The sequence below is a fragment of the Akebia trifoliata genome, chromosome 16, assembly GCF_017979445.1.
Source record: "Akebia trifoliata isolate Shusen 1 chromosome 16, ASM1797944v1, whole genome shotgun sequence".
Classification (NCBI taxonomy): domain Eukaryota; kingdom Viridiplantae; phylum Streptophyta; class Magnoliopsida; order Ranunculales; family Lardizabalaceae; genus Akebia; species Akebia trifoliata.
In genome coordinates, this window is record NC_141390.1 from 27,047,076 (window position 1) to 27,189,741 (window position 142,666).

Below are 142,666 nucleotides of genomic sequence, written 5' to 3' on the forward strand. Positions count from 1 at the left end.
AAGTCATTATATCACCCTCACCGCGAAAAATATGAATAAACCCTTAAGTTGTTTTGTTTTAAAATCACACGACAAGTGATTGGGGGATTTTTTAACTGTAGCATCCATTCACTTACAATGTAATTTTATAACAAAACCACTCACGGGGCTTATTCATAATATTGTAGGGTGGTAATATGACAGCCTTAACAATATTAGATCATATCATGGTTTTAAAACTCATTTTTCCGTCTCGTCCATGAATGAGACAAGTTGTCCTGGACAAGTTTTTTTTATACATTTGAATTGTTTCATTCAACAATGAGAAAAATGAACCGCTGATTTAAATCTAATCCGATACATTTGACTTGTCTATCCATTTTATTGGTGGACGATACCAAGACATATCGGACGAGTGGTCTCTGTCTCGGACGAGATTAAAAACCATGGATCACCTAGTATTATATTTTAAAAAATAAAAAATGCACATGAGATACACTTGCCCACTCTTAGTCAAACTCAACGACTAATACCTCTTCAAAAAGATATTACTCATGAAATTGGTAAACTAATTAATTTACTACTTTATGATTATTTAATAATTATATTTTGAGATCCGAAGACCAAAGAGAGGGCTATTTTCTTTGTCTTGTGGGAAAATATTTATATGCTCTTAAGCCACAAACTGTCAACACGACCTGATGACTCAAATATATTCAATTGGGGTAAGGTGGGGGAAGGGAGGAATTTTTGGGTCGGATATAGACAAACAAGAACATTATTTTTCATTTTATTTAAATTAAGAGAGCTGATATTGGCACTCCAATTTCTTAAATTATTTATCACACCCTGATTAAAGATTAAAACACACCATTCAAACGTTACAAAAGTTTGATTCAAGTTATTACTTCATCAGTTGTTTACAATTAGAATTAGACCACATAAATTCATAAATCTAACAAATAAAAATAAAAAAAATAGAGAGAGTTTCTACTGGCACCCCCACCCCAACTTTTATTTATTATCAATCATTTGCTTAATTTTTTTAATTTTAATTGTAGTGTAATAAGTAAAAGTTGAGGTGCCAATAGCAGTTCTCTATATTAAATATATTTATAAGTCCGAACTGTTGCAATGAGAGGTCAGTGTGAGAATTTTTTATGCAAAATTACATTAATTAATATTATAAAATATCCTTGACTGGATTCATTCATGCATTTTAAATAATATATCTAGATTTATGATAAAATAAAATAAATGATAATTTTATCTTTTAAATTCTCTTGACAGATAGACAAATGAGTAATGACAAGAAAAAAAATTTAGAAGCCTCTACCCTTGAGGCACCTATCTCTTGCCTAATAATATATCAATGGAAGGCCTTGTCCTTTGTAGTTACTAAGGTTTTAAATCTCGTCCGTGACAATGCGAGTCATCTTGGCATTGTCCATGAACGAGACAGATAGACAAGGAGTCTCATATGTGTAAAATCTCGCAAGATAAATGAGATGATTGGAACGATATTTTAATATTTTTGGCTGAGTCAATAAAACTCATTCACATCAATCGGAATTTTGTGTATTTTAATTAAAATAATTAATTTTTTTGAAATTGACTTATTTATTATCTAAGTAAAATATAATTTTATGATCAAACATATTTTTATCTACCTTATTTTATACATATAAAAAATTTATAACTATTTTCATATAAATATGTGTTTAAATAAGTAAACCATGTTAAACAAATTATCTCGTTCGAGATGAATTGACTCATCTAAGACAACTCGGTTTCGTTCATGAAATAGATGAGATGAGACACCAAACCGAGTTTTGAAACCATTCTCAATACTGAAAGGTAATGATTGAACAATTAGTACACCATGGTATTATAGTATGTCTTGAAAGTTTCTTCTTTTAAGGATTGAATATTAGAAATATTACGTGACAAGTGACTAAAGATTTCATGGAATACTTGGATGACCAAAAGTCCAATCGGAAGTTCTAATAATACTAATAGAAATCAAGAGGTCCACCATCAGAACTATGCACCGGCCCAATTTGAATGTGTGGGCCAGCTCATCTAATAAGATATGAATCAGCGTGACGTAACGTATTAAGACTTAAATCTTACTAAGGGTTGTTAGGCCTGCATGGATTACTACATTGAGAATCCAACACCACACCCTTATAGATTTCATAACAAAAACTCGGATTCAAATACAAAAACAAAAACAAAAAGCTATTTTGAGCATAATCTAAGATGTTGAAAATGAAAGACTATCGAACTGTCAAATTTAAAATTAAAATTCTCATGAAAATTAACATATTTTTTCAAAGTTCATAGAATTTTGTTCTCTACATTCTTATGGCATCGGATTATGTTTTTGAATGCCACAAGATATTGTAGTCAGGAAACTTTCCTTACTAACTTGATAATGAAAGTTTGAAAGTGTTTTTTTATAAGATACAGAATTCATTTGACAATTTTAATGTCTACACGTATAAAAATTAGGTATAAATGATGAATTTTTATTTGTTGATCTAAATGTTATTAAGAATTTAGGTGTGATAAAAAAAAGGTTTGATTCAATGGTTATATATAAGATTTTCAATCTTGATTTTTTGTCAAATTTTAGTTTCATTTACAATATATCAAGCTTCGATTGAAAGAGTCATCTTGATTATCATGGACATGAAGAAAACAAATTTCCAACAAAAATAAAGAAATAAATAAAACTAAAATACTAACTGAAAGATACATCTGGCTGTGTTTTCCATTGCACCCTCCATCATGCTCGGTACACCCACTTTCTTTGATGCATATTCACTCTAAAATGTGTTTTAGGTGGGTGCAATGAGCACAAATGGTGGGTGCAAGTAGCCTGATCCTTTTGAAAGTCACCAAAGTATGGCAAAACATCAGTCACTTTCGAATGATTGAGGCGGTAAATAAATTTAAATTTAATTACATACATTGAAAAAAAAAAGTTATTTAAATAAAATCGAAGGTCAATTTGGTCTTTTTGACTTATTCAAAATGTGTCAAATAGCACATGCGTCAAAACATCTAATCGAAAAAGTTTAAATGTCAAAACGATAATTCTTGGTCAATCAGCTTAGCTTCAAACTATTAACACGTGTCGAGATCTTATGTTGTTTCTGGAGAAGAGTTCGAGTTTGATACCAGCTCCTCCTCCTTATGAGAAGCCCAATACGCCATTAAATGTACGGATTTGCTATATTTCTAATATATTAAGTTTATACTATTTAAAGAAAATAAACTTGATTTGTGATTTTGATTTTCAAATTTGATAATATTTCGAGATCAATTCTAATATATTTATCACAAATAGGAAATTTGCATCTATGATTTATGTAGGCCGAAGTGGACTTCCCATCAAACTCGTTCAAGCTTACCAAACGTACACTCAAAAACAATAAAACATTTGAGTCAATCGTGATAATCTGACTATCTAACTTGAGAAGTTTGATTAACGTAGGTCTACGCTCCCCGAGATATAAGACTGTATTTCCCCCATAAAATATGTATCTCGAGAAAATCATGTATCACAAAGAGTACAAATCTACGATTTTTGAACTTATCACGTCAAATAATCGATAGAATATACCACGTGGGGTAGTCAAATTGTCACGACTCTTACTAAATATACCTTGGGCGTTTGTCTTTTTGCCCAACAAAATCAGCCAAACCCCAAAAATGATAAAGACTACATAATATATAGGAATAATTTTTATATGATCCCAAGATTTTGGTATATATACGTTTTAGAAATTATATTTAATAAGAACATACGGTAAGGACATCTTTCTTAATTCAACATGTGTTTTTGCGGCCGTATCTTACCAATCCAGTTAGTAAAATCTCTTTCTTATTACTCCTCGTCTCGATAAAATGACAAACTCAAAAGTGATTTGAATTGTTGATTTTGACAATTTGAATCATCAATCTCAGAAAAGGAAAAGAGTGGTTAAAGGGTATTAAGAAAAAGAACATTTGGTAAATGGCTGGACTATCAATTATCGTAAAGAAGTGCGGAATATTTAGAAAGAAATGTTTTTATTAAGGTTCGTTAAGTAGTTTTTTCAAAAGATTTTTATGAAAAATATGATAGGGCTGGACTATGTAGATTCATGAAAATGAATAGAATAAAAATACTTAATCCTAGCAATTATAATGTAACATCCAATTGCCAAGATTTATTCAAAAGATAAGGGATATAGTCTCTGGATACATCTTTTTATTTTAACACTAGATTTTATAATTGAGAGATTTATTGTGCAAACGTATCTGTTGCAATTTTATTACAAAAACTCCCTTACTTTATCAAGCATGTCACTTTTATGAATCATGCTAACATGACTAAGGTAGTAAGATTTTAAGTCTTACTAAGGATTATTAGACACATGAAATATCAAACTAGCAATCCAACAACACTGACTTGTAGATTTTATGGAAAAACTAAGATTCAACAAAAAAAATTCAAAACAAAAAACCTTATTGATTTTGACCGTAGGCCTTGAAAATGGATGGCTACCAAACTACCAAATTTAAAACTAAAATTAAATGGTGAACATTAATTTATTCTTTTTTCGATTTATTTATTTATTTTTATTTTAATTTTGTTCTTTATAATCCCGTCGCATTAAATCATGTTTTTGGATGTCATAAATTCACGTAATTAGAATTTACTCCAAGTATGTTAAGTAACAAATTAACCTCATAAATTTGAATTTTATTATGTGGGTCCCACTCCAAGGTTTGCTGGATAACAAACTTCGTAAAGTAAGGTTCTCTTAGAATAGTCAAAATTCCAAGGAAGTTTTTGTGAAAAAAACACAACAATTGTGTCTGTCAAATAAATCTCTCTTTATAATTTAGTAGTTGTGATTACATATGTTAATGTCCAAAATTTCATAGGGACATTATCATTCCCGAATTCTAATATATATGAATCCTCATAAGCTATAGGAAAGAGGTCACAAGCAATCGTTATCAAAATTAATAGTTATTTCCAAATCAGTTTAATTGAATTAATAAATATATAATAATTCAATTTTATTTAACTTAGATTAAGAGATTCATAATCACAAAATGTCATTTTAAAATGATTACAAACATGTACATGGATAAGAATATTATATAAGAAAAACAAAACAAAACTCAAATCAAAATTGATTAACTTAGTCAAGCTTGAAAATTAGGCTGAGATTTTGATTTGGATAGCAGACAAGAAAATTTGACCTTTGATTTAACAGTAGATATATCTCTTTCGAATTTTCCTATAATTGAGAATTTGACAGGTTCTACAATCTTATTATATTTTTGATCTCTCGAACTGGTTTTCTTTTTTTCTTTCGTCAACGAAAATATGTTTAGATCATTCTCTCCACCTCCAACTACTTAATCTATTTTTTTAATCCCAATCAAGAAAATCTGTATTTTTTTTTTTTTTAAATGCAAATTGTGGAAAGGGTTGTATCCTTGGGTAGTCCTATTTGGCACCAATGCAACTCATCATAAATTAATGTAAACTTTGTAATAATTTTTTTTAATAAGTTATTGTAAACTTTTGCCGGGTAAATTATCACAAATTTTACATATTTCACAATTTTCCTTGAGAATTTCTGCAAAATTATAATTATATTTATAAAAAATAAAAAACACTTAAATGACACAGTAAACAACAACGTTTGAAACAGAAAATTGTAACGTCATCTGACCCACTAACGAACATGATTATAACGTCAGTTAGTGAAGGATCAAGGGAAGTAGTGTTAAAGTATCTTAAGGAAACAGGTTGGAACTCCACCTAATAATACTTAATCCCTCATGAATAATGCCTCCAACTTCATATTTATTTCTTTCGAAATTCAACATTTACCACGTGAGTCCACATGTGGGTCCTATTCACCACTAACACCTCCTCTTCTCCACTATAAATTACAACTCCCAATCCATCCTACCTTCACACTCTTGCTGCAACCTCTCCTCCTCCACCTTCACCTCCACCACCACAACTTCCACATCTCCAAATTTAGTAGAACCAAACCCATAGTAAACCTATAACACCAATGACACAATAAACACTAGCTTTTTCCACCAAATATAACTAGCACCACCTTTAAATTTAACACCAACAACATCAACCAATACTAGTGCAATTTACTAATATGGGTAACGCGGACTTAGTCTTCCCATCGACGAACATCGAATGCACACATCGTGTAGCAATTCCTCCACCACAACCATTCATCAAATCACTTAAAAAATCCCTTAAAGAAACCTTCTTCCCCGATGACCCTCTTCGACAATTCAAGAACCAATCACCGTCTCGAAAGTTTGTATTAGGCCTTCAATACTTCCTACCGATGCTCGAATGGGCTCCTCGATATACTTTCCAGTTCTTCAAAGCTGATCTTATTGCTGGGATTACAATTGCAAGTCTTGCTATACCTCAAGGGATTAGTTATGCTAAATTAGCTAATTTACCTACTATTCTTGGCCTATGTAAGTGGTTTATTTTTCATAAAATTTTTGGAAATTTTGGTAAATATTTGAGTAGACCATTGAAAATATTTGAATTTGTATTGAAGATTCGAGCTTTGTTCCGCCGTTGGTGTATGCTTTGATGGGCAGTTCAAGAGATTTGGCTGTGGGTACTGTTGCTGTTGCATCACTTCTTACAGCTTCTATGTTGGGAAATGAAGTTAATGCTTCTGAGAATCCAAAGCTTTATCTTCACCTCGCTTTCACCGCGACATTCTTCGCTGGAGTTTTTCAGGCTTCCTTGGGCTTGTTAAGGTTGGTATTTGGTATGCTAAGAACAATAATAAGTTACAGAAGAATAAAATTGAAATTGGGTTCTCCTCTTCACACCAGATAAAATATTTTCCATTAAAAATGGCAATCATGGACTTAGAAATCACTTTTTTTTTTCCATGAAAAGCATTTTCTCATATAAAATTTTTTTGATCATAGAGACCTTAAGGTCCTTTCTCTATATATTTGGTTAAGCAAATTTTGTTGAATTAGAGAATCCTCTTGTGTATGGGTCTCTCTCTCTCAAAAGTTAGAGAACAAAAAAATTGATTATGTTAGTTTTTGGAAAATTTTAATTAATGAATTATTAATTGTTATTTGTAGGCTTGGGTTTATAGTGGATTTTCTCTCACATGCAACCATAGTGGGCTTCATGGCCGGTGCAGCCACAGTTGTGTGTCTACAACAGCTGAAAGGGATCCTTGGACTCGAGCACTTCACTCATGGAACTGATATTGTCTCAGTGATGCGTTCCGTCTTTAGCCAAACACATCAGGTTCTCTATTTTCATCTTCTTCTTTTTTCTTTTTTTTTTAATTTTCCCACTTTAAAAAAATTATTATTTAGCTGATTTTGTGTTGAATAATCATGAAAATTAATAATTAGGCTCCTTTCTTTTATTTATTTATTTATTATCTAATTATTGGTTCTAAAGTGGGTTGTGGTGGTTGTTGCAGTGGAGATGGGAAAGTGCTGTCTTGGGCTGTTTATTCCTTTTCTTCCTCCTTCTCACAAAATTCTTTGTAAGTAAATCATGATCAGCTTTAATTACTTGCTTAAACGTCTTAGTTTCTTTTACATCGACTGCCAACCTAACGTAATTTTTTATGAGTCATGCTGGGGTGACATAGGATTTACTGTAATTCTCACAATTCTAACGTGGACATGCATATATAACCGTAGATGATTTTTTACTTCTATCGCAAGTAAACACATCTGTGGTTATGTGCACATCCCACGTCAGATTTGTGAGAATTGCTGTAAATACTTTTTATTATTCCAGTATTTTTCATTTTTTAGTTGTGGACAACTTACTCACTCCAAAATAATAATAAAATAATCCATATGTGTAAATCTTATAAAGTTTTTCCTATTAAATATCTTTGATTTTATTGAAATCGTTTAGTATTCAAATACCTAAGAAAATTTTCATTTTAAACTTTCACACAAAGACCTACTTTCAAATGGTATTCATTTTAAGTAAGCAAAATTGCTTTTTTGACTTCTATGATTTTTGTCATATTATGCTCTATTTCTTGCCTACTTTCCTATTATTTAGTCTAGGTTGCTTTTCAATCACATCAAATAATTGATATTATGGGCAAAAAAAATAATAATAATGGATTGTTGTTTCAAGGAGCTCCCCAGGTGTTTGGTTACAACCCTGTTCCTATCTTTTTCATTCCATGTGTCTCTCTATTTGCCCCCTAGCCATAAATGTTTTCGCCTATCAAGTATGCTAACTTAGTGATGATTCCATCATTTTGGGTTTGTAAATCAAAAACCAAAACTAATTAGGAAAAAAATGATCAAATCACCCATGTGTTTGATTACAGCCTATTCCTAACTTTTTCATGCCATGTGTCTCTTTATTTTGGCCCCCCTAACCATAAATGTTTTGGCCCATCAAGTATGCTAACTTAGTGATGATTCCATCATTTTGGATTTGTAAATCAAAAATCAAAATTAATTAGGAAAAAAAATGATCAAATCCAATGGATGGAAATCATCTTTAAAGCTTTCATTGTGTGTGTGTGAGAGAGAGAGAGAGAAGATTCATTGAAGGGTGTGCCAAGCGTTTATAGATTTGTGTGCCTAATTTTTTTTTCTTTGTGGCACTAGTTGAATTACAGAATATGGGGACCCAATATTTAATTACTCTTGATTTTTGGTAGGAAAAGTAATAATATTTTGTGATTTGATTGACGACAAACAGAGCAAGAGACGACCAAAGTTCTTTTGGATTGCAGCTATGGCGCCTTTGACGTCAGTTATTTTGGGAAGTTTACTCGTTTATCTGACCCACGCTGAAAAACATGGTGTTGAAGTGGTGAGAATCCCTAGACCCCCTATTTTATTTCACACTTGCAGAAATAGTACTATTAAAGTCTCATATAATATAACATCACATATCTATTAATCATGATTCAATCTAAATCATCCGATAAGGGGCAGGCCAAGATTTGATTGTGTGGGGTAATTAAGAGTGAAAAAAAAAATTGTGAGAGCGATAATGACAGATTTTTTTATCTGTTGTTAAAATCTATTTCAATAGTATATTAATCTATAGAATTTGAAAAATCTTGTGAGAGTAATAATATCCTGTCAAATGCGACCCACAATTTACATTAATCTTTAATTATTTTTTAGTTAAGAAAAATATTATCCATTATTTTAAAGAAAAATTATACCATATGATTCAAATTGAATTTTAAAGTGCATGAATTTAATTTTTTTTTTTAAATCTATAAAAAAAAAAATTTGAACTTTAACCATTGGATCTGACTCATAGGTTGATCTAAGGCACAATTTGCCTTTTTTTTTTTGCCAATTTAGAGTTCAATTAATCCCGGCCTAAACCCGTAGTAGGGATATTCTATTACCACACCAACTTTTACTAAGAGCACCCTAATACATGTGATATCGAAAAAGAATTAGCCCAAATCTTGGTGTGCTCTTTGTATAAATTGGTGTGGCAATGGAAGCTCTCTAAGAATAAGGGAGATAAGGTCATCCGACCACAAAATGCACAACTACACCTAGGTGGTGGGTCCTACTTTTCTATTATCATAATGAGGGACAGGAGACATGATTGGACGGTGACGATTTGAGGGTCCACAGTATGATGTTACATCAGTTATGCTGCGTGCAGAGTACACAAACATTTATACTGTGCTAGCGGATTTATGTACTAGAGTTTTCTACTATGTTTGGTACTGTAGGTTATATATGAAAGAAAAGGTTTTGATACAGTGCATACGTTTGTTATTTTATTATTGTAGATCGGGCACTTGAAGAAAGGCTTAAACCCAATTTCTGTGACTGATTTGACTTTTGGGTCTAAGTATCTGATGATAGCCATTAAAACAGGAATCATCACAGGTGTCATCGCTCTCGCTGTAAGTCTAACTTTTCTCTTGTGTGTAACTTTGTTAACGTGCACTGATAGCACCATATACCCATAGTAGGTTTTTTTTGTCTAGCTGACGTGTACACGTCATGATGGTGATGGTGGTGGTGGTGGTGGTGGGCCCAGTTTGTTTATCACTTGTGATTCACACATTATGTCAAATTTGCCAACTTTGCCCAGCAATTGTGCCAGTATTTTTAGCTCATTTAGTATTGGATAGATCTAAACCACATCAGACTATTAATGGTGGGCCCTCTAAACTAAATGGTTGCATCGCATGTGATCATAAAATGCCAAATAATCTGGGAGTATATTAATATATTACCACGGGATACGCGGAAAGTACGCACTTGGTGGCATCCAGACTTGTGGTCTTGGAGTAGTGCGCACGTGGGTGTCCCTATGTAAGAGTAAGACCATGAATGGGCCAGGCTTGGATCTGGCCCATGTAGGTCCATATAAGAAAGTGATGCTTTAACTTGGGTCCGGACTGGTTAATAAACAAGCTCAGATACTTGTGATTTGGGCTGGACTTGGGCTAGTATTTTGAGGCTTGAATAGCTTCAGCCAGTTTATGAACGGCTCAGGCCATTGATTTGGGTTTGTGTTGAGTGCCAAGTACAAGTTGGATTTGGATTAGGCCCAACCCAACCTTAATTTGGTCCACGAATGTTGTTTTTGAAAGATGAAGGAAGGGTTTATATTAATTTGTTGATTCGTCGATCTAACAGGAAGGGATCGCAGTTGGGCGAAGTTTTGCCATGTTCAAGAACTACCACATCGATGGAAACAAAGAGATGATCGCTATTGGAACGATGAACATAGTTGGGTCTTGTACTTCTTGCTACTTGACCACTGGTGAGGTTTATATTAAAGATTTGCTATTTATTGAGATTTCCATTAGTGGACATAAGTGACTTATAATTTTAATTTCAGGGCCATTTTCGAGATCGGCGGTGAACTTCAACGCAGGGTGCAAGACTGCAGTTTCAAACATTGTGATGGCAATTGCAGTGATGATAACATTGTTATTTCTAACACCATTGTTTCACTACACTCCCCTAGTGGTGCTCTCAACCATAATTATCACCGCGATGCTTGGCCTGATTGATTATGAAGCTGCCATACATCTATGGATGGTTGACAAGTTCGACTTCATCATCTGCATGACTGCATACGTCGGCGTGGTCTTTGGCAGTGTCGAGATTGGCTTAGTCCTAGCGGTATGTAATTTCCTCAATTGCATCACCATCTATTTTCATAAAATTTTAGTATGGAATTGAAAGTAAGAAATAGGAGTAACCAAGTCAATCCAATCCAAGTTCTAACTCTGTTGCCAAACGAGTCAAATATTGGTCATCGAACGATGTATGAGTGTATATTTTAGGGTCTAAATTCATCTTTTACACCTTGAGATTCAAGCCATAAACAATGAGGGATTTCGATCCAAATGTCTTCCAAGATCTAATATGATCTCTTTTTTTAACTTAGATTTATATCGAGATACATCTTGCAAGGTATCTTCACATCCTTTGGGATAGGTCTAGTCCTAATGGTTGCACACCCGATCTTACAGAAATTTCCTAACGTGCAATAGAGTAAGTTAGAAGGCCACTCAATTTCAAACACACGATCACAAGGAGCAAACTCTTTGTTACTAATTTAAATACTGAATCAACCCCTAGTGGGTAACTTGCTCGGTTGATACATGCAATCTATAAAGAAAGCCTAGGGTGTCTCACATGTTAGACTAAAAGGTTTCTCCCGAATCCAATGAACCCAAGGGCATATCAAGGATTCGAGATCTCAATGTGACACTTGTACGGTATAAGATTGAACCCAAACACTTAATCGTATCGATTCCACTAAGTTTTGAGTTGGTCAATAAGTTTTTAAACCATGGACATGATAACAAGTGCCTTTCTAATACTAATCTAGTAATTAATTTATGTGAATTCAGGTTGCCATATCTATGATTCGAGTGATATTGTTCGTAGCGAGGCCAAGGACCTCAGTCATTGGCAACCTTCCCAACTCGATGATCTATAGAAATGTAGATCAATATCCAACGGCTGGTACTATCCCTGGAATTCTAATCCTTCAAATTGAAGCTCCAATCTATTTTGCAAATTCTAGCTACTTAAGAGAAAGGTATATATTTCGACAAAACCCTTTAAATACTTTACCATATAAATTAAATTGTTACACACATACACTTACATGCATGGATGATAAGTTTTATTTATTAAATTTCATTTTTTTAGGATCTCGAGATGGATCTACGAAGAGGAAGACAGGATAAAATCATCTGGAGAGACCAGCTTACAATTTGTTATCTTGGACATGAGTGGTACGAATAATAGCTATAAAAGATGTTTATGTTTTATAATCTATAATTCTCACCTCACCTTACCTTACCTCACACGTGTGAATTTATTTATTTATTTATTTATTTTTTTTTTTTTATAGCTGTTTCTTGCATTGACACGAGTGGAATTAGTATGTTTGAGGAAGTTAAGAAGAATATCGAAAGAAGGGGACTTAAGGTAAGAAATAAGAACCATTCTTTCTTCTTAACAGAGTTTATATTGACACACCAAAATTTTTAAATCATCAAAGAAGGATAAGGACACACCATTTAATAAAATTGAAATACTCTCTCATGCACACCATTTATTGATAATTCTTTTGTACATTTTGTTTGCTAAATTATATATACTGATTTACATATCTTCTTGATGAAATAGATGGTGTTGGCCAACCCTGGAAGTGAGGTGATGAAGAAACTTAACAAATCCAAGCTCATCGAGATTATCGGCCAGGAGTGGATCCATCTGACGGTGGGAGATGCCGTAGGAGCATGTAACTTCATGCTGCAAACATTCAAACCAGACCCAACCAAAGTAGAATCATCAACAATGGACATCAATGTTTGAGCTAGAAGGATGTTTTGTCTTGACAGTTGTCGCATATCAAGTGGTAGCAGATCAATCAAAATTAATCTCCACCCTTAAAATATTTCTTCAAATCCTTATTATAATTATTCACAAGGAAGTAGAAATATATTTAATAATGGAGTACTGATATCAGTGCATGTTAGCATCCTTTGATGTGGCATTTAGTGAGAATATAATCAAGTTTTAATACAAAGTCGTCTTCGCTTTTTTGCCAAACAAAATAATTTATGTTTCACTCGATCATTAATCACTAAAAGGTTAGAAATATATCTTCGTTTGAAAGAATTTTTTTTTTGAAAGGTAAAGAAAAATATTTATTCGTGCACGTGTAGACTTTTGATGACCAACTAACCCATTGTTTCCCATAGAGTAGATCCAATTAAATTGTCCATGGATGCAATCGATTAGATCCAAAATCCAATATAATAATTTAGGCTTTGAGTCAAGGTCATGGGATCCATTGATGATCCAATCCAATGAATTATTGGTTCAATTCTTGATCAACTCATATACCATACTCTAATCTGGGCATGACCAATAATAAAAAAAAAATAACAAACAATGGAAAATAAAGATAACTGCTATTGGCATTCCAACTTTTACTAGTTACAACCCAATTAAAAATAAAGAAAATAAGCGAATGATTGAGAATAAGTAAACGTTGGGGTGTCAATAGAAGCTCTCTCTGGAGTTAGATATCTATTTTTGGGATTTAGGATATATACGAGCTTAATCATAATTATAAACTACTGAAATTGTTTGAACGACTATTATAATGTTTTGTAATGTTGAGATTATAATTTGAGCCAAACAATTTTAATCTTTAATTGAGGTGTGATAAATAATTCAAGCAATTGGAGTGTAATAAGAAAAATTTTGGGGTGCTAATAGCAGTTCTCAAAATAAATTAGAGAACCTACATTCACACACCAACTTTTCATTATAACGTACCAATTTATCATATTAAATAAAGAGAGCTGCTATTGGCACTCCCAACTTTTACTTATTACACCTCAATTAACATATTTTTTTAAACTGTGTTAGATTTAGGATTTTATGTGCGCCTAATCCTAATTGTAAGCAACCACAGAAGTTGTTTCAATGTGTTATCATGGTTTGTAATGTTGAAGCAATGACTTGAACCAAACTTTAGTTACGTTAGAATGGTGTGTTTTAATCTTTCATTAGGTAGTGATAAATAATTTAATAAATTGAGGTGTAATAAATAAAAGTTGGGGGTGCCAATAACATCTCTAAATAAAGCATATCAAGTAATAATGAGTGAACACCTACTCTCTCAATTTCCTTCAAGTTGTTTTTTTTTTTTTTTTTAACAAGAAAATCCTCTTTACTTTCTCCTGTAAGGAGCTAGCAAGCGTTTGAATAGATTTTGCTCTTGCGCAGAAAGGTTTTTTGCTCTTGTGCAAAAAGATTTGGCTTCTGCTCTTGCACGGAGAAGTGGCCTTAGTAACCATCCAAAAGCAATTCACCTCAATGTGACCGGAGAAAATTATTAGAACCCCTACAACCATGCATTCCTAGGGGTGTCAATGGATAGTCGAAATCCGAATCCGAATTCGAATTCGAATTCAAAAAATCGGATATTATCCGAAAATTTCGGATATCGGATTCGGATTCGGATGTCAGTTTAACATTCGAATGAGTTTCGGATACGAATTCGGATATTGCGATATCCGATTCGATAATATCCACTCCGATAAGAATATGTATATCGTGTATTTATGTTTTACAACAAAACTTTAACACATATATACATGGTGATGTGTATTTATGTTTCATAACAAAACTTAACTTATAAAGTCATCTTCTCCCCCAACCTCCATCTGAAATGCAGAATCAGTCGGTAATGAAGGCTATGGCCTGTGCGAGGCTGCGAGCTACATAACCCACCGTCTTCTCCGGCCGGCGTCATCCAGGTACATACTCTCTCTCTCTCTCTCTCTCTCTCTCTCTCTCTCTCTCTCTCTCTCTCTCTCTCTCTCTCTCTCGGTAAAACCCATCTTCTCGACTTGTGCGAGCTCCATTACAGTCGTCTTCTCCGACCGACTAGCATCCAAGGGTATTTCCTCTATCTCTCTCTCTCTCTCAAACACAGTAAAACCCTATTTTACTCTCACACAAAGAAGAAAATCCCATTTGTAGGATTTTTGTCGGATCGGATATTATCGGATATCCGATATAATTTTCAAGTTCGGATTCGAATATTTGTTAGTGCTATCCGATCGGATTCGAATTCGAATTCGGATATCATTCTTTTTTTTCGGATTCGAATTCGGATATAGCAATATCCGATCGGATACCTATCCGTTGACAGCCCTATGCATTCCCCCTTCTCACATAGAACCCTTGCAACACTCTTTCATCTTCTGAAATGATTTTTTCTTCTTCAAAGCAAACTCTCTCTCTCTCTTTCTCTCTCTCTCTCTCTCTCTCTCTCTCTGTATGTCTGTCTTCCCGAGCTTGCATTTGGTTTATAAAGAAAAAAGACAGGTGGACAGTAATTGGTGTGTAATGATGAGAAATCAGCAGTTGAGAAGGAAAGGATACACACCTGCAGAGCTATGGATGTGGGCATACCCCTATGTAAAATAAAAATATATGAAAAGAAGTCTTCAAATCTACATGCAGAGGCTCTCAGGGAGAAGCATTAAGACCAAGAATTTCCAAAAATACAACATAAATGAGTTCTAATAGATAATTAAGTCGTCATGTTCTAAAGGAAACACTCTAAAACATTAGGAGTCCTAAATCATATGGTAAATGAACCATTTCCAATAACAGCTGTTTCTAAATATCCAAAAGAAAGCAAATTATTAAAGGGTCAATGAACTGAGTACAATGCGATTGCTTAGCAACAAATCTCTCATTCCCATTAACGATGACTCTTTGTGGTTAAGTTGAGAGGGCATCTTTCATCACATATGCCAAAAGATAGTCCATTAAAAACATAGTAGCATCCTAGGCTAAAATCTGACCCAATTGAATTCTTTAGGATAGTAGGGGAAAATATGAATATTCCAGAAAAATACTATTGGCGAGTACAATTTAGATGGGCACTTGAGCAGGAAATAAAGTTCCTTTCAAACATTTCAAAACACACCAGCACACGAGTCATACAAACTGGTCATACATTTATCACTAGTGCACTTTTCCCAGGTGAATCAGAATCAGAGGATACACAGGCCACACCACCTCTGGTATGGACCCACCCCGCCATACTACCATAAGAAAGGTAAATTGTAACACTTGAAAAACAACCATAAAAAACAAAACAAAAAAACTAAAAACCAAAAAATAGTTGGGAGTAAGCTTGCAAAACCATCGCAGTAGAGTTCAAAATTTGGCAATAACTTCCACGTAGTGAATGAATCTGTAAAGCTTTCTCTCGCATCTGCTTCCCATGCCCATGCAGGAAATCAAGTACCAAATATGGAAAAAACTTGGGCACCCAGAACTGACTTTTTCACTTCATTGGAGATTTATCTCTTCAAAGGATACATTTTCTCAACACTGCAACTAAGGAGAGTATTGGGTATTTGAAGCAGTTTCTTTGAAAATACGTGGAAGCAATTCATGGGAATTCACATCTAAAACTTCAGGATCCCTAAAATGATATAGGAAAAAAAAAAGACATTAGATCCACTTATAATGGCTTTAGATGACACCAACTGAGGAATGTACAAAACAGTAATAACATAGACAGGACACAACAAAGATGGGCCACCAATGCAATTTTAAGCTATAACATATTAAAGAGGGCACTAGAAGACTGATTGGTCTCAAATCTGGACCTACTAGAGCTACTCAAAACTCAGCAGGAATGTTTTATATTATATACAAACTTCCGCTGTCGACAAGATTGTGTGAAAGGAAAAGAGTGAGTCACCTGCACAATGTTCGCCCTTTTTCAGTTGAACTAGGAATAAACCATAGTTTTCGCAAGAAAGGTGACTCGAATTGAACAAAGAAACCATCACTTTGCCCATGCCTCCACTTTCTTGACCCTTGTCCTTTCCATACCTGCAGAAAATTTTGCCCACTTAAATTTGCAAGAATAAGCCATATAAAAATCGTGTTAAGCAGCTTTTTTTTTGTAGGTTCAGGCATTCGGCCCGTATCTTGATTTTTGTTGCAGATAATGCCTGATCACAAGTATATCATGGTTATGCAATGATGGGTAAATCACTAAAACTACTGTCAGAGTTGTAGAAGCAATTTTTCGCTCTATACCACGAGATCTTGATTTGGATCAAGATCCAACAAATAAATCACATAAAAATAATCAAAGAAAGGGGAAAGAAGATGGAAAACACAATATTTTACGTGGTTCGGCAAATCTCCAATTTACATGATTTCTCTCATCTTTCTTTCTCCTCTTTACAATGGTTTAACCTATTTTATAGAAAAGAAACCCTAATTCCAAAAAGGAATCATAATCTTCCTTATGTTTTAAAAAATCTAAATAAGAAATCCTAAACCATGGTCTTTTTTAAAAGACTAAAGGAAAAAAAAGATTTTTTTTAAATCTCACTTCAAGCGTTGGGCGCCTAAATAGGCTAGGTGGCCGCTTCGGCGCCTAGGCCCCGCTTTTGACAATTATGTTATTGATTTTTGAAGCTATCTTGTTTCATATTTAGCACAAATATGATCTTCCAGTTGATTGAACTCCCATAATAATTTGAGGTTTCAATAATAGAACCGACTATCTTGAAAGTGGGGTTGACTCCCTGAATGAGCCAAAACTTTAACAAATGATAGAAGAACCAACCAATAATCTAAGTTATGCTTAGATCCCAGAATGATCCAAGACTTTGATAAATAATAAAATAACTGACCAAAGACACAGATCGGGCTAAGATCCCAAAACGATCCAAGACTTAGATAAATAATAAAATAATAGACTGAAGTCCCAAATCGAACTTGAATTAAGGTAAATCAAATAGTTACAATTTAAGGAAGATTATGATTCCTTCTGAAATTAGGGTTTATTTTCTATAAAAGGGGGTAAATTATTGTCAAGAGGAAGAAGAAAGACGGGAGAAATCATGTAACAATGAGATTTACAGTGGAATGGCTCATCAAGCCCGTGTTGCTGACCACGTAAAATATCGTATTCTTCGTCTTCTTTCCCCTTTCTTTGATTATTTTTATGTGATTTATTTGTGGATCTTGATCTAAATCAAGATTTGGAGGTATAGAGCAAAAAATTGCCTCTACAAGGCTAAGGATGACACTTTAGACAAATAAGAGGATGATCAACAGCCCATCCCACAAAGCGAAGATATAAAGGACCAATGTAGGGATCTCATCATAATGAAAGATATGAGGAAACAGGAAAGCATGTAAATTAAAAAAATAAAATAAAATAAAAGAGAACCCATGAGCACCAATGATCATGAAAAGATGATTAGAAATCAAATGCATTCTTCAGAAGGTCAGTGTTCCCATCTTCCAAGTACAAGTCCATAAGAATGGCGCACACACAGCTGGGACTCACCACTACTGCTTCTAGCCAAGACCAAATTGGGTAAGACAGGATGAATTGCAATCATCAGATGTATAAATATTTCTCTAAACCATTAGTCATATTTTTTCTTCTAATCATCCAAAAGAATGCAATTGTTCAGACTTCAAATGGTTAGTCATTTAATAGGACTGGAATTTTTAGTTATATAAGTATATTTTTTAATTCAGACTTCAGAGATCTCCTAGCTAGGACCGATTGAATAGTGGATCAAAATGCACAACCAACATGTTTACAATACAAGGAAGACAGGGCACTCTTGTCTCCCAAGAATAACCAAGGTTTGTTCTTAAGAAAATATAAGATCTTAAAAGGTTACCTGTGGATAAGAAATAATACCCTTGGGCACCACTAAACAAGCTGCTCCGGAGTAAGAATCATCAGCATATTGCCTTAAAAATGAAGAACAGCTGAGGTGTGTATGGGGAGATTCAAACGCCTGGTATTAACAATAAGATAAATGTAAGCATTGACATGCTCCCACAGAATGACAGCACCACACAAAGCGATTAACAGACTAAAGAAACCATATCGTTAATTATTAAAAGATTAGCATATGATAAGTTATTTGCTTAAATCCAACCAAGGAAAAGAGGGTCCCCTCTCAAAAAAGATTGCAATAAACATTAAGATTTTAGGAAATGATTAAAAAGGAAGTTGGATGAAATAAATCACAACACAAGTGTTAATACCTTATCAATATTGACAATTGGGGCATACTTATCGGTATCTGTCTTCTCTTTATCAAGAAGGAAATATACTCTTGCATCCACTTTAGCTGTTTCATGCCATGACCTAACAGCTGACTCCATGGTATCAACAGTAAATAAGAAGATATCCTTCCAGCACTCTTCAGCACCATATTTTTCTGACTGTGAAGAGAAAAAACTAAGTTTATTTTGAATCTTGCAAATTTCTGTAAATACATTAATCACCATGGTCCCACAAAATGCTCTTCAACTTTTAGACGAGAACATAATAAGTTCTTGCAGGAGTATAATATAGAAAAAAAGCATGCAGATAAGCTTATATATATACATAGACAGCAATTTAATTTTTATTTTAATTTTTATTTTTGCTTATCGTGGGTATCCCCACCCTTCAGGTGAGACTAATCCCATGGTCACACACACACCGCCCCCTCGGAAAGTCCCACGTGCCAACTGGTTGAGTCGAGGGTCCCTCGTGGAGTTTCAAACACCAGGGTGAGTAAACCGATAAGTGGGCTTCAAGAAATAGTGAATGGGTTTTATCAATATAAAAATGTTTAAATCCCCAGAATTTCAATTGCATTTGTATTTATCACCCTAGGACTTGGGTTCATGCTTTTTCCACCCGACAACATGTTGACGGCAAAAGTAGAACCTCGCATTTCTTCTAGAGAATGTCCTAATTGTTCAAAAGCCACTAGAAAAGTATTATTTAACCAAAAACATAGTCAGCAACTTCAGTGACTTATTGAAAAAATCGTGTTTAAATAGTGACTTTTTTCGTTCACCAATTTAATCATGACAAAAAGTCACTATTTTTACAAGCTTCATGATTAAATCATAAACTTTAGTATTATATAGAGAAAAATAAAAACGGGGCATTTCAATATTGTATTAGTAAGTTGGGGTACATCAACCTAGATAAAAGTCAACCTTCCCTTATCCAATTCTAGATGATAGTCTAGTAAGAAGATATGACATTGGTGAAGATGACGGTGAGTGTTTTATTAATGAAGCATCTGATAATGAGAATGATGTTGAATTTGAAGATTTGTTTGCAGTTAATGAATCCATGTATATATATATATATATATAACAATATAAACCTTGAATGCATTGTGGACCTGTGTTACTTTCTATGGATGTATGGATGATATTAATATGAGATCTTGTGATTTATCATTGTAGTTTGATATGAACTTTATAATATAATATGAGAACACCACTTCGTAGGAACAGTTACATGTCACATGGTCCTAATCATGGCCCAATTTTTTTTCCCATTGTTTCTTGATCCCCCCCGCCCCCTCTCCTGTTTTCCCCTATGTGTAAACCCTGACTTGGTGACTGACCAAAACGAATTACATTCAGATATAGGGTATCTATCCAAAAGTTTTGGGAACTTAATAATAAATTTTGGGAGTTTTCTAAAACAAAATTACGAAGTGCCTTCCTTTGTCTTTATTTGGTGCAATTAATTGAGCTGGACAAGAGAAAACCCTCACGTCCAATTTTGAAGGGAGGCATCCTATCAGAATCTATCCAATTTTTTTTTCTAACAAGTGAGCAGGGCACGATTTCCTATATGGAAATCTCAAACCCTTTATTTGCACACACACACAAAAAAAAAAACTTACCAAATCAGATTTCAATGGATCCAACTGTTTTTTCATGTCAATGTTAGATCTAATGTTCTCCACTTCTTCAGATCGCTTTTTCTCTTTTGCCAACTGTGTGAGCCTCTTGATTTTTCTCGACATCTCAGTACTCTGTGGATTGTGCTGCAAAGCCATGTGAAATGCAGCTACAGCCTAAAATTACATGAACAATAATAGTATCAAAGACCCAAAACCATGATTACAAGACTAGAAATTTTTCATAAAAATAGAATAACATGTAAAACGTACATCATCATATCGTTCCATTGCCTCTAATATGCATCCTTTCCTGAAATATCCCTTGAGGTGCATAAGAAAGCAATCTTTTTAGTGAAAAAGCATGTCGAATCAAAGAATATGAATGATGAAAAAGATTATATAAACCTTTTCCCATTGTGGGTTCAATTTAATTGTTGTCTCAGCATCGACAAGTGCTTTGTTAAGCTTGACCAATTGCAGAAATGCGGCAGCACGGTTGCTGTTAAATTATAAAGAGATAACAAACAAACAAACAAAAAAAACTAAAAATTACATATAAAAAAAATTTATAAAAATAGATACATATTTGCGATTCAACATTCATTTAGTCACTAATTATAGAAAAGAATCCAAGTTAAAAAAGATATAAATTTTTTACAGTTAAATCAAACTAAAACACTGCAAAATTTAAATGCCCAGATTAGATGAGATGGAGTAAAGAAAACCTATAGAGAGTAGGATTTGAGGGATCTTTTTTGATGGCCTGCGTGTAAAGAGCAGCGGCTTTGAGATAGTTTCCAGATTTGAAGAATTCGTTCCCCTGATCTTTCAAACTTTCTCCTCCTGATGAGGATGATGATGATGGTGGAGCTTCTTCTGCCATTTTTTTCTGTATGTTTTTAGGGTTTTGTTCGGTTTTTGTGTTTCTAACTTTCTAGGGTTTCTGGTTTGCTCTGTTTTTTGGGCTGTAGTGATGGTAGTCGAAAGAGACGAGTGGAACTGCGAGAAGGGGAAGTGATTTTGCTAAAATGGTCGAATATGGTTTGACGTAACAGATTCGGGTCGAAAACGGATCCATTCCAGTCCGAATGATATATTACTTTAAAAATATTATTTAAAATTCTTTTTAAATCATTTCCTACTACGTTATTATAATATGAATTCTTATAAAATAAAATATGAGGATTATAATGGTAAAATAGAATACTATAGTAAAAAAGCATAAAAGAAAGAAGGATGAACTGTAAAAAATTATTCGACCCCCAACCTAAACGAATCAAGCAATTTGATTTAGATTGGATTTGAGTATGGCTTCAGATCCATATAAGAAAAATCATATCTAAATATGAATATACTCAAATCTGATCTGAATTTAATCCGTTTTAAGCCCTACCAAGAGACTTAAAAAGAGTGTAGTGTTCTAAATTATTAAGATTGTCATTAATTAACTCTAAATCGATTATCATGGACCCAATCTATGTTACCTGATTCGTGGGTTTGCTCGGTTTGAATTCGAGTTTATGGTGGGCCACTCAAAAATGAACTCTAATGATAGAGATAGAGAGAGGCATTTAAAGGTTGAAGTGATAAGTATGGTGAAAAATAGATTGAAGATGAAGGTATTTAGTCATTTTTCATCGACCTATTAATAATGATCAAAGTAAAAAAGACACGCTGTTAGTTTAAAATTTTAAGGGATGTCTCAAACATTATTAATATGTGGAGGGAGGGGCATGTGAAAAAAAAAAAGCAATTCATTGAGTTCACTAAATTTTACGAATTGTGAGCGAACTATATCACGAATTGGTTCGATTCGAAATAATTCACGATTCAATAACCTGCCAACAAATTAGGTTAACCCAGGACCCACTAATTTTTTGGTCTAATTTTGGGTAGTCATCATAAGGATTTGATAAGAATTGGATCTCATTTGGATAATAGAAGTAGTAAATTTATTTTATTTACGATCAAATAACATTTGAAGGAAATACTAATCAAAAGATCTCTCTCTTGAAGTACAACTACTTTAATCAAAATTAAATATATAAAGGGAATGCAAAGTCTTGTGTTGGAACATTTATTTATATTTCACATTCTCCATCAAATTCAACTACAAATAAATGTTTCATATGATAAATTTTTAAGATTATTTTTCACAAGAATTTGATTTGCTTGAAAAATAAATTGTTGATCTTAATTCCCAATTGAAGAATTAGGGTACCCATTGCCGAGAACCAAAACTACTCAGGTTCCTTCTCTTCCCTAATACTAAGTTCTAATGTAAATTACCTAACTGCCTTCAACAATATCATGTTTATGTATTAGATTATACATATGTAATAAGTCTAAAATTAACACATTGGTTTTAGGTATAGCACACCAAGTTGTAGTTAAATACTAAGGGTTCGTTTGTTATAGATTCTAGTTTCTATTTTGAGATTGTGTTTAGAAGAAGAAGAAGCTCATAATCTGAGAAACTGCAATCCAGGAGAATCTTGTTTGTTACAAAACTGGCGAAAAAGTAGTAAAGAGAGGTCAAATTGAGTTCATTGTTTAATCAATGAGTTGAGAAGAATGAAGGGTGAAATCGTTATTTCATCCCCATACGTTCTTAGGTGTTGGCTTCTCATAGTGACTTACGTGGGAAAGCAACCCTAGCAAGACTTCTCAAAAATGTAATTTTGGATTTTCCACAAAAGCTAATGAAGCAGAAGCCATTATTAATAAACATGCTCCTCCGGGTTTTTTGATTTAAAGCCGAAAAAGTCCCTGAAAAATAGTTGTAACAAACAAGCCCTAAATAATCATTTTAATTTTACAAGTATTGGTGTGTTGTAATAAAATTGGTGTGCCAATAGAAATCTATCTTAATCTATTACTACAAAACGTAGTATTTTCCCCCAAACTGTGTGTGGGGATTAGGGTTTTGTGCTGTGAGTCGCCATCTACCTCTGCATCTTAAGCAGCCCTACTATCCTCATCTCCATCGATAATGGCGGTCGGGTAATCCTCTCTCTCTCTCTATCTCTTTCTCTCTCTAGTTTTATCTCTTTTTTCATCGCTAATGAGTCTTGTCTTCTTCGTTATTTACAGGAAGAACAAGAGAATTTCGAAGGGAAAGAAGGGTGGTAAGAAGAAGGCGTAAGTAAATTGAAACCCTAGCAATTTAGATCCCCATTTTAATTTTCTCTTCCTAGCTTCTCAGACACATATCTTTTTTCTTTTTTCTTTTTTAATTTTTTTATTGATACAGGGTTGATCCTTTTACCAAGAAGGATTGGTACGATATCAAAGCTCCTACGATCTTCAGTGTCAGAAATGTTGGGAAAACCCTAGTTTCCAGAACCCAAGGAACCAAGGTAACTGCTTTCTCTTTATTGTTTTTTGTCCTTAATTTGAGTTGTTATTTGTGAATGTGTGTTAAGTTAATAAGACTAAAAATGTAAACTTTGGGTTGAGAGTTAGATATTAGAATCTCATATTTGATTGAGTTATTGACATAAACATTAGATCTGAAAATTCCTATGAAACTTCGATATTGGTTTTTCGAATAGTATTAATTATTGCATTATAGTATGCCCTTTAAGAAATTTGTTGATGTCTTTGTTGAGATGCAATTGCTTCAGCTTATACCCTTCCATGTGTAATTTTGTGTAATTTTATACTTCGTGATACTTTTGATGATATGGTGCCAGTTTTTATGCTCTACTTATTGGATTTTGAGTGCAACAACATGGGTTCTATGAGTTTGTATTTTTGTATTTTTTATTTTTTATTTTTTTCTTTCTGTGTGTATGTGTTCTTTGCTCGAGGGGGAAGTCATTTAGTTACCGATCAAAAAAAGAAAAAAAGATTGGTCATTTAGTACCCAAAGAAGAACAGTGTGTGGGATCAGTTGACCCTGGAACCATGTCAATGGCAGATTTCTTTGGATTCCACAGCCAAAAAATGTGTCAAAATCATTTATTCTCTTGCCTGGATTTTGCAATTTAACTAGCTTGGTCCAAGTGGTATTAGAAACTGGAGGATATTCTTTGAGATCTAAAATAATTGAGAATATTTTTAAATCATTCGTTTATTAGTTAAATCCCATAATGCATAAAAATAAAAAATAAAAAAAATTCGTAATGCAAGCTGAATCTAAGCTTTCTTTTCTCGAGTCTTACAATCCTGGTAGAATCTCAATTTGAATATATAGTAGACATTTTCAGGTCAAAGCATTAATTCCTAAGTTTAAAAACATTGTTCAGGATCATAATTTCGGATTTCATATGTGCATTTTTTTTTTCCAACTAGCTAAATAATTTTTTTCCCAACTAAATAAATCTTCTTTTCTTTCTTATTTCTTATAGATTGCTTCAGAAGGACTCAAGCACCGAGTGTTTGAGGTTTCCCTAGCCGATCTTCAGGCTGATGAGGATCAGTCGTACAGGAAGATCCGACTGAGGGCAGAGGATGTCCAAGGAAGGAATGTCCTCACTAACTTTTGGGTAAAATCAAAACTCTTATGTTTTCACCATGATAGCTTATTTTGTTCAAGGGCAAAGAAAATAATAATAAAAACAATAATTCAATTTGGATTCTTCAGGGTATGGATTTCACAACAGACAAGTTGAGATCTCTAGTGCGCAAGTGGCAGACATTGATTGAGGCACACGTGGATGTGAAAACAACGGACAACTACGGTTTAAGGATGTTTTGCATTGGATTCACCAAGAGGCGCCCTAACCAGGTCAAGAGGACCTGTTATGCCCAAACCAGTCAGATCCGACAGGTAGAACTAATATTTACAAATGCTAGATTCATCTATTATGGTTTTATGGGCTTTTTTTGTAACAATAGTTGCTTTATGTGCACACTTGTGTATTATGTGTGTTTTGGTATTCTTGTTAGATTCGACGTAAGATGAGAGAAATCATGAGTAACCAGGCACAATCATGTGATCTGAAAGAGTTGGTCCAGAAGTTCATCCCTGAGGTGATTGGGAAAGAGATTGAGAAGGCAACATCCAGCATTTACCCTCTACAGAATGTCTTCATTCGGAAAGTTAAGATCTTGAAGGCTCCCAAGTTTGATCTTGGAAAGTTGATGGAGGCATGTCTCTCACACCATTTCAATCTCCTTAATAGTTAAAATTTCTTTGACCCTTTCAATTATAAAAGCTTTCCTAAGCTAACATGACTTTTTCTTTTTCTATTTTTTTTTTTTTTTTTTTTTGGGGGGGGGGGGGGGTGTTAGTTAGACCCACAGCTCAGTTGGTTTGACACATTGCAAAGCAACTTTGGGGTTGTGGGTTCAAGTCCAGCTTACCCATAAAAAAGCGTGATTTATTTCTATACCAAACTTGTTTATCCTTCAATTGTCCTAAGGGACTGTGATGAGTTGGTTAAGTTTTGTGTCAGCTTCATATGTTTTTTTAAAGAAACCTTGTTTTCTGTTGCCATCTCCAGGAAACACTTATTTTTATAATTGAAGTTAGTTATGCCTGATGCACAAAGATTGCCTAGTTGACCCTCACACAGTATTCAAGGAATTGGTTTCGTCAGTGTTTTGTTATTCCAAGTTCACACGTGCTCAGGCTATTTTTTTTATGTAAAAAGCATTTAAATGTTGTTTTCTAATGATTCTGTAAAATTTGTTGCATGCTTAGGTTCAATAGAAACTTTCAAAGTCAATATTTTATCTTCATTGGGTGCATTTTTTTGAACCATATCATATGCTTATATGAGGCCGAATTTACTTGGTTCTTTTTTATTATTTGGGCCCATTAGGATTGCTTTTTGATTGTTGTTTTTCCTCAAAATAGAGTTCAAGAACTCTTTTTGAATAAAAATTATTTCTATGACTGGCAAAAATAGCTGTACAATCCATAAAACAGACAGACGATAACCTATAATTTTAGCCAAATATGTAGCTCTTTATAGAACGACCTGTGTTATGTGGGTTTTTGTATCAATCGTTGGCGATAGCTATGGATGGATGTTAATCTAATTTGTCTATGATTTGGTTTTTGGTCATTTAGGTGCATGGTGACTATTCAGAAGATGTTGGTGTGAAGGTGGAGAGGCCAGCTGAGGAACCGATGGCTGAGGGTGAAACTGAAGTTGTTGGGGCTTAGTGAAGGTTTAATCTTTATCTTTTCTTCTTCTTCTAAATCTCTCTTTAATTTTCAAGGAACTGTTATCCTTCATGTCAACGTCGAACTTGATTAGATAAATGGTCTTTTTGGTTTACACCAAGACGAGATGCGGAATTATTTTGACTTTCAAAGAAGGAATTGAATTTTGTGATTTTAATAGGATGGAAGAAGGTACATTTTGCTGCATGCCCTTCTGTGGTATGGTCTTATTTTCGATTCTTTTGGTTCTCAAGATTTTCAAGCAATGAAGAATGAATGAAGAAATGCATGAGCGCAGTTTTCTTATTTTTTATACATGATTGTTGCTTTCCCGATTTGTATGTTTGAATGGCTATATGTCACCATGGAGAATTGATGCGCAACATCCACTGAAGAGTTATATTGAAAAATCCAATTAAGTTGCAGAATTATGAACACTTCAATTAGCTTTGAAGTATTATCCTTTGGGTTTAACCTTTTCATGTCCATCTATTCCCAATTGATGGTCGATGTCTGGATTACCCAAACCTAGAAATCTGTTGTCTACGTGCTTGAAAGTGTTCAAGTGCTCCCTTGTGGTGCGTATACATGGGATCATAACTTTCAATAACAAGATTTGGCTCCGGATAAACAGGATTGACCCCAAATCTTTGGGAAAAGGTTTTGTTGTATGGATAGTTGTAGTACGCTACTTTTAGTAACATGATCCTTCTGTTAGGGAAGTCACTTCTACTTTCAAACCTCGTTCTCGTGCTTAGGGAGCTAATCCTTATCCAATCCTCTCACTCAAAATATAGTAATGTGCTCCCAAAATATTGGAAATTCACTCTCCATAAAGAGTCTTGCTCCACAATCATGTTAAATAGTCTTTATTTCTTTAATAGATATAAGTCATGTTTCTCCTCAAAAACATCAGTGAGTATTATAATTAGAAGACAGCAAGAGCATTGAAAGTTATACTCAAAATAAATATCATTGGGATATGTATTGTTAAATGATTATCTACATAAGATTTTGTTTGTGTTATAAGTAAAAATTAATTTGTTAATAGAAGCACTTGGTGGATGTTGTGTAAGTTTATTCCAGTAGTTGCAATTGTTTTGAGGTATTTGATTTGGAAGCTTGCGGGTTATATATACGCAATTCATGTGTGTTATAAGTAAAAGTTCTTTTGAGGTATTTGATTGGGAAGGATGGGGGCATACCCCCATTCAAGTGTGTGTGGAGACCGAAGGATCATATAGAATCTGAACTGAGGTCCTCATTTGGCCACATTGGCTATGACACCTCTGCCCTCTTGGGTTCATGATTTTTATTTGATTTAAAATATATCTAATAAAAAATAAAAAAGCCTTTTTTTTTTAACATCTGATTAAGGCTTCAAAAATGGATGGACATTGACACATAATTGGAGTCCCAAGATTCTCAGATTATTCTCTCACAATAACAATACCAATCGAAAGCAAGAACTAATAAATGAACAGCAAGTAATTCTCCTAAGCTAAGTGGGTACATATCCTTGCAAAATTATCCAATTTACAGAAGAGAGAACAATTAAGATTCCCCACGTAAAAGGCAGTGCATGGGTACCACTTGCCACGTCAAACCGTAATCCACATAGATATAAGGATACCCTCGTAGGCTTGCATGCATCAATACATAATCATACACGTGTGCAGGATCGATCAATCCTAACAGAGATAAAAATTGAGAATCTTGAACAAGTTCTCTCTAGAATTACAAATTTTGATAAATCTTAAATATAAAAAAAATTAATAATAACGAAAACAAGTTCTCTAGAGATGCTTTTGATTATTCAAGGTTGGCATGTACACCTTTCTTTGAACTAAAGATGACCAGTTTGTAGCAAATAAATAAAGAAAACCTCTCAAGACAACCATCTCTAGGTAGGAACATAAAATGTAAAAAAAAAAAACAAGTAAACTAAACTCATCAGTTCATGAGGTCTACAAGTTGTAAAATTGTATAAATTTGCTCACCTCAATCAACATTTGTCGGAGGTCTGACGCACATACAAAACGGAACTTTCTTTTGCCTTTGCCCATGGCTGTTTCTTCCAACCCCGTAGAGGTAATCCCTCAAAAGAATTTTTCTATCGGTGACGACTGTAGTTCCTTTGCTTTGCTGTTCATCATCAAGTTTCAGCAGAACAAACTGAATCCTCTGCACCTCAGACTGCAAACGACCAATCTTTTCCGACCCTTGCCGTGTCCCATCGGTTGAAAGGTGACCCTCTTCGGCATTCTTTGTTAATTTTCCGTTGATATCAACCAACTGCATGATGGCCATCTCGACCTCCTCTAACTGCCCTTTGATGATGCTATATGCACTATTCTTTGGCTTTTTGCTCATCTCAGATTGTGCCACTTTCTTTTTCAAGTTTTCGACAGTTACATGAAGGTTCGTCAGCTTATGATCATCGGATGCTAGTGTCTCTAATATCTTCCTTTTGTTCCCTTCTCGATGTCCCTGCAATTCCGAAGAGGGATGTTCACTCTTCTGCTCCACCACTTCTTCAATCTGATGGCAAGCGGTTTCCCATAACTCGAGCATCTGTTCATCTGTCTCAGCATTTTCTTTCCTGCCCATTGCACGCAAGCCAAATCCATGATCGTAAGATGAACCATTCGACACCTGATCTAGTGGAATATCTTTCATCAAGATCTCATTCCTAATGTTGGAGATTTCAGATTCGGTTTTCGTCAGCTTGAGATTGTTGGGATCATCCCTGCTTTGGATTCTAACTCCCTCCCCTTGAACCAAGCCAGTTTTGGATTTTTTTAACTCTTCGATCTCTTTCTTTGCAGTCTCTAGTTTAGTGTTGGTGTCTAAGCTTTCCTGCCTTCCAAGCCTAATCATTTCCATCACGGCCTTTTCAACAGCTTTAACTCTAGTCTGCACCTCTTGCAAATACAAAACTAAGCCAGTTTTGGATTTTAACTCTTCGATCTCTTTCTTTGCGCTTTGATCCTCATTTACTCGTTCATAATTCATGTCATGCGAATGACTAGCTAAAACAGCACCCTGAAAACATGTTCATGTAAAAAAAAAAAGAGGTCACATGAGCTGCAGTTAATACACTTGCAATATTTAAACACTATTAAAGGGCTAAAGATTCCCGACTAAGTTATAACGCAATTTCAATCTTAGATTACCCAAGTTTTGACAATTCCAACTCGGGTAAAGTGATTTTGGTAGATACGGTGATTTATATAAGGGTCAGGATCCGTAGACTCATGAAAAGTGAACTCATATGTTCACACACAATCCCAACCGTGTATATGTGAGATCAACGGTTGAGATTTATTTTAGAGATCCGTTATGTATTGTCAGGAAACATCTTTTATCTCAACTGTTGGGTCTCACATATACACGGTTGGGATTGTTTGTGAACATTATGAGTTCATTTTCCAGAGTCTACGGATCCCAACCCTTCATATAATAATAACAATAAGAGAAAAAGAACAGGAGATCAAGATGACTTCCCCCTCTAGCCCAGAGCCTTACAAAGTGATTCCATTTGCTCAGAAAAAAAAAAAAAAAAACAATCAGGCCAAAAAATACTAATGATCACTTCCTGTAACAACAAGTTCTCCTTCCTGTAAAAAAACAATCAAACTCCTACTTGATGGCATATTTGTTTTAAAAAAATTCCAAATTAAAAAATCAGCTCATGATGATGAATGTAATCAACTCATGAGCCAATGTAAAGCTCGTCAAGATTATAAACTAGTGTATTGCTAGTTATACAGGGGAAAAACGAGTTGACTTAATCGTGCTTGGACTAAACTCGCGGAGTTTTTGATACATAGAATTAAGACCTAATTAGTTACAAAGGAAAGAACATACCACTGTTTCCTGATTATCGGCAACACGAATCTTTGCTTGTGAAAATACATTATCTTCAAGTGACATTATATTATCCCTCAGAGTTGCTAAGATAGGAAAATATGCAGCCATCTCGGATTTTATTCCTTCATTTTCACCTTCCAAGACACCAAGTATTTCTTTCAACCGTTCAATATCTGCAATTTTCAAAGACCTTTCATCTTCAAAGCTCTCACATGCTCTGACGAGCTCATGTACTTTCTCTTCAAACAGAACCGCACGGATGTTGGAGATCTCAAGGTCCCCATACAATGTTGAAGCCTTAGTCTCCCAAAGTTCAACCTCATTGCTTTTCTGTTGCAGCTCAGAACTAAAAGTTTCTTCTTTGGTTTTACGTTCTTTGATTTCTTCAAGTAATTTAGCCACATTTAACTCAAGCCTCTCATTCTCTTCACGAAGACGTCCAATATCCTTGTTGTGTTGTGCATCATCTTCTGAAAGTTTGACAATCTTCTTCTCCAACTCTTTTCTTACCACCGTAGCCTCGTCATACTCCCTTTTCAGACCCTTGACATTCCTTTGTAACTCTAAGCTATCACTTTCTGTAGCTTTGAACTTCTTTTCCACTTCTGACAGCTCCTTCCCCAACCCTTCAACTGACTCCTTGAGATGTAAATTTTCCATTTCTATCAATCTCAACCTTTCCTCCAAGACACCATTAACCCCATGGAGACGGTCCAAAACATCACTAAGCCCTTTTAATTCCTCAGCTTTTTCAGCTCCATATATCTTGAAAAGCAAAGAAAGGTTACCTAGAGCCATGGCTTCCCCAAGGATAACACTGTTTTCCTCTTCAAGCATGCAATTTTCCTCCTTTAGTTCCGAGAACTTCTTCATCAAATGACCTTTTTCTTGTACCAACTTGGAGTTCACATTTTGTAAATCTGTCAACTTTGCACATTGGTTTTCCAATTCAGAATTTAGTACTCTTTCTTGCTGGTCCCTCACTCTCACTTCTAATCTCAACTTTTCATTGATCTCCAAGAATTCACACTTTTCGCTTTGCAGCATCAATACTTCCTCTGTCCTGATATTAAACTCCTGACCGAGCAGAGTAACGAGAACTGATTTTTCAAAAAGCAGCATTTGCTTCTCATCCTGGGTTTCCAACAAAGCACTCTCCATGCCTTCAATTTCCCCTAAAACCCTCTGAAGAAGTATTTGATCTTCTCTCATCTTATCTTGACACACATAATCTGGATCAATCTTGAGTGACTTCAACATCTGATGAATCCCCATCCTCAGAATTTCAACTTGGTTTAAGAGGGATTTTATTTTAGTTTGTTGTTCAAGATTTTCCTGTTCGAGATCAGAAATAAGTTTCTCAGACAATTTGGATGTTTCGAAGCGTTTCTGACACTCAATCAACAAGGAGAAATTCTTTTCTTCCATATCTCGGATACATTTTTGCAATACGAAGATCTCAAACTGAGCTTTATGGATCTCATCTTCCAAATGGATCAGTCGGGTCTCACTTGCCTTGATAGAGCTTGCATGTCCTTGTTTTTCAAGATATAAAGACGCTCGTAATTCTTCTAATTGATGAACTTTCGATTCCTTCTCCTCCTCCAGACTTGCATACTTCACTTCTAATTCTGTGTATCTTTTCTCTATCTCTTCCAACCCTTGTTGAGAACTTTTTAATCGAGGGATCAGGCTAACTATTTCAGTGAGAAGGCCTGACTTCTCATTGCTGAGAGAAAGACACGATTCTTCTAAACTCTTTGATTTTTCCCTTGAACTTTCTAGTTCAACGTTTGCAGCAGATAGAAAATTCTCCAGTACGGCAATCTTCTCCGAGAGCTTCTCCATATTCTGAGTAGTAATCTCCAACGTAGAAACCAGGATGGCTTTCTCATTGTTTTCCTTCTGGCATCTCTCTTTCAGATTCGAGTTCTCATCTTGCAAGCTCTTTACAGATGATACAAGGCAATCTGGTTTCAAGCCCACAGATTCGACTTGCTTGACGATACCGATGTGTCGCCTTCTCAAATCATTGATTTCTTCTTTGAGGCAGAACATTTCTTTCTGAAGAGCATTTCTTTGCTCCACTTGGAGTTCAACCTCCTCTTCAAGTTTCTCTTTCATCTCCTTCAAGCTAAAGATCTCGTCTTGTAGATTCTTTATCGACATGTCAGAAGACAAATTCTGCTCATTTAGGCTCCGGTTTTCGTCTTCGACTCTCCGAACTTCGTTCTCTAATCCGCTGTTCCTAAGCTCCACGGCCTTCAACATCTGAACTCCATTTTGGAGCTCCAATGCGAGAGCTCTCTGCTCAATAGTAAGCCTTCTGGCCTCCTCTTGGGCAAGAGAGATCTCGGTTTCAAGTTTCGATATTGTCTCCACACATTGTTGGTACCGAAGAGCAGCGGCTTCCCTCTCTTCTTCTAATTTGACAGTAGTTTGCTTTAGGGACCAAACTTCAGTTTCGGCTCTATCTGCTCTCTCATTAAGTATTCTAACATCCTCCTCATAACGAGAGATTTTCATCTCCATCTTAGATATCTTCTCCAAACATTGGTTGTATCGAAGAAGACTAGCGTCCTTTTCAGTCCCTAGTATAGAAAATGCTTGCTTTAAGTTTTGAGCTTCATTTTCGGCTTCTGCTTGATCATGAGAGATTTTGGTCTCTAAACTCGATATCCTTTCCAAGCACTGTTGGTACTCAACAAGACATGCTTCTCTTTCCATTTCCAATTTAGTGAGATTTTGATTTAGGATTTCAACTTCAGCTTCAGCTTTACTTGCTCGCTCGTTAAGGCCTTTGGCGGCCTCTTGTGCACTTGAGGCATCACTCTCCATATTAGATAACTTCTCTAGAACCTTCTGGTATTGAAGAAGGCCAGCTTCCTTTTCAGCTTCTAATTTCGTAATGGCTTCCTTTAGGGTGTTAACATCGATCTCAACTTTATACTCGGAGGATTTTTTGTCTTCTCCATGAAAGTTCAGACCTTTTCTCACCCATCCTTCTGGAAACTTCACATGGTGTGATGCCCCTTCTCCCGAGCCAACCATATCATTGAGCTGTTTCAACCCTTTTTTACTCGTCATCAAATCAAATTCATCAGAAAGGGCCACATTCCTTTTGAAGGGATGGAATTTGGGGGACGAGAGTCCCAAAGCATCTTTTTGTGAGTCATCAGAGTCAAATAACACACGTATTGGATGTGGCGTCCCGATCGTGTGTGGCTCGATCTCAGGAGCAGAAGCACTTGAAGGTGAATCATCGGCCAGCACTAAGGGAACTTGGTTGGGGAATGCTTCTTCCATAGTCCGATGGGCCTGTCGGAGAGCACCCATTGCATGATCATATCTTTCTGCTAAAGCACGGTATGCTCGGTAGGACTCCTCGACTAGTTTCATAAGCTCTGGACGTTTCTTGTAGTACATCTCGGCCCTTCGTGCAAAGGAATCTGCATCTTCTTCTATAAGCTTGATCATCAATTTGACCTTGGCATCCATATCTGTTCAAGTAGACGATGCATGTCTTATTAGTGACCCATTAGTTGTAAACTTGAAGTCACTTTAACTTCCTTATTTGCACAAAATTGATGTACAACATTTATGATTAGAAAACATGAAAATAGGATTTAGATTTAGTATAAATGTTTACTCAAATAGATCAGAAAATTGTAACCATTTGATTACAGAAGTAATAAAAACCAACTGTTTGCTGACGTTGACGATTAAATAATCAGAGTTACTAGGATCCATGTGAAGTTAATTGTCTTCTGAAAAATGAAAATGGGTCTTTTTTACAAACTCCAAAATAGAAAAATGAATTTCCAAATGTGCTTTGTGGATTAGTTAAAATTTATCTCAATTTGTAAAACAAGAAACCAAAGAAAATCGTAAAGGGAAAGCAATACCTGTAAGATTTTCCTGAAGCCATCTTGAATTCTTTGGGCTTATATGGCTGTCCCACCACCACGAATACAATCGTCTCGACTCAGAATGTAATAAGGAGGCCATGACTCCAACCAGGAGTGCCAATACAATCCGTTCCGTCTTGTTAAAGCCTGATCCTTTTAGCAATAATTAAAATCCAAGTAATGGATCCAAGCCAGAATCAAACCAAAATGGAGGATTCAACCACCCAATTCAGTACTAAATTATGCATTTAAGTTATCATCACTTCTTCTACCTACAAACCCAAGATCAAGAACCATATGGAATCAGCTTTTTAAAGACCATATAGAAAGATAGTAACTTTCTGATAGAAAATTGAAAACTACCTGATGGAAAGAACACAAATCAGAATCAAATGACAATGGAGGATTCAACAACCCAATTCAGTACTAAATGATGCTTTTAAGTTATCTCCACTTCTTCTACCTACAAACCCAAGATTAAGAACAATTTGGGTTCAGCTTCTTAAAGATCATATAGAAAGATAGAAACTTTCTGATACAAAATTAAAACTACCTGATCAAAAGAACACATGTCGAATAAGTCAAGAAACAAATGCCAATCTTTGTTCCACAGTATGAAAATAACTGCAAACACATCCAGACCAAAAAAAATTTAGAAATCCTCAAAACCTTAAAATCAAATCAAGATACAGAGCATCAAAAACTTGAACAATGGATCAGAACCAACCTCATCATGCAAAAGCCAAGGAATCAACATGCAATTTCCTCTCAAGCTTAATTTGATCACCCAATACCCAAAATTCTAACTTTTACAGAATCATAGCTACCTGATCATCAACACCCACATCAGAAAACCAATACAAATTAATCGAAAAATGTTAAAAAAAAAAAAAAACTGAACAAAGAAAAGGGCACCCATAAATCCAAAAACCCAAGAAAAGTCCTAAACAACTGAATCTACCATTAAAGTAACACAAGAAAAATGAGTTTTACGCAAATGGGTCTTACAAAACATTGAAAAACTGAGACTCCATGAATTAAAAGATCAAGAACTTACCAGAAAGATCAAAGCTGGTGCTGGGTGTTTGATCAGCAGCTGTAACTAAAGATCTTCAGTTGTCTTTCCTCCCATTCAACCCATTTTTTTTTAGATTCCTCTCTCTTCTCTCTCTTGTTTTTTTGTTTTGGCTTTTCAGTCTGTCTTATTCAAGAGTTAAAAGGACTGACAAAAGAAGAAACAAATCAAAGAAGAAAAGAAAGAAGCTTTGAAATTCTTTGTTAATTTTAGAAGAAAAATCTCTAACTGTGTGGATTCATTAATTACTGAATAACTACAAGGAAGAGCAACTAAAAATTAATTTGTGGGCTTTCTCCATGAATGCATTTATAAAACAGGAACATGTTCTCTGGTTTTTTTGCTCTCTTGAGAACTGAAGATGAAATATCTAAACTACCCTTCATTGCGTCACCAATGTTTTTTCTTGGGTTTCTATTTGACTTTGTTTTGGTGCAGTGTTAAGGCACCTCCAATTATTATTATGAAGGCACCCCACTTCATAGTCAAATTATTTTGTCTTATATGAATTAAAAGTTTCACAATGAACTCTGATTTTTTGTGAGAATACCCCCTGTTAAAACATGTTCAAAAATCGTAAATCATTTAATTTTTTTATAAATCACTTTCGATAGGGTTAGAAGTTTTGGATATGATCTTCTCACCATATAGATTATCCTCATAAAAAAAATCAATCCAATTTGAAAATTTTAATTCATATAAGATAAAATAAATTAATTATAATGTGAGGTGCCCTTTGTAATAATTGGGATGCCTTTAATCCGACCCTTTGTATTTTTAAGAAAAATAACAACATATGGCACTTAAGCTTTCTTTGAAAAATAAATTTTCTTTAAAAAAATAAATAAATAAATCTTTTTTTCTGAAAATATTTTCTCACGTAGTTTGTGGTACAATTTCCCTAAATTTATTGAGTCATGCTGGGGTGACACAGAATTTACAGTGATTCTCACAATTCTGACGTGAACATGCGTAAATAATTTTTACTCGTATTTTCCAAATTTATTTGTTTGTAAAAAATAAAGGATTTTGTCAACGTGTGCATTAAAGGCACAGTTAAAGCGCAATAAATACACTTGTGAAAAATCTAAGGGTATTTTCGTAAAGAGCAATTTTTTCAAGGTCATTTTCGGTACAAAATCCAGTTTCCAAAGTGAATTTCAACGTGTGACAAATTAAGGGAGAAAAAAAATCAATATTTAGATGTCAATTTGTGTTGAATTTCTTTTTTGGGAAAAATGTTCTAAATGTTGAAATCACCTTTGCTTTGTAATATTTGTAAGGGCACCCAATTCATTTTTTATTTTTTATTTTCAAACAAACCAGTAGGTGAGTCTGCCAGACACATTAAATGATTTTAAGATAAGATTATCACCTATTAATTATACTCTCATAAGGAAAGTATTAACCTCAATTAATGTTTGAGGTAAATCATCGAAAGGTCGAGAATCAAGATGGAAAAATATTTCTACGGATTTCTTAGAAAATGAAGGCCGAGGAATTTTGTACGATCCCCTTATTTTTTCTTCTTCTCATCTTAATTGTTTTGACGCTCTGTCACAAACGTGGATTGAAGAATAATCCCCATTTAATTTACTTGGTTAAGTTATCTTTTCTGTTAATCCATCATCATCAAAGCCTTATCCCAAAAATTACTGTTAATTGAACAAATTAATCTTGTTCTTCTATTCAAATCTCCGCCTAAAATGAGCTAAATATCAAGACTCATGTTAGGAGATGGTCGTGAAGTAAATTTACAAAAATAAATAAATAAATCATTATTGTTATTTGAAAGACAAAAGTTGAAGCTTCATTCAACATTGCACAATGTTTTACTTGTCATAAACATGAATTCTTAATTAAAATTTTAAAACAATATCAAGCTCTAATAACCCAAACTATATCTCTATATTACATTTTCAAAACAACCTCTTTATTTAAAAAAAAAAAAAATTTAATTTGAGACTTCACCACAATTTTAACTGCTCAATTAATAATAAAAAATTAATATTTTATAAGTCAACTTAATTATCCGCTCGCTCTCGATGTGTTAATTTATATTGTTTCTTCCTCTAGTTCTTTTATATTATATGCAAAATAATTTGATTGTGTAGCCTATATTAAATAACAAGTCTAAGGCTGCAAGAAAGCATGAAATGTTAGGTTTACAGTAATGAGGATGTTTTCATACTTGGGGAGCATTTTATTTGGACTATTTAAACTTCCAAAAAGAAAACACCCTTTGATTGAGTTATATTGATTTGAAGGATGGAAGAGTGGCACTTTATGGATTATTTGAGTTGAAAATGAAATAGTTCTTCTACTAATCAATTTTTGTTTGGGTAGCATAAAGTTGGTTATATCAAGCTCTTTGGAGTAGTGCTCTTAATGGATTGGATTTGGATCATGATTTTAAAACTTGTTTTGACGTCTCGTCTCATCCAAGAATGACATCGAGTCATCTTGGATGAATTTTTCGATATGTTTGAGTTGTCTCGTTCAACAATGAAACAAATGAATCATGATTTTAAATCTCGTCTGATACATTTGACTTGTCTATCCAGGGGTGGATTTAGAGTGGGAGCACATTTAAAGTGCAATAAATACACTTGCGAAATTGAAATGTGATGGTATTTTCATGAAGAATAATTTTTTCAAGGTCATTATCTGTACACAATCCGGTTTCCAAAGTGAACTTTAATGTTCCAAATGTCGAAATCACCTTTGTTTTGTAATATTTGTAAGGGCACCCAATTTTTTATTTTCTTTTTTGCAAACAAACCAGTGGGTGAGTCTACCAGACACATTACATGATTTTAAGATAAGATTATCACCTATTAATTATACTCTCATAAGGAAAGTATTAACCTCAATATGATGTTTGAGGTAAATCATCGAAAGGTCAAGAATCAAGATGGAAAAATATTTCTACGGATTTCCTGAAAATATAGGCCGAGTAATTTTGTACGATCCCCTTATTTTTTCTTCTTCTCATCTTAATTTTTTTTGACGCTCTGTCACAAACGTCAATTGAAGAAAGAAAACATCCTCATACTCATATTTTACATAGTAAAAATATTCCACGTTTAATTTACTTTATTAAATTATCTTTTCTGTTAATCCATCATCATCGAAGCCTTATCTCAAAAATTACTGTTAATTGAACAAATTAATCTTGTTCTTCTATTCAAATCTCCGCCTAAAATGAGCTAAATATCAAGACTCATGTTAGGAGATGGTCGTGAAGTAAATTTACAAAAATAAATAAATAAATCATTATTGCTATTTGAAAGACAAAAGTTGAGGCTCCATTCAACATTGCACAATGTTTTACTTGCCATAAACATAAAATCTTAATTAAAATTTTAAAACAATATCAAGCTCTAATAACCCAAACTATATCTTTATATTATATTTTCAAAACAACCTCTTTATTAAAAAAATATTAAAATTAAAATTTGAGACTTCACACAATATTAACTGCTCAACTAATAAAATAAAAAAATATTTTATACAAAATAATTAGTTAAAATGTTCTATAAGTCAACTTAATTATCCGCCCTTGATGTGTTAATTTATATTTGTTTCTTCCTCTAGCTCTTTCATATTATATGCAAAATAATTTGATTCTGTAACCTATATTAAATAACAAATCTAAGGCTGCAAGAAAGCATGACATGTTAGGTTTGCAGTGATGAGGATGTTTTCATGCTTCATGGATTATTTGGTAGTTCTACTAATCAATTTTGTTGGAGTGGCATAAAGTTGGTTATATCAAGCACTTTGGAGTAGTGTTGTTAAATGGATTGGATTTGGATCATGGTTTTAAAACTCGTTTTGACTTCTCATTTCAAACGAATTTTTCGATATGTTTGAGTCATCTCGTTCAACAATGAGACAAATGAATCATGTAGGGGCACAACTTGATTTGGTTTGAGGTCAAATTGAAACCGAACTGACATAGGTCGATTCCACTAAATAAGAATCAGAACTGAACCAAATTCCATTGAATCCAAAACAACCCAAACCGAATTAAAGTCAGATTGGTTCAGTTCGATTCTACGGATTGCCAATATTCTATAAATTGTAAGTAATATTTTTTAATGAAAAAATAAACATAAAATTTCATACAATAAATCACAAATCTATCCATAAAAAGTCATTAGTTTACTTATAAAAAATCATTAACCTATGTCCTAACTCCAAAAATAATTCATAATAATAATAATAATAATAATTATTATTATTATTATTATTATATATTGCATAGGGGTTCAGTTTTAAATTTGGTTTGGTTCTATACAAGCTTGATCCGAGAGCCAAACCACAACTTGTTCCAAACCACCCCAAAGCTATCAGTTTGATTCGATTCTCGGTTTGAATCGGACCAAGTTGCACTCCTAGAACCATGGTTTTAAATCTCACCCGATACATTTGACTTGTCTATTTGTCTCATTGGTGAATAATACCAAGACATATTGGACGAGTCATCTTGGTCATAGACAAGATTTAAAACCATGATTCGGATCAATTTGGGACCAATCTGATTGGATCCAAACCAGATTTTATGCATAATGGATTGGGTCTTGTCAAATCGGGTTGTTGGACCATAAATATTGGATTCAAATCCAATCAATTGATATTTGGCTATCGGATAAAATTCGATATTTTGATATAAAAAATCTAAATATACATCTAATATCTAAACAAAATGTAATATGATTTATACATTGAGGGGTCAAGAGGCTGCTGTAATAAAAAGTGGTATAGAAAATGATAATTTATAATAATAATAAAAAAGTACATTTTAAAAAAATTATCTAATATTATTGTAAATTAACTTACATGGAATTCCAACACAACCCCCACCCACAAAATAGAAAAATAGTCAGACTCTTTGACTTGACTTAAATTTTCTTAAACCCCACCCACAAAATAGAAAAAAAGTCAGACTATTTGACTTGACTTAAATTTTCTTAAATTTTACCAGTCCAATTAAATTACCAAACAACACACTTTCTATGTAGATTGGTTATTTCTCTATTGAAAAAAAAAAAACCAAGGAGACAGAATTACGAATGTGAGTTGATTTGGCCAATTCCTTGATTGATTTAGAGAATTTTTAGAAATATTTGACTAACATTAAGTCCACAAAAATATGGCCCCTCTTATAAATTGGAAGTAAAAGGAAAGTAGATTAGCATGCTGACATGTGCTGATTTTTAAATTTAAGGAAAAAAAAATGTCCATCTTTGGATGGAAGACCATACGATTAACCTCGATCTACATAAATCGTCATGATCTTCAATCCAATGATGGTGAAGAGCTGCTCATTTTACTACATGAGTGATCCAAGCTTTATTTCTAGCTTAAACTGGACATCGGGATGTAGGTTTATAATCCCAACTTGAGTTTTTTTTTGTGTATCTTGTAGTCGGGGTTGTGGGGGACACAGGCCTAGGATGTTATATATATTTCAAGTTCAGAAATCCTTCATAGTTTTCATCAATAAAGAATTATCATCGTCATCCGTTGACGTAGGCAATTTCGCCAGACCACGTAAATCTTGTGTTCTTTGTTTTCTCTGTTTTAATCATCGTAGTTTCTCAATCTTGATCGATCGTTGAGAGTTTTTCCGTAACACGTGATACATAGTGGACTTACAAGGTTTTTTTTTTTTATAAAAAAAAATCATTCTGATTGATGATTTGTAGTAGTGGATTTGAACTTTGTCATCATGAATCATAAGTAGGGCTTTTATGGTCTGATTTTGAAAATGCTCAAATCTAATTATTAGCAATAACTTATCAAACATTTTTCTTTGTTTGGGAGATCCACCAAATAATGGGTAAAATATTTTATTGGCTCAGTGGGCCCAAAAAATTAAATAAGGACATGTGGCAATATTTGGTGAGATCAGCGCCTAAGGTTTCCTCTTAAAGGCAATTATATTTTCACATTGAACCCAACTTCTCAACCACCACCACCATTACTTAGGATCTCAGCTGTAAAGGAACATTAAAGGTCAAATGGGCCCTAAACAAGATCACAGACAAATCATGTATTTGGTTGTAGTGGAGCAGCCACGCGCCATGTCTCCCAAGAGATTCCAAAAGCTTTTCTACTGTTACAATAATTTTGTTGCAATAAGAGACACATTGAAAAGCTAGGACTAAGAAGGTTCCTTTTTGGGAAAATTACTTAAAAGACCCTGGTGGAGAGATTTCTTTCTAAATTAGTTCCAAAGTTTTGTGTGGTTTCTAAATAGTTCATTTAGTAAAACTTTTTTTTTTCTTCTTAATGATCTCTCAGTATTGGTGAGCTCAGAAATTTTTATTTATTGTCGAGGTTAACATTTTTATTGTTGAGCTCACAGCTTTTTATTGATGAATTTAACATTAAAAAAATGTCGAACTTGACAATAAAAAATGGTGAACTTGACGCTGGTAAAATCTACCCATCTTCGTTTTTTGAGTTTTTCTAACTAAAATACATGAAAAAATCGACTAAAAACTTGAAATATTATCTAAGATGATTTCGAACCAAAAGAATCATCCTCGATCAATTTTCATTTAAAAACGAAGAAAAAATTTGAAAAAATCCTAATTTTTTTATATACATCTTCAAAAAGTTTGAAAATGACTTCTCCCTTCTTAAATCCTTTCCTATGGAATGGAATATCCAAAACTGGATTGAGATGCTGAAAATCCAATTTTTTTGGACGAAAACAGTGAGATTGAATGGTTAGGGCATTCAATCATGAGAAATGTGGTGAATGGGGTTCAAGGACTGATTAGAAACGAAAAGTTTTATTAAATGAATTATAAAGTAAAGCCTTGAAACTTGGGGACAAATTAGAAAGAAATCCTGCCGCCAAGGTCCTTTAAGTAATTATTCCTTTGTGGGCTCTCAAACTTTGATGATGTTCTTTGATCATGGGAAATGGTCCCCAATGGATGGGCAAAGTTGCATTCATCAAATGGTAGGAACCCAACTTTTTTTTTTTTTTTCACATTTGGACTAAAATCCAGTTGAGTGACCTGAAACCTTGGATTAGGATAATTAGATTGTCTAGATACACGCATTTCAATCAATCACCCATAACTTTGATTTTTTAAGCATTTGATTTCTGTGATTTTGGCTGCAGTCCATCAAGGGGTGGACCATTGCCTTGGGGTCCCCCTGGCAACAATGCCACATGTAAGGCATCTACGTTGAGTGTAGGAATTCTTCATATTCTTTAATATATATAACCGCAATCACCCTCATGATTTTAAAACTTGTTTTGACGTCTCATCTCGTCCATGAACAAGACCGAGTAGTCTTGGACGAGATATCCAATTTATTTGAATTGTCCCAGATGAGATTTAAAAAATAATGCTTTGGAATTAGAACCATTCCTTCGAGACAACTACTTGTCAACTAGTCTTGTTGGTGAACAAGAAGTCTCGGTATCGGACAAGATTTAAAACCATGATCACCCAAGGTAGAACTTTAACGCACTCATAGAGAGAGCAAAAAACCTAATTGATTGATAAAATAAGCTCCTTCTCCCTTTGTTAATCAACCAACAACTAGTCTATTGGAGAGGAGGACAACAGTAATTCTTGCAAAAAGTTTGCTGTTTCCCCGTCGTATCAAATGCCCCACCGCAACTGGCTATATTATCTGGAAATTTAGTACACTTACCTCTGTGAGACACCGCTAAATCCTCCATTAAATAAACTGTCGTAATCTTCAAATCAAGAAACGTAGAAATCAAGTGGACACGTTATGATATAAGAAAGAGAGGCAACAAAGAACAAAGGAAGAAAGATTTTAAATATAATACAAAATTGTTACTCTTACAAAGGTTGCCAGACAGTACAATGTGTTAAAGAAGGCACAATTTTATTATACAAGTACCGTAGAAAGACTGAAACCACTTGTACAATTAAACAGCATACCTCAGCACCCAGATGAAGACGTCGATCACATCATTTGAACTTCACTCGAAATCACTGAAAATCATCGGTTTCATGATGAGTGAGAGATGGGAACGAAGGGATAGATTGCAGCACCAATTTTCGGCTACTCCTTCGACCAGGAGATGAAACACACTCACTGTGAGGAGGAGAGACCCTCTTTCGATTCGGGGATACAGTCTTCACACCACTGATAGGTGAGCCATTGTCTCTTAGAATCTCAGGGGTACCATCTTCGGGAAAGATATGGAATTTCTTCTCAAACTCGGGTTGCAGGGGCTGAGAAGATTGCGGCAGATTTCCAAAAGAGGAAAAAGGCAGTTGTACCGATGTTCTGGAATCAAAATATCATGCAACATTTAATAACACAACAAAGAAAAATATTTAATCCAAGACGCAATTGCTGTATAACATTAAACCTGCAAATCTGGAAAGAAAATGTGATGGGCAGAACATGATCTTGATGTTGATCTTCATCGTTATGCACTCCACTATTCTGTGAACTTAAATCCACACCGTACTTTTCACCAGTTTCTGCTTCTTCCTCTTCTGGCTCAACTTCTTCTGTTCCTATTGAAGTGGATCCTGTGTTTTAGAAGGAAAATAAAGAATATTGAAACATTTAATTAAAGCAAGTGTGATTTACCAAAACATGCACTGAAAATTTAAAAATAAAATAAAAAAACCAAAATGACACACTATTCACTTTATTTCTGAAATCCAAAAATTCCACTTTATCGAAAATATCTTAATTCCAAAACTTGTAATTTACCATTTTCGGAATTAACATGAATAGTGAAATGTTTTCGGAAAATTTTCAATTTTTGTCTACCTTTTCGAGAATTTTCCCTAAAAACAACAACAGCATGCACTATGAAAATGAGGTAAATGGTAAAGATAATCAAAAGAAAACCTTTAGGAAGAAAATTATTATCAAGATAAAGATCATATTTAAGTTTGGGGAAAAGAAAGTAGAATATTTGTTGCCAAAATCCTCAATGGCAACCACTTAAAACAGTGTCAGGATAACAAAAATTGAGAGCCTGCTCTCAAATAAGTAAATTTCCAAATTTTTTGTGGTTTGCACGAAAGAAATGAAATGCATTAGTATTGATCTTCATGAAAGCTTAAAAACTAGGAGATAAACACTCACCATCTTTCCTACCAAATGCATTCTTACAGCCTTCACATCTGCAGTTAATGGAGCATCCCACACCTCCCTTTAAAGACAAATCACAGTATATGAATCAGAGGATACACAATATAGAGAAACAAATGGAGAATGAGCCAAGGGACAAAACCTGATAGCATTCACAATATTTCTTAAGGCAGCTTGATTTCTTGCAGTTGCATCCTCTTTTATGCCGAGCCGAAGCTGGAGTTTTATTAGATTCTTCCTACAAAGGAAAAAACTTCTAATTGTTTAACACAATTCAACATTGCCGAGTCATTAAAAGCTAATTTAATATTTATTTCCCAACCCCAATTTCAGGAACAGGCTCAGAGCTCCTAATCACTTTAGGAGCAAATGCAAGGGGGTTGCGTGATTCGATCTGTCTGCGAGTTGCCAGGACAGTATCTTCATGAATAGGCTTGTTAAAGCATTCCTGACACGAGCAAGGCTCCACACAATACACACCAGCAGCAAAGCATTCGCAATAACTGTATGGGAATTTTCGACAAGTTAAAACATGAGCAGTCCAAGAGAAATAAGTGTGGCAATAATTTCTGAGTAATCCAATGTATTCACATAGTCAAATACTTTTTTGTGCTTTCGAAACTCATAAATGATTCACTGTGATCTTTAAAGCAATGATGACATATCCAAATAACAATCTCAAGTAAAAGTCCCAAAATTATCAATGACACCTTTTATCCATATGAGTTCACACATAGAATGAGGCACAGCCATATAACACACCTAAACACTTGAACTTTGCATTGACATGTTTATTACACTAGCATAATATCAAATATCAGAGAAAACACATATATACCGAATAACAACAAACGGTGCCTACGTGGCACGTTTTGGTTGGATTAAAAACACATAGGGCTGCGTGCATGGCTTGTTTAGGAACCCAGTGTGTTTTAAACACCAACCAAATCTTGCCACGTAGACACTGTTCTGGATCCTGATTCATATAACAATTAACAGCAAGATGTCCTTGTCACATGTCAAATGATGTGATGAGGAGTGATTATATGAAAACAATTAATTGACTCACATGAACAAAATGAGCAATGAAAAGATGAGTAACGGAATAATACAGCAATCCTCTAACTGTCCATATCATGTAGAACTATTTAATTGCTTATACTCATGTGACAAATACTTAACATTAAGCATGACTGGAAAATCTGCGACGTCATATTCTCAGAATCAAGCTTACCTAACCAAGTCAAGCTCATACCTATGCTGGCAAACCAGAAAACCAGTGACTTTAAGAACACCTTAAGTCTCATAAAATTTACACCATGAATTGTCATCAGAGGTGATTTATGGGGAGAAAACCCCAAATATACCAGAATCCCCAATGAAAATGCTATCCACACCTAAGATGGTGTTTATACACAACATGAGAAAAGAGGACTTCTTACAGAAGACAGCATCTACTAGCATGGCTACGGTAAGTAACCTAAGAATGACAAAAAACTTGGAATGACAAATGTCACATCATAGCATCAACTCTTTTATGGTTGACGTAAAACTTGGAATGACAAAAGCATTATCATTCCATCAACCCTTTCATGGTAGCTATAAGATGCATATGTAGTGTTGTACACAACACCTCCACAGTCCTGGCTACTCCCTTTGAGTGTACCAGTGGCAGACATTCCCTTTAGTATGATTTCTGGGTTCGTACATATATCGTTGTTACTGATGAGCATATATTTGAAGAGTACAAGAAGTGAATGGGCCATTACACTCTTAACATTATATCATATTGCACAACGTAATGAAATGACCATGCAACATTTCTAGAATAATATAAATATAACTCTTAAGTTATCTGTTAACAAATATTATATTTTATTTAAAGGAAGAACATATCTTTAAGGTCATTATCTGATCATTTCTTCCATCTGCAATAAAACAATAATGTTTAGCAGATCAAGGGAGCAACGCTTCCAAGGATGTGTGGTTTATTTGCATAGCAATTCAACCAAGACAACCAACTCTATGTAGCACAACTTGGCAAGAAAATAAAAAACTTACAGCTTCAAGCATTTTGACTTTTTACAGTTACAGCGCTTGCAGGCCTCACTTTCTCCATCATGATCCACCCTGCGCCTGCATAGTATGAAACCACACATTCAAGTGAAAAGATAAAAATAAAACTGAATGCAAAATAAGGAAAATCCTGGGAAATAAAAAAGTCAGCAAAGGACACATGCCTCTTCTTCTTGGGGCTGCTATCATTTAACTCCTCACCAACTTTAAATGCAGATGGTCGAGAATTATCTTGCATAATCTGAAGTTCACTGTCACCTGGAACCATGTCTTTTTCCATTGAACTTAAAGCCAAGGATTTATTTTGAGGTTTTTGTTCAGATGAAGAATGAAACGAGGCCATAGAAATTGGCATGCTTATTAACTGCTTTCCAGAAGCCAAAGTTTCATGCTTGACAACTCTTAGGTCCTTTGTGGAAGATGCAAGAGCATTCAAGTGCAAACCAATACCAGGTAGCATGCATGGTGAAGAACCAGTTCCAGGCCTGATGGGAAATTGCTTATTATCCGAAATAAATTTCCCACCAGATTGGGAAGAGACTGAAGAGCTACTATTAGATTCATCCTCAAACTTCTTTTTTTGAGCTCCTGACATCTCAAAAACTAGGCAGCGCCTTCGAATACCACGCTGCTGCTGAGAATGAGGATTTACATAAACAGATTAGAAAACGTGGGTACTTTTTTAAAACAACTTAATGGTCACTGAAAAGTGAATCAAGAAGTCCTAGAAATATTAATCAAGGATTAAAGACTACTAGTTAACAAGGAAATAATATGATGCAGCAAACAAGCAAGGCTCATTACACAAATACCAAATCCATAATAATCCTCGGGTTCATTTGAAGGGCGTCTTGGTCATTCTTAAAATGAATAGTTACCTTCCACAATGTATTACTTCCCACCCATTAAATTTTTTTATTGAACCCAGCTCATTAATATCAGCTACTTTAAATGTTCCTTTGCAGAATTTTGAGATGACCCAAGAAATAACCACTAATCATACCGAAACTTTTCGTAATCTACATTGTACGTACATGTATAGTATAGGTGTTTGTGCACTATTTGTTTATCAGTATGTGATGTGCTCCAGTGTTAGCATAACTAGGGCCACCACTTGAGATTGTTTGAAGTTTTATGTAGAGTATTACAGGGATACGAAAGGAATAAATATCAATTCCACAATATTTGCTAACAAAACAAGACAAAAAAAAAACAGATTGTTACCATTGTAATTACTTGTCTCTCTCATCCTAGGGATCACAAAAGGAAAAAAAAATTCTCAACTCTCCAATATTTGCTAAGTCTCTCTCCACTGCTAATCTTCCTTTGAAAAATAAAAGCCAATCATGAATTGGCCTCACTACTACTTTGTTTTCTGAATGGTTAAAAAACATTCTGGTTAGAGTGTCAAGGGTACAGAGATTAATGATATTCCTTCAAGTAATTCTCTAAGCACGTTTATAATTTGTTAGCATATAATATTGTGTAGGTCGTATTTGTCTCCTACAGCGTTACACTTGTAAAACAGCATATCAGATTTTTCAGCCCAAATATGTACTCATACTTATACGTATTGTAATATGGGTGGTTACTGGTTAGAATTAACTCTTCACTTAGTTAAGTCTCCTTGAGACACTTGTCTCTGCTAACAGTAATGGCTACTAAACGTGTAGAAATGGAAGATATTCAAGAAAGTATAAAATAAGATTTTGATACATATGTTTGTTAGCACTCGACAGGGATAGTTGCCAGAAGTGCAATAATTGAAATTTCAAACCAGAATTATTGGAGTCCAAATATGATGTTTCCTGAACAAACTATACCCAAATATAATCTTTAATGTTATAGTGAAGACTAGGGGGAGTAGAGGATTGGAAACGTACAACTCCCTAACCATTTTAGTTAATTTTTTTTTTTTTAAATTATAGAATTATCCTTTTATTATGTTATCTTCAAATCACCTTAGGCAATATTTTAAATTACAAAAAATGCCTTTGCAATATATGAAAGAGTTGTGCTGAAGAGACCTTATTTTGCACTTTTATGACGTGGAGGTGCGCACATAACCATAGATGCTTTTTACCCGTATCTCAATGAAAAACATCTATTGTTCTTACACACCTCCACGTCAGCAAAGTGTGAAAAATGAGGTATCTTTGAGGTCACTTCAGCATTATTCTGTATTAATGATAAAATGTCATACACAACTAGGTTATCTAACTAAAAATTTTAAATTAATTATAAAAAAAAATTAATCTTAACTTTTTGGGTAGCATGCCCAAGGCAATGCTTTTTTACATAAATAATAAATTCTGTAATACATGTGCATTTGCACATGCCTCAATATATAAAGATAATAGAATAAATAAATTATATATGCAAAGTCAGGTTACTTCCAAGTTATAACAGACATAGTAGCATACCTTGCAACCAAATGGAATGTGATATCTTACTTCATCCATTTTCTCACGTGGAAAGTTAACCTCTTGCTTATTCTGAAATGTACTTGAAAAAATCTGTGGTGTAGAATCAGTTTCCTTGTGTTCCCCAACTTCACCCAATTGAGCTGCAACATCTTTCATTTCATGTTGATTGCAAGAACCAACTTGAACAGGTTGAGCTTTCTGCATATCATCAGGACTAACTCGTGGGAGCTTCGACACTAGAGAAGTAAAGTAACTAACCTCGGGTTCAACTATTTTCTGATCCTGCCCCTCAGAAGCCTCTGCATCGTTGGAAGATTCGAAAATTAACAAATCGGTGGCATCAGAAATCAAATTATCCCAATCACATCCAGTTCCTTCTTCTTTAGTTTTCTCAAGCTGATGCATCCCTTGGAAGTCCATTGCAGTTTGAAATGAATGACATCTTTCTACTGAAACCTCTTGAACAAATTCAATTGTTGTGGGATTTGTTTTAATAGGAACTAGGTTCATGTCAGGGCTACCACAGTCATACCTCAAGGTTCGTGGCAGCTCGATAGGAAGCTCTAAATTTTCGTTAGTTGGGTCATCAGTGACCTTTCTAATTGAACTCCCAGGATCAAAATTTTCTGTTGGATCAACAGAGCAATCAGACACTTTAACAGAATCCAAAACCCCAACACTTGTATTGCCTTCGTCCCCATTGTCAGAAGGAAGCTTGGGTTTTGATGGGCCTGAGAAGTAATGCCTGACAACATAAAAGGCTAAATCATAAAGCTCTTAATATATAATGTATCTTCATTTTGTAATTGTCCATGTAGAAAACAGCAGTTACCTTTTTAAAAATCTAGATTCTTTTTGTGAAGAGACATGTGGCGAAGAAAATACAGATGGAGGGGATGCAAAACTAAGCGAGTTGAACGTCTGAGCTACGTTTAGAGATTTAACTGGCTTAATAGGAGAAAGACTGTTGATATAGTTAAAGACAGGAGAATCCTGCATGTGAAATGGAACATTCTTAGAAAAACATCAAAAAATAGATAAAAAGGCTAGATTTTCATGCATCAAACATTATCGAGGATCAAGAAATAATTCTACAATAAAAATGATAAGTTCAAGTGTAAAATGTCAAATCATCCGAATATGAGTAAAAGATAGTAATATAATAAATAAATAAAACACAGATTTTTCCCTTGATAATGAAAAGAAACCTGGATGACGTTACGAAGTTATGAAATAAAAGCATAGTTTTTTTATTTTCCTTCAGTCAGCACCACACTGCTTGAAACAGCAAAAAATAGAAAACTCAATGAAGAACAAACTACCTTGAAGTTGAAGTAGGACAAACAAAAGTAAATCTGAAGCAATCCAAATGATATAACATAAATTCAATCTAATCTAAAGGATCAAAAACAGGTGAAAATAACCAAAAAAAACAGCAAGAGAAAAGTAAAGAAAATGAAACCATATCAAAACCTGCCTGGCCGCATGAAGGATTATCATTTAAACTGAAAGTAGTATAAATCATTGAAACCCCCCCAAAAAAAAAACTCTAAAAATCAATTATAATGACCAAGGATCTCCCTAGATATATTAAAAAAAATCAAAACTTGAAATCTCATTTGGAAGCCAGTCCACACCAAAATCCAAATCAGATATAACAGAACAGCAGAAAGTTCATAAATGGTTCAAATGCACAATTAGACTGAACAAATCAAGAATAATAAAAACAAAGCTTGAGAGGGGGATCGAAGTGGAATCAGAGCCCTTACTGCACAAAACCCACCAAAGCAAACTCATTTCATAGAAATATATAGAAAAAAATTAAAGATCCCACGGAATTCTCAAATGCACCACATAAATTAGGCAGAAAAGCGACAGAATCACCTCAGACTGACAAAATCAAAACCTAATTCCATGAAAATACACAACAAAAGTGCACACAAATCGACTCTTAACACATGCAGAACCTTCAAAAATCAGGTTAATTCATCCACATGCGTCAGATAACGAAATTCAAGCCCTAATCCACTAAAAAAATCCTCAAAAAGTAAGCAGAAAATTTGAAGAATTCCATTCTACCAGTCACCAGAAACCAAATCAAAACCTAAATTCGAAACCACCAAAACTTAAAACTTCAAAAAGCTCAAAAAGATCTGTTTTTTATACAACAAAAGCGCGAGAAACCAATTCCTCAACTTGAATCTGCTAAAGGAAATTAAAAAACAGAACTAAGATAACGAAATCGAAGCCCTAATAGACCAAACAAAAAAAAAGCAGAAACATTCGAAATTTACACCAACTCTCCAGAAACAGAAACAAAGTCTTACAAATCATTCCACCACCCAAACTCAAAATCCGGAAAAATGGCTAAAAAATAAAATTGCACCCCAGAATCAAACAAAAAAGACTCAAAATCATTCTCAAATCGGCCAAAAAACCAAAATTGAGACCACCAGATACAGTAAATCACCTCGAATTTGGAAATTGGAGTACCGATCAGGGTCCGATCTGGTGTATCCATTCTGAGAGAAGCTCGAAGCGCTCAAAAAGCTCTCCCACATCTCTCTCTCACTTTCACTCTCTCTCCACACTATTAAGAGATAAATTCAAGCAGAGGCGCGAAGGCGGGAAGAGAGATTTTCTCGTATACGAAGACAATGGACCCTACCACGACCACCACCTCCACAGCTGTCCAGAACTAGAGATCTGGAAAAACGGACAATTTTTTGGATAATTTATACATACACCCTTCAAGTAATGTGAATATTTGTGACACCCCCTTATTTTCAAAATGATGGTTTAGACCCCTTGACCAAAGTAGAACTAACCTAAAATGACCTGAATGTCCTTTCCCCCACACGAGTGAAAAATTGGTCAAAAAACGTATATTTCAGTGTTTGATTTCTCATTTTCTGTATAAAAAAAAAATTTACCATTTCATCTAAAATTTTAACCTTTGTAAAAATTGATTTTCTGATCAAATATTATAAATAAATAAAAATGAATTTCTCACCTACAACCCAACCCCATCTCTCTCTTTGCCCTTTATTTATATTTTTGGACCGACTAGTTGCACACCATTTGTTGTTGGTTGCATCCCCAACTTAAAAAATGACTTTTTTAATAATCTCGACATTAACCTACTAATTGCACTTCATTAGAGTAATCCTGTGGTTTAGTATTTATTCATCTTCCCGTCGCTTCTTTGCTCTTGCACTATTTTTCTTGTGCTCTCTTTGGCCTCAATTGTAGTTACTGTTTTTTCGATCTGGATTTAGACTTTTGTTTAGAATTTGATAAGAGCATTTGCTTGGATACTATCTCTTGGAATTTCATGATATCTTATCAGTTCCTTAAGCCTCACTTTAAAATCGTCAACAACAGTCCTCTTTTGGCTTATCAATCTAGACACAATGCTACCTGTACAAATACTAGACTACACAAAAAGAATTATTGAAAATGAGTGCAAAGGGGGATTTTTAAGTGATGGGTGGTGTGCAATCAGTTGGTCTTTTTTTTTATGGTTTTATAAGTATAATTAAATAGTGGAATTCAATTTTTTTTCAAAAATTATATTTCCACAGCATCCATTTTATTAAAAGATTGTATTTTCAAGGAATTTGAATTTTTGCTCAAACTTTTACAAGAGATTGAAGATGGGGGCATTCCAGTCAATTTTTTAATTTTTCTAAGAAGACTGTAATCAAGGGGTTTGTTAGTAATAATTTTCATTGTCAGATCATTAGAAAGTACGCTGTATCAGAGCACAAAATAGCATTTGTGGTCTGGATTTAATTAACTTTATGGATTTATTACATAACAAATTTCTCGGTTTTTTTTTGTTTTTACGTCTCTTCCGTTACTGTACAATAAATTCGTTGGGTTAATGAGGTAGATATTTCTTGAATTGTTATATAATAAAGAATTGTGATAATTTGACTTATCCATGTGGCATACTCAATCGACATTCCTGATGTGATAGGCTTGGAAATTGTAGATCTACTCTCCTCGGGATACAAAATTATGATTTCCCATAAAAAAGTACAATTTTGTTACCTGAAGAGAGTAGATCTACGATTTTCGAGCCTGTCATGTCAGAGGTGTCAATTGTGTATGCCAAGTGCCTAAGTAAGATTATCATGACTGTATAATAAAATATATTTCCTTTCTAATTTACTTTCCCTTTTGGTGCACTATGTTTTTAAAGTTTCATGTCGAACTGACTTCTATTTCAATTCGTGTTGGACCGACCGATACACCAATAATAAAGTCTCCCCATTAGAACAAGAAGTCAAGAACCTAAGATGGTCAAAATAAGATGGGTTTGATCGAAGAACTAAATACACACTTTATCTTAAACAATAACTTCACTACCTTAAATCAAATCGAGTATTAAATGTCAATTTAGAAAATTAATATTGAGAACTAGATAAGTATATCCAAAAATTTCCCTTTCGATGATCAAATTTTAGAGAGCAGATATTTTTCCTATAGTTTATTTTAAACAGTAGAGAGGAATCTAGTGGAAGGAAAAAACTAACGCTTCAACCATGTTCAAATCATGGAGGAGATCGGATTTGAAAAAAAATTAAAATTGTACAAGACCTTATCAAAGGCTTTGAAGATGAAAGGTCCTTGAACTTCCAATTTTTAACGACTAGATTGTTATGCCTATGTGATGTGATGCTTCCTCAGTTATCAAAATCTCCCACAGACAACTGCAAAGAAAAAAGTACTGCAAAGGATCTGCTCCCCAAAATTCGATATAAATTATAATTTTATAATTTTTCATAATTCCTATTTTAGCATTTTCATTGATTTTTGTGGTATTTTGACTCTATTATTTAGAAGGTTGTTATTAATTATTTTAAGGTTTATAGAAGATTACTAGTTAAATTTCTTGTAAATTTTGTTATTGCAAGTAAGTATGATGATAATAAAAATTAGAGTCAAATTCGGACTATTAAAGTCTATTTAAACCATTGTAATCGATTTTTTCTTTTTTTCATTATTATTATTATTCAAAATTTTAATAAACTCTTAATTTTCTGTGAGAATTATTTAGAGTGAATTTGAAATTTGCATTGTGGATTCAAGGGATGAAGATGGTGATCTTCTCCTATCTCCTCTTTCAATCATCTGTTAAGACCCAAACCAATGCTCCAAAAGTACCTAGGTGCCAATGGAGTGAAAAGTTTAAGTCTAAACCTAAGAATCATAACATACCCTCACACTTTGAGGCCACGTCCTCATTGGCCCACTTTACGGTGAGTCCCCCCTAGCCATTTGACCTTATTTCCAAGTACCAGGTACTTCTTTCTCTTTTTTCATAAGTTGTCCATTCCCAGATAAATCTGCTATAGTGAGTTTTTTTTTTTTTTTTTCCGAATTCCTTTCATATCCCATACTATAGAGGAGTCCATTTTTTTGTATTCCATTCCCATAAAAGACCCCCCGCCCCCTTTTTCTCCATAATCGCCTTCCCATGTCTCAAACCCTGATACCAAATGTTACGAACCTGAAAACTAAAATAAATAAAAATTAATAATTATAATTGCTTTATTGATATGACCACTTTGAGAGGGTCGAACCTCCTTACATCTTGCATCTTCGATGGGCAAAACCTCCCATAGGATTTCTCCCAAATATTTCTTCTCTCCTACTCATAACATAAATTACTAAAACCTTATTTATAGCTATTTCCCAAAAAATATAAGATTATAAGATAAATCTACTGCAACTGATCAAAATTTTAAGAATCCTAATCAAACACAAAATCCTGGTAAATAAAATATTGTTTACTAAATCTCTAATTTTATTCAACTACTATATAGAGATCATAACATTATTCCAACACCTTTTGAAGAACATTGTCCTCAAGGTTAACTTGAAAATTCACTGTAGAATCTTCAAATCTTCCATTGATCACAATTCATTGTAGGATATCCAAATCTTCCACTGATTACAATCAGTTCTTCAAGTCTTATCATCTTTAAATTGTCATGTAAATGCGATGTAATTATTGAATGGTAGCAAAAGTAGAGGTGACCGCTTCGAGGGGATTTTCCTCCATCCTTTGTTTTCACAATATTCTCTTCCTCCGTAAAACCCACAACCTTTAATCAAGAATGTACTCTAATATCATTTGTTAAGACCTAAACCAATACTCCAAAGGTACCTAGGCATCAATGGAGTGAAAAGTTTAAGTCTTAATCTAAGGATTGTAGCATCTTCACTCTCAAAATATTATTGCATCGTTCCCTTGGTTAATTACTCATCTCGCATTGAATGTGATACCATGTTCTTGTATTACCTATTTTATGGGTTCTTGATATGTGCGCGATTAGAATCCAATCAACGGCTCTAATGGACCCCTCTCGCACTGATCTCGAGGTCGCTCCAGGCGTCCCCCTCATTGTGGTGGCCTGGTACCTGTAGTATAGGCTATAATCATGGGATCTCTACTGGTTCTGATGGGTTGTTTACTTAATCGGGATATCTTGGAATGATTGAACTTATCTGTAATGATTGCATCCAGTATTTTCGGAACTGACGTGCACGCAACAGTATTGTGGTTTTCTTGAGACCTTGTCTGCCCTGCTTGGCAGGACAGGCCGTGCTTAGTGTTGTGCTACCCTATTAGCCAGATTAGGGAGGTCTCTGCTCTAACTTGCCCTGCTTGCCGGGCAATGCCTTATTAAGTGGTCTGTGTTAGATACCCTCTAGCTGGCCTGGACACGTGTATGGCTAAGATTGATGTGTAATTATTTTCTTTTACAATTACCCCCTCTCGAGGAGATCGAGGAGGCGTAAGGCCTTTTTCGTCTCCTTGAGATGTAATGCTACTCTTTTACTGGCCATTTAAGCCCTTTATAATTGCACCTGTTGTTTCGAATCGACGCGTTAAATGCAACGTCGTTTCGAATCTCTACTAACAGCTCAGATGGATTCGTCATCATCTTTAACCGCCCACATATCCCCTAGCTTCCTTACACTACCCCCAATCTGTGACGCTTTGGTTGGACTCAAACTATCCTTTCAGGCGTATGTGCTCCTGTGCATTTCCTTATAAATAGGGGACTTAATACGTTTTCCGTCTGCTATCGTACTAAAACTTTGCATATCTGTTTCTTTGCTTTTCTGTGAAGACTCTCTCTCCTTTTCTCATTCTTCTTTGCTGCAATAAATCTCGATATCGCTCCCGGCGTCCCCCTCCTCGCGACGGCTTGGTATCTACCACAGATACTTCGACGCTCAAGTTAAAGCGACAGAGGAACAATAATCAGTACTGGTCCATATTCGATCATTCCAAAGGCCTTTTACCATCGTGTCATATGTGCTATTTAATTTCCCTGCCTTTTTCTAGGGTTTTCCCCTCTATAAGTTGCAATATAGGTTATAATCATGAGATCTATGTTGGTTCTGAGGGGTTATTTACCTAATCGGGATATCTTAAAATGATCGAACTTATCTATAATGATTGCATCCAGAATTTTCGGAACTGACGTGCACGTAACAGTATTGCAGTTTTTTCGAGGCTTTGCCTACCCTGCTTGGCAAGGCAGGCCGTGCTTAGTGTTGTGCTGCCCTACTAGCCAGACTAGGGAGGTTTCTGCTCTAACCTACCTTGCTTGCCGGGCAGCGCCTTATTAATTAGTCTATGTTAGGTACCCCCTGGTCGGCCTGGACACGTGTATGGCTAAGATTGATATGCAATTATTTTTCTATACAATATAAAAAAAAAAAAAATCATTTATATTTCATATTATGACCATGCTTATAATTTGAAATTGAAAGGGTTGGAAATGCACGAATATTAAATCAAATATTAAATAATAATTAGATCTTAAATTTTATTTGAAAGGATGCCTCAAATCTTGAATATTATGGTAGTTGTTAAAGCAATATGGCGTCACTTGATCATCTAATGGTAAGATCATGTCCCCTTGATGTAGTTGAAGAAGGTGTACAACTATCAAGGTAACTACCTACCACTATTGGTAGTTATAATAATAATAATAATATAATAATAATAAATCATCGATAGATACTAATTCTTATTAAATAAGTCAACATTTTGTGAAATTGAAAATTTGTTTAGACATCTAAATTTTACTACAAGCACCGGTGGAATTGTGCATGACCATAAAAGGAAGGGAATTTTAGTAATACCGTTCTCGAAATTGATGATATTAATTTTATCCCCTTGATCGAAAGTAAACCTCTATTTTTGCCGATGAATTATTAGTGAAATTTTGATTTTATTCAAAATACCCATTTGACCATTAGTTTAATCAACATAAAGGAACATTGACTTTTGGTCAAGGATAACTAATCTTGTATTTCTGGGGATAAATCTTATATCACCAATTTTGTAGGGAGTATTACTAAATTTTTCTAAAAGCAAGAAAAGAGAAGCAACTCATTTTGTGCAACCCATCTCAAAAGTATTTGATAGAATTTATCCCCATAATACCCATTTCTACAATCAACAACAACAACATCTAAGGGAAAAAAAAAAGTCAGTCAATCTGTACTTTAAAGGGAAAAAAAAAAATGGGGACCATAGTCCAGAACCGAGTTTGACTTGACAATCTAACCATATTGATATATTAATCCAATAAAAAAAAGATCTGTCCCAAATTTTCAAGGTTACCTTTAACTTTAGTTCTAGCTTCAGCCTTTTGAAGTTTAATGGGTTGTTGGGTCGAGTGGTCCCCTAGTGATATGGTCATTAGGAAACCAAACCCAACAACTCTATTCTTATCATGATGTCTTCTTCTTTCCCCACTCCCCACACATATATTTTGGTAGATCATGTGAGACGATGATGATAGTGTCCTCTCATGCGCACTTTAGATAGCACGTGCCACATGATAATGAGTATTTTACTTGACACACATAGAGTCGACTCAGTAGTGAGAGAGAGAGACCTTTCTTTCTTTCTTCTTTATTTGAGTGTATCGAAATGATGAAACCATGATTACACGAATAAGTCTACGCACCATTGTCACAGTTGACTAAGATGGAATGATAGAAGAAACCGAGTTGACTCAACTTATGACTCGAATGAGTTGCGTTATTAGAGCAACTCCAAACGTGCTACCTATACCTATACCCATTTTAGTGGTTATGGGTATTCATAGGGTAGGACTTAAAATGGGATGGATTTTATTAGAAATCCGAGTGCACCGAATTTAAATTTAGCTTGTTTGGTCCTATTAAGTATATCTGAATTTGAATATGATTTGGATATGAGTTGAGGTCCCTTGATCCGAGTCGGATATGGATTCATTTCTACATCCAGCAAGATCTGAATGATATATTAATTTGCAAATTGTATTTTATATTTTTCAAATTATCTTCCATCAATCAATAATAGTTGGGTGTAATGGTCAAGACTCCTCTTTAAAATCTTGAACTCTTGAATTCAAGTTATCATTTGATCACATTTTAATAATTTATTTAAAATAACCTCAAATGATTTCACATTATCTGACCTGACAATTCAAATCAATTAATTCGATTGGATCTAAATATGGATTTGATAAAATTAAAATGGTTCGAATATAATTTTAACTATTAGAATCTGAATCAGATTCGGATTCGGATCCGGATATGAATCCAAATAAAAATTTGGATATGGATATGGATATGGACATACTCATATCTAGACCGTATTTAACTCGTTTTAAGCCCTACAATGGGGGTATGCACTTCAATCGTGTTACCCATAAATTTTTAATAATTTTTTAATTTAATTCAAATTTAAAACTTTCTGAAATTAATTTATTTTCAACATGCCTAAATTTTTTCCTTCTGAAAAAGATAGGTAACCAAGTGAGAGTACCTATTTTGGGTATCAAAATTGTCAATACCTAAAAAATGGTGAGGGATGGATCTTGCGTTGGAGACACCATTTTTGGATTCCACTACCCAAAACAACAGTTGAGAAGGGATGGATACTAAGTTGGAGTTGCTTTTACATATACAAATTCAGTCCAATAACAATCAGATTGAGTCTAAATTGTATCAAAACCCATTGAAATATGAAATCTAAATAAATCTCATCTACAAAATAATATATATAATATAAGGGTAGCGTTCAAGGGCAAACTTTTTAGCAAACTTTTTGGCAAAACATTTTTCAAAACATGGGTTAGAGGTTTTGGAATGGGCTGATTTTTGGTGAGGATGATCTCTACGGTGAGTAGATCATCCTCACCAAAAATCAGCCCATTCCCAAACTTCTAACCCATGTTTACCAGTTGAAAAATCGTGGACCGTCCATTTTTTGTAAACTGTTTTTGATGGGGTTAGAAGTTTTGGAATGGGCTGATTTTTGGTGAGGATGATCTCTACGATGAGGAGATCATCCTCACCAAAAATCAGCCCATTCCAAAACCTCTAACCCATGTTTTGAAAAATGTTTTGCCAAAAAGTTTGCTAAAAAGTTGGCCATTGAACGCCCCCCATAATATAATTTGTATACATTCTCACATTTTTCGAATTGGATCCTTACAAAATCCAAATCCTTGATCTAGATCCAATTACAAAGGATCAAAACAGATCAGATTTTGGGTTTGATTTGATCCATTGATAGACCTACTTGTAGAGATATCAATGGTTGGGTGGGTCAGACACAAAATAAATCCAGTCCAATAACTTTGGTTCTGGATCAAGTATCTACGATTCAGTAAAGATGCAATTTGACACCTTGTCTTTTATTTATAGAAATTGAGGTATTTAGACCTTTTAGAGTGTCTAACTAATCCTTAGGGCACTTGCAATCCTCTCACAGGTAATTTTAACAATAAAATCTTGAGATGGAGATTCAAAACCTCCACTTCTCGAGGCGTAGTCTTGACCATCTCACCAACCCTTAGATGATTCCTGATATTATTGTTAATAATTATCATATTGGATTTGAAACTAATATTGAGATCGAACTAGGGCCGGTTCAAGCATAAGGCCACTTAGGTGGTTGCCTCAGGCCCAAGATGCAAACTAAAAATAGGTTTTAATTGAGAGTTATTAAGTCGATTTTAATATATATATATTATATATATATATATATATATAATATATATATATATATATATATATATATATATATATATATATATATATATATATATATTAAATAGTAGAGATTCTTCTTTAAAATAAACAAATTTGTTTCCATTTTCCGACTAGATTCATGGACAACCATATTGTCCTATTGAAGAGGTAAGACCTAGGAATGAGTTTCCAAGATGATAAAACAAAGCTTTATATATGTGGTTGAAACTTGAAACAAATGTTGTTAAGCACCATTTCCGAGTTGAGTATGTCTTATCGGTCTTTTTAATATGAGAAGTCAGATTCGAGTTCAGTAAGTGAAGTTGACCCGCTTATTTCCCACACAAGTGGTATTAGGGTTAATAAATAAAATAATGGGCATTCTATAATTCTATTCTCCAATTATATAATGTATATTTTCGTCCACTCTGGTTGTATCATACCTCAGTTAAATCCTGTGATCCTTTTATATTTGTAGTTCTCCCCATTTTTAATAGACCTATTTTTTGGAGTAGTTTGTTGGTTAATATGGCATTAGAGTCTTTGGTTCTCATAGGTCATGGGTTTGATTCTTTTCACCTTTATGAGCGAGGGAAAGTGTTGAGTGTATATTTTCCTTTACTTTTTAACAAATCGGTCTTTTGGAGTAGTTGGTTGGTTATATGTAACTTGAGTTATATAACATGGTATTAGGATAAATTCTAATAGTTGGATTTCATGTTTTGACTTTAGAAATTGTGTCTATGTATAAGGCATTTAACATAAGCCAAGGATCCTAATCCCTTGAAAAGAAAAAGGATTAAAAAAAATAAAAAATGAAGCAAATATTTTAAGTTGAAAACATGTTAAATGTTATTTTGGAGAAAATATTCTTACATTGAAAAGTTAAAATTGCTTGACGACTACAATTGTTGGGCCTTTAATACTGGGCAAATTATATTTAATTAGTTAGGTCAGACTTTTTTTAATGATTCAAGTTAGAAGCAATATTTAAGATTTTGCTTGTTTGCACTGTAGACAAATGCAAACAGAAACATCTACGTTCGTTTGCGGGATGTGGGTGCTTGGATACTAAAATTCTAGTGAGTCCCACCGTAAAGCAACACAAAACTTAATTAAAATTACAACGAAATCTCCGTAAAGTGTTGCGGAGAAAATACCTCCACAAAAATTTACGTTATATTAAGTTTTCTCTTTCTCTCTCTCTCTAACTTCTTAAACCTTTCTCTCTGACTTTCCCCAACTTCTTAAATATTACCCAACATTAATATAATTATTATTTAAATAAAAAATTGTGAGATGGAATCTTACTTGGAACTAGTTTCTATTTATATTTTAAAATTGTAAAAAAAAAAAAAAAAAAATTTAAATATTGACATTTTTTTAAATATAAGAAAAACAAGAGATAAATGCTTACTTTGTTAATTTATATTCATTTTTTATAAATTAAAAAAAAATGTTTTTCATTAGATGTAAGGTATTAAAATGAGTTTGGGGCGAGTTACATTAGGCACCATCAGTGCTAATATTGACATATTTGGGGTAATGGGGTTTCTTTTCAAAATGAAAAATTAGCAAGTAGAAGTTGGTATAATGTAGTAGATGTTTAAGGTAAATTGTAGGTGATTAAAGAAATTTTGAATTTTTATTATAATCTTGATTTAAAGAGAATAACATTGTATGACTTATATGAAAATGCTTTGTCTATAATTTTTTGATTTGTTTTAAAGTAATATGTAACTATTTATCCTTTTTTATTTAAATTTAAACAAGATTTTAAAAAGAAAAATAATAATTTTTTTTAGTTATTTTTTTTACGTTATAATCAAGCAAACATAAAATTTTCCATTGGATACAAGTAAACTCTCTAATCACAAAACTATGTAAATTTCTGTAAATACAAAATTATGCAAATACAAAATTTTGTATTTGTGACAGTTTATGTTGCAAAAAAGCAGGGCCAAGTTAAAAATTATAATAAAAGGAAAATCCAAAAAGAACTTGGGTGGAGATAATGAAAACCAATATGAATATCCTTTGATACAATAGGGTTGCAACCTGAGTGGGTTGGTTTGAACTCAACCAAGGCTCAACCCGATTGATGGATGAGTCTGAGCCATGTTATGTATAAGATGAGTAGAGTCTGAGTTAGAATATCTCAACCTGACCTCAATTCAAGTGGAGGATTTGGGCAAACCCAAACCAAATGCTAGATTATTGATATATAAATATTTTCATATTATTTATAAAGTTTTTTATTTAATTGTTTTATTCCATCTTGTTATTATAACTTATGGACAATTGGATATTATTAATGTGGGTTTTGGTTTAGTATGATTTGTCTAAATATTCTTTTAATGATGGATTTGACGGTTGTATCCGATTTTATTTACTAGTGGTTTTGTTTTTTATGTTGTATTTCTTAAAATAAAAAAAATTATTTGCTAATCAAAATGAAATTAGGGTTATTCAACGAGCCCAACCTGATCAAACCACCCAAAATTGCCTAACCCAGTCTCAACCCTATTTTAAAAGATCAAGCTCAAGTTAAGCTTGAGTTAGGAAGTTTAGGCCCGATTGTCGGGTTGAGGGTTTTGTTACTTGGGTTGCACCTGGGCCTACCCTCCAAACCGCCCCGGTTGCAGATCTAGAATCCAATGTGGAATGAAGGAACATGATTCGACCCAAACAATATCAGTGCTACCTAGGACTGTAAACCCACCCACATGTAGGGTTGTCATTGGGCCAGGTCAGATTGTTAATGGCCTGCTCCTAATCAGGCTTCAAAACCCTTGTCCAAGCCCTCCCTACAGGTAATCCAACCTATTTATGGGCTGAACTGGTCCATAAAATTCTTCATATATTAGAAATAAAATTATACGATATAAGTTATTGGTCTAGACCCATTGACAGTCCTATTTTCAAGCTTGAGCCTGATCATAAACATAAATCAGGTCTAGCCCAATCTAGATCTGACCCAACAAATAAAGGCTGAAAAGCTGTAGTGCGCTAGTAGCATACATAGGTTCCCTGGACAGAGAATTCGCCTTAAGGTCACAACTACCTTAAATAAGGCGTTCAATGAGATGGGATGATCTAGTCGGCTTTAAGGCGTTCAACTTATGTTATGTGAATGTAATTGCATCAAGAGATTACTTATCATTTGAAAACATGGGTATTTCAAATGTCCACCAAAACTATGATGGGTATGTCAAAAGTTACCCAAAAGAGAAGAAAAAATGGAGATAATGAAGAATAAATGGAGGGATTTTATCTCTTATAAGGCTTCAACATCACAAAAACAACTATATCAGTAGTCAAGAGTGAGATAGAAGCAAAGGCAATTTTACATCAAAGCAACACACAATGAGTCTCCAATAAAGCTTATCTAGTAGTTGAAGATCCTTTTGGATAAATCCCACTAAAAGACTAAATACCCAAATTGAAAATTTCACTTTATTCACTTGGCAATAAGTGGGAAACTTTAATTTGGAATCCCTATTTTGGAATTCCTTTTGAAACCTATTAAGACATTTGGATTTGATTCTTATGCACATTAAATCATCAATGTGGAAGATGGGATGCCAAACAATTTATTCTTTTAAGAGCTTTAACCAATAGATTCTGCAACATTTTAACTTGAACCAGAAAGAAAAAAAAAAAAAAAAATAGTAGATAAGCTTATTGAGTGATTTTCTGACTTCTTTCCCCTTATTGGGTAGATTAGCTTAAAATAAATAGAAGATGAGACTTGTCGTCCACTCTCTTTGCTGACCCATACTTCCACTACATATCTATCTGATAGCTACATGTGATGATTCCATAATCTCTATCCATTCCATACATCCTACCTAAACCCATACTTTCAAAAGAAATCTTAAGTTTTTTATATAATAAAAAAAAAAGAAAAAAAAAAAAAAAAGGCCAGATGTCATTAATCCAAGGCCGTGAATATTTAATAAACCCATACCTTGAAATGTTACACGAAACCCTAATTTTTTTAATTTTATTTTTGGTGAGATGGTAGGTGGGGGGGATGATCTTTTAATATGAGGTGGCAGAGATCTCATATATGAAGACGTCTGCCACCTCATTATTTGTTGAATTATCCTTAATAACCCTTTGGTGGATTTGTACACAAAAATCAATCTAGTTGGTAGCATATCCAAATAAATAAATAAATAAAACGAGCCAGAGGAAGACAGCATTGATTAAGATGATGAAAGTGAATGTATAAGAATATATTTCTACTAGCATAAGGTGTGAAGGCTTGGACCCATTGATCGATCGATTTGATATATTGCAAAAAAACTTTGAGATCGTGAGTTCAAATCCAACTTATTCATAAAAAAGTGTTAATTGAAAAAAAAAAAAAAAAAAATTGAATGGAGGAACATTCAGGCAGCAATTTGGGAAGGTCAAACCCGAACCTAATGGGTTGAACCCGACCTTGGGTTGGGTTTGGTCTCGGGTTCAAACAATCTGATTTGCTCAAACCCAAACTTAATATGGCTATAATTTATACATTACTCAACTAATGTGGAAAGGGCGCAGAACTGTTAATCATTTCCTTGTGACAAATCAAGTGAAAATTTTCATGTCAGAAAATCACGACTCTTTATAAATATATCTTATAGGTTTTTTTCACATTCATTTAGTATGTATATTTTTGTTTTTCGATATACCAAAATTAGTGCGTGATTATTTTCATAAAATGAACAATTATTTTGTTATTAATGATTTTACTTATGTAATTCTATATTATCTTACAATGTAAAGGTTTGGTTTATTGAAAATAACAACTAACATTAAATGAATTAAGATGTTAGCCTTAATTAATCATCTTTTTAAGACTTTCTTATAATTTTATATATGTAAATTTTGAAACACAATTTCAAGACAAGTTATCATTGTTAAATTATTTAGTATTAATGAGGAATAAATTAATCCGACAAACTTAAATAACCCTACTTGAGAAGAGTTTGAATCGAGTATTTCTAGTCCGTGGTGGTATTGGGCACAAGTGCAGATTGGTGTTTGTCAAGTTCAGTTTGGACACATGTTGATCCTCAACTCAGTCCAACCCACACGGGTAGCAAATGGTTCTATCTCATCATGAAAAATGTTCAAATCTAATGGTTAAAAATCATGTATCAAGTGGTGTTCGGTTCTATACAAGTTTCATCTAAGAATCGAATCAAATTGATCGATTCTTCATTTTTGTAATTCGGAATCCAACTGTAACTTGTTCCAAACCACTCCAAAGTTATCGGTTTGATTCGGTTCTCGATTCTGATAAGAATTCTAATGATTGATTAAGAGACTGGATTTCCCACTAGGTTTGTGGGCCACACCTAATAAGCTAATTTGTCCATAATTCTGTCCAAGTTCAATTTGACACAAAAGGTCTCGAAACGTGTTAAGTTAGAGATAGGATTATTACTGTCCTTGGTTGCTTTAACGTATTTGGATTGTCCATCCTAACACCGACAATGACTTCATGAATCAAACTAATTATCTTAGAATTTGTCTATTGTGAGTTTTCTATCATTTTTTTTTTCCGCTCCTTTTGCTCTACTATTTTTAAAGATTCTATTGCCACATCAACTGTTGTTAACAGCACTCCAATTCATATGAAAATCACTAAAGAATTTAATACAAATCTTGGGGTGTTAATAAATTTTTTTTCTCCATCTTATTATTATGACTTGTGGACAATTAGTTAATATTAATGCGAACTTTGGTTTAGTATAGTATATAAATATTCTCTCAATGATGGTTTTGAAGGTTGTATACGATTTTATATATTAGTAGTTTTATTTTTGATTTAATGTATCTTTTTTTTTTTTTAATATTTAATTTATTTGCTAATTAAAATGAAATTATGATTATTCAACAAACTCAACCCGTTTAACCTGACCAAGGCATCCAAAATTATCTAAACTTGGGCTAACCCAAACTCGACCCGATTTTATAATATGAAACTTGGATTGAGTTTGGATTAGTGAGCTTAGGCCCGATGGTTGGGTTGAGGGTTCTACTACTTGGGTTGAGCCTAGGATTATCTTCCAATCTGCTCAAGTTGCAGTCCTAGAGATAATAACCAAAAGATTTTTTTCGAAGAAGAATTATTACAAAAAAAAAAAAAAGATGAAAAAATATTCTAAGAAATCTAAAGTAAAGAGAAAGAGAGGAAAGCATAAACCAACAGTTAAACTTGAAGAATAAGAAACTCTTAAAAAGAACTAAAAAATAAATAAATTCTAAAGGATGGAAAGAGTTGAATTATGATTGTGACGTCCAAGTGGTGCTATTTGATTCTTGAAGAAACATATGCGATATTCTTTTTCTAAGATTTTTTTTCATAGAAGAAAATTAAGAGTTGAAAATATTTAATATTTATTCATTTTATTTAGTGTACAATATTTAATTGAATTTTTTTTTCAAGTAATTATCAAAATTTGCAAAAATACCGAAGTATTACATGTGTTGACAAAATTATCACATAATGTTGATAAATCGTTCTTGAAATATCATTATTATGTTATAGTTCTTTCTACACTTGTAACACTTTTGGAATAAACAAAAATGTTTGTATTTAGTTGAAAAAAAAAATCCTTATTTAATTTCATTTATCGGTATGTTATAAGAGAGCTGTTATTAGCATTTAGCACACTAACTTTTACTTCTAAAACAAAAATCGAAAAAATATAAACATATTTCAAAAGGATCGATGTATTGTTAGTAAATATTGGTGTGGCAATATGATTTCTCATGTTACAAACCCTTGGTCCGGCTATAGAAATTCTTGTCATCTATTACTTATGGACTTTTTAACAATTTTAATAAAACTTCAAGGTTATTCTAGTAATTTAGACTACTACGAATACTAATCGAATCAAATGGAAGGACATTAGAATATGTATCTGAATTCTATTCGAATACTAAAATAACATATGAATTTGAATCTAATATCCAAAAAATTTGGATACGAATTTAAATCAGATTCGCAATTCGACTATCCATTAACAGGCCTCCGTGGTGGTGTCGTGCACGTTTCAAAATTCATTCGAGACGTATCACCCGAGTTGTCTCGGTATCAAGCATGGATAAGACAGAATGATAGGTTAATTTTCAGACGAGACTTAAAATCCTATGTTCATTTTTCAATTTTTTTGAACGAGACATATCAAATGAATCGAAAAAATCGTTCGAGATAACTCGGTATCTAGCATGGACGAGATGAGACACGAAATTGAGTTGTAAAACTATAAGTCCTATATCTTGATAGCAATTCAGAATACGACAAAAATTTAATTCATGAAAAATTTGAGTTCTATTCTATTTTGTAAATGAAAAATATGTGGGATATGCTTCATGTGTGTATTATCTGTTTCATTTCAAAAATTCGAAAACCAAAAATTCGACCATATGATAGTGATGTTAATAATGATGGTGGTGATAATGAGGACATTGATATTATTATTCCATTGATTTTTAAAAGAAGACCAAAGTCAAAGGATAAATTATCAATTTGAAAAATTAATGTATAATCTCAAATAAATATGGAGGGTCGTGTCATTATTTCCTTTTTTTTTAAATAAAAAAGACATTTATCATGTAAAAAAGTGGATTCCTTCAAAATTTTGAAGTATGGCCACTTCAAAGTCGACTTGTATTACATGTCACAACTTACAAATTTACACTTCGCAACATAAAATAAGTTATAGTAGCATTTTTTCTTTCACCGGATTTTATAAAAATTTGCAAAAGTTGTAAAATTGGTAAAAACTGTGTTTATTCTTTTCAAACTTAAAATTCGTGAATTATCCTAAATAATTCAATAATCAGTACAATAATGATTTGATGGAAGAAAAAAAAAAAACGAAAAATTCGCGAATTTTTCAAGAATTAAACGGGAGATTGCTCACATTACTCGTACCATCACTTATAAATGCTTAAACCACATTCGGTGCTTCAGTTGTTCCAGTAACGGAGAAACGTTTCCATATCTCCATCCCAAAGTCAAAACTCAACGACTCAGAGAAAAAACCTCCTAATTCGGACAGAATCATCCAAAAGTCATCAAACTGTACATCTCTAATGGGATTCGGAAACGTTGAACCCTCTTTGGCGATGTCAGATTTCCTCCAACAATCCGGGGGTGGCTACGCCGTGATCGATGGCGGTCTCGCAACAGAGCTCGAACGACACGGCGCAGATCTCAATGATCCTCTATGGAGCGGAAAATGTCTCATCAGTTCTCCTCATTTGATTAGAAGGGTAATTATCTCTTGTTGTTCTTAATCTTCATTTTTTTTTTTTGGGTGTAATTTGGTTCTCTATGGGTCTATTTCGATCATATCGTTCTTCCTTCGATCTCTCTATGTTCTTCGATGTTCATGGATTCTAGGGTTTATGTTGCAAGTTGAAAGAATTTAACTTTCTATGTCATTGTTTAGTAGTGATTTAGTTGTAGTTATGTAAAGGTAGAATTTTAGTACAGATTTTAATTTAATTTGTTTATTTTTTAGTTAATTTATTGGAGATAAACAAATTTCTGTGTTCATATTTTCTTGTGATTTACTTGTAGTTATGTAAAGGAAGAATTTTTTGTAATTCAGATTTTGGTTTAATTTGTTTCTTTGTTCCTTTCTAGTTAATTATTCGGATAGAAAATTTACTATGTCCTCATTTTCTAGTGATTTTGTCGCACTTATGTAAAGGTTGAATTTTTATTATACAGATGTTAGTTTAATGGTCCTTTCTAGTTAATAATTTGGATAAAAATACATAAATACAGATATACTCATATACATTGTTATAACTTATCTTGGCGGATTTATCAATAACAAAAACAAAGTTTGGCTGATTTATTGAAGGTTTGCTGAAAATTGTGAAATTCCCTTTCCAGTGCACTATTCATTTTGATTTCGAAAATGTTAATTTAACATTTTTGGAATTTTTTTTTTTTTTTTTACCAAATAGGAGAATTGATTTAAATTGCAAAAATATCCTTTTGAAAAATGTGTTGTTTAGCAGTAAACACTTAGGGGTATTTTAGTAATTTAAAATAGTTTTTTTTTTTTTTTCCCTTTTCCCGGAATTAGGTAAAAGTTTAATTTTGAAAAAGGTTAATTTGCCGTTTTAAAGTTTTCGGAATTAAAATGCATAGTGCACTGGAATGGGAATTTACCATTTTTCTCTACCTTTTTTTTTTTTGTAATTTCCCCTATATTTTTTTTTCAAGTGTTTGTTAATTACCTTAATGGTACAGGTACACCTCGACTACCTTGAAGCAGGTGCAGATATTATAATCACGGCATCTTATCAGGTACTCAGGTTATCTTTCTTTTGCATCAGTATTTAACTGATGTGTGGTTCTTTAGAGAATCTTTGAATGAACCTTGATATTTTTTGCATGCGAGGCAGGCTACCATTCAGGGTTTTGAGGCTAAGGGTTTGTCTAGAGAAGAAAGTGAATCATTGCTGCAGAGAAGCGTTGAAATTGCACGTGAGGCACGGGATATATATTATGAGAGAGGTGCAGAATCTTCGTGTAGTGTCATTGGAAATGAAAAGATTCTCAAACAACGGTCTATCTTAGTTGCAGCCTCAGTAGGAAGCTATGGGGCGTATTTAGCTGATGGGTCTGAGTACAAGTGAGTCAACTTGGTAATCTTTATTAGGATAGTTGCCCACTTTTGTTTGGGTGCCTTTTATTTTAATTACTTCTTAGTTCAAAACATGATCAAGTGTTCAAGTTCCACAGAGTTATTTTTGAACATATATGATATTTACAAAACTTTGTTCATCACTTCCACCATTAACAACTGCCCCTTTTTGATTTTCTTTCTCGTGTGACCTTACAGTGGAAACTACGGTGATGCTGTAACACTGGAAACTTTGAAAGAATTTCATAGGAGAAGGGTTCAGGTTCTAGCAGAGTCAGGTGCTGATCTGATTGCCTTTGAAACAATTCCAAATAAGCTAGAAGCTCAGGTACATCTGCTAGATTTGTGGGAGACACGTTGTAAATTTTAGTTCCTATGATCTATTTTCATTGTAAATTGGAGGAAATATATTTAGGCATGATGATCATCATAGTCAATGAACTTTAATCCCATTCTAACATGGCCCAGAGATTGCTAGTTTTAACGATCAAAATCAATGATCAAGTGGGCTACTTATAGGTTAGGATAGTAGGTTTAAGTGAGAATAATGGATCCAAGCCTATTCTTGGTCTCACCTGTTTCTATTTTTCATATTATTTCCATTACACTATATTGCTAGTCCCAAGTGCGGATAAAGGAAAGAGGGTTGCGACAGGTTGGCAGCTGACGTTAATCCTCCACATCTGAACTTGAATCCCAACCACACATTTCATTCTGTTCTTGGTAGGGAGCTCCCCAGAACGTGGCCGTGATTCATTTAGTTGACCCCAAATGTTTGGGGATATGGCGTTGATGATCATGATGGCCTGTTTTGATTTTGTTCTGGTCTCATGCTGCGACTTTTGTTGGTTCTCATGCAGGCCTATGCTGAGCTTCTTGAGGAAGATGACATAAAGATTCCAGCATGGTTTTCTTTTAATTCCAAGGACGGTGTCAATGTGGTTAGTGGAGATTCTTTGTTTGAGTGTGCCTCAATTGCTGATTCATGTAAGAAGGTTCTCGCTGTTGGAATCAATTGCACTCCTCCGAGATTTATTCATGGATTAATTACATCCATTAAGAAGGTATAACTCTCTAGGCTACAATTCTTTTACAGACATTGAAAACCCTAATAAGAGGTTTTATTTCCATTAACTGCTAAACCATAAAAAATAAATTGTTTGTTTAAGAAGGAGATTGGGTTTTCTTCTATCCTGTCTATAATACTTTTAGTGTGATAAACCAATTCTAATTAATCTCCACGACCATCTACGCTTCTGTTGCATGTACTTGGTCGTACAGAAACTATTATCTTAATAATATTGAAAATAGATTACATAATGAACTGGCACACCATTATAGAGTTTAGAAGTACTTTGGTATTAGCGCTGCTATCTAAAGACAACTAATTGTTTGGCAACCAGTGACCTATGCATACTCTCCGGTTTAGCTTTTTCATTAGATAGCATATTAGATTTGAAAGACCTCTAACCATGACAAAACACTGCTGAAGAAATTTAGAAAATCATTTAAAAATAATAATCTCGTACTGAATCCTGGAATAATTTGAACCCAAAAAATCTTCCCCAAAATCCAACTATTATGTAATGAACAAATCTGACTAATATGCGATGTTAAGGAATAAAAAGGAACACTAGAGCTGCCTTGAGTAGACTTTGGAGTAAGCCATTAATCGGATGACTGGCTAGCATAATATGAATCATGGCACTAGAGCTCCTCCTGCAGGCGCTAAAATATGAGAATATATTCTTGTTGCCTCATAATTGGAAATTCCTCGTGTACTTTGCAAACATGACTATGTACATTTTTGCTAGTTATTTGGTTGTTAAATAACTTTAAGTTCTGGTAATTTTATACAACACTCCATTTTTTGAATAATTATTGTTTCTCTGGTTAATCAATTGTGCAGGTGACAACTAAACCAATACTTATATATCCAAACAGTGGTGAGACATATGACCCTGAGCGGAAGGATTGGGTAGTGAGTTCATCCATTTCTTTTATTTTTAATTACTTTCAACAAATGAGTTACTTCTACTTCCAAACCTCAGTGTTCACAAATTAGAGTTCTTTTTTAAGTGTTAATATCTGTTGAAGATGAACTAGCTTATTCCCAAGTTTAGCTTACACTCTTTTGTCTCTGCAGCAATCCACTGGGGTCTCAGATGAGGATTTTGTTTCATATGTGAACACATGGCGTGAGGTTGGGGCTTCACTCATAGGTGGCTGTTGCAGGACGACTCCGAATACTATCAGAGCTATATCCAAGGCTCTCTCTAAGGAATCTGCTTCTCCACAATCACTGCTACCATAGTTGTCCTCCTCACCGGATGCTAACTATGGTAGAGAGTAAAGTGAGCTGTAAATATCACCTTGAATGCTGTGGGTTGGTTTTCAAAAATTATCTGTAGTATGTTATTTTATTCGTATAACTATGAACTCTGTGGTAACTTTTTATTTATGTCCACACAATTTTGAAAAACAAAAAATGGTCACAATTTTGTGCAAGTTCGGCCCGATTGACTTTCTTGCTTGTTGTGCGTGTTGGTTTATATGTCAATTTCTTAAATTGTATCAGTGTCGTCCTACTCGCTACTGTGGGTATCAGATAAATCGGTGCTGGTCCCGTTTCCAATTTTCCAGTCATCCAATGGGTTGAGCCCCAATTCGTAATCCCTTTTCTGACCATGTTAGCAAGAGGGGACCCACCGTTGCAAGGATGTTTGCTTCACTTTGTTCTGGCAAATACCATCCCTTGTGGGTATTGAAGTCACTTGATTAGCGACAGAGAGAACAGCCTTGAATGCTTTGTTATCAATGTGGGCTGAGAAGAAGGCCGCATCTAGCAATAGTGACTCAAGAGGGAGTGACACGAGTGATGGGGAGGAGTAGGAGACGCATTTGTGTGCCCTCCATGTATTAAATACAATTAAGCAAATCCCTGAGGAAACCAAGCGTCCCCAATAGAAGGGACTTACGTAGATGGACATTGAGCTTAATTGGAAGAAATCTCAGGTTATGATGGACATATGAGCGACTCATAGCTTCATTACTCCCACAGAGGCGAAGTGCCTCAACTCTTGAGAAGGAGATGTGTAGGATGAAGCCGTGCCAATGAAAGTGGGCACGTGGAAGGGTGTAATTGACTTGCATGTAACGTAATCCCTTAGAGAGTTCTTATACTCTAGGGACCTGCACGATGTCTGCTTTATGTGCCAGACACTCATCTTCTTGCACATGAATTGCCCACCTTTTGTTGGACCTACTAGACCAATTTTTATCATGATTGATGATGTCTACACCGTCCATTAGAGCAACTCCAGCGCAAATAGGCATATGTGCTAAGCATTTTATTGTGAAGAGTGAGTTTGCCCAGTCAAGGGGTCTTCACTCCAACTGTGCTAGCCAAATGACTCTCCAAAATTCAACTACAGTAAAATGTTTCCCAACAACGATCGTTTTTACCGCCAACAGGTAGAAAGAGAGAAATTCACTCTTTTTGCCTCTCCCACTTTCTCTCTCCAAAATATTTCAAATTAGAGAGCTAGAGCTTGAGTGCGTTGAAGTGCTTTAGGAGGACTTTGACTCTGTAAAATGGCAGTTGGGAGAAGATATAGAACCTGAGTTCTAATGCGTTAGAGTTGCTCTTATTCGTCAATTATCAATCTGCTGTCAACCCAAAAACTGCATCAATCATATTGGATCAGATGCATTATTTGGATAGCAGACATCAGTGATTGGACGGCCTGGATTGATTATACACACTATGGAGTATGACTTGGGGAACATGTATCAGTCCCAGAAGAACTATATAAACCCTCACGTTAGTGAAAAACACTTGACCGTCAAGACTTATTCGTAATTTAATTATATAAAAAAACTCATTCTTAATTCAGTTAAAAGGACCGTTGCTAAGGTTAAACGAAATTACGATAAACAGAAACAGCAGCCATGGCTGCCACACTTTTTCCGACTCCATTGATTTTCATCCCAGAAGATGGAATCCTCACCGTCCAAAACAATTCTAAACTAAAATCTAAGGATAACTCTGCAATTGGATCACTGAGAAATTGCAGAAATATGAAGGAACTAAAGCAATTACATGGGCAGATCACAAAGACAGACTTCAATGAAGCTCCCTCTGCTTTAACCAAGCTTATTGCTTCTTGTGTTGAAATCGCTTCTATTGAAAGCTTAAATTACGCAAGAAAGGCTTTTGAACTCTTCATCAAAGATGGTATGAGGGGTAATTTCTTGTTCATGTGGAATTCTTTGATCCGAGGTTACGCTTCCGCTGGAATCGGTGATGAAGCCATCTCACTTTATCGCGGAATGGTGACGGAAGGAGTCGAACCCGATCACTTTACCTTCCCTTTTGTTATAAGTGCTTGTACTAAGACCTCGTCGTTTGAGGAGGGAAATCAAGTCCATGGATCTTTAATCAAGTTGGGTTTAGGTGCCAATATCTTTATACAAAATTCTTTAATTCATTTTTATTCAGAATGTGGGGAGATGGATTCTGCTCGACTGGTGTTCGATGAAATGCTTGACAGAAATGTTGTATCGTGGACAAGTCTGATATGTGGTTACACTCGTAGGGATTTTCCAAGGGAGGCAGTTTGTTTGTTCTTTGAGATGGTTGCGTCCGGGATCAAACCTAATTCGGTTACGATGGCGTGTGTAATTTCCGCTTGTGCAAAGTTGCAAGATCTTGATTTGGGGCTAAGGGTCTGTTCTTATATCGAAGATTGTGGAGTGAGGCTTAATCCAATCTTGATGAACACTCTCATCGACATGTACATGAAGTGTGGGGCGATAGAAACAGCAAAGCGTCTCTTCAATGAATGTACTGATAAGAATTTGGTTCTATACAACATGGTGATGTCAAATTATGTGAGAGAAGGTCTGGCGAAAGAAGCACTCACTGTTTTTTATGAAATGTGGCGGTGGGGTTTGATTCCCGACAGGGTTACAATGATGGCCTTATTTTCCGCTTGTGCAGAATTAGGCAATCTGGGTTTTGGAAAGCAGACCCATTGTTACGCTCTACGTAATGGATTGGATGGTTGGGATTCTTTGATTAATTCAGTCATCGACATGTACATGAAATGTGGTGAGCCAGAGATTGCTTGTAAAGTTTTCGATATCACGTTGAACAAGACCGTGGTCTCGTGGAACACATTAATTTCAGGCCTGATAAAAAACGGGGATGTGGGTTCTGCTCATACCATTTTTAATTCAATGCCAGAGAGGAATCTTGTGTCATGGAACACAATGATTGGTGCTTTGGTACAAGAGAGTTGGTTCGAGGAAGCAATTGAGCTTTTCCGAACTATGCAAAATGAGAATGTTAAGGCAGACAAAGTAACAATGGTAAGTGTGGCTTCTGCATGTGGGTACTTGGGTGCTCTCGACCTCGCAAAGTGGGTCAGTACCTACATTGAAAAGAACGAAATTCAGTGTGATATGCAGCTCAACACTGCCCTCGTTGACATGTATGCTAGGTGTGGTGATCCCCAAAGTTCAATGAAAGTGCTCAACAAAATGAGAGAGAAAGACGTGTCGGCTTGGACTTCAGCCATTGGAGCTATGTCTATGGAGGGAAACGGTCGTCGAGCAATAGAGCTCTTCGATGAGATGGTCAAACAAGGGGTGAAACCGGATGGTGTTGCATTTGTGGGTGTGCTGACTGCATGCAGTCACAGCGGGTTAGTCGAACAAGGCCAACGTCTTTTCAAGTCTATGAAAGATGATTATGGAATTTTCCCACAAATAGTGCATTACGGGTGCATGGTTGATCTACTTGGCCGTGCTGGGTTGTTGAGAGAAGCATGTGATCTAATTGAAAGCATGCCAATGGAACCTAACGACATTATTTGGGGGGCTTTGGTAGCCGCGTGTCGGACACACAACAATGTCGAACTGGCAGCTTATGCAGCCGAGAGAGCAACTAAATTGGCTCCTGAGAGAATTGGGATCCGCGTGCTTCTCTCAAACGTATATGCTTCTGTTGGACAATGGACAGACGTCGCAAGAGTGAGAATGAACTTGAAAGAACATGGTGTCCGGAAGCTTCCTGGGTCTAGCTCAATAGAGGTGAATGGAATGATTCATGAGTTTACTTCGAGTAACGAGTCACACCCACAAATGACCCAAATAGCAAGAATGCTTGATGAGATAAGTTGTAGACTCGAGGAAGTAGGCCATGTGCCCAATCTAGCTAATGTTTTGCTTGATGTTGACGAAGAGGAGAAAGAATACGTGCTCATGCATCACAGTGAGAAACTAGCTATGGGTTTTGGGCTCATTAGCTTGGGTCATCAGGTACCAATCCGTGTAGTTAAGAACCTTCGTATGTGTTCTGATTGTCACTCTTTTGCAAAGATGGTGTCAAAAATATATGATCGAGAAATCATTGTTAGGGATAATAATCGGTTTCATTTTTTCCGCCACGGGTTGTGTTCTTGCAAGGATTATTGGTGAGACAACATAAATTAAACTGTATGTCATGTAGACCCAAAGTTTTTATGAATTGTAAGTCATTAGAACTCAATTCTACCTACAAAAAGAACCCAATTCATTCTGCTCGAGCTCTTTCTTTCCATTTGTACAAAAGTGTTGGTGGGTTTATTAAAATCAGAAAAAAAAAAAAAACTGTTAGAAGGAAACAAAAACAAGGTTGATTTGGTAATTTCCTTAAGGCATGATGAACATCATCTTTAAAATTGCATTATCATGGAAGATCACGAAGCAAATGAGACTGAAAATGATCGAACTTGCATGTAGAAAAGTGTCAAAATCTCCAATATTTCATTAATATATCTACTCATCCCAATATTCACTTTTATAATCCGAATTTCTTAGTCTTTTGGTCGACCAAGTCGATGAATCTAATCAAACCCAAGATCTGATTCCATTCCAATAGCTTTGGATACAAATCGAGGGTTCAAGTTTCAATAAGAATCCAATTTGATAACATGTCGGATCAGTTCTGGATCAACAATGTCCCAATCCGACAAAGACCCGATCCAGTAAAATGCGAGGAAGTATGTATTACATTGTATATTTTGTTTAAATATAATTTTTTTTTTCATGCTTATATATCAAAACATATTTGATCTTATTCATAAAAAACAAAATGAAAATAAAAATAGAAAACTTATTTGATGCATTCCATCCCCATTGTTATCTTCTTGGTTTTTGGATTCTAATACTAAGAGCCCAAAAAAACCCAACCTAAAAAGACATGGTTGATGACAAATTTCACAAATCTACCTTGAGATTCGTGAAATAAGATCGCAAATGATTTTATTGATTTTGATAAAAAGGAGATACAAATTTCAGTATTTTCCTCTGATTAATAGTTAAGTACAAAAATGGTGGTGACACTGCGTAGCTTTATTCTATTTAGGCTTCGTGCGTGATTGATTGAGAAGATTGCTTTGACGGTGACTTTGTTGGCGCTTGATCTTTTATAGAGATTTTTGTAGATTTTCTTATCTCCGAGCTTCGCCTCTTATCAATTGAGAATGATTTTTTGACTTCTAAAGAAAGGTTTTTGAGTTTGATTTTCTGTAAAAATTTATGTAGATTTTCTTTTCTTCGGATTTTGCGCTTTATCGATTGAGAAGAATTTCTTGACTTTTGAAAAAAAAAGCTTTTGAACTTGATCTTCTCTTGAATCATAATCCAAATCACTCTTGAAGAAGTTTGTTTCGTCTCTCAAAGAAGACTTGAGAACTTCAGTCTTTTGAGATAAAGTGATCCAGATCTCCCTCTCTATGAAGGAGGTTTTGGTATTTATAAACTTAAAGTAAATTTAGCTTTCCTATTATGCCCCAACTTAAAGGACTTTGATTGATTTGTTTAAAGGCTAAATTCGTCCAAATCTTATTTTAAGGATACTATAAATTGTTGGTGAGCTCAAACTTATTTATTTGAATGTAGGGCCCTTTAATGTGGATCACTTGAATTTTCTCTAGATCATGGGCTTTATCTTCAAAAGCCCAAACCTAAGTTTTAAGATACCCATTCCTTGTCAAAGGCCCAATTTGAATGTGGGGACCTATTTATGACTTTTAATGACTAGGTTTTGATTTACAAAATTTGTAAGGACCTTCATGAAATTTTGATGCTTAGAGACATGATCGATTTTTATCTAACCAATTCTAGATCGATTCCTATTGTTTGGCATTGGTTCAGATCCGTCCCAATTGGTTTCATACCGATCTATTATTAGCCGCCCCTAAAAGCAAATCGGCCCCTCAAAACAACTCCTTAACGAGCTAGGGTAAGTTAACTTAGTCTCTCAAGTGAGTCAAACAAGTCTTTGTAACTCGCCCGTGTCTTTCTCTACGAACTAGTAGGTTAGGGGTAGCAATCTTAACATAATACGAAATTACTGGGTTTAAGACAAAGCCTAATTGGGTTTGGGTCATAATAGTGTCGACCTGTCTAACACATTTATTAAATGAATCGTGTCTAGGTTAGAGACATCGACCTGCTTAACTCATTTATTTATTGAGTAAATTTTCAAAATACCCTTACCTCAACACGATATGACTTGACCCATTGCCACACCTAGATCCAGATCCTTATTTTCAGTGCCTGATTAGAGTCGAATCTAAAAGGAATTGGACTGAATAGGAATCAGAATTGATTGGTTCTACTTGATGGGTACCCACGCCACGAGTACCTGAAAATGATTTATTTTACCATTTTTTACTATTGTAAATGACTTAAAGACATTTGTACCCTTTTAAAACAAATATATATTACCTTCTTTTTTTAATTTTTTCATATAAATTTATTTATTCTAATTTAAAATGTCTATCTTTCCTATAAGTTTACCACTGGAAAAGAAGATGGATATTAATTTTTGAAAAAAATTAACTCATATATTTATTAGAACAATTTATAATCATGCAATTAATGCTTTTATAGATGATATATTAAGTTCTTTAAAGGAGGTTTTTTTGCAACAACTTGTAAATACTATTTATATATTTATGATTAAAAAAAATACTTGTATATAAAGAAAATAAAACACTATTATAGATTTTGTTTTGTCTTATCTGTTTATCAAGAATTGGAATCGATGGGTACCCATGATTTTTTGATGGTTCCAGTTCCATTAATTTTAAAATCGAAATCAAACTGACAAAAATCGGAATAAAAAAACAATCATGCTTCTGGTTCTAAAAACATTAATTAATCGATCCATTGACACTCCTAGATGTTACAGACTAGGACTGCAACTTAGACGGGCCAAACTCAAATTCAGTGGGTTCAACCTAACCTTGGGTTGGACTTAGGCACAATTAGTTAGGGTTTGGGCAAATAAAATTTAACTCGAATCAAATCAAGTAGGGTTCAAGCACAGATTACCCGAACTTAATATGGTTATAACTAAAATAGGATAAATTACACTTTGACCCCCTATAATTTGGCATAATTTCATTTTGACCCATAATGTTTTGATAATTGCATTTACCTCCCCTTTCATTGATAGTGTTAACATTCAAATGTTATTTTACCCTCTTATTTTATATTATTATTAATTAAAAAAATAGATTTTAAAATAATAATTAAAATGCCCAGTCTAAACATTCATTGAACCCATTTTTTCAAAGGCATGCTTTATTTATATAAAAAATATATTAAAAAGGGCAAATTATCTTTATAAAAGGAATTTAATTGTGAGGTTGACAACAATTTGAGAAGGGGGTAAGTGAACCCCTTAAATAACTATAAATAACTATAAAGGAGGTAAGTGCAATTATCAAAATATCATAGGGTCAAAATGGAATTATGCCAAATTATAAGGGGTCAAAGCATAATTTACCCATAAAAATATCTTTTTTTCTCTTTCATTTACTATTCACATTTCAAACTTTAGACAATCATCATCATGTTTTTGAGAAAAAAATAATTGTAAATTTTATGTTTTTTACATACCACTTATACTTATATAAGCCATTATTACTAAACCAACCTGACTTGAGTTGAGCAGTTTATGCTTGCGGTCTGATTGGGCGTGGACATAGGTCGATGTTTGTCAAGTTTGGGTTAGGCACATGTTGATCTTCAATCAGGCCCAATCTGCTCAAGTTGCAGACTTAGGAATTTTTTTAAAAAAAAAACAAGGCTAAATATTTTAATATTTATAAAAACAAATCTATTTTTTTTTAAATTATCAAAAATGCTGGACTGTCCAGCATTTTGACGTGCTATTCTCTCTAGGATGTTAAAAGAAGTTATTAAAATGCTCGTCTGTCCATGACTTAAATGGTTTTTGAAATATCTTTTTTTTGTAAATAAATTCTTTTTTGGAGATATTAAAATATTTAACCTTCTTTTGGTAATTTTCACTTCGGAATTTTAAATCTTGATAAAAAAAAAAAAGAGGGCTACTTTTGCCACTCCACCTTTACTTACAACACCCCAATCTTTAATTTAAATAAAATGTGAATCTCCATTTCCTAGGTTTGAATATGAAAAAATTTCAAGTTTGATACATTATTTATTTTAATTTTCAAAACGTGTTTTTTTTCCAGTGAATTCATCATTTTTATAATTTATAATTGAAGAATGCTAGAATGACACAAATATGATAAAAATGATGTGGTGGCACGCACATATGCGTGACACCACATCATATTGTCACATTTGTGTCATTTCAGCAAGACTCTTTATAATTACCAATTTGTTACTTTTAATATCAACGAATTCAGAGATTAAATACTAACCATTTTTCCAAGAGAGTGAAGGGGGGAGAGTTTGGAGGCCGTGTTTAGAAGGAAACACGAGTGTAGAGACTGGTTCCGATGTGTTTGATATTGTGTATAAAGAATTGGCGTGCCGTAAGTAAAAAATTGATGTGGTGATAGAAGTTCTCTAAAAAGACCCACACAAGCCCAGGGCAAAAATACTCAGTTTTGCTTCGTTTGTTGGCGGCTGCTGCTCTGCTTCTTCCACAAGGTATCTTTCTTCCCCACCTCTCTATTTTGTCCAATTTTTGGTTGATCAAATCTTATTCAGAGAGACCAATTTTTTTATTTTATTTTTCTCTTTTTTACCCACATGGATTTTTCGTTTTCTTTTTATTTTTTATTACCATTCTACCATCTCCAATCTTTCAGAAACATATTCTGACATTTTTTTTGATGTTGGGTTTGTCTGAAATTCTCACAAAAATGATAAAGTAGCAACCTTTAAGCACAGATGAACTGAATACAGTTATGCCCATACGGATTTTTTTGATGATTCTTGTATTCATCCATGTTTGAGTGATGTTTTTGGGTTGTTCCATGTTGGGTTCGTCTAAGATGCTCTCAAAATTCAGACTTTTTGAAGTTTTTACGTTTTTTGGACTGCGAAAAACCTTGAATATGAGTAGTGGGTTTACTCACAAGTGTTTCTGCAGCATGAATGAGTCCTCTGAACTTCCCGATTGGGTTAAATTCTCTCCGAATGGGGGCTCTTCTGTTGCAGATCCTGAAGATGATTTTGTGCTACCTATGATTGTGAATTGGGTTGATAATCTGAAGGTTCATGATCGGAACACTGATGTTAAATCTGTGTCCACTCAGAGTGTTGATAGTGATGTTGATAAGATTAGTGGGATTATAAAGAATAGGTTTGTGTCACCTGGGGCAGTTGTTCAAGCTTTAGATGGTTGTGGTATCGATGTTTCAAAGAGTTTGGTTGACCAAGTGTTGAAGAGGTTTAGTAATGATTGGGTCTCAGCTTTCGGTTTCTTTAAGTGGACCTGCATGGAAATGTGTTATAAACATTCGGCTGATTCTTACAACTCAATGGTTGACATTCTAGGAAAATCAAAGCAGTTTGATATAATGTGGGATTTGATGGAGGAGATGGTTCAATTGGGAGGGTTGATCTCGTTGACAACAATGAGTAAAATTATGAGGAGGCTTTCTAGGGCCGGTAAATGGGTAGATGCAATGGTTGCATTTCGTGAAATAGAGAGATTTGGTTTGAGAAAGGATACTTCAGCTATGAATGTACTCTTGGACACATTGTGCAAAGAGGGAAGTGTCGAGCATGCACAAGATGCATTTTTGGAGTTCAAGAATGAGATACCTCCCGACTCGCAAACTTTTAATGTCTTGATACATGGGTGGTGCAAAGCTAGGCAGTTAGACAAGGCCCGGGTTACTATGGAAGAGATGGAAAGTTACGGGTTTAATCCTTGTGTGATTTCTTATACTAGTTTGGTTGAAGCCTATTGTCGTGAGAAGGATTTCCGCAAAGTTGATGTTATTCTTGAGGAGATGCAAACCAAAGGGTGTCCTCCAAATGTTGTGACTTATACTATCATAATGCATTCTCTGGGGAAGGCTAAGGAAACTTCTGAAGCTTTGGAGGTTTATGAGAGGATGAAGAGGAATGGTTGTGTTCCTGATACTTCTTTCTATAACTCTTTGATATACATCCTTAGTAAAGCTGGTCGGCTTCAGGATGCTCGTAATGTATATGATGATATTTTTAAGAGTGGAATGACGCCAAATATAACAACTTATAATACAATGATTTCTGCTGCTTGTGAGCATTCACAAGAAGAAAATGCTCTAAAGCTGCTTCAAGAAATGGAAGAAAGCCTCTGCAAGCCTGATCTTAAAACATATGCCCCTCTATTGAAAATGTGTTGTAGAAAGAAATGGATGAAGGTCCTTTTTTATTTATTGAACGATATGTTTAACAAGGACATCAGCCTTGAACTTGGAACCTATTCTCTTTTGGTGCATGGGCTATGTAAAAGCGGGAAACTTGAACACGCGTGCTTGTTTATTGAGGAAATGGTGTTGAAGGGATTGGTTCCTAGATCCAGTACATATAGGATGCTAGTGGAGGAACTTGAGAAGAACAACTTGGGAAAAGCAAAGGAAAAGATTCAACAATTGATGGAACAGACAGAAAGTGTGGAATAATGTATCGGAGTGAATAGGTTGATTAACTAGAGACGTGATTTTGGAAATTCTGGGTCTACTCTTCTATTGGTGCAAGATGAACAAGGGCTTTGAAGGGTTTTCTTCGAGGATTTTGTTCTTAGATGGGTTGATCTTTGTTCTTAGTTGGTGTATGTTCATTATGATTTCCTATTCTATTGTGCCTGAACTTCATTTCATAGGATTTTCTATGTGCATGGATGTCTTTGTAAGTTGTAACAAGAATATAAACTCTATAAATGGTCCAACCTCTTTCTGATCTTGTGAATGATGCAAGCAAACCTCTATGGCCAACTCTCTCGCTTGATGCTTATAATCCACTAATCATGTAAATGAGTCAAAATTGTTTTTATAGATGATGAATGTGATATGTTCCTTCAGTGAGGTAGGTGCATCTAAATTAACTGCAGTTCTATTGCAGCTTAAAATGTATTCTTTAAGTTCATGTTTTGTCTTCTCTACTCCCCATCTCCCCTTAAGATTAAATGTTGTAACTGCACCACAACTACAGCTCCTTTGAATTTCGCTTGTTTCTTTAATCGGTTAATCTGGCCGGTATGCTTGACTAAGTACCATGATACTTGCTGACTTTTGTGGCGTTCATGACTCATGACTTTTACACTTCATAGGCTTAGAAAATCCGATCTATCTTTTTCTTAAACATTCTAGGGTCTGTATGATTGCTGGGAGTTCATTTTAAGGGAATATGAATTCCTCGGGGAAATGGTCACGTGAAGATAAATTCTACCATTTGATTGTACATGGGAAAATGTTAAAACAAGGTTTGGTTTAGAGGTGAGAAAATCAATTTCCTGGGGGTTGGAGTGGGAAAACATTTTCCTTCCCAGAGGGAAAATCACTTTGAGCGAGAAAATAGTTATCCAGGGAAAATGCTCAATCTTACACACGAAAATAACATTTTCCAAGGAAAATCATTTTTCAGCTCATTTTCCATGTAGAATCATACAGTCTAAGACTTTGGACTTTTTGATAGATTGAAAGATGCATTTATACTTCTTTATTAGACTCATATATAAGAATGCCAACAAGTCAGTGACTTCAAAAGTATTATCTGTTCAAATGGTTCAAGGATCACAAAATAATTTTTCTAGTAACGCTTCTTGGGGAAAAGATATGGGTGGAAGAGGGATTTGGTATTTGTGCAATGCGATTAATCAATTTTCTTGGTGGAAAACTCAAAACAACAGTATAACTCTATTAGGGGGTCACAACGAGTTCTTACTCGATTATTGTTAACGGGAGTCCGGTGGTTTTTTTTGGGGGTCGAGAGGATTGAGGCAAGGGGACCCCTTATCCCCATTCTTGTTTCTTATTATAGTGGAAGCCTTGGGTAGATTATTCAGAAGAGCGGTCGATTTAGGTAAGCTTTCGGGGTTTAGGGTGAAAAACGGACCACATATCTCCCACTTGCAATTTGCGGATGATACACTTATTTTTTTTGGAGCATTCAAAGGATCAGGTGAGGGTGCTCCGAGTTCTATTATGTTGTTTTGAGGCGATGTCAGGATTACACATTAACTTGCAGAAGAGTAAGCTATTTGGGGTAGGAGAGGTGAATGATATTCATTTGATGGCTGCAACTTTGGGCTGTGGGTACGATACCCTGCCTACGTCATATCTGGGATTACCGTTGAGAGCACCCTACAAAAGTATCAAAATTTTGGATGGCGTGATTGAGAGATTGGAAAAAAGGTTGAGCACGTGGAAGGCAAAATTATTTGTCGAAAGGTGGGAGAGTTACTTTGATCAAGAGCACTTTAACGAGTATTCCAATATACTTTTTCTCGTTATTCACGCTTCCGAGGTCCGTCGAAAATAGATTGGAAAGGCTAATGAGGAACTTTTTGTGGAATGATAAGAGTGGCATGAAGAAGTATCATTTGGTCAGATGGAAAGTGATCTGCAAGCCCAAGAAGAACGGGGGACTGGGTATTAAGGGGCTTAGACTAGCTAATAAAGCTCTTCTAGGAAAATGGCCTTGGAGATTTGGGGAGGAGAGGGATAGTTTGTGGAGGAAGGTTATTAGGGCCAAGTACGGAGAAAGGAGTTTAGGCTGGTATAGCGGCGGGTCTAAAGAATCGTATGGGTGTAATGTTTGGAAAGGGGTTCTTAAAGTGAGCGAGGATTTTGAGAAAGGGATTAGGTACAAAGTGGGTTTGGGAGATAGAATTAGATTTTGGGAGGATAGATGGTGTGGCACCTCATCTCTGGCAATTCAATTTCCGTCTTTGTATGCTTGTTCTATTAAGAAGAACCGCTCTATCCAGCAGTGTTTGAATTGCAATGAGTCCAGTTCTACTTGGGATTTGGGGTTTAGAAGAAACTTCAATGATTGGGAGCTAACTGAGGTGGCATCTTTCCTTGATTTCTTGCATACGGTCCACCTCAACGACAATGAACAGGACAAGTGGGAATGGACATGGGCAAAGGATTTGAGATTCTCTGTCAGGTCTTTTTTTAAATGGCTCAATCTGTGTGCATAACGATCCCTATCGTGACTCATCATTTGGTCCAGGTTAGTCCCCTCAAAAATTTCTTTTTTTGTTTGGCTGGCTTCTCTTGGTCGGATCCTTACATTGGATAATTTGATAGTGCGAGGTTGGATTACTCCCAATTGTTGTCCCCTTTGCTTGAGTGATGGAGAATCGGTTGATCATATTTTAGTCTATTATTCCTTTTCTTATATTTTGTGGTCAACTTTCCTTGATCTGTTCCGTATCAATTGGGTCTTTCCCCGTAAGTTCTCCTCATTGTTAGAAGAATGGACCAATAATGCCTTTCATACCAGAAAGCGGATCTTATGGGCTATGCTTCCTTCGGCTATCGCTTAGGGGGTTTGGAAAGAGAGGAATGATAGAGTGTTTAATAACAAGAATAGTAGCTTTTATGCGACTTTCTTGGAGATCTTGGGTTGTTTATACCTTTGGTCCAAACAGAACATAGAGTTTGCGGGAATTTCTTTTGATGATTTCGTATTTAGATGGCACTCTCTATGTAATCACTGAGATTGTAGTTTCTTTTCTTTGTTTCTCGGGAGGCTTTCTCGGCCTCCTTGTATCTTTTGCCCTTATCAATATATTATACCTTTTCAAAAAAAAAAAAAACAGTATAACTCTATGGTCTCCTAATGATTTTTTATTTATTTTTGGTTTAATCTTTTCCTTACATGGGCACTATCTCTTGGTAATTGCAGCTACTACAATTTAACCGTAGAGAGCTCTTCGTTATGGAGATCAAGAAGGATGAGAAAAAAGAGGGTTCTCTCGTTCTGTTGAAGCAGGGAGCAGAAGCCGTAAGTGAAGTCACTATTTTTTTCCCCTTAAATGACCTATAAAAAAAACCGTTTAAAGATTTGTCTGGAGACATATCAGTTAGCGATGATCATTTTGGCCTTCTATTTCAGAGAATTTTTGAGTCGACCTTCGTGGGGAGGAGATCGATTGTCAAGGAACGTTTCTCCAAGAAATACAGACATCCATCTCTAGACTCAAAGTTGACACTCAAACGCTTGAATGCGGTCAGTTTCGCTTAAGAAAGTCGTTGTTCTTCCTCCATATTTTTATGCTTCTACTCATAGTTCAATTTCCGATCCAGGAGGCTCGGTGCATGACAAAAGCAAGAAGACTTGGTGTTACCACGCCAGTGTTGTACGCTGTGGACCCTGTGTTACATACTTTAACATTCGAGTACGTGGAAGGACCAGCCGTCAAAGATGTCTTTCTTGACTTTGGGTTTAACGGTGTTATTCAAGAACGAATGGATGATATTGCAACACAGATTGGCGATGCAATCGGGAAATTACATGATGGCGGCCTGATTCACGGTGATCTGACGACATCAAATATGTTGCTCCGAAGTAGTACTAATCAGCTGGTGAGAACTTGGACCTCATCTTTCACATACCCATTTGTATTCCAAGCTTGAAAAATTGTCAAAGTCATATTCCATTTTGACCATTCTCATCTTCTACCAGGTCCTCATTGACTTTGGTCTGAGTTTCACATCAACGCTTCCCGAAGATAAAGCTGTTGACTTATACGTGCTCGAGAGAGCCTTGTTGTCAATGCATTCCTCATGTGGTAATGTGGTAAGTCAATATGGCCCTTTGTATTTTCCCTATTTCCTTGTAAACCCTTACTTTTCTCATATTTTTGTTCTCTTGAATAGATGGATCGGATACTCTCTGCATACAGGAAGTCGTCCAAGCAATGGTCTTCCACATTGAACAAGTTAGCTCAAGGTGAAAGCTCCATTATTAGTTCATTGTTTTTGGTCTTTTTTATTTTTTTTTTATTTTTTATTTTAAATAAGTAGGTTTATTAGTTTATTTTTTAGTTTTAAAGATTGAGCACTCATAATATATTTACGTTGCTCATTTTATTTTTCTATGAAAATCTTTTACAGTGCGACAGAGAGGTCGAAAGCGTACCATGGTTGGATGATTCCTCTTTAATTGAAGCACATGTTGCGTATAGTGGCCTGTAAGGTGACGTAAAAGAGATCGCTTTGTAGACTAGTAGTGGATAGTGCAGTATATTTGAAGGAAAATGCTGAACTAACATTAAATTTGACATCGATTCTCACATTGCTGATGTGGATGTATGTATGAAACCATAGATGCTTTTCATCAAGATACGAGTGAAAATAATCTATGGCTATGAGTGCACATCCACATCAGCGATGAGAGAATTGATGTCAATTTTAATGTTACTCCAGCACGACTCATTAGAATTCCGTACTATATTTATATTTGTATTTTTCATGCATTATCCCTATTTCTTGCTATCTTTTTCTAATTTTTATTTACTTAATAGATATTGGAATTGATCAAATGATCAAACACTAAATTGAAAATTTCTGACGTATAGTAATTCGGTTTCAATCCACAACTTTGGACTCTCTAGAATTCTAGGTAGAACTTTTATTGATAGTGTGATACTTGGTAGTGTTACTGTCAGCATTGATGGACCATCATCCTGAACAGTAGATTGTTGTCCAAATGGTTTTTTTTTTCTTGAGTCGTGATCCAGAACAGTGTCCCGTTCCAATAACAATGCTAGGTGTCTACATGGCAAATTTTTGTTGGAGTTCAAACACATCGGGCTGCATGCATGGCTTGGTTAAGAGCCCTAGGTGTTTCATACTCCAACAAAAATGTCCCATGTAGACACCTTACCTTTATTATAGGAACAGTACACCATATTGGATCAGGGGAGGGGATTTGAGGGATCTGGGCCTCTTAGAACACCCTGACTAATCCTCTGGGCATGTGCAGTTCAAACTCCAAATGTCACTAAATACTATTAAAGTCCTTCAAAATTTTGGATTATATCACAACTACCCCTTTTTAAAACTTCTAATAGCGTATAATATGTATTATACAGAGATATAAACGAGGGTCTAGGCCTTGGGACGTGGTTTGTCGAGAATGACACCATATTTTCTCATTTCAATTGTTTTGTTTAAGAAAAGACATATATAGTAGCGATGTTGACGGAAGTGGTAAGAGAAAAAATAATGAAGAATATGTTTTCTTTATACATATAATTTACTGAAATAAGAGAAGACACGACAGGAAACATCTCTCACGAGGTCGAGCGGCCAACAAAAGAAGTGCACCAAACAGAGAAATAAGCAAAAACATAATATAACTATTCAAAATTTCAGTGAGGGTCAAAAATCAAGGATTCCTATCTAAACATGAAATCTTAAACCAAGGTACACTGAACAAGGCTTGACAAAATACATTGAACAAGAAGAAGAAATGAGACTACATTTGACTACCCACATTTATATTAAAAAAATCATTAGGCGGCTAACAATTTCAACACCCTATTCATATAATTTATGACTCGATAGTCCACAATGATATATTTATCAACAACTAGATGGCTAATTGTACGAATTTTTTTATCGAAAAACTTTGAAGCATAAGTGTTGATGTAACTAGTGGTTTATTGTGAGGTCAATATGTTGGAATGAGTGATCTCCATGACTAATCAACAACCCCATATTGAAGACGACAGACATTAGCTCCCTAGGAGGACAAATACATTTTGATTTGATAGGCAACATGGAAGGCAATAAGTGCAAGGGATCGACATGACAGAAGAAACCTTGACGAAGCCAGCGATGTTTCTACTTAGTAAAAGTTCCATTTGTTAGTACTTTTAAATCTTGGAAAAACGTTTCATCTCATTCACGAACGATACTAATACGAGTAGGATGCACGACTGGAGTGGATCACATGATGGTGAAAAAAGCCAAAAATACTTTATAGGTCTAGCCCATTTGAGAATTCGGATCCTATATTCTTTACACTCATGTGGCATTCCACTTCTAGCCCATCACCCATGAGAGTTTGCCCCCCCCCCCCCCCTTAAAAACCAAAAATTATTGGTAGCATTTGGGATTGTGTTTGGGGGCGCTTATATGGTTTTGGCCTTGAAAGATCTTTAGGGCCTTAAATTTTGATTTGGTAATAGATCGACCTTTTGCTTATTGTCATCGTCAATCGTGTAAATTGAAAATGAATTACAAACAAGCTAAATCAACTTTCTGCTTCCAGCGTTAACAGAAACTTGAAATAACAATTTTTTTTGGATGATAATGTTTTTTTTTAATTAATAATTAAAATACACTCGATGTGTATCTAAGATATTGAAGATCCAAAAAAAATTTCTAATATAATTATCAAAATGTCTCCTAGACAATGTCACCAAACAATTAATTAGGCAATCGTGAATATATCCAATGGAAATCCTTCCACTGGACCCAATCAAGACAATTCTGACGGGTGTATTTTCCAATCGACTCGAATATGTTTTCTAAGAACAAACAGGACATCAATATCAATATCTACCAAAGGTGCTTTAGAGTTTATTTATTTCTGTGCCAAGAGAATTAAAATTGAAGAAAATGACATAAGAAGTAAGTAGTAGTGTAGAAAAATAAAAATCAAATTAAAGAGGCAAACAGTACCTCAAAATATGTTCAAAGTCTTGGAGGAAAAGCTAAGCAAAGACAGCTTATACGAAGATGTTTCAAAGCTGAAAAGAAAAAGAGAAGAAACGGCCAAGCAAAAATAATTTGCCCAAAGTACAAATCAAAGATCTCCCTTTGACTGCCTCGTGACTCATGATTTTTCGTTTGATTAAAGAGGGTAGTTTTGGAAATATTATTTAAAAGGTAAAAAGATGTTGTTTGTTCTATACTTCTAAGAATATCTTCTTTCGTCTAATAAGTCCGATCAGTAGTTTTATTAATTTGGAATATTAAAAGAGGACCCACAATTCAATATGGGTCCCACCTTGAAAATACCCTAGATCAAAAGCCAACCTGATTTTATTAATTGTATTGTCGTGATATGATCTATAGATTTTTTTTTTCAACCAAATTTAAAATAGTCCCAAATGAATTTCATGGGATTCAATGGTTGTCATTACTTGTTCATATTTGCATCTAGAATAATGATTTTCTGATCCCCCCCCCTCCTCCCTCCTCGTGACATATGCTCCCATCGCAGAATTATAGATCATTTGCCTCGGGATCTGTAGAATCACAAATCTTTTTCTTGTGTATCCCAAGATAAATGCTCTACGGATTTGTGATGGGGGTGTCAAATTATCACGACTCTTGTATCTATTTACATTGAGACCCATTGTAGACTTTAGAGAGAGATGGCTTGTTGATAAGGTAAATATTAAGAAGGGGGGGGGGGGAGGGGTTTGGTTCACGACTCTTATTTCTATTTACATTGAGACACTTTAGAGAGAGATTGCTTGTTGATAAGGGGAGGGGCGGGGGGGGGGGGGGGGGGGGGTTCACGACTCTTATATCTATTTACATTGAGACCCATTGTAGACTTTAGAGAGAGATTGCTTGTTGATAAGGTAAATATTTGGGCCTTGTTTGGGAGTGCATTGTGTTTCACGGAAGTGCTTTTGGATGCACTTTGAGTGAAGTGTTTTTGCACAATAGTTCGTTTGGTGAGAGTGCTCATAAGGTGTTTTAAAAAAAAAAAAAACTTCATTGATAATTATTTCCACAATTTTTGCCTTTTTGGATACTGATTTAATATCTTTCAAACATTTTGGAGCATATTAATCATTAACTTAAAAATAAAGACGGTGACGTATGAAAATATTTGTAGTTTTAAGTTTTGTGAGATTCTCGCAAATGGTGAAATTAAAAAAAGTAGATTTGAACTATTTCCCACTTCTGTTAATTTTCAACTTCTACAAGAATTGGGAACTAAGGTCTTATCAAATTATAATTTCAAAATCCTAAGGCAAAGCGGTCCCCCACAACCGTTCCGAATGCTAGATTCGAGTCGGTTCTAACACTACCAACATGTCATCTTGTAGTAGGTGAGAAGGTACAAGTTTAGATTTGGAATCATAAAAATCCATGATGTTTCCATAGATTCCACTTATTTGATAAGGATGGATCAAAGCCCTCTCAAGAAAAAAGAAGAAAGATTGGCAGTGTAGGGTCTCTCCCTCCTGCCCCTCAGATACAATTGATTTGCTTTTACATGCTTGAGTTGTATATCATTCTATGTTCACTTTTCTTCATTGCCTCAAATGATTTCAAAGACCCACTCTTTGGAACAAGCCAAGGACACATTGTTCTGGATTTCATACAAAAAGCACACCACCTACCCAACTTTGAGGCTTATTGGTGCATAATTATGTTGATTAGATAACCTTGATGTACAAAACTCATCTTGGAAGTCTAGTTGTTAAACAAGCTCAACAAGCTGACTAGAAAAGCATTTGTTTAAGTAGGTGAAGGTACTCGGATGCCACGTTGTCCGACATGTAAACTTTTGGTTGGACAATCAAGTGACCTACACAAGTCTTAATCACCTCTAATTGGGACCCATTTGGTTATAATGTTAGTGGAAGCTTCACTAATGCATGGGGAGGTAAAAATTTATTTGTTATGACATTGTCATGTTATGTATTATCTCGAGATAAGCATAATACGAGATTGTAATACTATACAATGAGATAAGTTTGTTAAATAGTAAGTCTCAACCTAATTAACAAATAACATTAGATTTGTTAAAAAATAAAAGAGAATCTAAATCCAAAATGTTGAGTCAATTGGATCCCTAATTATCAAGGGAAATTATGGTGGGAATTTAATACTAAGCAATCAAATAGGAAAAAACATATTTAGATCTGCTATTAAAAAATTGAAGTAACAATTAATCAAACCAAATTTATAAATATAGAAGAGATTCAAGAAGGGAGTGAGGGAACAAGATACAAACACTTGTTACAATTGTTTTGATAGGGCTTTATTATCACTATTTTGATTATGACTAATGATTTTCTGACATACGCCCCCATCACAAAATCGTAGAACATCTGCCTTGGGATACACAAAATCATAAATATTTTTCGTGTGTATCCCGAGGTAAATGATCTACGGTTCTGTGATGGGGTGTATGCCATAGGCCAGATTATCACAACTCCTTGCTTATTGGTCAACTTTTTTATTTATTCAAGTCCTATGCTGAATGTTGGCGTGGAATTAAGCAGCACCTTATCGGTTTGGAATCAATGTGAACACAAAAGACACAATCTCAATGGTTCATGGCACATTACAAAGTGTGAAAGCCGAAAATTGGATTCGTTAGGATTCCATTTTGAAATGAGGTAGTGCTTATTGGGACAATAGAATTTTTGGATTGTTTCGCCGTCAACACAATAAATAAAACTAATGCACTTCTTAATTGTTAGAGACACAATAAAATATGAAACTTAATACTAAGCCAAGGGAACCAAACACAGTCTCCAATATGAAGCATGTGTATTAGAATAAGTTCATCTATAATTTTCAAATATAAAGAGCTTAATCCAAGAACTTACTTTGCTAGGGAGGTGTGACGGGACACGATCCTCGAGGAATAACATGGCCGGTGATCTAGGGCACGTGTCAAGCTAGGGTTTGCAAAGAAGTATTTCCCCAATGAGGGCATTTCTCAAGCACAATATCCACATTACCATTACAATACACTTGAAAGTTTGGACAACTACCCTAGTTGCCTATACAATAGTCTAGATTGAGCCAAATATACCTTAAAGTTGTTAAACAATTCCTTATATCCATGCAATCTCAACTCTTGGGGTGTAAAGTTATAATCAAACACATTGTTCCACAAAAAGTAACAATGAGGGCTTTGAGGAAATCTTCAAAATCTAAGAAACCCAAATTTTATTTTAAAATATAAGAAACACCCCAAAACCCACATTGAAAAAAAATCTAAAACCCTTTCCCAAGACAAATATTCAAACATCACCAAATACCCTTAATGTATTTTAGGAAAAATAAATAAATAAATAAAAGAAAAAGAAAAGAAGAACTTAAGAAAGAGAGAAAACAAACTATGCAAGATACATTCCCTTTATCTTTTTTGATTCTTTAACTGCTTTTTCTTCGCTCATAGAAGACCAAAGAAGAGGGTACAGATTGTAGGGTATTGGATGACCGTAACTTTGCTGACCAGAGGGCAGACGGGCAGCTGCCCGGGCAGTTTTTTTATTTTTATTATGTATAATGGGTGTGTGAGTTTGTGAGAAAAACAGAGCAAACCAGTGCCCCATGTTGGTTTGGTCTTTAGATTTTGGGGTTAAAAGCCTCCAGACGGACCTCTCCTTCACTTTATTCTCTTCAAATTCTATGATACTTTGCTGTACCTAAGAACGAGGTTTTGAGGAGAGAAAACTCTCTCTCTCTCTCACTGTCTCTCTCTTTTTCTTTGTCTGCTACATTGTCTTGTTCTACATTCAGAATCTAAACTTCTCACTTCCAAACGTTAGAGTCTTGTCTATCTTTCTTTCTTTCTCTGTTCCTTTCAGGTTTGAATTTCAGAGTTTTCTTCTCTTTAGTTCTCTGGTACAATATATAGAAGAGGAAGAGAAGAAAAAGAAATTTCAAAGAACCCATTTTTGTTAGAGTTTTGAATTGGGTTTCTTTGAATCTTATTTAGTCTGAAAAATCCAACGCGGAGAAGTTGACTTTTTTTTTTATTTCCTCTTTAATTAGTTTGTTGTTACTTGTTGATTTTGTCGTAAACTCTGAAAATAGAGGATTAGTAAAAGTACCCATTTATTATTTCTATCTCTTTTGAGCTCTGTTTATCAGAATCTGAGGATCAGAGAAATTGAGTTTCTTCTTTTTGATCACCACCTTGTCTTATTTGAGAAAACCCCGTAATTTGGGAGGAAAAAAATCCCTTCTTTGGGTTCTTTTGTTTGAATTGTTGGGATCTTCCTTCTGTTGTTTTTTCTTCATTGACACCATTTTTAAGAGAAATCCAGACAAGCTGGAGAGCTGTATGAAGAAATACTGAAACAATGAGAGATGGGAACCCAAAGAAATCCAAGGTTTTGAAAACTAATCTCATTTGTTTCTAATTTTTTTTGGTTCTTATTTTTTATTTGTTTTTGAGATCACTGACTCTCTCTGTCTTCTATGCAAGAAGCTTTCATGGTCCAAGAACCTGGTTAGGAAATTGTTCAATATCAAGAGCAAAACAGAGGACTTTCATGCAGATGATGTTGTTTATGGAAGTGGGTTTCTTTTCTTTTCTTTTTTTGGTTTGTTTTTCTGAGATTTGGGTTTTCTTCTTTGTTTCTACATTGTCTTTTTATAGAAACAATGGATTTTGGGGGGAAATGGGTTTTCATTATTAATTTGATTCTTTGCTGTAAGTTCTTCTTCTGCATCACTTGTTTTCTTCTGCAATAATAATTTCTGGATTTGATGGGGGTTTTTTGCAACTTCTTTTCTTCTTTGTCTTAATCAAAGTTCAAATTTTTTTATGCTTTTCTATTGAAGATGTTAGATTTGATACATTACCAGTGATCCACCATAGCTTTTACAACTTTATGTATTTTCTTTTTCAGGTGGTGATGGAGAATCTAGGCACAGCTTCTCAGAGAGGGAGACGTATACAATGAAGAAAAACAAAACAGGTTCACTATCAAGATTACGCCACCATTGTAGCTTTGGACCCCTCTTTTGATTTTTTTTTTTAATTTTAAAATCTCTTTTTCCCATTTGGGTGCACAGATAGATTGGATAAGAGGAATTCTGATCGAGTCCGACGAGGAAAGATCGATCTTGACGCTGCTCAAGTCATAGATGTGCAGAATTATAGGTATGTTTTGTATTTCTCCTATTGAGTTTCTTTGATCTTATTTGATTAATTTCATGGGAGATTAATTTTATGTTTTTTTTTTTCTTCTTTGATGCGAGTGTAGAATCTTTGTGGCTACATGGAATGTAGGTGGAAAATCACCACCAAGTTATTTGAGTCTTGAAGATTGGCTCCACACTTCGCCTCCTGCTGATATTTATGTTCTTGGGTATGTGTTCCCCTCCTAATAAATTTTAAATTTCTTCTTCTTATTCTCTAATTCTGCTAAGCTTTAGTGGCTGACTGAATCCAATATGATCCGTTTCTGTTCCAGGTTTCAGGAAATCGTTCCTTTAAATGCCGGAAATGTTTTGGGAGCAGAAGACAATGGCCCTGCGAGGAAATGGTTGGCTCTAATTCGAAGGACTCTAAACAGCCTCCCAGGCACAAGTACAAGCGGCAGTTGTCACACGCCTTCCCCCATTCCCGATCCGGTTGTAGAATTGGATGCAGATTTTGAGGGATCAACGAGGCAAAAGGCTTCATCTTTCTTTCACCGTCGTTCGTTCCAATCCTTAAGTCGCAGTATGAGAATGGATAATGACATGTCAATTCCACAACCAAGACTTGATCGGCGATTTAGTGTTTGTGATCGGGCTATTTTTGGTCACAGGCCAAGTGATTATGACCCTAATTTCAGATGGGGTGGTTCGTCCGACGACGAGAATGTGACCACGGATTCACCTAGTAATTTCTTCTCACCAATGTCTTATGGTGGTTCTGCTCCTGTGGAGGATAGGGAGAGACCTTCGGGGCACTCAAGGTATTGCTTGAAAGCTAGTAAGCAAATGGTCGGAATATTTCTCACGGTGTGGGTAAGGAGCGATCTCAAGGACGATGTTCGGAACATGAAAGTCTCTTGTGTCGGCCGAGGATTGATGGGATATCTTGGAAACAAGGTACATTGTTTCGATGATTTTATTTTATTTTTTAAAAAATTGTAAAATTTTGGTTTTTTGGGATTTTCTCAAATCTTGAGAACAAATTTTGTACTACTTAACAAAAGATGCAATATTTTACTTTGGGTTTTTCAGGGTTCAATCTCAATCAGTATGTCTTTGCACCAAACAAGCTTTTGCTTCATATGTAGTCATTTAACTTCGGGTCAGAAGGAAGGAGATGAGCTAAGAAGAAACTCTGATGTTATGGAGATACTAAGGAAGACGAGGTTTCCACGGGTTAATGAATTGGGCGACGAAAAGTCTCCCACAACAATACTTGAGCATGAGTAAGACCCTTGTTTGTCTTCTTTTTTTTTTCTTTAAATGGGGATTGGTTAAAATGAGGGAAATTTCTCTATTTGTGGCTCTGATAATCCAAATTTGTTTCCTCTTGGCCAAGTCGAATTGTATGGCTTGGAGATTTGAATTACCGAATTTCCCTCTCTTATCGTTCTGCAAAGGCACTAGTAGAGATGCATGACTGGAGGGCGTTGCTGGAAAATGACCAGGTAAGATATCTATGCATCATCAGCTATTTAAGAATATTCGAGATTCCACATGGACTCTTATTCCTCTTCTGTTCCTATTATGAAGGCTTGATAATCTGAACGCTTGGCTGTTTTTAGCAGCTCAGGATAGAACAGAAGTTCGGTCGTGTCTTTGAGGGATGGAACGAAGGGAAGATATATTTTCCTCCAACGTACAAATATTCAAATAATTCAGATCGATACGCTGGAGATGAAATGCACCCTAAAGAAAAGAGACGGACCCCTGCATGGTAAAACACCACACACACAAAAAATATATAAAAAAATTGATTATTTGGTATTTTGATTCCCAATATAGATTTTAACGATAGCATGTGGAACTAATTAGCTATTTGTTTACGTGAAGGTGTGATCGTATATTATGGTACGGAAGAGGCCTCCATCAATTATCTTATGTTCGTGGCGAGTCTAAGTTCTCAGATCATAGACCAGTTTATAGCATTTTTTTAGCAGAAGTTGAATCTATTAACCGTAGCCGAATTAAAAGAAGCATGAGTTGTTCTAATTCTCGGATTGAAGTGGAAGAACTATTGCCTCACTCATATGGATACACCGACCTTAATTTCTTTTAAAGGGTAAGGGAAAGTCTATATAAAGACCCAAACTTAATCCCTCTAGTATTCCTATAGCAATCTTATTTATTCTTCATTTCTAAGAGTATTTTCTGTATTGGATTTCAGTTAGGCACTAAGTTGCTCAAGGAGAGAAACGGTGGCGTTGGGTTTAAGAGAACTTCAGTTTTACAAATCCTGACAAACTTCAATGCATTAAAACCACCAATTCTTGTAATTGTTTCCATAAGGTAAATTTCAAAAATAAGAAAAAAATTCAAATGAAAATCAGTTAATTGTTTTTCTCTACTAATTGATGTGGTTCTTATGGGCTATAATCAGGAATTCTTGCAATTATCAAACCTTTTGGAAGAATTTCGATCTGTATTATGTTCTCTGCCAAACAAGGTGATTACTCTATTCAACTTTATCATAATTTCTAAATTGGGTAGCTCTCGATCTTGCAATGATGAACCCATAACAAGGTACCCATTTGGGTCTAGTTTGATAATTTAGGAAAAATCAGGTTATTTGAATCCATTTTTTTTCCCACAACATCTGATATCTCAACTAGAATTTGTGCTTGGCATGTTATCTGAAAGTGATGTCTGTAAAATCACATTTTCTCTGTTTTTAAAAGTTGTCCCGAACACATTCCTTACTTGTCCCTATTCTTATCCTTTTTATGGTCCCCCTCTTGCAGGCAGAGATTGTTTGTGAAGAAAACCTTTGGGCCTCAATGGGTGATGAAGACATTCCATCCCCCACAAACCTATAAAAAGGTAAGTTCTTTTGTTATTTTTCCATTTTTGTCTTTAATTGCTTCAAACTGTACTTTTGAATTCCCATCTCTTTGATGTATCTACACCTTTGGTTTAATAATCTCCATGCCTATTACATGATTTCAACAGGTACAGATTTATAAATTTTGACGATAACTAACATCACACCACCAATTTGCGATATTTTCATCTCCAATTCGTACTTAAAGCTGCTTACTACGGTCATAATTGATACAAAGACCATCGTCGTGCACTTTAACTGCTAACCCATTACCTTATTTGATTTCCCACGAAGCGAAACTCCAATTTGTTCGAGCCTCTATAGTCGAAATATCTAAAATTCTTTGTGGGATGGACTCACCGGATTCGAATTCGCCAAGTGGGTATTTGTGGAATATTTTATTCTTTTTTGGGATCATTGTTTTGTTGTTGTGAAAAAAAAAACAAATTCTTTGAAGAATTATTATTATTTTTGCTTGAATTATCATAAAGAGAGGAGTACTGATGTGATGATGAGTACTAATTACCAAAGTGATACAAAAAAGAAAGAAATGGAAGTTATGATTGATGATCTGATGCTCTATTGCTACTTATAATTTCTCACTGAAAAAGTTAATTTTGATTGATTATATATCACTTCATGGCTATGGGGTTGAATAAAGCAAACACTATACCTCACAGTTACGGCAGGTATCATTGGGAAGTCAGTTTTAAAGGGTTTAGATCCCATCAACTCAAATTAAAAGAAAAAAAAAAAAGGATAAATTGGGAAATTCAGAAAAGACAATTGGAGGATTCAGTATGTTTGACTTTTCCTTTTTTGGGGGATTTTGGCTGGTTGGTTTAGTTTCAAACGTCAAATCAATTGCCACTTGTCTAATTCTGATTGGGTACTTACATGTATGATGTTTGGTCTTTTTTTGTAAATGAAATAAGTGTCATTATTTCTGATGGGCAATTCATTCATAAAAGTGTAATAATTGTTTATTAATTATTACTAACAACTTGCTTGGCACAGAAACGAGTGAGGGGTATTTCCGTCATAAAGTGAGCTTTACAGCTAGTGATGTCTCTCTCACAATAATTTCTGTGACCAAAGTACCCTCGTCCTTTAAGACTAAGCTCTAACTCCAAGGGTAAGTCGTATATTTTTATCATCACAGTTCTTGTCTGATCAGTCAATCAAGACCGTCCAAACTCGTTGCCCACTCTGTTTTGACTATAGATGGAAAGATCTCACAAATCAATCATTTAAGAAGGTCAATGAATATGAAGGTTATAGCATAGTCCAATATTACAAATCCACTTAATTAAACCATGGAAAAAACTTTGAAGTGGATATTCGTTTCAAAATTTTGAAGGAACCCTCTTCATTGGATTACATGTGGCATTTTTAGGAGTTATTCCAAATTTGGTGAAAATGTAGGGGCGTGAAATAAATTCAAGACCCACTTATCTTGTAACAAGGAGGGTTGCTTCAAAATTTTGAAGATGTTTGCCCACTTCAAAGTTGGACTCGTTAACCCATGGCCCTCGTGATGATGCCCGAAGGCCCTTATTTTCAACTTTTTCCCCCACCACCACCACCACCACACAAGAAAAAAAAATCATCAAATTTCTTTTAAGAAAAATGTTGTTCTTGTTTTATTTTTAAGATTAGAATAACGTTAGAGTGACTTCAATTCACGCATTGTTGACGTGGAGGTGTGTATTGAACCATAGATGCTTTCAACGAGATTCAAGTGAAAAGCATCTATGTTTTTGTGTGCATGTCTACGTCAATAAATGTGGATTGAGGTCACTCCAGCACGACTCTTAATGTTAGGGGTTGTGTGGAGCCTATTTTCGTCATGCCGTGAGATAAGGACACATGTCCTCCCCAGCTCTTTAGGTCTGACCTTAACCTTAGACACTTCGATTCAGGAAATTGCATAGTCGATTAAGAAGTCAAATCATTCGAAAAATCGAATCGAGCGGAAAGGAGCATGCCAAAGTAAAGGTCGGTTAACTCGATACAATAAGACACAAATGAGGCATGATCATGTGTCAAATACTTGCATTTAATGTAGAATCCACGAGTACGTATCGAAGCAATGTTGATAACGATGTTTCTTTGACTCACCAACCCCCTCAAATAGTAAGATCTGATCAACTCAATAATTAATGCACTGAAACACTTTAAATCAAATTCAAGTACTACTATCAAGGAGGCATGGTGTAAGACCTGAGAACACAATCAATTATTGTAGCCTGCTCATGACCTACTCGACAAAACACTTACATGAGCCATGCGGTGATACCTATCTTAGGCTTGAAACTATAAAACCCCCACTTAAAGTGGGAGAAGGGAGGGAAGGGGGAGAATTTAAAGGAAGAAAGGCTTAAATCTGAATTCCCTCTGCAACTCATTAGTCATCATCTTCCTCATTCTTATTCAAACGTACACATGTTTATCTTTCATCTAGATTTATTACTTAATTTTCGGATGACTTTTGACAGGCAACACACCGGGACCCCAACCTTCTCCTTTCAAGTCTTCAAAGACAAGGAATCGACCATGTAAACAAGAATCGAGGTATACGATCGAATGAGCAACCATCGAAGAAAAAGAGTCGACTGATCAAGAATTGTCAAACTTGATCAAAGACTTAACTCATCTCGAGGAATGTGATCTAAAAAACCCTCAACTTATTGGATTAGGTTTTAGTTCGATGTTAATTATCAAACTAATAGGTGTACTAGGTGGAGTATTTTTAGGGTAAGATAATTATTACTTTTCCCCTAAAACAAGTCAATGATCATTTCAAATGTAATTTAAATGGAGATGAGACATAAAGACAACAAAAATTGAAGAGCCATCCAATAGAGCTAGCTTCAACTTATCATGCTCTTTCAGCAATCTTCCCTTATCTTGGAGACACATCCTTATCATCTAGCCATTATACGTGAGACTGGTAATGGAGCTTTCTCTCTTCCATGACCTCAATGACTTTGATCCTTCATAGATCTCCCCACCACAAGTTTTGACACGATGGTGCCCATTCTAACACCATTGTACCGAGGTGGGATGTGTTCATGTGAAATAGAGATGGTTCTATCCATTGCCTATTATGAAAATGAATGTTATTGGCAGGGTAAGACGACTTCCAACAAAGCATAAGGTAAAAATAAATTTTCACTGTAGTCAACCTCAAAAATATATCTCCTTCGCTCTCGAAATCTTTGGAATAATGAATTTGGGGAAAAATTAAAAAAATAATAGTTTTTGACCAAATATCATTGAATTGATTGAAGTTAGGGGCAGATTTATAGTGGGGGCACTTGCCCTACACAAATATTAAAAAAATTTATATTCTCCTCTTAAGAATTTGATATATTTTAATTCCCGTCCCGTCCCCTCACTCCCTCAAGTTTTGAGTTTATTAAAAACGTCCTATTTAGTTAATATTAGGCAATTGCCCTCACTGGACCTTTATCGTCACCTTTACTAGATTTTAAGTGTAATAAGGGTTATAAAAAAATAAAAAAACTGTATGAAATTGTAATTTCACTCTAAAGAGGGTAAAACCGTAAAAGTGAGAAACGAGTACTTCCTGAGAGTTAGGAGGGTGTTTCTCAGTTATTAGTATGCGCTGCGTTTCTGTCCGCCTCAGGAGCAAACTTTCCATAAATCTAGTGATTTGATGGTCCTTGAAGATTTTCAATCGGGAATCTCGAGAAATATTCAAAAGTTGAGATTCTAAGGAGAAGATTTTCCTGAGGTGGATACATTAATTACCCTTTCTTTACACCTGAAAACATGTCTCCATCTTCCCGCGGTCACTGTTCTACGTGCCTGTGCCGACCCCAACAGCTTCTCCGCTTTTTACTATCGAGAATTTAACTGTTTTTTTTTTTACTATGATTTGACAATGAGGGTAATCTATTTTTTTAACTCTCCAGGATTTCACCCTTAATAAGAGTCTTGGGCTCACCTCTTGACATCTAAAAACATGATCAGACACTTCGGAGATGTAAAGGGCTGTGTGTTGGATTTCTGATTTGATAATTCATTTAAGTAAAACGACTCTTAGTAGGGCAAAACCTTATTAAATTAGTAAGGAAAGGGTTTAACAATTATTTATTATAAAGAAATAATTTTTTTTTTATAAAATAAGTAAAACCCATTAAATAGTAGAAAAGAATAAGTAAGGAGGATTTTTTATGGACCTAACCACTTTTTTTTTTTGGAACAACATATTATACTTGCCAAATAAGCTTCAATGCCTAAGTCATACTCATTTTTTAGGTAAATCCTCGTTAAAAAAAAAAAAAAAAAAAAAGGATATAGTTAGAGTAACATTGTGGGGGGGACATTTCCAACGTGGAAGTATGTAGGAGTCATAGTTTTTTTTCATTGAGATCTCACTCGTTTCTCGACAAAAAACATCTATGGTTACTACACACTTTCACGTCTGAAATATCCCGTATAATGTCTCCCACAATGTTACTCCAACACAACTCAAAAATAAAAAAACAAACAAACAAAATCACTATGAGACTTTTCTTTTAAATTAGTTTACTCTTCATCTATTTTGAAAAATTCTTGTCCTTTTCATTGCTAGTGCTATCTTTGCATCGTTCATACATTTTCAATAATAGTGATCGTCACATTTTTGAGAATTACATCATTAGTTATGCATATATATGACATTGTCACTTTATTGTTCCATATCACAATATCTTTTTTATTAGCTCTTTCAATGGGATCCTCAAATATCTTCTCGTTTACTAACTCCGAGTCAAGAATTCATATAGTGAGATTGAACATTTGACCTAAATTGAGAACTTCTTGTCGAATAGATTAGATTAAAGAGCTACTTTGAGTATTGCTTGCAATCCCATATTGAAATGATGCCACTGACCATTGTCAAATCATCAAAGCCATATCCTAAAGATTTTGAATTGTGGATTGACTAAAGAAAGGTTCCACTGCCACACCAACTTTTGCTAATGCCACTCCTAAGATGTGTGTTATTTTGTTTTTGGTGATTTACATATGAATTGGGGTAGCATTAGCAAAAGTTGGTGTGGCAGTATAATTTTTATTGATTGGATTTTTTTTTTCCTTCAATTTTGTCGATAATCACGTCCGAAAGTACACCATTGCACAAAGGTTATAAAAGCTATCAACAAGGCATGCTTACTGTAATAATTCAACATTAATCATTAACATTCGTATGAAAGAGGTGATGAAGTTTTTACCAAAATGTTCTAAATGTACCATTATTATTACTTTCATTTCAACAAAAGATATTTTGGACGAAGGTCAAGAAAACGAATTTTCTACATTATCAAAAACAAGTAGGGAATAATATCTATTGGTTAATGTTATAATATATGTAACAAAACAATATTATTGCAATTCTTTTAATCTAGTTTACAGGTAACACTTTTAAAGTCTAAAGTCTGGAAACAAGAAATAAGACTTCAGACGTTTCATCTAACATCCCCCATTATCAGTTCAAAACTTTTGAACGTTGATTTTGAAGTCTAAAATTTGCAATGAAATAAATAGAGCTAAAATTTCTGAAGTTTGAATTTTAAAGATGATCCATTCAGACTTCAGAAATGTGATCAAACACACACTAAATTAATCTGCTAATTATAATCATGAGATTAACGATAGATTCAACCCAATTCATCCACCTAAATTTTGCATAATTTTATTAACAAAATTAATAAAAAGTAATAATATTCAAATCAATAATTTAGTTCAATTATTGACCTTTTGACCTTGTGAAACATTCCAATAAGAAACGCTAATCCAACCAATCAAACACTTGGAGGAAGATAAAAAAAGGAAAAATATTATAATTTAAGTACGACTATAGGACATATATATAGTACGATGTACCATTGATTGAACTATTAACAACAAACAAAACGAAAAAAAAACCAAAAAAACGTTTACGTGGCCCATTTACCGAGAGGTTTGAAATCCAGCTTCCGTGGCCCCTACACCTATGGGATCAGTTAGATCGCAATCAAATCGTTTCAGTGTTGCGATCACGAGGTTGCAGTTTCAATTTCATTTTACACTCAAAAAAATATTCCAACAAACATAAAAGATTCGTACCTTATGATTGGATATTTGATGGTCGTTTGTGGGACCCATCAAAATAATCACATCAACGACGTGGAAAAGCATGAGGTTTTATGCAACGAAGAAGCACAGGAATACTTTTCAGTATTCAAACACGACAATAAAAGTTGGATAATTGACGGTAACGGCTATTTTTGACGATTTTGATGGACATGACATTGGCCTTTTTTTTGGCGTGATTTAGATTTTAGAGTTATGTATTTTCCGCCCTTTGGTTCTTGTAAATATATGATAGAGTAGTGCTGGGGTAACATTAAATTTAACAATAATTCTCACATTACTGATGTGGAGGTGCACACGTAGCCATAGATGCTTTTCACTCGTATCTCAATGAAAAGTATCTATGATTCTGTATGTACATTCACGTCAGCAATGTGAGAATCGAGTTAGATATAGCTTAATGTCCCTTGACCTGACTTTGATTTGGGTTGGGTACAAATTCCTCCCTAGATCCATTTGATATTATATTTCAAAATTTTAATTTTTAAGTTTCTCAAAATATTATTTATTTATTATTTATTTATATTTTGAGATGTCTAGTATTCTTCTTGTATTTGGACTTTAAGAGGTAAAATAATATCAAAAGGGACATTTTCCTCTCGACCTCTTTTCCATGTGGGGGATCAAAGGGAGCACCCTGAAGGAGAATTTTTGGGTATATATATGGGAGTTGTTCAGGTGCCAACTATTTGGCCAACATTTTGTCCTACATGGGTTAGCTTGGATTGGATCTCATTTTAGTAAAAACAAAATGGTTCGTGTTAAGAAAAAGAGAAACAATTGAAACAAAACACAAATCATGCATAAAAACACAAAATTTTACGTGATTCCCTCAAGATTGAGGTACATCCACAATCTTGAAGATGTACACAGATCACATTGATTCCGTTATGAAGAGAAAACTTACAATTACATATTACGCCCTTTCATAAAAAAACGAGAAATATAATTACTCAAAAAACGTAACTAGGATTTTACATAATAATAGTGAAATTACGAAAATACCTAGCTCAATCAGCATAAAAGTGTGGCTTGATTTGTAGTACCTCCTTGTTGATCAGTACTATCATACTCCTTAAACCACAATAGTTCGCACATGATCTTAATAAATATGATTGAGTTGGATCTAGATTTGATTCACCATAAAAAAAATATATATGGATCTTCTCCAAAGTCCAACCCAAGTCTAATCCACTTTGTCCTCTTAAATATGTTTAAGTATTTGGAACTATGAAGTTTTGGAGAGAAAAGGGTTTAACTTGAGATTGAAGATGAGAGCTTTTAAGGCATTTTTATTCGCCCTCTTAATAAACTTACGTAAATGGGTTTATAATCATATTAAAAGTACAGTAGTATCTCAAATATTCATCAAAATGTTTAGGGTTACATCCAAAATCACCTTTTTTTTTCTTTTAGCATGAGAGATTAAAACTCTTATATGGGCTTTTCGCTATTACAACGATTTAGACCTCGACAGTCGACAGCAACACAAAGTGTCACATGGCATTCTCCTTGGGTCCACTAGACCCATTGTGATTGGGCCCACTATTGTTTTTCTTAAACACCAAATCAGCCTGATTGGAACATTTTTGTGAGTACTGTAGTAGTGTAAACATTCATCAATGGAGTCTTGGTCCCCAGACAACAAACCACTTTTTTTTTTTTCCTAGAAAACAATGAGTCTCCTGAGATCTAACAATGTGGACCTTACTTTACTAAGGCCACACCAACTCTGTGCAAGTCTTTATATAGGAATTGGTGTGGTATTGTAGAATTTGATGTGGCAATAGTAGTTATCTATTTTAAATAGGATCTGAATATATTTTTTTTATTTAAATATTTAAATATTATATTTACTATTTGTTTAAGGAGTAAAAAAATGATGAAGGTAACTTTCCCCAATGATACGGAAAGTTACCGACCGGATTTGATCACTTGACATCTACTTGTCCCTTGCTCTATCAATCACTCTTGAAAGTCTACGTGAATCAATTTTATTTATTTATTTATTATTATTATTTAATATTATTTTCGAATATACATGATTGTCTTTTGTGTATTTTTAAAAATACCCCTATTAAATTTGTGATATTTGGCTTATCCCCTAGCAAAATGTAAGATTAAACTCACCCCCTTGACCGTAAGTCAATGTTCCGTTTTCATGATGATTTACTTGTGAAGTTTTAATTTTTTTTCAAAATACTCTTCAAATACTTGAATTATTAAATTAAAATTTGGATAAAAATTAAATTTTTACTGTTAAATCATCAAGAAAAGACAATTTTGCCTTACGATCAAGGGGGTAAGCCTAATATCACAAAATTAAGAATAGGGATGTATTTCTAAAATACTCAAATCTCCTAATTTGTTGAATAAAATATTGTAAGAGACAAAAATACCCTTTTTAAGGAGAAAACATGGTATAAAAATATATGATATTCTGAAATTTGTTGGTCCAATCAATTGGTTGCATTTAATTTTAATTGTAGATTTAATAACAGAAGACTTGACTCTAGAGTCTAGAAATGGCAAAATAATTGAACAAAATCTGTTTGACTGATTAATTGTACGCAAGATGAGAAGTGTTTTTACGTCAATCACTTGATTGTCATCAAAATTACAATAAAACCTTCCACGGAAAGATTTCATCTATATCATCATTATCGTCATCATCGTGTTAATTGCTCGTGAATTTTCGAGCAACGTAATGTAAAAGAAACACTGATAGGAAGAAGAATCTTATAAAATAAAATTAAGGGGCTTTCAAGAAAATCTTTTAAAATATAAGGAGGTTATCAGGAATTTTCTTCTTTGGCTGAGGTGGGGGCAGTGGGGCTAAGACAGGATCTTCTTTAACTTTAATCTTCTTCTTCTCTTTTTTGATAGGTTGTTGTTTTAATATATAATTAAATATTAAATAAAGTAAATTAGAGACAGAAAATCTGGTGGGGTAGGCTTATTGGTTCCCATTTTCTCAAGCAAACTATCCAGCTTTTAAAGAGCTCAAATTCCCAAATTCAACAAAACATACAAAACTATTTGACCGTTATTAGATATAGAGCTGTTAATTGTACCCCACTAACCCTACGTATTTTTATTTAAGGGTAATTTAGACATACACCTTACTATTTTGGTGAATATTGAGATGATCCCTGCCTACAATTAATAACATACCCCCCTTGATCTATGTCTTCTCCACTAGACTAATTTAAGAGTACCTAAATGTCCTCTTCAACTTGTAATCATAATAAAAACTCTCTATTTTTCTTTCCAAAATCGGGCATCTTTAACGGATTGGGTAAAAAAAAATGAAAATTTCCTACCCTTTAAAACATAACAAGATAGGAGCCAAGTAGATGTAGTTCTAACAATTTGACTTGTTTATTTGTTGTAATAGAAGTTTGTTCTCACAAGGTTTCTCATTTCATCTCTCACCTAGATGAAGGACAAACTTAAGGTTCAATTGTGCTTTGATTATGATTGACACTTACTCTTAAGGGAGGAGTTTGTGTGTCAAAGTATCCTACTTGAGGGGAAAAAGAGATGATAATGAGGAAAGAAAACCCCTCAACGATTTTTCAAGATCGATTTTGAAATAAATCCCGATCATTGGTTTATTTGTGACTATATTGGCCATATCTTTAGCCTTGACCCTAATTTATCTTGTATTGGGAGGATGTAATAAGGTGTCCCGTTCTTATAGACTAGGAACAGTACCTATGTGGCACGTTTTTGTTGGAGTTACAATTTATCATTTTCATATGGTACATAGTCCGATGCATTTAATCTCCAATCAAAATATGTCACTTTACACCTTATGTTGCAAAATATATATACGAAGAAGACACCATGCCAATGTAATCAAGATTTAACATAATTTTTGATAATGTGGCATGTTTTGAGTTGTGGGAAGGATTTGGATTCATTCTTTTCATACTAAACATATAGAGATTGACTGCCACTTCATTCGTGAAAAAGTGGTTCGGAGTGATATTGAAAATCGTTTTCGTGAAGTGGCTGATATATTTACAACCCACAATCACTCGATCCGTGTTGGGCTCTTCTTCCTCCACATCAAACAATCCAATTCAAGATTGAGTCCAGCTCATTTGTGGACTCTTCTTATTTCATGCCCATGGGTTCATAAATGAGAGAATCCATTAGAGGAAGTTTATTACCTATTTAAGAACAACTTTTTAGCCACTTAAAACCTCACGAAACAAATCCCATACCAATCTGTAATCATAAATGTTGTGATGCACACCAAAAACCAATTAACACACACTATAAATTCCAAGAGGAAAACCCACACTTGGCTTCATCCATAAGAGTGAGAATTGAAATTAAACTCTTAGAAGAAACCTTCAACATTTGTGAAGATGGCAAAGCTCTCCCCAAGCTTTTACTTCCTCCTCCTTCTCTTGGTCTTTGCCTCAGGTCTTTTCTTATTTCTAACTTCCTTACATCTTAACTCATACTTAGTTTTACTAATAGTTTTATAACTCATTGAGTCGACTCAATTCAATTGGATTTTGAGGTAACTTATTCGGAAAACTCAATGGAATAAACTTGACAAATCATTGAGTCAGAAACTCGACCTCGTCAGTTAATATTGTGTATTGTGTAGAGAACGATAGATAAATATTTATTTATTTATCTTAATATAAAAAATATATATCTTAAATATTTATAAATTTATTATTTTTATTTGACTTATTCGAGTTGACTCACAAGTTTTCAAGTTCTAGAACTCAGTCAACTTGGAAAATTATTGAAAAAGTCAATCCTCAACTCAGTCTACCAAAAGATGCACTGAGTCAGGGTAAGAAACTTGACTGAGTTATGCAGTTATATTTAGCCTTTTTGGGAAGAATAAAACTCAATTGTTACTATTATCTGTTTAGAATATTAAGAAATAAATGTAATTTATTATTATTTGACTCGTCTGAGTCAACTTGTGAATCACCAATTTGATTCAATTCGATGGACATTGGAGTTGAGTTGAGCCGAGTTTTCTAGCTCTAAAACTATGATTTTAACATTGAAAATAGATTTAACTTCTCATAACAAATGAATCTTTATTTATGTTATTGTTTTTATCATAAATTTGATTGTGCAGTTGAAATTACAAAGGTGCCCATGGTGGAAGCAGCGGTTTGCCACGCTTATCTTGTTTGTGACAAATTATGCAACTATGCTTGTAGTGTCCGATATTACAAAGGGAGGGCAAAATGCGAAGGCGATTTGTGTCATTGTGAATACACTTGTTGAACTGGTTAATGTATCAATCGTGATGCATTATAATAAGGTGTAATGTGATACACTCAATCATTAACTATGTGGATTGGGATAAGTATATATAATGATTAGAATAAGGATGGATCTGATCTGATCATATTAGATTTTCTTAAGATTCTGTGTTCTCTATATAAACTCATTAGGGTTCTTGTAATAATGAAATATTACTGTGTCGATCATGTATAAAAAATAAATATTTATATGTGTATTTTGTTTTTAGGTGTCACATTAAAAAATCAATCCTCTTGGATTCATGACCTAGATTTAATTTAAATAAAAAATATTTGTTGGATATGATCAAACATTTGAAAATGGACGGCCACCGAACTCCTAAATTTAAACGAAATGATGTTTTCTTGATGGCATGTCACGCTCTCAATCGAGGACAAGTGCTATAGGCTCTTGGTCTTATCATGATCTTTTTTATCATTGAAGATTTAAAAAATTCGATTAGTTGATCTTTTTCATCATGGGCCAATAACATATTAATTAAATCCCAATATGCTCAATGTTCTGTGATTGCTTAATCTAAGCTTCTCTGAAATCCCTGATAGACTTTTTTTGTGTGCCAAAAAATTCTTCTGGTGTGCCATGGGAAATTATGAAAAAACAAACGAGCATCGTGTGGGATGGCATGAACATAAAAGATTTGTGTACTGAATTATTAATAATAGTTAGGAGAAATATAAGTTAAATTAAATAAAAAAATGTTACACTGTTGCACCATCAACAACAATGGAAGAAAATGAATATTTTTTGAAAAAAAAAAAAAAGAAAGAAAAAAAAGGGAAGTGACCAATTAGATACTGCTTACAATTTATTACATTTTTTCTTAAAATTTCAGAAGTGCATCCTTTGGAGGCGCTTTCTTGCTCATCATAGAGGTTAGGCATTCAGCTTAGCTGCACAAATAAAACAAATATTTAAAGATTAAAGAAAATCACCATTAAATAAACATTACTCACCAATTTTTGTGGACCTATATATATATATGTATATAAATCAGTTTGATTGATTAAATTCAAACAATTGGATTAGATTTTTTTTAATCGTGGGTTGAAATTATTTTCTTAGCCCTCAAAAACCCATTAAAAAAAATGCCAAACCAACATTTGAGTCAAGTTGAGTTTTCGAGTTTTACGGATGTATTTACTATATAGCATACGTATATTTGACTCAACTCCATCAACATTTGAGTTTAATTGAATTTCCGTGTTTTAAAATTGGAGCCGTGATAAATTGACATGCTAAAACATACACGGTTTGTACGGGGTTGACGTGGAAAGTGCACAGAGTCATAGATCTTTTTCTTTGAGATACACAAGGAAAAGATCAATGGTTCTGTGCATTTGCCATGTCATCACCACGTATGTTTTAGTGTGTCAATTTATCATTAGCCTTAAAAGATAAGGTGTTTCTTACCGGCTATCTCTTTAGCCTCGCATTCATTATCGCACTTGACTTCACATAAGGAGTTTCCTTTTCCCTCAGTCTTACATTCATCGTTGCAAGTATTGAAACAAGTTTTAAATTCCTCCTGAGCCTCCGTCACTCGTGGCTGTATCGTAGCAAGGAGGACAATGCACATTACAAACACTGCAACAATCTTCTTGGCCATCTTTCTTTCTCAATTTTTTAAAAAATTAGTAAAGGGGGTGGGGTTTTATAGGTCATTTGGTGGCTTTTTTGGGGTAACAGAACTCTAAAAACATGGGAAGATTTACTAATAATTGGGTGCTTTTATTTTATATCCACATTTCTAAATACAAACAGCTCTTCAATGCTTAGTTGTAGTGCCCTACCTAATGTTTACATTGGCAACACTTGTATGGATCCCTTTAATTTGGTTAAGGGCACCAACTTCGTCCACACAACACATTCTATAATCCAATTTTGAAACTATGGGTGGATCCTCAATCCCTTGCTTAGACTCACACCACACATTCTACATTCCAATTCTAAAACTAAGGTGTATATATATTCAAGTCAACTCTTTGTCTAGAAAAATTAAAAAGTTTGAATATGATCTTTATTTGTAGTTGAAATAGAGATATAGGAAGTACAAATGGATGGTTTGGGATGCATCAAGTTATCGGGCAATTGGGTACCCATTGACACCCTTAATTTTAAATTGACGTCTAGTTTAAAACTACAACAAGATGACTCATCTTGTTTGTGTCGATTAAACAATCCGATCAGATCTGACTACGTCAAATTTATCAAAATTAATTGATATGTATATATTAATAATTTTAAAATAATATTTTTTCTTTTAAACAGATCATAGATGCTAAAATCATAAATCTTACGATTATAATGAGAAAAAGGGTGAGAATAAATTATTGTTTATTTAAACCCATATTAATTGATTCTTAAATTATAAAAATACTATTCTAACAGGAGAATGGTAAGTATTATTGACAAAAATCTAAGTGCCTGTGTGACCATTGAAGCTGGAAATACTTCAAGAAAGAGTTGGAGTTGAAGTACTTTTTGAAGTTGGAAAAGTACTTTATGATAATATGTGTGTTTGGGAATCAATTTTGAAAAGCACTTTGAGAAGTGTTCTTGGGAGTTGTGATAGATTAACGTTTGGGAGACATCTAACTTCTGGGGAAAAGATGAAAATGCCCTTTTATGTAGAATCACCCAAGGGCATCAAGCTTTGATTAGAGCTTTAATGGAAGTTTGCAATGAGATCTATGGAGATCGATAGCTACACTTTGATCTGGGTTGTGAGTTAGATACTTGACCTTCGATGCGCGGGTTAAGTCCCGAGATGATTTGCGCTTAATTTAGGTAGTTAATGATGAGAAAAAAGTGAGGGAATTGTCTGAATTGTTTTTCTTCTTTTAGCTTATTTTATTTTTCTCATTATTTGTTCTTGACCTTGATGATCAATATCCCGGTTAAATCACAAGATGGATCATGCTTAATTTAGACACTTAATAATGAAAGATTAAATTGGTTAATTGAAGGACTCGTGTATTCTGATCCAAGTGCATTTGTCTGCAAACCGGATAAAGATAAAATTAATTGTTCAAGATAATATATTTTGATTCCGAAGCGTTTACTTGCTCGTCTGATCGAGACAAGAAAGGACTTGAACTTGGACATTTATTTATTTTTTATTATTATTATTTTTAAGTGGAATTGACCCCTCTTTATTTATGTTATTTTATTTATTTATTATTTTTTTTATGTTTTTAAATTTATATTTTCGATTCAATATTCATCTATCTTTTGTTTTAATTTCCTTTCATAAAACTTTACTTAAGCGTTTCCTTCCCAATTTCTTAAGTGCCCACATTGTGTTTATGGATTCGACCCTTGTTTGCCCTAGGCTTGTAAGGTAATTATAAATTAGTTTTTGGTGTCCCAATGACTACTAAGGGCCGTCTATCAATATCTTTGCATCATCTTTTAAGAAGTACAAGTGGAATAAAATTACAAATAAATATTGATTTTTAGGTATAATGATTTTCCAAAGCCCTCTTTGACATACACCCCCTACGCTCCCATCACAGAACCGTAGATTATTTGCTTGGGATACGTAGAATCATGAATCTTTTTCTCGTGTATTATGAGGCACATGATCTACAATTCTGTGATGGGAGTGTCAAATTATCACGACTCATTTTCAAATTATAAAAACACCCTTACATTTTATTAAATTACAAAAATGAATGGAACAAGAACAATTGGGATTGGTGACCAACTTCATCATGATCATAAGTTATAACCATCTAAAAGTTTTAATGACAAAAATACCTTCAACCATTTCTAAAAAATCCAATTCTATGTCCACTTGAAGAACTGTAAATCACCATTTTTATGGGGTTAAAAGTTTTGGAATAAGTTAATTTTTTGCGAGGATCATCTCTTTATCATTGAGATCATCCTTACTCAAAAATCAACCCATTAAATATTTTTAAAGTTTTAACTCATAAAGGAAAAAAAAAATTGGTTATAGCTGGAGCGCCTTTGGTAATAATTGGGGTGCTTTTAACACTACCCTTTCATCATTTCTTGTCCCTCAAGTCGAACTCGAAACCCACGCATAAAATCACAATTTCTTCTGCTTTCTCCATCCCTCCTTCCTTACTTTAGATAACAGAGAGTGAGATTCGAAAGAGAAGGAAAGACAGAGAGATAATGGAGTGTGTGTTTGGATTAGTTGGTAATGGTTTCGCTTTGGTTGTAGCAGATTCGTCTGCCGTAAACAGCATTTTGGTTCACAAATCCAACGAAGACAAGATCATGGTTCTTGATTCTCACAAACTCTTGGGCGCTAGTGGTGAGAGCGGTGACAGGTCTCTCTCTCTCTCTCTCTCACTCTCTCTTTCTGAAATTTTCAATTTTTTTTTGCCCTAGGGTTTGGGGGATTAGCTGAATTTACAGTAATTTGGAAATTTTAACAGAGTTCAATTTACGGAGTACATACAGAAGAACGTTGCATTGTATCAGTTCCGAAATGGGATTCCTTTGACGACAGCTGCTGCTGCCAATTTCACCCGAGGCGAGCTCGCCACCGCTTTGCGAAAGGTAACTTTTATTTTTTATAGTTTGATTTGTTCTTCATTTTTCCTAATCTAGGGTTTATAGAGATTTAGAAATTCAATGGCATTATATGTCTATGTGATGTGATCTGACGGTGAGTGATGGTTTAGGTTTTAGCTTCAATTGAGAAAGTGTTCTCAACTTTTTATCCTTGAGGGGGTTATTGTGATGTGAAAGTGTTCTCAGTTGGATTTCCTTCAGACTAATGGATTAGGATTCTCTTTTTTTTTTCCGGCTTGGTTTGTTTTGTGATCTTTAATTGATGATCTGCCATAAATAATATATTAGTGTTCAAGATTGTTGTAACGATGAGAGAAATTAGGTACAAAGTTTAGTTTGATTTTTTGTTCATTTTTCTTAATCTAGGTTTTGTTGAGACTTAGACATTCAACGGTATTGTATATCTACATGGTGTGATCTGACCGTAAGTGATGGAGGTTTTACCTTCAATTGAGAAGGGAATTGATAGGGTTTTGATTCTCAATTATTTAAAAAAAGAAGATAATAATAAATAAATAATTGAGGGGTTATTGCGATACTTGTGATATGAAATCGTTAGGAGTTGGATTTCCTTCAAACTAATGGATTAGAATTCTCTTTTGTTTTGGCTTGGTTTGTTTTGTGATCTCGACTTGATGATCTGCCATGAATGATATGTTAGGGTTCAAAATTGTCTTATCGATGGGAGAAATTAGGAACAAAGTTTAGAATGATAATTGTGGTGTTTGAGGATCAATGAAAAATATTTTCCCAAGAATGTTTCAATGGTTTTTTTTCTTTGAAACTTAACAATCTTATCTCCATTATTACTTCTATTTTTTGGTGGTAGTTTTGTTTTTTTTACTTGTCATTACATAGTGGGAACTAGAATTTGTTGGACACATCTGATCTTCATGATGCATCGAGATAGTTTCTATGCAAGTTTAAAAGCATACTGTTATCTTCTGTATGGTTATATACAGTAGAGGACTGAAGGTAGATCAATTTTCAATTATTTACTTCTCATTATCGGGATTTAGTCTTGACCTTGGAGACATGTACCATTAAAGGCTGCTGTTGCTCAGATTTATGATGTAGGAAGTGACATTGGGATTTTGGATGAGAAAAGTTCTTTTCATTTGCTTGTGAGGGATCTTCCCTCTATTCTAATGTTTAAAATTTCCTAAATGGTTATGATGTAATAGAGAGATCTTTGGTATTGTGGTAAAGGAAGTGGTATAGAATTTAGTATCCCAAGAGTAAAGCCAATTTCTAGCTTAGGCCAAGCCCGTCTAATTGATTAGATGGAATATTCATCATTCTTTGTAACCCTCCCGAACGTAAAACACTTCCATTCTTTTGAATGAAACTTAAAATCCATTCTACAACTGATTTTTTAGAAACCAAAAAGAAATTTCCCAAATAATTACCGAAGTTTTTGGAACCGAAAGTGTTACATGTGTTGACAGAGCTATCACATAGTATTGACAAACCATTCTCTAAGTGACAACATTATGTGATAGCTTTGTCAACACTTGTAATACTTTCGGAATAAACAAAAATGCCTATAATTACTTGGAAAATTTTCCAGCTAGAAAAAAAGTAAATTATCGAAATGCATTATCTTCCCTCTACTAGCTTATGTTAGGGTTGATGCCTCAATTTTTTTGTTTAGATCATACATGAAGTGGATAACATTCTTTGATAATGATGTTATACTTGTTTGGTCTTCCTTCTAATCGTACCAAGATCTAGCCTTGGAAAAGTTGAAAGAAAATATACAACTTGGAGAGAATTTCTCCTTTGGGAGTAGGTCACTTTGATCAAATTTGTTTTCGGGATAGATTACTTGGATTGTATTCAATGTTCATTTGGAGATTTTTGTCTTAATAAAAAACTCCTAGTACAACTCCAATTATTAGAATTGAAGGAGCCTTGTGAAGCCAAGAAAGATAAGGATTTAGATGTTGAGAGCATGGGAATAAGAATCTCAGGCAAGTGGTTACAAACATTCATGGGGAGCTAGTATGGAGTTAGGGGTTGGGATGTTACTATAAAAGGTATTGGTTTTAGAAATTTAGAACTTGGAGGTGTATTTGTTGGGTAACAATTGTTATTCTATATAGATGGTTGTGTAGTATGTAGGGTTGGCAATGGATCGGATTTTATCCGGTATCCTATCCGAAAAATAGGATTCAGATATGGAATTTTGGATTGGATTCGAATTGAAATTTAAAGATCCAATAAAATTCTGGATTGGTTTTGGATTAACCTCAATCCAATACGATGAAAATCCGATCTGATTTCTTAATACAAAACTCTTTATTAAAAAAAAAATTCTCCCTTGAAACTCATCGTCCTTAAGCAGAGTGTCACACCCATGTTTTAGGATCTAGATCTTCTCAAATCTCAAGGGTGGAGCGAAAAAAAATCCAAATGAAGATCTTCAAAGCTTAAATACGATATGGATTTCTTCCAAATAATTTTGACAGAGTTTCCCCTAAAAATTGAACTTATGAAAAAATTTTACCTGTAGAAATATACATGTATAATCAAAATCCATATATCCACTGCATTCCAATTACCATATCATAACGAATATACATCACTTCAAAAACATATTATAACACAATCCAAAAGTGTACATAGATCAACTACACATCTCATATTGATCAACAGTTGTTCACGTCATAAACATTAACTCTCACTCTCTAGACATATACATATGAAAATACACAACACACATGATGCTAATATATAAGGAAGTTCAAAATTGCACAAAATAGTTTCACTAAAATCAAATCTCACCTCACATATAACATAAATAGTGTTTATCATCCTGATCTTGTGATCCCTCTATATAATGTTCTTCATCAGTAATAGGTATCTCAATAATTAGGACATCTGTAATATTTTGTTAGTAGGGTAAGTAATAAGGAAGTTACTCAATAGTTAATTTACATTTCAAATTAATAGTCCTAATATGAATGAATAAACAAGCTAATATATTATAAATAATGCAGATTTTTAAATAAATAAACAAAATGAATAATATTCGAAATAGGCTAATCTTTAATAAAACGATAACGAAATATTTTCATCTCACAATAAATAAATAAAACATAAACATGTCATAAGAATATCAATCCTAGTGGTGTATGTGATAAGAATGATGAAGTGCACGACCGATATAAAAGTATCGATTTATATATCGATTTTCTAGTACTTAACTAATGTGGAACTCACAGTTGGTTCCTGATTTTATGGTCAGTTTGGCAATTTACCATAATTGATTGATCGTGTTTTCCGGCTCAAGTTGGCCGTTGATCCGTAATGGAGATTAATCGTTTGACTATTATAGACTGTAAATGATCATTTGACAAGTCAGTTTCATCGTACCTCTGTGGTATGAATGTGTCCTCAATCAATTTAGTCATTTACAAACCATCTTTACAGTATAATTTGTTGTTTTCTAATAAAGATAAGATGATAATTTCCCGAATAGTAAGTACAAAGATATTTTCAAGTGGTATCCCATATTACCAGAGAGAATATTAAACCCGTATTATTCTAAATTAATTGGTTGTTTCTGGAAAGAGCTATCGATTAATCTAATGGGCATTCATTACCTTTTTAATGGATAACAAAAATAATAATTATATTTTCAAAATTCATTTGAAATAAATTAAAAAACAATATGCAAGTATGACGATATTCCTAAGTATTCTAAAATTACAAACATGCAGCAGTATATCGAAAGTAGTAAACATACAGGTACACCGTCCCACGATTACCATCCTAATTGCATTTCATGCTCTAATACACAATGTTCAAAAGCACTCTGAACCTGAAAATTCCTAAACACAAACACATACAGTCGAAAATCCCATTCTCGATTATAAACAATCGAGACTTTCATTCTCGATTTCAAATTTAAACTTAAACATTTCATTTTTATTTTAATAGATAATTACCCAATGAAAATATATTTTCAAAACATGGCGTCTTAACAGTTTTTAAAGCGAACACTCTACGAAAATTACTATAGAAATCAATTTGTTAAACAAATTGATTTTCTGGTTACACTCACCCAAATTCATTTATTTTTATTTCACGATATTTAAATATCAGAGAAAAGATACAAAACAATTATTTTACAATTTGATGCATGAATTTTTGAATTTAAATCATAATAAATTTGAAACTAATTATCAAAATTGAAATAAAATAGATTTCATTAAAAACTATACTATGAATTTAAAATTATAAGTTTCCTACCTTCACAACTGGGTTTTACATGTCCCTACGGTATTAAAATGATTTTTCTAGCTAATTTTTTCGGCAATTCGATCAAATACTCCGGTGATTAAGTAAATATTGAAGTCGTGGATATTCGGTTCTTCAGTGTCGGATCTTAATTCACATCATAAACGCGTTTAAATCTTGATTGAAGGTGACGTACACAAACCCACAATAAAACCCACTCGTTTCTGTTTCTGATTGTCTCTTGTTGTATCATCGCCAATAAGCATACGTTATAATATAATATAATATTATAATATAATAATATAATAAATTATATTATCATATATAAAAAGTAATATAGCTGTTTGTCTAATATGTTAACGCATCAACTTATAATATATTATATAATATATAAATATAAATATTATATTATATATTATTATATAATATTATAATATATTATAAGTTGATGCGTTAACATATTAGACAAACAATTATATTACTTTTTCAACTTCCTTTACGGCTCCACCTCACTCTCAATTTCTTTCTAGATATGCCTCTCTCTCTCTCTCCCAACCCTAGGTATTATTTCTTCCCCCAAATCCGATTTTTTTTATAAAATAGTTATTGGTGTTGGATCGGTTTGATTTGGTTTGGTTTGGTTTTGAGTAGAGTGAAATCTTAATTGGATCGGTCAGATCGGATCGGATTTGGATCATAGGCAAAGATTTCAGATTGGTAGCGAATTGGAACTGATCCGGTACCAAATTGATCCATTGCCAGCCCTAGTAGTGTTGGATTAAGTTTTGGAAGATAAATTTGAACCATTTATAAACAAAACCTGGATTCTCCAAGACATTTCATATATAATTTAAAAATATGATAGTGTCTAACTGATGGGGACATCAGAGATCAAGTAAAGGTTTAATCAGAGATCATAGACCTTTTCTTGAAACTCTTTTTTATAATTTTTCTTTCTACTTCACCACCAAATTAGCCTTTCTAACATCCTAGAATCCAACAAGTATAGGTTGTCCTACATCACTAGCTTTGATACAGGCCGAAGTAACATAGGTTGGCGACCTTAATGAAGATCGACAGATGGTTTTCTTGGATTTAGATGAGAAATCTATTCGCTTTCAAATCCTGAAACTTCTCCATTTCCAAAATTATGGTAAAATGACAATGATGATCATCCAATGGCATGAGTGGTTGAAATGCAATAAGCAATTATGGAAATATGTGGTGAATCCTATGGGGAGATGGAATAGGATGCTGACAGGTACCAATAAACTCAAATTGTATGGTAGCTTCTATAGCTACCACTGGCCCATCCAACCTAAAGGGACTTTCTAGATATGGAAGGGGCACAATATAAGGTAGCTTTCTTGGGTTCCACTGGAGTTAAAGAATTAAGTGAAATTGAAATGAGAGGTTTGTTGGAAGGCTTTTACATTTTCTGCAACCATTTGAGTCTTAATCCCGTCATATAGGTTGTTGAATCTCTCAGTTTATTTTGGTGTTTGTCTAGATATTTTGCGGAATTATTTGCTCCATAAATGAGATTAGACTGGTTTGAACTTTGAACAATGGTTAGGAGCATTTTTCCTGGGGCTAATAGTATGTGGTAATAGATGCCTTTATATGTTCCGGAGTCATATCCTTTTTGCTTCCAATATTGTGATTTATGTTGGGTGCCTTGCTTTCTGTTTTCATTTGTTTTATTTTACTCCCCCAAGAACTTTATTCTTATAGTTTTTTCTTTTTCTTTTGCTTTTTATTTGTGTTTTAATGAATTCTTTAGTATTAAAGAGAAAAAGAAATCCAACATGATTTGGACTACAGTGTTTGAGCAACCTAGAATTTGGCTGATTAGTCACATTTTATGTCTCATGGACTAACAGAATCCTTGTGAGCTATGGAATTAGTGTTTGGGAAAGCATACCTAAAGAATACTAGAAACGTTTTTGAGGTCTCAAATTCAAAGTCGAAATAGGCAATAGAATAATATTTTTGAAGGATACATGGTGTGGAGATGAATCCAATTCTAAAGGCCTTACTATGTTTAGGTCATTTGATCCCTTGGGAAATCTACGTTCCTTTTCAGTTAAACTGACACACTCATTTGATAAGTAGGAAGACAACGACTTGTAACTTTTTTTTTGAGTTTGCAAAGCTTCTCAATAGTTTGTGAGTCAAATTTTAATTCAATGGAGCTTTATCTTAGGTCTAGGTATTACTTTTCTTGAGTTATTTGGATTCTATTGGATATTTTGAAGTAATTTTCTGGAGCTTATGCAATGCTAGAACTTGAGGGTATTGACATTGGGAGGATTTATATGGAGTACGCTCCCCTTGCAATGAGGTGTTAGATTCTGGTGGTAAGGAAATCAAATAATGCTAGACAATTATAGCACCATGGTCTTGGTGGTTAAGACAGTAAAAGTTAATCTCATTGGTCTATCAGTCCAAGGATTTCAATGGTTTTACTATTGTGAAAAAAAATAAAAAATATAGAAGCTATTGTAACTCTTGTTAAAAAACAATTGAAGCTATTGTTGAAGGCTGCAACTCATGTTAATACTCGAGTATCTTCTCTTTTGAGCTGAGGAGGCCGCCTTCCCCTTTGATATTTTTATGTTGGAGCTTTATCTGGTTTCTTTTGCTTATTTACATTTATATAAGCTTTAGTTAGATTTAGATGTATGAAAGTTGACATATATGTTCACACATGGTCATTGAGTCCAATGTGGAGATCATCCTCATAAGAAATCAATTATAGACTCATCTTCGTGTGGGAAGATAGACATCTACAATCCTGGCCCTAACCATACGATGTGTGCTTGTTGCCATGATTTGCACATGAAATAAGTAAAAGACTGAACCCAAATCAAGCTGAAGTTCAATATCTCTGAAACCATCGAAGTGGTATTAGAAATTTACGAACTGACACTTAAATTGGGTTGGCCTGAGTGTCCAGAGTTGTACCTGTCTGAATTAACTTAGAAATCTACCTACCAATTCATGCCAAAATGTTCTAAATGACTTTTAAGGCAATTGGATATTATTTCGAGTAGAATATTAAGGTTGCATTCTCCAGTAAATAAGAAATTGCCAACGAGAACAAACCCTGTTTCACTGTTGTATTCATCAAGGTATGAGCTCAAGTGTGGGCGTAGTAGGTTGTATTCTCCAGTAAATAAGTTAATTGCCAAGGAGAACAAACCTTGTTGCATTGTATTCATCAAGATATGAACTCAAATGTGGGCATTCTTAGAAGGGACCCTGAAATTTCTGAATCTCTTTCGCCTATGGATCACATTCAATCCAGGAGAGTTATATTGTGTCGGTCTGAGTAATCAAGGTAATATATGTGTTTATCTTTTTGTAGCTTATTTGAATAGTATGATAGTTACAATAATACATGTAGACATGATTGTAATGTCTCTAATTATGACTTGTGATTGTTTTACCTGGTTCTTATCATTTGAGTTACCAAATTAACCCTCTGGAGCCAAATTTTTACAAAAAATATTCCTTTGGTGTATGCTATATTCAAATTTATACCTGTACCTTTTGTTGAATATGTTAAATTTTCAGATATTTAATTCCTTCTTATAATATATGTCTAAATTGCTTTCTATGAGTGTTTCCTTACTGGCATTCATGTTGGTGCCAAGCTAAGTCTTGTCACCCACTTTGACAAACTTGCTTGTAAGGGTAAATGCTAGTTTAATGGCTTTCATCATATGGATTTTTCTTGATTCTTAGAAGTGAAACAAAGTCCCCCAATCTAACCAGAAGATCAAACTACACACATTTCTTACCAAATCATCCCAAGGTTGAGAATTTGAGTTGATGCTAAATGTTTTGTGTGATTTGGAATTTATTTTTCATCCCTCAGAAGTTTTTGGTGCCATTTTATGTTTATCTGCTGATATCCAACTTGGTTTAACTGTTGCAATCCTGGTTCCAGAACCCGTACATGGTCAACATTCTTTTGGCTGGTTACGATAAGGAGATTGGCCCATCTCTCTACTACTTGGATTACATTGCAACCCTTCACAAGATCGAGAAGGGTGCCTTTGGCTATGGATCATATTTCTCCCTTTCCATGATGGATAGACACTACCATAGTGGGATGTCTGTGGAAGAAGCAATCGATTTGGTTGATAAATGCATAATTGAGATCAGGTCCAGGTTGGTTGTGGCCCCTCCGAATTTCGTGATCAAAATCGTCGACAAGGATGGAGCGAGGGAATATGCCTGGCGTGAATCCATCAAAGATGCTGGGGTACCTGCAGCATGAGTTAGTTATGTGTTTTTCACTCTAGTTAACTTTTATGTTTTTCATCTTTAAGAGTGGCCACTTGGGATTATTTTGTCTATTGTTGATGAAATAGCTGAACTCCTTATTTTTTTCTTCTAATTTGTGGTGTTGTTTTAACTGTTGAGCAATCATACATATGTGGACTTCATTGATTTGAGGTGCTCAGAGTTGAGAAGTACAAAAATTATGGAAGGGCTTTGTTTTTCAGGTATTTCCAAATCCTGTTTGATTGGGGGAGATTTCTTGCCAATTGGATTTGAGTTGTTTTTTTATTTTTTATTTTTACAATCAATTTCAAGGCCTAAATGAATACTCAAGAGTCGAGATAATATGACTCGCCCAGTGGCATACTCAATAGACTCCTTGATGTGGACAAGTTTGGGAATTGTATATCTGTACACCTCAGGATACATGATTACACTTCCCCATAAAAAATGTATGTATCCCGAGGTGTATGGATATACGGTTCTTGAACTTGTCCACCTTGCGACTCATATTATCAAGGACTCAATACTCAATCCGATGGTTTGAATTTGAAACAACCAACATATTAGGTGGTCCCCTACTAATGGGGCTGGGCAGAAATTCATGGGGTCAGTGGCGTATAAGTTTGCCACATGACATGGCAATAATTTTTACTTTTGTCAGGATAAGAAAGATCAAATATTCACGCTTGGCAAAAAAAAATTCTATTACTTGGATAGACTTAGTTCATTTAGGTTGAACGGCTTTACACAGATTTACATCTTTTATTTTTATTTTTATTTTTAATTGTGTATACCTTTTGCTTAAATTACGTTCATATATTTTATTTTTTTATGTAAAAAGTAGAAAATTTGGTCGAACCTGATCGTCCTGTAAGGTTCAGTTGTTGAAAACTTGGCAGAAATGTAAAGCTATTCCTGAGCCATTCTATTAACGTTTTGCTGATCTCGATAAACTTGTACCCCTAATGTTAATTTTAAATCAACCTGATTAGTGACTTCACACCGTGAGAGTTGTGTTTCAGTAATTTGATGGGAGGAAGTGGTTCAAATCATCGGGCATGGATTGGCGAAGTCGGTTCAGTAGTTTAGGTTCTCTAATAAGAAGTGAGCTATACTAAATATGGTTTGGGTTTAATATTATATACCGAATCTGACTAAACCTTAGCCTCAGGTTAGTGACAAGTTTTTGACTCAATAATTTGAGTAGTAAGCCTTCAATTTTAGAAAGCTAAGCATGCACGAGCCTGCTCAAGAAAAAAAATATGATTTTTCTCATAAAATATAACCCACGGAAAAGACCAGCAACAAAGCCTTATTCCAAATATTTGATGTTGGCTAAACAAATGTTCATCTATAACACCTCTTTTTTATAATTCTTATTTTGTGTTTGACTTTCATTAGTCTCATCAACTAATAATACTACATCATCCATAAATAATAGAATAACAATTTTCTAACGCCCCCCCTGACAGAAGCTCCTTACTCACCACAGAACCATTAAATCTTTTCTTATGTATCCTGAGGCAAATGATCTACAGTTCTGTTACGGCGGTGTAGGTCAGAGGGGGGCATCACAAAATCATGGCTCTAAATAATATAAAACTAAGTTACACGCTTGTCAAAACGAACAGTTACTTCATCTACAACTAGAGCAATTACTTCATTGACAAGTAGCGCAAACAAATATGGACTGCAACAAGTTGATTCCAAAGAACATCCCAACAAGTTGACTGGATTCTCACACCAGCTACCCAATCTAACGCAACCCAACCATTCTTCATCTGAGGAAGTCGGCAATGTAATGTGAAACTGAGCGGAGTTGTATGTAACAAAAAAAAAAAAAAAAGATTTCAACAAATCTAGAAAGTAGTGAAACAAAAACCTAAACTTGTTTGTTACTAATCTATTTGAAGACATCCACCATTTCATGACTGCGAATGTATCCTATTTAATAAAATTTAGCAACCTTCTGTAGGTCCCTGTTGGTAAGTAATTGGCTCTGTCCAAAAAGTATGAGGTGGTATACTGATTAAAGTACATTTGCACCCCATTTCAAATAAAATTTGCTAATTGATCAAAAGTAAAAGAAATACATGTAATGTTAAAGAGTTCTGCACGTCGCTATTAACATGAGATTTATAACATTATCAAATGGTTTTGCAAATTGAAGTTGGAAAGATTGAACTATTTTTGGGTGAAGAACAATTGGAAAGGTGGTCTCCAACTAGCAGTTAAGGACTTAGGAAACAAGATAGAATAATGCAGAAGTGACCTCAGGCTGGAACCTCATATTGCACCTCTTGGCATGAAAGTGTATGAGAACCATAGATGCTTTTCATTGAGATACGAGTGAAAAAGCATTCAATCCACTTTCACGTCAAGAAGTGCGATATGAGGTTCCAGCTTGAGGTCACTCCAGCACGACTCAACAAGTAATTATTGCTGATCAAGACCAATAACAAAAGCTTACAATTTCTCCCTTCAACTTATGAGCAACTCAAGTATGCGATCGTGACCGTACAAATTCCTCCAGCCTGCCCCATACTTCTAGAGCTGCAGCTCTGTCCTGGTGTCTCTTATTCTTGCTAATCTGCACATTCAAGTTACATTTACATATAATGTTGTGCACATAGTATGCTAAAAGACAAGAGAGAGAACATAGGCTCCAACCCATGGCTCAGTAGACTAATATGTATGTGTGCAACTTTGAGGTTGTGGGTTCGAGTCAAGCTTACCCATCAAAATAAAATAGCACATAACATATTCATCAATTTACATTAATGCTAGTCAACATTTAAACAATTAAGGATCTCTAGAAGAAGCATTTGCTCACCGAAATGATCTTCACATTCCACTGTTTCACCATCTTTGCAGACTCCACACTGTCATCTTCAAAACGCATGAAAAACCCTATAACTGCATAAGAGATACATTTTACATCAGTGTATTGTTTCTCTTGCCCAACTCTAGTCTCGTCAGACAAGGGAGACCACTCACAAAGATAAATGTATCTAATGAACCTCAACGAGCAAGTCTTGGGAAATAATTTAAAAACAAAAAGTAAATAACACAAAAAAAAAAGAAGAACAAACTATTTAATCATTCCCATTTAAGAGTTATATTCTAATTTCAATTGCACTTCTTTTAAAGGATATAATATGTGTTGAGAATCGAATGTCCTCCTTCATCTATTAGGTTGGGAAGGAACACAAGAACAGATTGAAGCGCTACCTAGCACCATAAGTGTCAAAATAAAGGAAATTCAAATCCACGATCCCTCCAAACTCCAACAATAGAAAACCATCATTGCTGAGATACACTGTTGAAATATCCCACAAAGGACTACAATTTTTTACCCATCTATATATCTTTAAATAAAACAAACTACAACTCTTTATAGGGCTGCAACTTGGCAGGCAAAACCCAAACCCAATGGGTTGAACCCGACCTTGTGGGTCTGGGCACAGCTAGCTTGGGTTCGGACAAAAAAATTTGACTGAATCAAATCGGGTTGGGTTCGGGCATAGGTATCGGGTTTGATCGATTTAACCGAATATGAACTTAGTATGATTATGGATTTTGTTAACGTGTGCCCTTAAAGTGCAATAAATACACTTTGGAAATTAGAATCTGAGGGTATTTCGATAAAAAATAATTTTTTCAAGGTCATTTTCAGTACAAAATTCAATTTCCAAAGTGTATTTATTGCACTTTAACATGTGCCCTTAGGGCGCACATTAACAAGACCCTATGATTATAACTTAAAAATATTTTCAAATATGTTTGTTTCTTTCTCATTCACAATTCACATTTCAAGCTTTAGTTAATCATCATCTTCTTCTTCTTTGCATTGCTTATAATTTCATGTATGTAAACTTTGAAATATATTTTTAGGGCAACTAATTTCAAATTTTATATTTTTAACCAACCCGACTTGGGTTGGGCTCTGAGGTCTGGTTGGGCGCAGGTTGGTGTTTGTCAAGCGTGGGTTGGGTGCAGGTTGATCCCCAATCCGCCCGAGTTACAATCCTAACTCTTTAGGAAAATGCTTAAGTAACATTAAAATGTGCATTGATTCTCACATCGCTGGCGTGGATTATGTACGAAACCATAGATACTTTTCATCGAGATACAAGTGAAAAGCATCTATGGTTATGCGTGCACCTCCACATCAGCAATGGGAGAATCGATGTTCATTTCAATGTACTCCAGCACAACTCAACTCTTTATCCAAGATAAAAGCATAATAAGAACAAGTGCCCCCAACTCAATTCAACAAATTCTTATCTTTCTACAAAGAACAAATAATTCAAATCCAAAAATCAAATAGTAAAGTTCAAAACATTTATTACTTACTTTTATTGAAGATCTCGACATGATCCTTAAAAGGCCAATCCTTGAACTGCCACTCCTTCCCCAACACGAAAACAGCAACAACTCTATCCCAATCCTCCGCCTTCAAACTCGAAGGCTTATCTCTAACCTCATAAGCCGTCACCACGCGATCCCTACTAAACTTCTTCTGCACCGTAACACAATCCGGCTTCGCCCCCTTCATCTGTTTCACCTTCACATCTGTCGGAATAAACACACCATCCTCCAAAAACTCCTTCACATTATAAATAGTAATCAAAGTCTGAAAAGCACTCGGCACCAAAATTATGGGCACTCCTTCCCCAATTTTACTACCCTTCAAATTCATCTTCGGCTTAGGGGTCGATTCAAACCCTAATTCCTCCCCATCTTTCCAAAACCCTCTATCATCAGAACCCATTAACCTACTTTTTGCCACCAACCCATCTTTCCTCTGCTGCGACTCAATCCGTTGCCGCTCTTCCTCACGTCTAGTCGACGCCAATAGAACACTATAAAAATCCCGATGCCGACACTCCAACAACGATTCCCTATCCTTCAACGGTCTCTCTAAAGCCCTAATCATCGAAACATAATCGATATTCTCTGAAACCCTAACCCTAAAATTCTCGTCTTCTTCTTGATCAGCAACCAAAGGGGCCCTAATTCCAACCAATCCAGGATCCTCTGGTCGATACTCTTCAACATCGATTGGAACCACATCAGAGAATTTAGCGTTTTGAGGGACGACGAATTCGATCGCGTCGTTTGATGAGACCTTGCCTTGTAAGTATTCAAGTAAGGGTTTTCGATCTGGTAGGGTTACAAGTGGGATTTTCTGTGTTCGAGCGTTCTGGAGATACTCTGTATGCTTGATGTGATGGTTCTTTACGTAATAAACGAGAGAATCTAGGGTATATAAATTACCTTGTTTGGATCGGTAGGCGGTCTCGGCTGAACAGGGGAAGATGTAATCGTTGCCGAAGCGAAACTCGTCACCGACTCGGACGATTTTGTCTAGCTCACCTCGTATGGTGAAGTCTCTGAGAGCAGAGAGAGGATCCATGCGAGAGTATGAAATGTAAATTTGGAGAAAAATAGAGGGTATGAAGGTCAAGGGATTTAGTTGCAGAGATGTGAGGGAAGAAGAAGAAGGAAGAGTGGGTTTAGACTTTAGATATTGGAGTGTTTGGATTGTAATTTTAAGGAAAAAGTAAGGTCTTTTGGGGGAGAGAATGAAACACAAGTTCGCAGTGACGACTAACGAAGGTGTAATACACGTAAGTACTTGGTGTTTATTTGATGCGAGATCGAAGTATGAGAAACCCTGAGAAGGGCACAGAGACGGACACGTGATAATATAATGGGATTATTGGACCAAACTAAACATCAGAAGTTATGTGTTCAAGAAAATACTCAAGTTACACCATCGATGGTCTAGATTTAGGAGGAAAAAAAAAGAGAGAATCTAATTTCAAAATCCTATATTAAGTATAGACTTCAGATGTTTTAATCTTATTTATTTTGTTTTAGATTTCAAATTTTATAATCGAAATTCAGAAGATTTGAATTAACGACGGGGGACGTTGGATGAATCCAGAAGTTCTGAACCAAAAATAAAAATGTAAAAACTAGTTCCAAACTTCAGACTTCAGTAGTATTATTAAACGCAACCTGAATCCTAAATTTAAAATTTTATTTTTAAAATCAATGATGACCTTACGAGAAATTTTAGATTTCAAAAGCTTACATTGAAATGGAACTCCACGAATAATTTATCCACAACTCTCTTTGTATGGATTTGGACTCCGTTTCACTTTGAAGAGAAAATTTGGATAGATTTGAAGGTATGGTTTCAATTAGTCTCATTTGAGACAGAGTCATCTTGGTATCGTTAAAGAATGAGACATATATTCAAGGTGAAACGTCGTGCTTGATTTCCCGTTTGACAATCAGATGACTCAAAATGATATTTTGAAAATCTCGATTTAGTCAATAAAACTCAGTCAAGTTAATCTAGAGACGATGAGATCCAATTCAACAGTTTATTTTAGGCAAATGTACAAGATGTTCAACAAGATAAAGAAATTGATCTCTTCTGACTTTAGCATGAATATTCAATTTCTACACTTAAGCAATTTAATACAAAAATTGAAATTGTTTCCTTTCTTTTCTTTTAATGGATACATGCTGGAAGATCTTTTTTGGTTTTTGGTGTTTTTTTGATTTGGAGTAATGGAGAGAGTAATAGGCCAAGTTTACTGATAATCCTACTGTCATTCAAAATTAGAAGTTTTTTAATCATCTTTTATGACAATGGATGTAAAACAGATCCGTCCAAGCCTGGAAATGCTACCAAGAGACGAAAAACTTTGCGCTCTAACGATAAAGAGAAATACAAAAAATGATCGAATGGGACTGCCACCAACCAAGTTTGGACTAATAATCCAAGAACCAGTACTTTTTTCGCAGATCGATTGAAAAAACTGGAAGTCAAAATTAAGCCAAAACCAGTACATGCATTTTTGTTGCTCAGCTAAGCCAAGATGGCACATTGATCAATTCGAAGGAGGCTTCTGTTCACAATGCTTTATATATTTAGTTAAGTTCTCTCTCATGGTTTGTCCTTGTGAGTCGACCTGCTGACAGCTTTCTTCACCATAGCCCGAGTCATGGTGATCAGGCAACGGGACATCTGCGTGCAGTTCATCTCCATTGTCAATGATAATATTATGTAGCAGACAACAAACCAGGATGATACTGGGCAATTTCCGCTTGTCGGGTCTCCACATAACTTTGTGAAGGATTCTCCAAGTACCCTTTAATTGTGACAATGCCCTCCCCGCAAGCAATCTCGCGGACTTATGCTTCGCGTTGAAACAGACCATGGAACCTGAGAGGCTCTTATTTTTATAAGGAGCGATGAGCCACGGGAGAAGAGGGTATGGGGTCCCACCAACGATATATTCTCTGATTTCTACTCCATTGGGTAAGGTTTGATGCTACCATTTAGACGATCCCCGTCTCACATAGTTTGTAGAATCCGGAATATTTTAAAAGCTGTTGGATGGTCATGCCACCAGGCCACCCAGTAACGATATCAAGAAATCTCATCTCATTGTCCACAATTCCCTGCAAGAACATACTGTAGTTATTCTCTTGATCGCACCAATCATCTGAGGTCTCAACTGCTGGAAGGGTCATGATGATGTGTGTTGCATCAATAGCCCCACAACAGTTGGGCAATCCATAGGTTCCTTCGAACTTGGCCTTGATTTCCTCCACTTGATCTGGTTCAGGCCACTTGAGATGGTGCTTGGCTCGCTCCTCTATGGATTCAATGAATCTCCATGTCACCTGAGACACTGTTGACTGCCCAACGCCAAAGGCCCGTCCCACTGAAACTTGGGATTCTCCGGATGCCAACCTTCTTAGGGCAATGGCTACTTGCTTCTCGACACTAAGAAGCTTTCCCTCAATGTTTATGAGACCTGAAGGGGGCCTTGACACAAGATCTTCTCTCACTAGGGAACATATGTATTCAAAAGTCTTCTTTGATACCCTAAAGAAATATTTGAATCCTTCCATCTCATTGTTGGGAACCACTGAATATGCATATCAAAGTTGTTAAAATAAATAGTCCATCTTATAAAGAAATGTGTGCAAAGCTACAAGCAAAACATACAGAAGGAAAATAAGCAAAAGAAAATAGAAATACAGTCTGATTCCTCAATATATTTTGTGTCTTATTTCTCAAATTGGTTCATGTATACTACAATTCCCAAGAAGAAATTTCTGGTCTAATTTGAATTTTGTTAAGAAACAACCTTGAAGCCCCTATGTTGTTTTGCTTGTCATTTTCAAGCTCCATTCCACCAAACCAGACTTCCCCTCTCTCTCTAAGCCATCACAATCATAGCCACTCCCAACCAGCAAATGCACACCTCACTCATTGTCAAGAGCACACAGATTATGTGTAGTGTAACATTAGCAAAAACACTCATCAAGATGAGATGTTAGCAAAGATGGATGGGTAAAAGATACTCTAAAGAAATAGTCAACCATTTCGTTTTTTGGTTACTATTATCTATAATGACGTACGTATTGATATGATGCTACTCATAAAAATTGAGCTCAGACCCATGGCTCAGTTGATTTAATATTGCAATTAAACCTTACACCAAAAAAGAAAAAGAGAAAATAAAAAAAAAAGTAATTTTTTTGGAAGGTTAAAAAACGAAAGATGTTACTAATAGAATTAGTGCTTGTAGCTAAAGCTGAAATAGGCGTTTGGAGTCTACTTCGGCAGACACGTACCAAGCAAACTAAATGGAAAAAAATTTACAGGACAACAATAAGACTATGCTTTATGGTTTAGAATGTTTGGCAACCAGAAAAGAAACATGTTTATAAGATGATCAGAGCAAAGATGAGAACGTTAAGACGGATGAATAGAAAGACTAGGAAAGAAAAAATCATTGATTAGCATATATATGAGGATCTAAAAATAGTTAAAGAGAAGTGGTTTGACATGGTTTGAGCATGAATAACAAAAATCAATGAAAACACAATGGGGAGCACTTTGATGCACAGTGAGAATTCTAAAAGGGCAAGAGGAAGGCGGAATGAAGTGCATTGAGGTAGCAAGTATGATATGAAGACACATGCCTTGAAAGAAGATATAGTTGAATATCGATTTTACGGGTCAAACTGGATTTATGTTGGCAACCTCAAATAGTTTGGATAGGTTTGATACGAAACTGAAACAAAAGTTGCAATTGGTTTGGGTAAAATTTGGAAAAATGCACTACATTAGTTATAATGAGTATGGGGGCTGATTTCCTCACCAAACAAGGACGACATCATTCCCATACTACATACAAAATTAAATAAGGGATGCTTGTCCAAAGACACAGCCATAGGATTCTACATGCAAAATTATATACATAACCCGGCAAAAGTGAATTGATGGATAGATACAGAATGGGGAGGAATACATGTCCACATGGAACCCAAATCTCTATCACAACCTTCCATACATCACAAATTAACGTTTATGATGAGATACACGGAATATGATACAGTGTATCTCATGTACCATTTTATATTGCAACATCATATACTTTACCATCCTTTCACAATTGCATAGTCCTTTGAAAAAAGAAAATGCAATTAGTTAGGTGGAATATCAACTCTTGATCTCATGTATATGAAGTCCATCAATGCCACATCCAGCTCCCCTTTTTATTTATTTTTTGAGTCTGTCGGAGCCAGTGGCCCACTAGATCAGATCGATTATGCTCTCTTCCAAGAGCATAGGAAGTATGATTGTGCAGCTTGAATTAAAAAAAATCTTGTTGGAGAGATATTAGATTTAAAGAAAAGTGGAGATCATGAGGCATGAGTGTGTGGATTAGGGAGGTTTTCAAAGATATAAAGGAATGAAATATTTTTATTAAAAGAAAAAAGAGAGTAGTAAAGCAAAACAAAATAAAAACATCTAGGTTCACGACAACAGTGGCTCGTTGTTGAAGAGCAGCCAACCAAGATCAAGCTCTAATACATGTTAAAGAAACATTATTGAGATTCATGGATGTCATTACAAGAACCCTTGGTTAGTTTCTATAGAAAATTATACGAATCATAAATGCTAGCCAGCTTTTCTCCCTTTGGTCAAGATCTTTCAGAAACCTTACATACAAAGCCAATTTCAATGCAAAGGGCGAATGTGGGGGGTTGGTTACCGACAGGGATAAGAAAAAAAAAGAAGAAAAAAAAAAACCATTATACTAGCCTTCCAAATATATTTCCTAATCTCTATCACACAACCTTCCATATATTACAACTTGCCAATTTGATGAGATATGCGGAACATGATATAGTGCATCTTACGTACCATATTATATTTTCATATACTCTACTAATCCTTACCACAACTCGAATCATAGAAAATGGGATTCAAATTATATAAAACACACTTACAATCAGCTTAAAAAAAAAATTTGAGCACCATAGCACTACATCACTAAGCAAACATTGAAACACCACATTATGGTTCATCTAAAGTATGCCAATAATGACCTTAAAGAGAAGCATTTAGAATACCATCACCCATGTTGTGTGCACAGCAATAATATTCCTATATATAGTGTTAATTGAGAAGTACTTGGTGTTTTAGATATAACGAGTATGAGTTTATTTGATGCGAGATCGAAGTATGAGAAACCCTGAGAAGGGCACAGAGACGGACACGTGATAATATAATGGGATTATTGGACCAAACTAAACATCAGAAGTTATGTGTTCAAGAAAATACTCAAGTTACACCATCGATGGTCTAGATTTAGGAGGAAAAAAAAAAGAGAGAATCTAATTTCAAAATCCTATATTAAGTATAGACTTCAGATGTTTTAATCTTATTTATTTTGTTTTAGATTTCAAATTTTAGAATCGAAATTCAGAAGATTTGAATTAACGACGGGGGACGTTGGATGAATCCAGAAGTTCTGAACCAAAAATAAAAATATAAAAACTAGTTCCAAACTTCAGACTTCAGTAGTATTATTAAATGCAACCTGAATCCTAAATTTAAAATTTTATTTTTAAAATCAATGATGACCTTACGAGAAATTTTAGATTTCAAAAGCTTACATTGAAATGGAACTCCACGAATAATTTATCCACAACTCTCTTTGTATGGATTTGGACTCCGTTTCACTTTGAGAGAGAAATTTGGATAGATTTGAAGGAATGGTTTCAATTAGTCTCATTTGAGACAGAGTCATCTTGGTATCGTTAAAGAATGAGACATATATTCAAGGTGAAACGTCGTGCTTGATTTCCCGTTTGACAATCAAGATGACTCAAAATGATATTTTGAAAATCTCGATTTAGTCAAAACTCAGTCAAGTTAATCTAGAGACGATGAGATCCAATTCAACAGTTTATTTTAGGCAAATGAACAAGATGTTCAACAAGATAAAGAAATTGATCTCTTCTGACTTTAGCATGAATATTCAATTTCTACACTTAAGCAATTTAATACAAAAATTGAAATTGTTTCCTTTCTTTTCTTTTAATGGATACATGCTGGAAGATCTTTTTTTGTTTTTGGTGTTTTTTTTATTTGGAGTAATGGAGAGAGTAATAGGCCAAGTTTACTGATAATCCGACTGTCATTCAAAATTAGAAGTTTTTTAATCATCTTTTATGACAATGGATGTAAAACAGAACCGTCCAAGCCTGGAAATGCTACCAAGAGACGAAAAACTTTGCGCTCTAACGATAAAGAGAAATACAAAAAATGATCGAATGGGACTGCCACCTACCAAGTTTGGACTAATAATCCAAGAACCAGTACTTTTTTCGCAGATCGATTGAAAAAACTGGAACTCAAAATTAAGCCAAAACCAGTACATGCATTTTTGTTTGCTCAGCTAAGCTAAGATGGCACATTGATCAATTCGAAGGAGGCTTCTGTTCACAATGCTTTATATATTTAGTTAAGTTCTCTCTCATGGTTTGTCCTTGTGAGTCGACCTGCTGACAGCTTTCTTCACCATAGCCCGAGTCATGGTGATCAGGCAACGGGACATCTGCGTGCAGTTCATCTCCATTGTCAATGATAATATTATGTAGCAGACAACAAACCAGGATGATACTGGGCAATTTCCGCTTGTCGGGTCTCCACATAACTTTGTGAAGGATTCTCCAAGTACCCTTTAATTGTGACAATGCCCTCCCCGCAAGCAATCTCGCGGACTTATGCTTCGCGTTGAAACAGACCATGGAACCTGAGAGGCTCTTATTTTTATAAGGAGCGATGAGCCACGGGAGAAGAGGGTATGGGGTCCCACCAACGATATATTCTCTGATTTCTACTCCATTGGGTAAGGTTCTGATGCTACCATTTAGACGATCCCCGTTCTCACATAGTTTGTAGAATCCGGAATATTTTAAAAGCTGTTGGATGGTCATGCCACCAGGCCACCCAGTAACGATATCAAGAAATCTCATCTCATTGTCCACAATTCCCTGCAAGAACATACTATAGTTATTCTCTTGATCGCACCAATCATCTGAGGTCTCAACTGCTGGAAGGGTCATGATGATGTGTGTTGCATCAATGGCCCCACAACAGTTGGGCAATCCATAGGTTCCTTCGAACTTGGCCTTGATTTCCTCCACTTGATCTGGTTCAGGCCACTTGAGATGGTGCTTGGCTCGCTCCTCTATGGATTCAATGAATCTCCATGTCACCTGAGACACTGTTGACTGCCCAACGCCAAAGGCCCGTCCCACTGAAACTTGGGATTCTCCGGATGCCAACCTTCTTAGGGCGATGGCTACTTGCTTCTCGACACTAAGAAGCCTTCCCTCAATGTTTATGAGACCTGAAGGGGGCCTTGACACAAGATCTTCTCTCACTAGGGAACATATGTATTCAAAAGTCTTCTTTGATACCCTAAAGAAATATTTGAATCCTTCCATCTCATTGTTGGGAACCACTGAATATGCATATCAAAGTTGTTAAAAGAAATAGTCCATCTTATAGAGAAATGTGTGCAAAGCTACAAGCAAAATATACAGAAGGCAAATAAGCAAAAGAAAATAGAAATACAGTCTGATTCCTCAATATATTTTGTGTCTTATTTCTCAAATTGGTTCATTTATACTACAATTCCCAAGAAGAAATTTCTGGTCTAATTTGAATTTTGTTAAGAAACTACCTTGAAGCCCCTATGTTGTTTTGCTTGTCATTTTCAAGCTCCATTCCCCCAAACCAGCCTTCCCCTCTCTCTCTAAGCCATCACAATCATAGCCACTCCCAACCAGCAAATGCACACCTCACTCATTGTCAAGAGCACACAGAATATGTGTAGTGTAACATTAGCAAAAACACTCATCAAGATGAGATGTTAGCAAAGATGGATGGGTAAAACATACTCTAATGAAATAGTCAACCATTTCGTTTTTTGGTTACTATTATCTATAATGATGGACGTATTGATGATGATGCTACTCATAAAAATTGAGCTCAGACCCATGGCTCAGTTGATTGAATATTGCAATTAAACCTTAGACCAAAAAAGAAAAAGAAAAAGAAAAAAAAAAGTTATTTTTTTGGAAGGTTAAAAAACGAAAGATGTTACTTATAGAATTAGTGCTTGTAGCTAAAGGTGAAATAGGCGTTTGGAGTCTACTTCGGCAGACACGTACCAAGCAAACTAAAGGGAAAAAAAATTACAGGACAACAATAAGACTATGCTTTATGGTTTAGAATGTTTGGCAACCAGAAAAGAAACATGTTTATAAGATGATCAGAGCAAAGATGAGAACGTTAAGATGGATGAATAGAAAGACTAGGAAAGACAAATCATTGATTAGCATGTATATGAGGATCTAAAAATAGTTAAAGAGAAATGGTTTGACATGGTTTGAGCATGAACAATAAAAACCAATGAAAACACAATGAGGAGTACTTTGATGCACAGTGAGAATTCTAAAAGGGCAAGAGGAAGGCGGAATGAAGTGCATTGAGGTAGCAAGTATGATATGAAGACACATAACTTGAAAGAAGATATAGTTGAATATCGAATTGAAGGGTCAAACTGGATTTATGTTGGCAACCTCAAATAGTTTGGATAGGTTTGATACCAAACTGAAACAAAACTTGCAATTGGTGTAAAATTTGGAAAAATGCACTACATTAGTTATAATGAGTATGGAGGCTGATTCCCATACTACATACAAAATTAAATAAGGGATGCTTGTCCAAAGACACAGCCATAGGATTCTACATGCAAAATTATATACATAACTCGGTAAAAGTGGATTGATGGATAGATACAGAATGGGGAGGAATACATCTCCACAAGGAACCCAAATCTCTTTCACAACCTTCCATACATCACAAATTAACGTTTATGATGAGATACACGGAATATGATACAGTGTATCTCATGTACCATATTATATTGCAACATCATATACTTCACTATCCTTTCACAATTGCATAGTCCTTTGAAAAAAGAAAAAGCAATTAGTTAGTTGGAATATCAACTCTTGATCTCATGTCTATGAAGTTCATCAATGCCACATCCAGCTCCCTTTTTTTTTTTTTTTTTTTGAGTCTGTCGGAGCCAGTGGCCCACTAGATCAGATCGATTATGATCTCTTCCAAGAGCATAGGAAGTATGATTGTGCAGCTTGAATAAAAAAAATCTTTTTGGAGAGATATTAGATTTAAAGAAAAGTGGAGATCATGAGGCATGAGTGTGTGGATTAGGGAGGTTTTCAAAGATATAAAGGAATGAAATATTTTTATTAAAAGAAAAAAGAGAGTAGTAAAGCAAAACAAAATAAAAACATCTAGGTTCACGACAACAGTGACTCGTTGTCGAAGAGCAGCCAACCAAGATCAAGCTCTTAGTAGAGCTTAAGCACTAATACATGTTAAAGAAACGTTATTGAGATTCATAGATGTCATTACAAGAACCCTTGGTTAGTTTCTATAGAAAATTATATGAACTATAAATGCTAGCCAGCTTTTCTACCTTTGGTCAAGATCTTTCAGAAACCTTACATATAAAGCCAATTTCAATGCAAAGGGTGAATGTGGGGTGTCGGTTACTGACAGGGATAAGAAAAAAAAAAAAACCGTTTATACTAGCCTTCCAAATATATTTCCTTATCTCTATCACACAACCTTCCATATATTACAACTTGCCAATGTGATAAGATATGCGGAACATGATATAGTGCATCTTATGTACCATATTATATTTTCATATACTCTACTAATCCTTACCACAACTCGAATCATAGAAAATGGGATTCAAATTATATAAACACACTTACAATCAGCTAAAATAAATAAATTTGAGAACCATAGCACTACATCACTAAGCAAACATTGAAACACCACATTGTGGTTCATCTAAAGTATGCCAATAATGACCTTAAAGAGAAGCATTTAGAATACTACCCATGTTGTGTGCACAGCAATAATATTCATATATATAGTGTTAATTGAGAAGTCTTCTCTAGTCATGATCGAGTAGGCTCCATAAGCTATAGTAAAGTTTCTCTATGTTGTCTTCCTCTCAAAGCAAGCAAATGTAGTTTTGATTACTAATATTTTGGTTTCTTCTCTCCTTACATTTTATAATAATGGTAAGCAATGCCTCCTAATCAACCCCTTCAACACTCATTTCGACAACAAACTGGCACCTGTACTACTTTCTTGGCATTAAGTCTAGATATATAAGTCTTCCATCTATGTACCAACAACTAGGATTGATGGTTAATGGACCCTTAGAAGAAGAAAACAAATAGATCAAATAAAACCCATGTTGAAGAAATTAAAAGATTTTCCAACAAAGAGAAAACTGGATTATACTCATAAAATCTTATTAAATTTTTTTTTTGAAATAGTGAATTTTGAAGTAGGTTTTTTCACAAAAAAAACCCTCATTTCAGTCATAATTCCATCAATAGTAACGAAACAAAACAAAATTTGGAAAGCCCACCCAAAAAATAAAAATAAAACAGAGAAATCTAACAGAAAAATAAATGATTGTAACTCGGAAACAAATACCCATTTCAAATTATCGATAAATTTGTTGGATTATTAAGTAACAAAAAAAAAAAAGAGAAAAATTGGTGAAGAAATAAATACCAGAAGATGAATTCTTTTGCCAGAAACTATCCCACCAGTCGGATTCAATGGGTTTGGGCTCCAAAGGAACTATGTTCATGCTCATGCTCTTGCATTTCTTCGGTCCTTTTGATTTCCCTTTTGTTTTCTTCGATTTCTTCAGAGGAGCCATTTTTATTTTTTTGAGAGAAAGAGAGAATCAAGAGCTGTGGTTTTTTACTTCCCAAATTTTGTTCTCAAGTTGGGTTACTGTCATCTCGGAATTATGTCTTACCCACATATCTACCACTAGATGCCCTTCGTAGTACGAAATACATATCTCCAGGAATATCTGATGGTTTGAACCCTTTGAAGAACATTGTCCTCAGTTTATTACAAATTGGTTGGACCTTGCCCACACATCATACACATATTGCATCAATCCAACCGTTCAAATGAGATCATATCTTAGATTGATGACTAAATGAGATCAATAAAAAGTTGAGTCAAACAAGCCTTACTGACATAGTGAGGAAAAAAGGCCTTACTAAGCCTCATCCACCATCAATAAAGACCTCGAGATTCGTAAAAAATTCATTGAGAACCACAACATCTTGATGACTTGTTCTACGAATCTTGAGGTATTTTTGACGGTGGATGAGGCTTAATAAGGCCTTTTTCGTCACTATGTTAGTTAGGAAAGTGTTGGTGTAAAAAGCTCTATTAAGGGAGTGTTTGGATGCTTAGCTTGATGCCAGCCTTTGAATGTGTTGTGAGATATCTAGTATTCTTATTGGCCTGGACTTCTCTCAATGCAAAGTGGGCTCGGCGTGGAGTGAGAGGGAAATGTCCTAGGACATGTTACTTGATCGGCTTATGCGGGGGTTCAGGGATAGCGCCCTGAGGAGAATTTTTTTGGATATATATATATTGTATTTCGAGTAAGATTTTATTATTATTTTTGCTCTGTGAGATTTTTTGTGACTGTGTATAGAGAGTTTGTAATCTTTATCGTTGATAGTGGATTTTTTTCTCCCTCTCCTTCGTGGACGTAAATAATTTCTCGAATCACATAAATTTTGTGTTTTCGTTTTGCTTTCTTATCTTTACTCTTGTTAGACTTCTGCACAACAGTTTGAGTGTATTGTATTGCTTTTCATATTTTCTTATGTTCTCTTGTATCATTAGGGTGCCATCCCGACCTCTAGCTTTGTGATCAATAAAATTATAAAAAGTGGCCAACCAACCAAACAATAAAGATTGATACAGGTTTATGCAAAATTAAAATCTACAATCAATGTTCAAGGTTTGAATGCTCCTTAAATTTTACAAGTATTTGTATGCATCCGATATCATAGGTCTTGTGGTAGCTTTTCCCAGCACCACTACCACCTTGAGATTCATAGCACAACCATATCGAACCTGCAATATCGTAGGTATTGTGGTGACAGTTATGTAAAAAGAGTAACATCTGCCCATTTAATGGTCACGCTTTCGAGGGATACAATGACCAAAGACTTTAGATGTGAATTTGAACATTAATGGAAAAATTAATAAATGATCACAATTGATGAATTTGGAGATCGTTCAAGGGCCAAACATTTTGTCTTACATGGGTTAGAAATTTCAGAATGAGGTGATTTTTTGTGAGGATGATCTCTTTCAAAACTTCTAACCCAAGTTTACAAGTTGAAAAATCATGGATTGTAAATTATTTGTGAACCACTTTTGATCAAGTCAGAAGTTTTAGACTAGGTTAATTTTTTGTGAGCATGATCTCTTCATAACATAAAAATCGGCCTATTTCAAAATTTTTAACTCATATAGGACAAAACACGTTGACAAAACGTTTGGCCCTTGAACGGTCTCGTTGAATAAAAATCTGGTATGTGCGTTTGCATATGAATTAGAAAAATAGTATTCATGAAAGATTATTAGTATATTTATAATTAATTCAAGACATTGTTTTAGGAATTTCTCAAATATTATAACACATTGGATCATTTAATATAATGTAAGAATATTTTTAATTTTTTTTTAAATGAAGTAATATGGATTTATGCTAATAATGCTCCCCCTTCTCTCATCATAATAGTAAAGATAATGTGGTGTAAGGGTATTAATTAATACCATCTATAAAATGATTAATGTGAATTTGAGTCAATAATCACCACATTCTTTCATTTTAATAGTAAAGAGGAAAGGCTAATAATAGAATTATCTTTATAATTAGTTAAGAAATTATTTTAGAAATACCAAATAGATAGCTTGGCATTTTAATGGTTTTGGGTAAATTCCCAAATAATTACGGAAGTTTTCAAAAATATCAAAAGTGTTACATGAGTGGATACAACTATCACATAATATTGACAAAATATTATCAAATTGTCAACATTACGTGATAATTTTTTCAACATTAGCAATACTTTGGAAATACAAAAAAAAAAATTGAAATTATTTGGGAATTTACCCAATGATTTTATCATCTAATGTAATTTAAGAACATTTTCATAATTTAATAAAATTAATTAGTGTGTGAAGTTGGCTAAAATTTGAAAGAAAAAAATTCAAGTATATCCATTAAAATATATTATTTTAACTTCAACTTTATATGATGGCTGGCACTAGGCAATTGATTTGTGTGTGTGTGTGTGTGTGATAATGATCATCGTGTTGATAATGAATCATCCAAAATGTTACCTGTATAGCCAAACATATTGGAATACGAGAGTAGAGTAAATACATACCAATTCTTTAATTTAACCTAAGATCATATAAAAGTACAAAACTGATTCTTTAAAATCTAATTTGTCTTATTTATCCAAAATTTATCCGGATAACATGAACAAAATCTGACCCATCTGAATTGACTTTGATCAAAATTTTTAATTAAGAGGAGTCGTGCTGGGGTGACACAAGGAGATACAAATGACATGGTGGCGCACACATAACCGTAGATGCATTTTATTCATATCTCACGGAAAAGTATCTATGGTTATGTGTGCACCACCACATCATTTGCGTCCCCGTGTGTCCCTCTTTGTGTCACTCCAACATAAGTCAATTAAGAATAATGATAAGCTAACTCGAGAATTAGTCGGATCCCACTGGATCTGAATACCAGTCTAGTCATACACAATTGTTAGTGGGATGGACGTGCGTTGGATTGTGTCAGGTTGAGGTAAGGGTATTATAAAAATTCAGCCAAACCGAACTCAATTAATTTAATAATCATGTCAAAACTCAAAACCTTAAATCGAAAGTCAACATGTTACAGGACATGACCTGGGAATTCGTGACATGCATAGCTATTGAACATCACACGATTATGATTATAATCAGTTTATGACTTATAATATTAAGCGAAAAAAATAGATTCCATTTCCATCATCAAATATTTGATATTTGAGATACCTTTTTTATGTTTTATGATTTAAATGAGTTATATTATAGGAATGGAACCTAGGCGGGTTAGAGGGTAAATTTAGACTCAATCCAAGTGGTAGTACTCTCAACTTGAGCTCAACTCAACTGAACCATCGGGCTTGAGCTCACTAACTCGAGCTCAACCCTAGCTTGATCTTCTAAAATTGGGTTGAACTCAAGTTAACTAGAGTTAGGTAATTTTGGGCAGGTTGCTAATTGAATTTCTCTAATTTCATTTTAATTAATAAATAAATTTATATCTTTAGAAAAAACACTAGTAAATAAAATCGCATACAACATCCAAATCCATCATTGAGAGAATATTTAGACAAAACATATATAATCAAAGCACACATTAATAATATCCAATGGTCCACAAGGCATACTAATAAGATGAAATCAAAATGTTAATCAATAAGAAATATAATATACAGGCATCGAGTTCATGTTGAGTTGGGTTGCTTGATCCTTCAACCCAAACTCAATCCGAGTTGAGGTCGGATTGAGATATTCTAACCCAGGCTCAACTCATTTTCTACATAATT

General features: G+C 34.5%; 14 protein-coding genes and 2 long non-coding RNA genes across 22 annotated transcripts; 9 read left to right on the forward strand and 7 right to left on the reverse strand.

The window, feature by feature from the left end:
• The first annotated feature begins 5,969 nt into the window (after positions 1–5,969).
• LOC147383147 (sulfate transporter 3.1-like) lies at positions 5,970–13,194 on the forward strand. Its single transcript, XM_086428265.1, has 12 exons — positions 5,970–6,510; positions 6,597–6,804; positions 7,147–7,318; positions 7,500–7,565; positions 8,759–8,872; positions 9,825–9,941; positions 10,684–10,810; positions 10,889–11,175; positions 11,913–12,103; positions 12,217–12,302; positions 12,422–12,498; positions 12,700–13,194. Exons 1-12 carry the CDS (start codon positions 6,174–6,176, stop codon positions 12,886–12,888), a joined length of 1,971 nt encoding a protein of 656 aa, XP_086284391.1. The 5' UTR covers positions 5,970–6,173; the 3' UTR covers positions 12,889–13,194.
• Positions 13,195–15,987: 2,793 nt separating this feature from the next.
• Positions 15,988–21,804, reverse strand: TPR3 (Tetratricopeptide repeat (TPR)-like superfamily protein). Its single transcript, XM_086428448.1, has 8 exons — positions 21,527–21,804; positions 21,207–21,300; positions 21,072–21,122; positions 20,802–20,975; positions 19,147–19,326; positions 18,774–18,893; positions 16,817–16,950; positions 15,988–16,534 (listed from the first exon to the last, which is right to left on the reverse strand). The coding sequence occupies exons 1-8, from the start codon at positions 21,682–21,684 to the stop codon at positions 16,447–16,449; spliced, it is 999 nt and encodes a 332-aa protein (XP_086284574.1). The 5' UTR covers positions 21,685–21,804; the 3' UTR covers positions 15,988–16,446.
• A 1,869-nt stretch (positions 21,805–23,673) lies between these two features.
• Positions 23,674–27,149, forward strand: LOC147383149 (small ribosomal subunit protein eS1z-like). Its single transcript, XM_086427350.1, has 7 exons — positions 23,674–23,804; positions 23,895–23,942; positions 24,055–24,160; positions 25,154–25,291; positions 25,390–25,575; positions 25,695–25,895; positions 26,824–27,149. Exons 1-7 carry the CDS (start codon positions 23,794–23,796, stop codon positions 26,917–26,919), a joined length of 786 nt encoding a protein of 261 aa, XP_086283476.1. The 5' UTR covers positions 23,674–23,793; the 3' UTR covers positions 26,920–27,149.
• Positions 27,150–28,656: 1,507 nt separating this feature from the next.
• Positions 28,657–36,093, reverse strand: LOC147383150 (protein NETWORKED 1B-like). 2 transcript variants are annotated; one of them, XM_086427349.1, is made up of 7 exons: positions 35,758–36,093; positions 35,428–35,523; positions 35,254–35,324; positions 35,064–35,163; positions 34,698–34,972; positions 30,790–34,292; positions 28,657–29,964 (listed from the first exon to the last, which is right to left on the reverse strand). In XM_086427349.1, the coding sequence occupies exons 5-7, from the start codon at positions 34,798–34,800 to the stop codon at positions 28,921–28,923; spliced, it is 4,650 nt and encodes a 1,549-aa protein (XP_086283475.1). In that variant the 5' UTR covers positions 34,801–34,972; positions 35,064–35,163; positions 35,254–35,324; positions 35,428–35,523; positions 35,758–36,093; the 3' UTR covers positions 28,657–28,920. The 2 variants fall into 2 exon arrangements, with proteins under 2 accessions (XP_086283475.1, XP_086283474.1); XM_086427348.1 differs by having other exon boundaries at positions 35,428–35,527.
• A 7,478-nt stretch (positions 36,094–43,571) lies between these two features.
• Positions 43,572–52,064, reverse strand: LOC147383151 (protein tesmin/TSO1-like CXC 2). Of its 2 annotated transcripts, none has more exons than XM_086428556.1 (10): positions 51,871–52,064; positions 50,233–50,393; positions 49,398–50,145; positions 47,139–47,605; positions 46,960–47,034; positions 45,221–45,401; positions 45,041–45,136; positions 44,893–44,959; positions 44,159–44,324; positions 43,572–44,073 (listed from the first exon to the last, which is right to left on the reverse strand). In XM_086428556.1, the coding sequence occupies exons 1-10, from the start codon at positions 51,919–51,921 to the stop codon at positions 43,773–43,775; spliced, it is 2,313 nt and encodes a 770-aa protein (XP_086284682.1). In that variant the 5' UTR covers positions 51,922–52,064; the 3' UTR covers positions 43,572–43,772. The 2 variants fall into 2 exon arrangements, with proteins under 2 accessions (XP_086284682.1, XP_086284681.1); XM_086428555.1 differs by having other exon boundaries at positions 47,139–47,608.
• Positions 52,065–68,422: 16,358 nt separating this feature from the next.
• Positions 68,423–72,643, forward strand: HMT2 (homocysteine methyltransferase 2). 2 transcript variants are annotated; one of them, XM_086427846.1, is made up of 7 exons: positions 68,423–68,744; positions 69,739–69,795; positions 69,894–70,123; positions 70,334–70,463; positions 70,996–71,199; positions 72,045–72,116; positions 72,282–72,643. In XM_086427846.1, exons 1-7 carry the CDS (start codon positions 68,565–68,567, stop codon positions 72,447–72,449), a joined length of 1,041 nt encoding a protein of 346 aa, XP_086283972.1. In that variant the 5' UTR covers positions 68,423–68,564; the 3' UTR covers positions 72,450–72,643. The 2 variants fall into 2 exon arrangements, with proteins under 2 accessions (XP_086283972.1, XP_086283973.1); XM_086427847.1 differs by having other exon boundaries at positions 72,045–72,113.
• Positions 72,644–72,783: 140 nt separating this feature from the next.
• Positions 72,784–76,783, forward strand: LOC147383153 (LOW protein: PPR containing-like protein). The gene has a single exon (XM_086427845.1). It carries the CDS (start codon positions 74,087–74,089, stop codon positions 76,616–76,618), a length of 2,532 nt encoding a protein of 843 aa, XP_086283971.1. The 5' UTR covers positions 72,784–74,086; the 3' UTR covers positions 76,619–76,783.
• A 4,144-nt stretch (positions 76,784–80,927) lies between these two features.
• LOC147383154 (Protein kinase superfamily protein) lies at positions 80,928–87,893 on the forward strand. The gene is made up of 7 exons (XM_086427542.1): positions 80,928–81,115; positions 86,318–86,416; positions 86,528–86,641; positions 86,719–86,997; positions 87,098–87,211; positions 87,292–87,364; positions 87,529–87,893. The coding sequence occupies exons 2-7, from the start codon at positions 86,351–86,353 to the stop codon at positions 87,564–87,566; spliced, it is 684 nt and encodes a 227-aa protein (XP_086283668.1). The 5' UTR covers positions 80,928–81,115; positions 86,318–86,350; the 3' UTR covers positions 87,567–87,893.
• Positions 81,217–83,365, forward strand: LOC147383155 (Pentatricopeptide repeat (PPR) superfamily protein). Its single transcript, XM_086427541.1, has one exon. The coding sequence runs from the start codon at positions 81,427–81,429 to the stop codon at positions 83,083–83,085; it is 1,659 nt and encodes a 552-aa protein (XP_086283667.1). The 5' UTR covers positions 81,217–81,426; the 3' UTR covers positions 83,086–83,365.
• Positions 87,894–93,597: 5,704 nt separating the features above from the next.
• LOC147383156 (type IV inositol polyphosphate 5-phosphatase 7-like) lies at positions 93,598–98,747 on the forward strand. 4 transcript variants are annotated; one of them, XM_086427536.1, is made up of 14 exons: positions 93,598–94,523; positions 94,619–94,709; positions 95,046–95,114; positions 95,212–95,299; positions 95,403–95,507; positions 95,613–96,237; positions 96,373–96,566; positions 96,680–96,788; positions 96,906–97,057; positions 97,174–97,402; positions 97,508–97,629; positions 97,721–97,786; positions 98,082–98,160; positions 98,290–98,747. In XM_086427536.1, the coding sequence occupies exons 1-10, from the start codon at positions 94,494–94,496 to the stop codon at positions 97,397–97,399; spliced, it is 1,689 nt and encodes a 562-aa protein (XP_086283662.1). In that variant the 5' UTR covers positions 93,598–94,493; the 3' UTR covers positions 97,400–97,402; positions 97,508–97,629; positions 97,721–97,786; positions 98,082–98,160; positions 98,290–98,747. The 4 variants fall into 4 exon arrangements, with proteins under 4 accessions (XP_086283662.1, XP_086283663.1, XP_086283665.1 ...); XM_086427537.1 differs by having other exon boundaries at positions 93,603–94,523; positions 96,909–97,057; positions 98,290–98,746; XM_086427539.1 differs by having other exon boundaries at positions 93,604–94,523; positions 94,622–94,709; positions 96,909–97,057; positions 98,290–98,746.
• A 9,745-nt stretch (positions 98,748–108,492) lies between these two features.
• Positions 108,493–109,811, forward strand: LOC147383157 (uncharacterized). The gene is made up of 2 exons (XR_015173759.1): positions 108,493–108,742; positions 109,425–109,811. It is a non-coding gene; the product is annotated as an uncharacterized LOC147383157 (long non-coding RNA).
• Positions 109,812–110,240: 429 nt separating this feature from the next.
• On the reverse strand, positions 110,241–111,362 carry LOC147383158 (uncharacterized). The gene is made up of 2 exons (XR_015173842.1): positions 111,026–111,362; positions 110,241–110,505 (listed from the first exon to the last, which is right to left on the reverse strand). It is a non-coding gene; the product is annotated as an uncharacterized LOC147383158 (long non-coding RNA).
• A 2,292-nt stretch (positions 111,363–113,654) lies between these two features.
• Positions 113,655–122,924, forward strand: LOC147383159 (proteasome subunit beta type-2-B). Its single transcript, XM_086427365.1, has 3 exons — positions 113,655–113,916; positions 114,025–114,148; positions 122,364–122,924. The coding sequence occupies exons 1-3, from the start codon at positions 113,759–113,761 to the stop codon at positions 122,694–122,696; spliced, it is 615 nt and encodes a 204-aa protein (XP_086283491.1). The 5' UTR covers positions 113,655–113,758; the 3' UTR covers positions 122,697–122,924.
• Positions 122,925–124,754: 1,830 nt separating this feature from the next.
• On the reverse strand, positions 124,755–128,336 carry PHP (PLANT HOMOLOGOUS TO PARAFIBROMIN). Its single transcript, XM_086427364.1, has 3 exons — positions 127,061–128,336; positions 125,538–125,620; positions 124,755–125,294 (listed from the first exon to the last, which is right to left on the reverse strand). The coding sequence occupies exons 1-3, from the start codon at positions 128,121–128,123 to the stop codon at positions 125,202–125,204; spliced, it is 1,239 nt and encodes a 412-aa protein (XP_086283490.1). The 5' UTR covers positions 128,124–128,336; the 3' UTR covers positions 124,755–125,201.
• A 1,237-nt stretch (positions 128,337–129,573) lies between these two features.
• LOC147383161 (protein ANTAGONIST OF LIKE HETEROCHROMATIN PROTEIN 1-like) lies at positions 129,574–130,675 on the reverse strand (the record flags this gene model as incomplete). The annotated part of the gene is given in 3 exon segments (XM_086429038.1): positions 129,574–130,044; positions 130,047–130,081; positions 130,084–130,675. Coding segments are annotated over 3 exon segments (1,056 nt in total), but the record flags the coding sequence as incomplete, so codon positions are not given.
• A 3,758-nt stretch (positions 130,676–134,433) lies between these two features.
• LOC147383162 (protein ANTAGONIST OF LIKE HETEROCHROMATIN PROTEIN 1-like) lies at positions 134,434–138,951 on the reverse strand. Its single transcript, XM_086428830.1, has 2 exons — positions 138,738–138,951; positions 134,434–135,564 (listed from the first exon to the last, which is right to left on the reverse strand). The coding sequence occupies exons 1-2, from the start codon at positions 138,886–138,888 to the stop codon at positions 134,516–134,518; spliced, it is 1,200 nt and encodes a 399-aa protein (XP_086284956.1). The 5' UTR covers positions 138,889–138,951; the 3' UTR covers positions 134,434–134,515.
• Between the last annotated feature and the right edge of the window lie 3,715 nt (positions 138,952–142,666).

Coding starts and splice junctions, on each gene's coding strand:
- LOC147383147 (XM_086428265.1), top strand. CDS start 6,174: ATGGGTAACGCGGACTTAGTCTTCCCATCGACGAACATCGAATGCACA. Junction 6,511..6,596: donor ACCTACTATTCTTGGCCTAT/GTAAGTGGTTTA, acceptor TTTGTATTGAAG/ATTCGAGCTTTGTTCCGCCG. Junction 12,104..12,216: donor TCTAGCTACTTAAGAGAAAG/GTATATATTTCG, acceptor TCATTTTTTTAG/GATCTCGAGATGGATCTACG.
- TPR3 (XM_086428448.1), bottom strand. CDS start 21,684: ATGGCAGAAGAAGCTCCACCATCATCATCATCCTCATCAGGAGGAGAA. Junction 21,301..21,526: donor TCAAATCCTACTCTCTATAG/GTTTTCTTTACT, acceptor ATAATTTAACAG/CAACCGTGCTGCCGCATTTC. Junction 18,894..19,146: donor CAATTGTCAATATTGATAAG/GTATTAACACTT, acceptor TGTTAATACCAG/GCGTTTGAATCTCCCCATAC.
- LOC147383149 (XM_086427350.1), top strand. Junction 23,943..24,054: donor AAGGGTGGTAAGAAGAAGGC/GTAAGTAAATTG, acceptor TTATTGATACAG/GGTTGATCCTTTTACCAAGA. Junction 25,292..25,389: donor ATGTCCTCACTAACTTTTGG/GTAAAATCAAAA, acceptor TGGATTCTTCAG/GGTATGGATTTCACAACAGA.
- LOC147383150 (XM_086427349.1), bottom strand. CDS start 34,800: ATGGCCTCCTTATTACATTCTGAGTCGAGACGATTGTATTCGTGGTGG. Junction 34,293..34,697: donor GCTTCAGGAAAATCTTACAG/GTATTGCTTTCC, acceptor CTACTTGAACAG/ATATGGATGCCAAGGTCAAA. Junction 29,965..30,789: donor CCGATAATCAGGAAACAGTG/GTATGTTCTTTC, acceptor ACATGTTTTCAG/GGTGCTGTTTTAGCTAGTCA.
- LOC147383151 (XM_086428555.1), bottom strand. CDS start 51,921: ATGGATACACCAGATCGGACCCTGATCGGTACTCCAATTTCCAAATTC. Junction 44,325..44,892: donor TGCATTTGGTAGGAAAGATG/GTGAGTGTTTAT, acceptor TCTAAAACACAG/GATCCACTTCAATAGGAACA. Junction 44,074..44,158: donor TTTTCTTTCCAGATTTGCAG/GTTTAATGTTAT, acceptor TTTTGATTCCAG/AACATCGGTACAACTGCCTT.
- HMT2 (XM_086427846.1), top strand. CDS start 68,565: ATGGGATTCGGAAACGTTGAACCCTCTTTGGCGATGTCAGATTTCCTC. Junction 69,796..69,893: donor TAATCACGGCATCTTATCAG/GTACTCAGGTTA, acceptor CATGCGAGGCAG/GCTACCATTCAGGGTTTTGA. Junction 70,124..70,333: donor GCTGATGGGTCTGAGTACAA/GTGAGTCAACTT, acceptor GTGACCTTACAG/TGGAAACTACGGTGATGCTG.
- LOC147383153 (XM_086427845.1), top strand. CDS start 74,087: ATGGCTGCCACACTTTTTCCGACTCCATTGATTTTCATCCCAGAAGAT.
- LOC147383155 (XM_086427541.1), top strand. CDS start 81,427: ATGTTTTTGGGTTGTTCCATGTTGGGTTCGTCTAAGATGCTCTCAAAA.
- LOC147383154 (XM_086427542.1), top strand. CDS start 86,351: ATGGAGATCAAGAAGGATGAGAAAAAAGAGGGTTCTCTCGTTCTGTTG. Junction 86,642..86,718: donor CACTCAAACGCTTGAATGCG/GTCAGTTTCGCT, acceptor TTTCCGATCCAG/GAGGCTCGGTGCATGACAAA. Junction 87,212..87,291: donor ATTCCTCATGTGGTAATGTG/GTAAGTCAATAT, acceptor TCTCTTGAATAG/ATGGATCGGATACTCTCTGC.
- LOC147383156 (XM_086427536.1), top strand. CDS start 94,494: ATGAGAGATGGGAACCCAAAGAAATCCAAG. Junction 95,115..95,211: donor AATGAAGAAAAACAAAACAG/GTTCACTATCAA, acceptor TTGGGTGCACAG/ATAGATTGGATAAGAGGAAT. Junction 96,238..96,372: donor TGGGATATCTTGGAAACAAG/GTACATTGTTTC, acceptor TGGGTTTTTCAG/GGTTCAATCTCAATCAGTAT.
- LOC147383159 (XM_086427365.1), top strand. CDS start 113,759: ATGGAGTGTGTGTTTGGATTAGTTGGTAATGGTTTCGCTTTGGTTGTA. Junction 113,917..114,024: donor AGTGGTGAGAGCGGTGACAG/GTCTCTCTCTCT, acceptor AAATTTTAACAG/AGTTCAATTTACGGAGTACA. Junction 114,149..122,363: donor TCGCCACCGCTTTGCGAAAG/GTAACTTTTATT, acceptor TCCTGGTTCCAG/AACCCGTACATGGTCAACAT.
- PHP (XM_086427364.1), bottom strand. CDS start 128,123: ATGGATCCTCTCTCTGCTCTCAGAGACTTCACCATACGAGGTGAGCTA. Junction 125,621..127,060: donor TGTCGAGATCTTCAATAAAA/GTAAGTAATAAA, acceptor TCTCTTATGCAG/TTATAGGGTTTTTCATGCGT. Junction 125,295..125,537: donor GGAATGTGAAGATCATTTCG/GTGAGCAAATGC, acceptor TTGAATGTGCAG/ATTAGCAAGAATAAGAGACA.
- LOC147383162 (XM_086428830.1), bottom strand. CDS start 138,888: ATGGCTCCTCTGAAGAAATCGAAGAAAACAAAAGGGAAATCAAAAGGA. Junction 135,565..138,737: donor GCAAAAGAATTCATCTTCTG/GTATTTATTTCT, acceptor ATGCATATTCAG/TGGTTCCCAACAATGAGATG.